We start from the raw sequence: 102,598 nt of genomic DNA, 5'->3' as shown, positions 1-102,598 counted from the left end.
TATTATTATTATTATTATTATTATTATTATTATTATTATTATTATTATTAGTTTTCAATCTTGAGTTAAGTCTTGGGAGGCTGTGGCAACATAAAATAATTAAAGGGGGTCCCTAGTAAAGAAAAGGTTAAGAACCAATAAGGCAGAGCATTCCCACTTAAGTGGACTCATCTCATACCAAAGCCTTGAGGAGCTTTGTGGAAGAGAAAGAAAAGATATACAACTTTCCTGCAGTCCAGGCCAACTGCCCTAATTGTATTTGGTCAATTTTTTAAAATTCACACTAAAACCTAGAACAGAGTCACTATCCCACTGACATGGAAGCCCCCACTGGCATGGCATGTCTTCCGTCTTATTGCTTTTGCCACCAGCACCCCTCTATTCAACTTTAGATTTGAAAATAAGGAAACCCAAAACTATTGGAGAAGGGGGAATAGCAGTGTATCCATTGCTACTACCAGCTGAAGGTCTAGTAACCTTTCCCACTTCTTAGACTTTGCCACTCATTAATTGATGATTTCTGCCTGAAGGAGTGACCTCACATACGAGGAAATAATCCTTGTGTGATTAGAACGATGCAATCAAACCCCAGGTTCTGGATGGATGAGCTTCATAAAGATTAGATTTATCAAGATTTATTAAGCCGCATGTCAGTTTCACCTCCTTTATGGAATCACTCTGAAGCTGAACGAAACTGACAAGAAGCTGTTTTCCACCATTGCATTTCCATTCCAGCTCCTATGCAAAACCTCTCTTTATTGTTGCCATTGGCAAATTTGTTGAGACAGTTGTCGTCACCTCCCTCTAAGGCTGAGAAAGTGTGACATGCCTAAGGTCATCCAGTCCAGGGCTGAGTGGGGATTCAAACCCTAGTCTCCAAAGTCATAGTCCAATGCTCAAGACACTATACCACACAGACCATAGGCAGGCATTAAAATACTGGTGAGGAACATGTGTTCCTCTCAGTATCATTGGGCTTCAGGGCCTTTGTTCCCTTACTGTTGGCTCTGCTGGCCAGGACTGCTAGGAGCTGCAGTACAAGTCCATTCCTTCATTTAAAAGCCACAACATTATACAGACAGAGGAAAGGCTGCTGTATCATGATCAATGTCACAGGCACTGTCCAATAGATACCCAGCCCAGCCTCATCCAAAACCACATTTCCAATTGCTACTTTAGCCTCACTAAAATGGAAAAAAGGACCACATTTTCACAGTATTGCTGACTTTCCCTTCACTCTTGCACTCTCAGAATGTTGCTGGGGATTCTGGGAGTAGTAGTCCAAACCAGAAACTTTGCTAGGCTCTGCTGTGCAAAAACAGATTATCAGAAGAGGAAAAGGATGTCCTTGTCCCGTCTTTTTCCTGTCCTTATAGGACAATTGTGAAAAGATTTTCATATACCATCACGCTTATCCTGTCAGTGTCCCATCACTGAACTGCAATTCACCACTATCACACAAAAGATTTTCATACAGCATCATGCTTATTCTGTCATTGCCCATCACTGAAGTGGAATTGTCATGTCATTTTGTATTAGCAGGAGTGTGTGTTAATACAATTCCACTTCAATGACACGATAATGACAGAATAAGTGTGGCTTCTATGAAATGCTTTCGAGTGATTGCGATGGGGATGGGAGAGCAATCTCATCCCCATCTGATCATCTCTGGAGAACAAAGAAAGAACATGCTAACGGATCTGGCCCAGAACTATGGGAAGGTATATTTCTTCTAATAAATCATGCAAATAAGGCACACGTTTGTGAAGAAGGGAAGCTGTGGAGGGTGGGGTGCTGGAGGTGGCTATGTTGTACAACCCCCTGCCTCTTTCTTTCCTTCCTTCCCTCCACCCACGCTCCCTCATTCCCATCAATCACCCGTCTACCAGCATGGCTAATTGGCTTCCTTTCTGCCCACACAGAGACTCCAGAGAGTTCCCCTTGCCTGCCCTTCCATGGGCTAATGAGCCTTAATAATGAACAGCCTTTCACTGGCTGGCAGATATTGCCAAATCAGCCACAGGGAGACCAGCCAACCCAGGAGTTAACCATCTAATTGCTGCAAAACCTTCCAATATTTCACAGATGAAAACCAAGACAGGTGTGGACAAGTAACAACAGAACATGGTCAAGTTGGCTGTTGTTGTTTTTTTAACGAGGAAGAACAAGCAAGCTAGGAGAGGCTGCAGCAGTTTGCTTTTGCAAGGGGCTGCAGGAAAGGGCCAGATTCTACCACCTCTTCTCCTCTCCTTCCTGCAGCATTAAGCACAAACCATGTTTGCACTTTGGACTGATTTTGCAGGAACTGAAGTGAACTGAAGACAAAGGGGGAACATGGGAAGAGGGAAGACAAGGGGACAAGTAGAATGAACAGATGCTGGGCTGAATGGCAAGCAGGAACCAGTAGACATCAATGTGATGTATGGAGAACATATAGGGAGCATGTCTCCATATATATATACCTGTAAGTGAAGTCTGTTGGAGGGGCACTTCTCTGCAATGCTGTTGTGTTCCTTCCTTCAAGTTGTTTCCGACCAATGGTAATCCTAAGGCAAACCTGGCACAGATTTTTCTGAGGCTGAAAGTGTATGACTTGTCCAAGGTCACCCAGTGAGTTTCCAAGGCCAAGCAGTGATTCGAAACCTGGTCTCCAAAGTCATAGCCCAATACTCAGACCATGTTGACACCTCTTCTACCCTCCAACATTCCACAGATGCAAACTGGGACAAACATGGCCAAGCAACATCAGAGTGTGGTCAAGGAAGCCAAATGGATTAACAAGGAAGAACAGAGGTATGATTTGCACCAACACTGGAAAAATATGACTTTTCGCTAGAAGCCTTAATACTTGAACTAAATGGTCTTGAACCATTCTAACTGGCTTTAAACCATTTTGTGTGAACATCTCAGATTGCTTAATATGTTTTTCATCGATTTAATTATGTTTCCTGTTTTACACTGTTAAAATTGGTATTACTGTATCTTACACCATCCTGAAATACTTAGATACAGGTTGGAAAATACATAAGCAAGTATTCATTTATTGCCCAGTACAAGCAAATCATGAAACAGGAGCAGACTCTTCCTTTGTGTCAGTATAGTGAAGGGTAATCTATACCTGTTGAATTCCTGCCTGCAAGGCAATTGAAGCTTTCCACTTTGAGGTACAACATTGGAATTGGAGTGAATTTCTCTGTTTCCATTGGTGTGTGCTTTCAAGACATTTCTGACTTCTGCTGAACCTTAGGTGACCCTATCAAAGGCTTTTCCTGGCAGGATTTGTCCAGAGAGGATTCACCTTTGCTCTCTTCCAAGGCTGAGAGAGTGTGACCTGCCCAAGGTCACCCAGAGGCTTTGCATGGCCAAGCGGTGATCTGATCCCTGATCTCCCAGGGATCTTAGTCCAATGCTCAAACCACTACACCACGCTGGCTCTCTTTGCTCCATCCTTCTGCAAAATTCATTGGGTTGAGATTCACTGTCACGGCGAACACATGTGCATTCTTCCTCACCACATCCTGCACTTGCATCACAGGAAAAGGCCCAGTCGGGTGATAAGGCCACTCTCTCCCTTCTGTGCAATGTTGGTGCAAAGAAGGCTTTGGTGATGTAGACCGAAGGCTCCACAGTTCCTTCCTGTGGCCCAGCCCAACACAAGCTGCAGGCTGACCCTGACCCTGAGCCGAGAAGCCAAGACAATAAATGCTTTCCGGTCTGCACAGCCAAAGTGTCGCTGAAGCAGCCAAGAAGAACCCCCCCCCCACCCCAAACCATGCAAGGCAAGCGTTCCAAAAGACAACAAGTGCATTTCCCCTGTCCTGTCTTCTATTCACCGGGTCAGATCCTTATAAAGTATCACGCTGGCTCCAAACTGAGGCATAAGTGCTAAGATGGCCAGATCAAATCCTTAGAGGTCAGATCCAAAATATAAAGGGTTATTCACACTGTGAAAATAATCCAGGATGAATCCAGGTTGAATCTCCATTGTTCACATGCATCCTGAATACACCCAATTAAGTTGGGAAAGGGCTGTCAAAAATCTCACTTATTTTTGGATAATCAGTATTGGGGTTTGTCATCGAGTTTTTAAAGAAGATCCACATTTAGTCAGTAGTGTGAATAACCAATGTAAATAGACCCGGGATAAAATGCTGCATGCATTGTACATGTTCCAAATGCATTTGCAATGCCAACTCCATCTTTATTCAAATGTTTGTACATGTGAGCAACAGAACTTGCAGAGATGTGCATCATGCCGTTTCATAGTGTGAATAACAAACTTGAAATGCGTGAGTGAGATGGTTCATATAGTTGGGCTAAAAAAACCCATCTAAATTACCCCTAAGACTTGGGGTTGAGCTCTTGGGATGTCACAGAAGGTGAATCCTGTTGATGTTTGAAGGGTGACATGACAAGACGCATCCCCTGGGGATCATGCTAAGCCTTTTGCATTAAGTATCATCCATGATTTAATGGCACGAAGTCTGCAGCAACTGAAGTACACTAAAGACTGAAGGTGAAAGTAGGAGAACAAACTGGGACCCTTTAAAAAGCAGCATAGATTATGCCATTGACATAATAAAAAGACCAAAGCTGTATCTGCACTGCAAAAATGACCCAGTTTGACAACACTTTAACTACCACGGATCAATGCTATAGAATTCTGGAGTCTGTAGTTTTATTAGTCATTTAGCCTTCTCTGTCAGAGAGCTTTGGTGCCACAACAAACTTAGGCCCATTACAAACGGGCCTTAAAGTACGTGACGAGCTCGTACTAGGGTTAGAAAGAGGTTGTGCTTCCGCACCCCCCTAACCCTAGTATGCCCTCTGCACATAGAAAATGGTGGCGGCCGTTCCACACAGCCGCCGCCATCACTACGTCACGACCGCACCGCCTCCAAACGAGGCGGCGCGGTTGTGACGTAATGGGGCCGTGACAGGGCACCTAGGGCGCCCTTTCCGTGACCCCGGAAGGAGCTCCGTTTCAGAGCTCCTTCTGGGTTTGCGTTGCTGGGCGCAGCTTTCAGACGGCTGCGCCAGTGATGCAGAGGAGAAAGGGGCCAAGCAGCCCCTTTCTCCTCCTCCCCGCCGTTGCCGGGTGTCCTTGGGGCTTGAAGCCCCAAGGACACCCCTTTCCGGGCCACAGGGAAGCAGCCGTTTGCAGCTTCCCCGCAGCCTGGAAAGCGGCAGATCAGGGCCTCAGAGGCTGCCGGTCTGGCAGCTGAGGCCCCGATACAGCGGGGAAAGGGGCGGGTGCACGCCGCCCCAAACGGGCGGTCTGTAACCCGCCAATAATTCCTAGAATTGCATTGAGCTATGGCAGTTAAAGGTTAAAGTGGTGTCAAACTGGATTATTTCTGTAGTGTGAATGAAGGCAGAAGTTTTTTTCACAGCTTTTAAGTTTCCCTCTCCTTCCATTTTCACCCTCAGTCTTCAGCTTACTTCAGTTGCTGCAGACTTCGTGAAATTAAGTCTGCAGTGCATGGGGGGGGGGGATCTTGCCCTTCTCAGTAGATTCAGGCAAAAACAAGATGCTGCAGTCTCTAGATGTTAATAACTTTTAATATTTTTTTCATCTTAACCATGCTCTGATGTTGTTTGGTCACAGTTTTCATCTGTGAAATGTTAGAGGCTAAACAGACAGACAGACAGATATATATGTATGTATGTATGTATATGTATGTATTAGGATACACACACACAGATGTGCGAGAGAGAGAGAGAGAGAGAGAGCACCAGCACCATGGATTCAATTCTCAGCTCAGTCATGAAACCCACTAGTTAGCCTTGGGCAAGTCACATGCTCTCAGCTTCAGAGGAAGGCAATGGTAAACCTCCTCTGAACAAATCTTGCTACAAAACCACCAATGATAGGTTCTCTTTTGACTCTAAGGAGAATTTATCATGGGAGTTTTGTAGCAAGATTTCGTAGCAAGATCACCATAAGTCAGAAATGACTTGAAGGCACACAACACACACACATATGTATATTCTTCACATTTTCCAAGGTAGCACCTCAATCTCACCCTGAGAACCAGAGAAGAGGAGGCATGAAATCTGAGAACTGTTATAGGGCTCTCCTGACAAAGGAGTGGACATCCCCTGGCACCATCATTTCCATGCTCCCCTCCAGCCTCCTTCAATGTTACACAGAAATTTGAGGAACTTTACCAAATAAGGTGAACATTGATGTGTGTGCGAGTTCCAGAAAACTAGCCAGATGTCCCTCCTATGAACAGAGCCTTTTGCTCACAGGGTCCAACCTAAGACCCCTGGAGGGGATATGACAGCAGCCAGGTACAAGCCCTCTTATACCTACCAATACTTCATGCGCACTCCACAGGTTCACACTTCATTTGGCAGGCAGTTGAAGGTGAAACTGCATGCTATGTGGGTTAATGATGTTAACCAGCAGGTAAAGGTCCCATCTTTCCTTTCTTGTTTACACAGAAGCAGTGCGCAGCCTGTATTTTCCGTTTCAGCGAATCTGTGTGGGATTTAAGTATGTATTTGAAAAGGAGCTATCTAAGGTTCTGAATTTTATGTTTTTTAAGGGGGGTAAAATTTGTGCCCTGTGGATAGCAGTTTTTTAATGTATGGACTGAAACCCACCATACATTTGCCACACATTCTTGCTTCCTAGGGCATCACTTGATCAATGGCCAGTGGGGCATTACTTATGATCCATTCAGCTGGTTATGTATCAGAAAGCCATGTTAACGTTATTCAGATGCCTGGATTCTTAAAAAGAGACCCTTCTGTGCATATCAGTCTCAAATACATAGGTACATGGACATATTTAATTAATGCAAAGCTTTGGAATGCTTCTGCATGTCCACTCGCAGCTCCTAGTTTCCCTGACCTTTGACCATGATGGCCAAGGCTTCTAGGAGATGAAGTCCAAAACATTTGTATTTGGACCAAATGTCCACCCAAGCCAAAGAAAGGGAATTGTCCATTAAAAAAAGAAAATCCATCCACACTCTGCAGATGTTGGTTATTGCTTTTTCCCAGGTTTCTTCTCAACAGTCTGTACAACATGCATATAATTATTGTCTCCAAATTGGACTCCTGAGATGTCATGTCCATGGATATGGATGCCACCACCTGGGGAAAAGAGAAGAAATTGTTCTCAGTATTCTACATAACAGGGAAAGGTAACTTCAGCTGAGGATGGGGTAGAAAATCTATCTTCAAACAAAGCCAGTATTTTTTTAAATAAACTGGGTCTATATTATCCCATAACTCGCTAACATGGCTAACAGCTCTTGTTTCCAGGACAGATTGAACAGAGATCAAGCAAGGGAATGAGAAAAGTTTGTACACACACAAAAAAAGGTGATCCTATTCTTTAACTAGTATAATATTGCTAAAGCACTTTAGCATTGACTAATGTTGGATAATAGTAAATTGTCACAATCAATTTCTGAGATGTTACATTAGACTGGATGTGACAAATAATTGGGGGGGGGGGGGGGGTAGGAAACACAAGAGAGGCTCAGAAGGGAAACCCAGAACCTGGTAGAACCAGTTCAGATGACATATGGCTAGTTTTGCACCAAAACCACTTCCTTTAGCCTTTAAGCCAACTTAAGAAAACCCACAGGTTACTCCAGAGCTTCAAAGAATCTCCAGTGTGACCTTTATGTTTTTGAAGCATAGACAGCTGGATCAGATTGAATTTGGGTCAATCCAGTTGTCAGCATGTCACAAAGACCCATCAGGACAGATTGGTGCAGGCAGGCATCACCATTTTCGCCCCCCCCCCCCCCCCCCACACACACACACAACTGATTAGTACTGGAAAGGCTCCTCAGGCCTGCCACTACCTTGACAGCCAAGCAACCATGATGTCTTGTCACTTCAGGTATGTCAAAATGTGCTGGAATGGCCCATCTGGAATGCACAGGGAGCAAAAATGGCCCTGACCCTCCTGCACAGTTGTCCACCCCAATCTAGAACTACCTTGTTCTAGTTCTAGAATTGTATTGTTTTAGAACAGTTGTGCCAATGAATGTGGTGCCTAACTTGTTTTTCTGCAAGATACTCACGTGAAGCCCTATGGCCGAACTGTGGCAGGAGGGAGTGATCCGGGGCTGTCAAGCCAAAATCCCTTTGGTGGTGAGGCCCATAGAAATACTGTAAAAGGAAAAGTATGGTGGGGAGGGGATGAAGAAAGGACAAGAATAAACAGATAGACACTTACAGAGGAAAATCAGAAAACTATATTTCATGCAGCCATATCTATTTAGGCATATACTCCAATTGTTCCAATCTGACAGAGACTGTCCTGATAAATTCCCTGTCATCCTACTTTTTCAGCTGTTTTAAAATGCCCCAATTTCTCTTTCCTCCTCCCATTTTCCCACTTCATTTTCTGTTTACAACAATTGCTTCAAACTCAGTTCCAAGTGCAAAAGTAGCAACTGGACTCAGTTAACTCAGCAGCGAAAAGAGTAAAAGAGGAGGGAGAGTAATGCCCTTCCTGGTAGATTCTGGCAAAATCAAAATGCTGTAGCCTCTCTTACCTTGAATCCTTAATAACCTTTGCCCTCTTGACCAAACTCAGATGTTGCTGGCCCAAACATGCCCCAGTATTCATCTCTGGTATATTGGAGAGTATGCACGAGGTCATGCTTACATTTGAAACTGAATCCAGCGTGAAAATACAGTTTTGACTCACTGTGAGTGAGCATCTATGTAGGTGCTGGCAAATGATTACTGTATTGCTGTCTCAAGCATCTTTGGGAAAGCATCAGAAGGCCCATTGCCAATCTTGCTTTATTGATGAGCTCTTTCAAGAATACATCCATTCTTCCTGCTCCTCCTCCTCCTCTGCCCCACTCTCCCTTCCTGGATCCTATCAGTGACCTAACATCCATCAAGTACATGATGATGAACTCCATATCCCTCAAAGATTTTGTTTCTAAGTGATGCTAACTTTGGTGCGTTACATACCGCCGAGAAGCGGCAGTCTGCCGCCACCGCCAGTTACAGTGTCCGGGAACCGCAGCAGCCAAACGGCGCGGTTCCCGGACGCTGCCAAGAAGGAGTGTGAAAATCGCGGTCCTTCTTGTGGTCCGGAAGAGATGCCGCAAGGTGCTAGTTGCGCACTCGCGGCGTTACTTCCGCCACACGACGTGCGGACGCACAGCGTCCACTACATCAAAATGGCGGCGGCCGTGTGGAACGGCCGCCTCCATTTGTTACGGACTCTATCCGTAATAGGAGTAGGGGCGTCTAGAAGAGACGCCCCTTTTTCAAACTGGGACGTCCTGAGGACGTCCAAAATGGCGGTCTGTAACCCGCCTTTATGACACAGCCTGACCAGCCAGAAGCCAAAATGTTCTGCCCCTGGTCTTCTGCTGGAAGAAAAGATTAACCTCTGAGAATACAGACGTTGGACATCCTGAGCTAACTAAACAATCTTTGCCTGGGTATAACAGTATGAATCAGGAATGGAGAATATAAGGGAATATGTGCAGATAGTCTGGAGTTCACACCCCTGTCAAGTTTAAAAGCAATAACAGTGTGACGTAGTGGTTTTAGCGTTGGAGTATGATGCTGGAGACCAGGATTCAGTTCTCCTCTTGGCCATGGAAACCCATTCAATGATCTTGGGCAAGTCACATTCTCTCAGCCTCAGGGGAAGGCAATGGCAAACTCCCTTGGAACAAATCTTGCCAAGAAAACCCCATGATAGGATTGCCTTAGAGTATCCATAAGTTGGAAATGACATGAAGGCACACAACAACTACAACAATAAAACAACAACAAACAGAGGCCTTATCTACATGGGTAATTCAACCTGAATTCCCCCCGGATTTGCTGCATCTTGTTTACATGTCACAGGATCCTGAATCAGATCCAGACTATTCTCATGATGCCCACACCCAGTTTGGGGCTTCCTTCCCCTAACTTGCATTTGATAACACATTTTTGATTTGTGTTTTTGGCCCTCTTTGCAGCAATAATGGCTGCTGCCTTTTTGTTTACAGTACCTGAAAGCTGCACAGCTGCTGTGGGTGCAAGTCATTCTGAGATCAGAATAAGGTGCCCAGCATCAATACCATGGCTCGGCACCTTGTTTTGACCTTAGCAGTAGTACCAAATGGAGACCATGTGGGAAGGCAACATGCAAGAACTTAAAACCCACAGCAAAAGAGAGCAAGTAAGGGGCAAACACAGGGGGAATTTGGGGCCAGAATACTCCAAGGGCAGCCTGGAGTATTCTAGCAAGTTTAGACCATAGATGGGAAAAGGCTGGCTGGATGGTACCACTCCAGGCCAAAAAAAAAAAAAAAAAGCTCTGGATGAGAAGACTAAACATGTGTGCCATCATGCTGCTGTTGTCATTCTGCAACTCCAACCTAGGGCAATATAAACAATATCTGGAGACCTATAGCTTGACTTGAATCCCTAGAATAAATGCATCAGTAATTAAAGGACACCAGCCAGGTCTGCACCACTGAGAGAAATATGGCTCACAAACTATGCATAGTAGATTAGTGTGGGCTTGATCCAACTTCTGGTTTTGCTGCCTTGATAAATTGTTCATCAAGAATACATGAGCAGCAATACCCAGTTATGAGGTGGGGGAGAGTTTAACTTTTGCTGTTGTCCTTAATAAGTCAAATGTTGCAAGAGAGCCAGATAAGTGTGGTGGGAAGACTGCTGGAATGGGACCTGGGAGATCAAGATTCCCACTCAGTCATGAAACTTCTTGGGTGGCTTTGGGACTTGCTCAACCTGTCTTACCTCACAGGGCTGTTGCAAGGATAAAGTGGGAAGAGGAAAGACATGTATGCAGCTTTCAGTTCTCTAAAAGAAATACAAGAATTTGTGATGTAGTGGTTTGAGCATTGGACTGGAGACCAGGATTCGATTCCTGGTTCACCCAAGGTGACTTTGGCCAAACCACACACTCTGAGCCCCAGAAAACCCTGTTAAACCCTGCCTTAGGGTCACTGTAAATCAGAAACAACTTGAAGGCACAAAACAAGAACAATTAAGAGCATAGCTCAATCCCAGTTTTGTCTTCTTATCTGGCAAAATGTTATAAATTTTATTTGCCCAAAATCTCCGGTTTGCAGTCCTTGGGAGGTTCATCTTCCCTCCCTCTGTCCCCAGACATTACATCCCAAGAGTGAAGAACAGAGAGTGTTTGAAGGCATTTGTTTCCCAACAGGCTTTTGCTCTTGTTTTAGACACAGATGCTTTTAATTCCGTCTCTCTGGTTGCTTTTTAATGCAATTGTGTTTTGTTGCTAATTTGTTGCACTTGTGCTTGCAGTGATCAGACTGCTATTTCTTGGCTTATATTATCTGGCTAACCACTTTGAATGTCTCCTTCCTGAGAAGACAGTGAGAGATAGACCCCTTGCAAGTGCCTAAGCAAATTTGTTTCAGTGCAATAAATGTGCATTGTTCCAGCAATCCTGAGCCCTCAGGTTTGATATGACATTCATTCATTCATTCATTCATTCATTCATTCATTCAATGCATATCCCACCTGCCTCCCAAGACAGGATTCAGGGTAGCTGATTGGTTATATAACTCTGTAATAGAGAATGGTGATACAATATACAGTAATGTAATTCTGTAACAGAGAATGGAACCAGGGACAGGGCTTGCTCAGTGGCTGCTCCTAAACTCTGGAACTCCCCCACCTCTAGAGAGACCACAATGGCCCCATCCTTGCTCTCCTTTCAATAGCAGGTAAAACAAAATTGTGTCATCAGGCTTCTTCAAACTGACAAGGCTTAGGCTTTTAAATGATGTGCAATTTAAAAGCCAAGATTCATGGGCCAAGGTTTGTACATAGTTGTTAATACATATTAATAGTTTTAAATGTGTAATGCTTTTAACTTTTCAAATTGTTTGTTTTTAAACGTACAGTGTGCCCATGTCATACGTGGGTGCATTATACGGAAAAAGCAATGCCACACACCGGAAGGAACAATGGCGTGTCTGCCCATGGCACGTGCGCGCTGCTGCACCACCACACCACCGCAAGCACGAGCCCCATTACTTTTAATGGGACTCAAGCATACATGCAATTTCCTTTACACAGGGGAGTCTGGAACAGATCCCCCACGTAAAAGAAGGGCACACAGTATATATTTTACCATTTTAATGCTTTTATATTGTTTTTAATTTGTACTATTATAAATTTCTCGTTAGATGCCAAATTGAGTTTCTATATCAGGCGAAAGGTGGGATGTGAATAAATAAATAATATCGAAAATGATGAAAAGCATTTTCCGTAAATAAAAAGCAGGCTAGAATTCCTCGTTATTCACGGGATGATTGTGGGACACTCATGACGTTGGGTGATGTCGTGTGATAATCATAGCGTCATTGCATGATATTTACGGGAGCATTTCACTATCTTTTTTGTCGGTGTGATAATCTCCGAGGTCTGAGCCAATAGATTAGTGGTGGGCTACTGTGAGAGACTAGTGGGGACACATTAGCCACCTAGGAGATATTGGGGGACCATACCTATCCACATCACCCCTGAAAACCCCCAATTGTTTGCTCCCAAATGCTCCCCAGTGCCTCCTAAGGGCTGGCGGGGGGCATTTTGCTATTAAAAAAAAAACTCCAGCCATTTTAGGCCCAAGAGAGACTTTTTTCAAAACAGGAAGTGACTTCAGATGTACTTCCTGTTTTTTAAAAAGTTCTTTGTTGGGACTAAAATAGCCTGGGGGAGGTGAGGGAGCTAAACTTGTTGTGAAAATGTCTTTCATAAGCCCTAGAGGACATTTGGGGACACCTGACATCAAAAATTTGACACACACACACACCCAGGAGACCTTGGTTTACCACAAAAATGGCCCAAGGGGCTACATATGTCCCACGGGGTGCGCTATGCCCACCTGCAGCTTAGATGATGAACTTGGCAACTGGTCTCCATCTCCATAAATGACTCTGTGAGAACACTGAAACATAATTCAGTGAATAACCTCCCAATTCCCATGCCACAACTATTACCATCTGTCTCTATATTTGCCTCTGCATGTGGGTGCTGAAGGTATGGTCAGAAGACTACCTGTGGCCTCCAGCTCCATTTTATACAAGTCCTAAATGCCTTTAGAAACCATTACACACACATTTAAGGTTTTTGTTTTTTTTTTCCCCAAGATGATTTTCAGGAAATTTTAGACTCCCCTAATTACCCAAAATACATAAACATCTCCCACAAATGTGCTGGTTTGTCTCTTCCCCCCCCCCCCCCCACAACCCCCCCCAACCCCCCATAAATCTCCAAAAACCCCAACTGAGGAATAGAAGTGGTGCCACATCACTTCCAGTTGGTCAGTAGCATGCTGATGTGGCCTGTCAGAGCTGCAGAGAGGTGAAAATTGGTCCATATCATCATATCTTTGCCCACCCCTTATCTATTTGTTGTTCTTGTTGCATGCCTTCAAGTCGTTTCTGACTTATGGAGACCCTAAGGGCTATCACAGGGTTTTCTAAGGGCTGAGAATGTGTGATTTGTCCACGATCATCCAGTGGGTTTCCGTGGCTGAGTGGGAATTTGAACCAATAACTCCTGATCTCCAGAGTCATTCCACACTCAAGCCATTATGTCACACTGGCTCTCACACTTGATCTATATATACTGTCTATCCTGCTGTCGATAATCTGAACTAGCGATGGCCAATTTTCCATCAGGAGGAGGATGGGAGGAAAAGGAAGAGGTGGATGGGGTGGGGTGGGGGTTAAAATCTGGCTTAGGCATCATGGTGGCAAGGTGGAAACTGGAGAGATGGGTAAGAGAAGAGACCGAGAGGAGAAGGGGGAACAGAAGAAGTGGGACAACAAAGTGGGTTGGCCGGGTGCATCTTGAAAATGTGGCTGAGCACTGAGGTAGCAAGATGGGAAAGTGAGGGACTTTGATGGAAAAGGAAACTGTAACATTCATATTGGGGGGTGTATGATATTTGCAGTTTTTCCAATTTTATGGGGATCCACCCCTAAACCATGTAAATGTTGAATGCCAACAGTATTTCATGCTGTACCAGGGACTGAACCCCACTCCAATAAGAACACTTGGGCAGTCTTTCACAATGATCACCCAGTCTTCTGCTGTTCTCCTAACCTTGTTAACCCTGATATTCATAGAATCATAGAGTTGGAAGAGACCACAAGGGCCATCCAATCCAACCCCCTGCCATGCAGGAACATATTGTACCCCAAAGTACTCTTACCTGTGGATAGGGCAGGTATCCAGGGGGATAGTGCGGGAATGGTGGAAAGACGTAAGTGTCTGAATAGGGACGACGTGGTTTGCCATCTTTAAGATGCAAGTAAAAGAGAAGAGGAAAGAATTACAATTCCTCTCCCAAACTGACATTTCACATGCTAGAATCTTCATCATTAGCCCTTGGAGCAACGTCCTTGCTAAGAATTCAAAGATACAGCCATGTTAGTCTGTAGAATCAATATGTAGAGAGATCTTATGGCACTGTTGAAACTAACTATAAGAAAGAAGAAAGCTCATGCTGTCCTTTCTTTCAGTTAGTCTCAAAGTTGCTACAAGAGTTGACTATAGCACAGGGATAGGCAAGAGGTAGCCTTTGGGCTACTTTTAGCTCTTAGCTTGATTTTACGGGGTAAGATTCTGTTAAGTTGTGGCAGAACAATATGTCTGACCTTCTTTGCTGGCACATACCATCTTGATGCATACTTGAGGATGTTTTTTCCCCCCGGGAAGTCAAACTGGCTGACAGATTGAATCAGTAATGGACTGGATGAGGGAAAACAAACTCAAGTTGAATCCAGGTAAGACGGAGGTACTAGTAATAGGGACTCTCAATCTGGGAATGGAGTTAAGTCAGCCAGTTCTGGATGGGGTCACACTTCCCCTGAAGGACTCTGTCCGCAGTTTGGGGGTGCTCCTAGACTTGTCTCTCCATCTGACGTCTCAGGTGGATGCAATGGTCAGGAGCACTTGCTTTCAGCTTCGGCTGATACGCCAACTGTGCCCCTTTCTGGAGCGGGAAGACCTTGAAACAGTAGTACATGCACTGGTAGCCTCTCGGCTCGACTTTTGTAGTGCGCTCTACATGGGGCTACCTCTGTGTCAAGTTCGGAAACTTCAACTGGTACAGAATATGGCAGCCAGGCTGGTTACTGGCACATCTAGATTTGCCCACATTACACCAGTTTTAAAATCACTTCACTGGCTGCCTGTTAGTTTCCAGGCAAGATACAAAGTGTTGGTTTTAACCTTGAAAGCCCTACATGGCTTGGGTCCTGACTTCTTGCGGGAATGCCTTCTCCCATATCATCCTCCCCTCACTCTTCGTTCTGCTGGGAAGAATCTGCTTCAACCAAAGAGGACTAGACTTTCAGCAGTGACCCAGCGCTCCTTTTCAGCAGTTGCTCCTAAACTCTGGAACGACCTGCCGGATGAGATCCATCAGATTACCACCTTGGAAACCTTTAAGAAGGCTATTAAGATGGATCTCTTCCGGCAGGCCTTTCCTGACTAGGTCCACCTCTATTTTCCTGCCTCCCCCCCCTCCACTTCTCTCACCTTTTCACCATCCCTTTTTCCATCCTATCTGGTCCCTGCTATACATTTCTTTCTTTCTTTCTTTCTTTCTTTCTTTCTTTCTTTCTTTTACAAATCTTCCATTGATTTTAACTGTGATTTTATACTACTGTTTTAATATCTGTCTGTTTTAATCTCTTTTTAATATTACCATGTTTTTATACCGGGGGGGGGGGGGGATAGGGGTTTTAGAATTTTAACTGTATTCTCTTTTATTGTTGTAATCCGCTTGGATTCCAAGAGATTAAGCAGAATATAAATAAATATTATTATTATTATTAGATTGGGTCCAAAACCTTACTTCATTCTTCATTTAGGTCCCAATAGACAACACACCAAGTTCAGTGACCCTGTGATCAAGTATGTGGATTTGCACAGCTTAACAAACTAACAAAACAGACTTGGCACACCAGTTCTATGAAAAATGTGCTTCTCTTTCACCTTCTCCCCCCCCCCCCCTTTTTTCCCTTTCTTTTGGTACTTGCAATGAAAATAGCCCCCTAAATGTTCACCCCACACTTGTTCATCTCCTGGCCCTCCAAGTCATGGGAATGCCCATCACACTGCCCTCACCTCCAATTTCATAGCCTCTGAAAGGTGCACACGGAATGGAATTTTGTCCCTGGTCTAAAACTGACATTTTAATTATGGCATTACTGTACCCAAAAAGAAAAGAAAACCTCCTTTCCAGCAATCTCAGTCCATTTTTTGTTTGAAATCCTTTTTGTTTTTTAAAACATGGAAATGTTCAGATGCACTTAATTTTATGAAAGAGATAAAAAAAGAACAATGAAAAAGGCTTTACTGTCAGGCAGCGATGTCATGGAGACTGCAGTGATAATTGAAAGGAGAACAGCTAGCCAGCGTATGGTGATGACAGATAGCCTTGCCACTAGAAGAAGAAAATGTGTTTCCCCCCCTTCTGTTCTGGGTGGATGCCTGCTTCTCTTTATTTCTTTAATGGCTCCCCAATTTCAGAAGACATTTTTAACCCCCCTTTCCAGCTTCATTGTAAGTTTTGACTTTCTTTTCTTCAACCTTTTTTCCTTTCAGGCAGCTAGAATGTTTATCTATTGAAGTATTTATCTGGAACTTTTTAATGGTGTTCTGCGTGTTGGCTTCTTGCTAGGGCTTTATTTTTAAGCATGCTGGCAAATTGTGTATATCACACAATTGCAAAAAAATAATAATGTGTCTGTATGCCCTTATCCATCAGAGTACCATGAAGGTGAAACAGAGGCTGAATCTACACTGCAGAATTATTGCAGTTTGACACCACTTTAACTGCCACAGCTCAATGGTATGGAATTCTGGATTTGTAGTTCTGTGAGATATTTAAACTTCTCTATCAGCAAGATTTTGACATTACTCACTCATTGCCACTATATACATACATACATACACACATACTCCTACAGATCCTAGGATTCCATAGGATGGAACCATGACAGTTGCAGTCGTGTCAAACTGCATTAACTCTATAGTATGGCAGCAGCCACAGACATCTTACACTTGACATGAGGAAACCTTGATTGTGTTTCAATGCATCTTGGGATTACTTTCTTTTTAAATTTGTCTAAATTAATTGTAGTTAATTAAAATCTCTCTGTTGCCTGCAGGGCCCACCATGAAAAGATAATCTATTCTCCACTGGAGAGAGGCATGAAATACCTGTGGGCTTAAGCCGATTCCGGATTTTCACCTCTGACTGCTGAAACTCTTCATTACATGCCTTCTCGGTTCCCTTGAATAATAAAACATTAGTTTCAATGGCTATTCTAACTACAGAGGTTATCACACCAGGGCTAACTGCACAACAATCACGCTATTTGAAGATAATGGAAGCATAGCACAACAGCAATATTTTCACAGAGTCACACATTCTGTACATCTACAGCACTTCATAAATAAAGTTTAATAATAATAATAATTCAAGTGATAATAATGATATAAAAACAAAGGAGAAACGCGCTTACATCCATTCTTGCATCATTAGTATGTTGTTATTGAATGTTTCATGCATGCTCCACTTTCATGTAACTGTGCATGTCTGAAAATCATTGTTCCATCAACAACAGAAGAACATAAAACTTACATATAGTGCACTCTTTCCTTATGCAAGGGATTGGTTCTGGACCCCCATGTAAGGCAAATACTGCATATGATCGAGCCCCAATGAAAACAAGGGGGCTCATGCATGCGGCATGATGTGCATGTCATTGCTTCTTCTGTCATGCAGCTTTCATCATAAGCTGAAAGCCACGTATTGTGCACCCACATATGACACGGGAGCACTGTATTTAACAACATTATTTTTATTCATTTGAAATAAGATCATGCCCTTAAAATAAGGGAGAAATCCACCCTAAAAACAATGCTAGCAATAAGAATGGATTGTCAGTACCAAAATGCACTCTCAGAAAAGGTCCTAGATTGCTTTGTGATAGTGAGAATGAAATGTTGTTGGCTTCCTCATCTTTGCAATAGCGCAAATTGAGCTTATTTGTCATTCATCTTTTCTTATGGCAATTTGGATCAGTCGCTTCTCACTGAGATCCCCATCATATTGCCCTTTCTCTCTCAGAACTATCCTCATCCTCAGACTGATGTTATCATGATCCTGTCTCTTTGCATGTGAGGATGGATAATGGTAGTAGTTTTCTCCCAGCTGAGGGAGAAAATGAGCATAAGAAATGCAACATTTTCTCTGTATTCAGATGCTCTGAAGTGTTGTCAAGGAATTATGCTGTGTAGAAAAACGTGGGATTCTCTGTACATAAAACAGTTTCTGTTCAACTCTGACATGTTTCTCTATGCAGAATAATTTTTCCACAATACCTCATGGAGTTTCAGTATCACCAGAAAATTGCTCAAAATCTTTGCTAGCCTTCTGTTCTTTCAGATGGGCTTTCCAACTTTTGAGAAACCCGCTTTTTGGCCTAAGGGGATATAGTAATAATTACAAATATTCTTTCCCTCCCTAGTTTGTAATTACTCATGTTCTTACGTTTTCGATGTATGCACTTTGACTACGCTGAAGAGTAATTGGTGGTGAAGATTTCTCTTGAACGTTTGTTTTGGGAAAAAACTCTGGGGGCACAGCCTCTGAAAGGAAAGAAAGGAAAGGGGAAGCTCAGTGTATATATTTTGAGAGATCTTGGAAACACTACTTTTTTGGACTGCAAGTCCCATGAACCCCATTTTTTTTGAAGAGAATGTGGCATTGTTCCATGTATATATGTTTCCTATATTCTGCTCTTGTGTGCCTTCAAGGCCTTTCTGACTTCTGATGACCATAAAATGGCCCTATTGCAGTGTTTCCTTGGTAAGATTTGTTCAGAGGAGGTTTGCCACTGCCTTCCTCTGAGGCTGAGAGTGTGTGACTTAGACAAGGTCACCCAGTAGGTTCCCACAATGAAGCAGGGATACGAACCCTGGCCTCTAGTGTCATAATCCAATGTTCATACCACTACACCTGGTGGATTATAGAAGAGGAAATTTCAGTGGGTGTTGCTTGCTACCTGGTTATGTGGATGGTTGGTTAGTTACAGGAGCCCTCTCTAGTTTTCAAGATGGGAACACTTTCCGTCCATCCCAAAAAACTCAAGACCCTAGTCAACTTACACATTCAATCAAATACAATATAGCTAAAAGACACATTGAAGTGTAATATGGTTGCATTGAAATATAACTAAACTGTCAGTGACATTAAGAGTACATCTATACTGTAGAAATAATGCAGTTTGACACCAGTAAGGGCTCATTCCCACTGCAGTTTGCTCCAAAGCAGGATTCAGGGTAAATGACTCTCATTCCCATTTGAAACCACTTCTGGTCCTCATTGGACAGATTCCAGGAGGAAAGAAGTGGGGCAAACATAAATAACCCGGGGTTTCCTGACACTAGTTTTAAAGTGGATTTTTTGAGAAAAATCGATTCTAAACCGTGCCCAATAAGTGGGAATGCTAGATCAGAAGTGATTTTTTTAAACAATAGAACTGATTAAAAAAAATCAATCTATTGCTAAAGCAACTACTTGCTTTAGCAATAGATTGATTTTTCATAGAATCATAGAGTTGGAAGAGACCACAAGGACCATCCAGTCCAACCCCCTGCCATGCAGGAACTGTCAGTCAAAGCATCCCCGACAGATGGCCAGCCAACCTCTGTTTATATTCTGGCCTCAAAAAGAAGAGCCCTCCCTCCACCCCAACTGTCATCATCAGACCTAGGAAGGAGTGAAAAAGACAGGTCCAATTTCCATCAGGCCTAACTGCAAATGTACTGTAACTCATGTTGCTCTGTTTTATTTTACTGTATTTTATTTATTTTTGTATTTTATTTTATTGTCTTTATTTTTATTGTTGTAACCTGCCCAGATTCCTTGTGATTGGGTGGACTATAAATAAATAAATCATCATCATCATCAGTTTAGCAACTCTAGGAAAGGAATTCCACCATTTGGGAGCAGCCTCCAAGAAGGCCCTATCTTCCATCCCCACCAGAAGTGCCTATCAGGTTGGAGAGACAGAAAGATTGCCCTCTCCTAAGGATTTCAGGGCCTGGGCAGCTCATACAGGAAGATGAGATCTTTCAGATGTGAAATGCTGCATCTGCACTGCAGAAATAATGCAGTTTTACATCACTCGCTTTAACTGCCATGACTCAATGCTGTGTAATTCTGTGGTCTGTAGCTTTGCAAGTTATTTAGCTTTCTCTGTCAGAGAGCTCCAGTGCTACAACAAATTACACATCCCAGGATTCTATAAGATGGAGCCATGTAAATTTACAGCGCTATATAAATAAAGTATAATAATAATAACATGCAGTTAAAGAGGTATCAAACTGGATTATTTCTGCAGTGTAGATTCTGTACTTAAAACTAGAAAATAAACTTTCCCCTTTGCAGTGTTTTCATTCAGTTAGATAAGGTTTGGACTAAAGTTACCTTCTGATCATTACATCCCCAGAAACAGTGGCATTGGGAAGAACTCTGCATTCCCCTGCCCCACAACTTACTCACCATTTTGTTTGGATGGAGAGTCTTCAAACCGCCAAGTTTTGAAACGGTCTTCTAATTCAGAGGATGCGGTGACCATTTGCTGGTTTTCTACCTTCTCCAATCTCGGAGGAGCTGCACTGGCTCTCTTGAAGGTTGTATATGAGGGGGATGAGTTTTCCTTTAAAGGAGAACTCTTCCTCTGCACCTTTTAGGAAAAATAAAAAGTATTATGTGCGCAAAAGGCTGAAAGGAGTAGTAAGATGTTAAGATGGTTTTTGTTAACTCAAGCAGGCTTTAACAGGTGAAGGATAAAATCAATATCTGTGCTGTAAAATGTTAAAGAAGGTGCCCTTTTTCTTGACCTCTTTTGTTGCTTGTTTGTTCTGGATGGCCTTAAACATCTTGGGCATTGAAAGAAGACAGCTGTATTGGCATTGGATGTCAAGGATCATTCAGACTAAGTTGTCCTTTTATGGCTATACAAAAAATCTCACACAGGTTTGTTATTCACTATGGAACTGCATCTATGAACATCTCTGCAAGTTCTGCTGCTCACACATGCTAGCACTCCAATAAAGATTGAGTCAACGATATGAATGTATTTCAAGCACATTCAAGGCATGCAATTTGCGTCAGTTACTCACATTGCCGACAATACAATTAAAAAAAAGTCAAGAAAAATCCCAATATTGATTATTCTGGATCAAGTGGTTTTTTGGCGCATACGCCCAAGCTTAATTGGGTGCATTCAAAATTAACAACAGAGATTCAACCTGGATTCATCCTGGATTATTTTCTCCCTCTGAATTGGGCCTCAGTTGCTATGCTAAAACAACTGGAAAGGAACAATAGTTTCTTGTCACACTACACATATTCCAACTATTTAAGACCACAGCCTTATGAGAATGGTCTTAGACAGTTTGTCACATCTTCTTTCTGGCTCCCAGCCTACATACACCTCATTCAAAACTCTCTTCACCATTCTGTCCACCCTGGTCTTAGGCAGGATCTTGAAGAAACTACTTTAACCAAAAAGCTATTCCCCCTGGAGTAGGTCATTTATTTGTATGGATTGTTTTAAAAGACATTACATACAGATATGTTGTAAAACCATTGCCCCACTGATGCTAAATAAAAGGAAAGGAAAACGAACACTTGTGTGAAAAGGGATAGTTAGAGGACTCCTACCACCTGGTGGCTGGCTATAAAAGTACACATGAAATTTCAGTTGCTTTTCTTCACCTTACCAAAATATCTTGAACTTTGCGGACAGCAGTGTTTATCTGCTCTCGATGATAGGAAAATACACTCTCCATTTCATGGCTGCAATCTGAGCAAAATGAGGGGGAAAGAAGAATGGGTACATAGCACATCCATCTTCCCGCACGACCCTCAGTCCATTTTCCGATGGAAGTTTTGTATGTTCCAAATTGCCCCACAGTTATGAATGATGCAAACTCTCATTCACATGGACAAACAAACAACAATACAATGCAAGGAAAGCTACAAAGTACAAGGCCACTCAGAACAGCACCATTTCACATGTGTTTTGAATCTCTTAGAGCCATTAGATAAAATTGGGTTGTTGCCTCAAATGGCACATGGTTACAGCTGGCAGCTAAGTAGCCTAACTCCTCTCAGCTAGCCTGCTGTCCTCAAATGTGGTAAAGGATAGATGTCAGAGCTGAAATAGATTCAGTTTCCAGCCTAGTTGGATTTTCTGCATGGAAATGGAGGAGATGAGAGCCAGCTTGGTGCAGTGGTTTGAGCGTCATTTCCCTCTAAAGATTTTTTTTATATTTCTGAAAACCTTGGTATTTTCCCATGCCTTTTATACTTGCTCTTTGAGAGCCATTTTGACTATATAAGATTCAGTACTTATTCAGAGAATGTGTTAGCTAATAATATATGCCATTATATATCATGGATGGAAAACCTGTGTCTCTCCAGATGTTTTGGGATGCCAACACCCATCAGTCCCAGCCATTCCAATATCTTGGGGTGATGGGAGGTGCCAAACAAAACCAACCTGCAGATTTCTAGATTTATGACCCCTACTGTACAGGATCCTTATACAACTGTTTTATAAGAGAACGTCCTCAAAAGTTTGCTTTATTGGGATTTGCAATAATGATCAGTAATAGTATGGCTGCATCCACACTGCAGAAATAATCCAGTTTGATAGTACTTCAACTGACATGCTTGGTGCTATGGAATTCTGGGAACCATAGTTTTGTGAAACATTTAGCCTTCTCTGTCAGAGAACTCTGGTGCCATAACAAAAAACAATTCCCAGAATTCCATAGTATTGAGCAATGTCAGTTAAAGCGGTTTCTGCAGTGCGGATGTGGACTAAATGGAGTGGAATAAACAGCCAGTAAGCCAAACTTCCCAGCAAACTGAGAATGCCCCAGAATTAAGGAGGATCAGAGAAACCTGCAGAACAATATAGGAATTAATGGAGAAAACACATGTTTATCCATTTGGGTCTTAGATGAAACTGCTTCTCCCTGGCTCAGAAAGTTTTAAGTTCTAGAACAATGCAAACTCCTTTCACTTTTTGGACAGGGGGGAATGCTGTTGCCTCTGCTTGGAAAAGTGTCACTTCCATTACCTCGAAAGGAAGGCCTTTGGAGTTTTTCATTATGCCAGCACCGTTTCATGAGCCTGATCCCATCATCCAGCTTTGGCACATTATCTGTCTTCTCCAGATCTTCTGTACTTGGCCTTTGGCCTTGAGGAATGAGCCTACTGATGAGAGAACTCATATTGCTGGGTGGGAGATCTGGATAGGAACAGATAGGTCATCAGTAAAAAGAACAAGCAGCCTGGTGTAGTGGTTTGACTGTAGAACTTTGATTCTGGAGATCAGGGTTCAAATTCCCGTTTGATCATGGAAACCCTCTGGGTGACCTTGGGTGAGTCACACACTCTCAGTCCCAGAAAACTCCATAGTAGGGTCACCATAAGTCAGAAAAGACTTGAAGGCGCACAGCAGTAACAACAACAATCCACAGAAGCACACAGATTTGTACATTCCTAGGCTTGTATATTTGTATATCCCTAAAAGCCAGCGTGGTATACTGGTTTGAGCATTGGACTACAACTCTGGAGATCAGGTTTCGATTCCCACCTTGACCATGGAAACCCACTGAGTGACCTTGAGCTAGTCACATACTCTCAAGCCCAGCTTTGCCCTGCTTTCCTCCCACCAAGGCAGCCAAGGCAGCTTGCAAAACATAAAACAGAAGCTGGCTAAGATGTACATTACAAAAGTAAAAAACAACAACGAAACTATTAAAAGCAGATAGTTAAAACCCATTTAAAATACATTTAAAACACAATTAAAAACAAATGGGACAAAAATACATCGCACCTCTATCCACACTATTTCACCATATGATTTAAAATTCAATCAAATGCCTGCCCAAATAAGAAGGTCTTAAGCTGCTATGGGAAAGAGTAGAAAGACTATTCTATATTGCACAAAGAACATTTATTCAATTTAGTTGAGGAAAGAAACTTGGGGAAGCTATTCCCAGTATCCCCAGTGAAATACATTTCCCGGGACTCTTGAAGAAAACAATATCCATGACCATTGAATGATGCAAAAACAGTCTAAGAGCACCTCTGGACTGTCTGAAAGGTCCATGTTTTTGTTCTTGTTCTTTCCAATTTTACACTGGGTTACAATAAACTGACCTGGGCAGCTGGTATAAATATATATATAAATTTTTTAAAAAAAATCTCTGACTGTACCAGGAGCTTGCAGAAAATATTCTGGGATAAACAAAACATGTATGGATCTCCGAAACAAAATTGGAAAGAACGGGAACAAAATCTGGGATTTTCTGATCTTTTTAATCAGCCTGGATGTGCCTTCAATTTTCAGTGCACTATACATTGTGTAACCTAGGTAATCCTACATGGTCACTAGATAGTCATGATCATGGTTCTCTTCTCAGGCCTCAACGGGGTACATTTGAAAGTGCAACAACAACTATTTCTTCCCAACAACTATACTCTCAGGCCTGTCTGATTGTGGAAACTAAGCAGGGTCACCCCTGATTAATAATAATAATAATAATAATAATAATAATAATAAATTTTATTTGTATACCGCTTTTCCATAGATCAAAGCCGTTTACGGACCATATAAAAACCATTAAAAACATCTCATAAAATAGATAAAATCCACTAATACAAATTATACAAAATCTGAACACAATCATTCAACAGGGTAAGGCTTGACAGAAGAGGAAGGTTTTGAGCCTCTTTTTAAATGTTACCAGGGAGGTCACAAGACGGAGCTCCTCGGGGAGACCATTCCAAATTTGTGGGGCTGCCACTGAATAGGCCATCTAGGATGTAGAAACATGTTTGGAAGATGGAATTTCCAACAAGTTCTTCCCGGACGTCCTGAGTGTGCGGGGCGGATTATATGGGGAGTGCGGTCCCTCAAGTAACTCGGGCCCAAGCCATTAGTACTTGGATGGGAGACTGCCAATGAATAATAGGTGCCATAGGCTATATTTCAGAGGAAGAAACTGGCAAAATCACCTCTGAGGATTCCTTGTGAAAGAAAACCCTATGAAAGGAATGGGGTCACCATAAATCAACAGGCAACTTGAAGACACGTACATACATGCTTTATGAATAACACTCCTACCAGGAAGAAAGGAACCACAAGGGAAGGAGCAAACTCACTTGAATAAGGTTCTTGGCCTGATAACAATGACCACATGAGGATCCCATAACTGAAAGAGAGAGAAAAAATGGATTAGAGACAGAAGAGAATACCTCACCCTCAGTAAGGGTCTCTCTCTTCTTCCAGAATGCCATTATCAATGGTTTCACTACCTGAGCTTCTAAAGTGTTCAAAGAGGTAGGGAGAACCAATGCTACAGGTTGTGCACAAAGGAAGACCCAACCCTTGGAGTAGAGTTGACAATTGTGAGGCAAATAGAATGGAGTTGTTTGCTGATATGGTGATTTTTATTGGATCTACCTTGTGGATCTTCTGCTCCTTAGTGGTGACCTTTGAGTGGGAGGTGACATTAAGGACTTTTTTACATCAACCTGTTGTCTCGCCACTATCATACTAATTAAAGAATGGAAGCATACTGGTTTGGCATAATTTCTTATCATACTTTTCCCCACAATAGCTCTTTCACACTTCATGGTCATGTGATCTGTTTTCTACACTGCTAAATGACACCTTCCGGGAAGAATGGCTGGACAAATTATTGTGACGCCAACCATCTCCTAAAGCTGGCTGCAGTATGAATGTGCACACAGTGGCCAGCTTCGTGAAGGTGTTGGCCATCACAATCACTGCAAGAGGGAGAGGGACAGTGGGAGAAGAGCAGAATCATGCCCACTCACGGCCTATAACTGCCTGAGAAGTGGTACTGCAGCAGAAGGAACCTACTGCACTAAAGCAGTAATGGAGTAGCAATGAAATTGAGAGTCCATCAACCAGTTTTCCTGTCAATGAAAAAGTGCACTATAGTAACAAATGGAATGCAAGGCAGCAGCAATATGGACACAACATTATATGATAAGTACCTGCCAAGATGCTTTTATCCTGTTAAATTTCCACTATTCTACCCTTGTTTGATAAAGTCCTTAGGTTGCCAGAGAGGACTCCTGTACCTTTATTATTTATGCAGAAGATATAATTTTAGCAGCTGTTACTTGTTATCTGCTTGTATGACACACTATGCCTGCTGAAATCCCCTCTCCCACACAACCAATAAAGTTACCGGAGCCCTCTCCAATTTTCAGTCTGGTAACCCTAGGTGGGACTATCCCTAGATGAATGGTACAGTGCGGCCACCTCATATGCGAACACATATGCTGAAAGCCACGCTGGAAGAAGCCTCGGTGCACCCCAAAAAGGGGTAATGGTGCACGCGCCGTACCACCAGCACAAGCCCCATTATTTTTAATGGGTCTCAAGCATACGCAGAATTCCCCTTATGTGGAGAGGTCCAGAAAGGATTCCCCCACATAAAGGAAGGGCCCACTGTACTAAGGATAAATGTACCTATAGTCGGCCCTCCTTATAGGTGGGCTTGCCTTCCGCAGCTTTGAGCTCACACAGAAGGCATGCCAAGGCAGAAATAATGGGGCGCATACTCAGCCTGTGCACTGCTGTGAGCACACGCCCCATTATTTCCTATGGCGCTTGAGCATACGCTCTTTTCCCCATACACGTAGAGGTCCAGAACGGATCCCCCGTGTATGGGAAGGGCAGACTGTATAACTAAATAAACCTATAACTAGCAGCCCCAGTGCAGAACACAGTCCTCTCACCTGTACACATCTGTACCAGGTGTTGGCCTATAGTTGAGATCAGCAAAAGCCTCAGGTGGCAGGTATTCCAATGTCCCACCATATCCATCTTTTTCCCCAGAGGCTTGACTGGCACGCTGAGTTGTTCCACGTTTGAACTTGGATAGTCCAAAATCAGCCACCTGAATGGAGGAGGCAGAGGTTAGGATATAAGCAGCAGTTAGAGAATGAAAGATACCTGTTTAATTATAAGTCACATTGAATCTCAGTTTGGGGGAAAAGGTAAGCTATAAATAATGATCACAGCAATGATGATATGGGGACAATGCCCTCTGCTGCTCCCCCACATATAGCTACACCCCTTCCTGACTTAAGGGAAAGGGGTGAAGCAGCTCACCTTGGCATGCAGATCTGCATCCAGTAAGATGTTGCTCAGTTTGAGGTCGAGATGTAATAACGGAGGGCTGAGGCTGTGCAGGAAATTCATTCCCAGTGCCACTTCATAGAGGATGCGAAACCGGAGGGGCCAGGGTATAGAGCTGACTTGGCCCATTAGGGTTGATAGGCTACCGTTTTCCATGTATTCCATCACAAGGCCTAGACTAGGACCATCTGGCTGCAGTTTGTCTACAAAGAGGCCAAAGAGACGCAGAACGTAGAGGAAACGTGCTTCATCCATGGCCCGAGCTTCGTTCAGAAGTTCCTCTCGAGTGAAGCAAGTGCTGCTGCAGGACAGTATAAAAAGAAAAATGTGAACAAACGGTAAAAGCACTGGACAGTCTTGAGGCTGCACTGTCTCTGATGCTGACTTCAAGTTGGGGCTCTCCGCTTGACCAATCTGATGACCCTGACCCTGCTCAAATGGTAGTTCCACAAGGGGGAACTTTCACTGACTATAACAAGGATGAACACACCCAAGACTTTGGTGTTTTAGGCCAGATACAAACGGGCATGAAGCTCTGTGCTCGCTCCAATTTTAGGGTTAGGGACTGTGCACCGACCTCACGGTCCCTAACCTTGTACAGCACAGTGGCGCAATAATGGTGGCGTCCTGTCCATATGGGCATCGCCAATTTGATGTAAGCAATGTGTGGTGTCCACACATTGCTGCACGTCACTTATGTCACAAGTGCACCACTGGCGCACTCGCTACGTCACTCTGACACCACAAAAAGAACCCGGAAATACCGGGTTCTTTTTACTCTGGAGTGACAGCGCACAGTTTGTAAAAACGAGCGCCGGAAGGCCGCTGTTTCTTGGCAGTCTGTACTACACCTTAGATGCCAAGTCCATGACTGACTGTTACCCAAGTTTATCCACTTGCTGACATCATGTTTGTGGTCCATTCCTTGATCCAGGTCAAGTTTTTTTAGAATGCCCTGGTCTAAAGATAGACAGCTCACCCCATGATTTCTCTTGAGTTTCTAGGAAGACTAGGGTCCTGTCCTTCTGGGCCAAGTAAAATGTCCTTCATCTGTTTCCCACAGCAAGTAGTCTTGACAAAGTAAACTCAACCCATGGTTCTGGTGAACTGTCTCAATGACATCTGGCCAGTTCAGCATGAAACCCGCCATATATCCCCTCTTAAAAATAGTGTAAAACCTTCACTGTTTTCTCTGGAGCTTCCTTGAAATTCTGGAGCCTTTCATTGTGATGCTGGGCAACTGTTTACAACACTTCCCACTGTGCCACCCAGTGCTGCCACTGTTGTTGCAAGTTGTTCACTGTAAGGTCAGAACAAGGTGCCCACAAAACAAGTGACTAAAGGCAGCGGTGACAGCATCATGTGGCACAGCAAGACACACATGTGAACATTAGCTGCCTAATGTTTAAGAGAAGTGCCCAAGGTAACAAGGGGATGTCAAGGTAGCTCCAGAGCCAGAATACTCTGGGCTGCTCCAAGAATTACCATGGAAATGAGAAACTGTGGATAATAGCAAATCCTACTGAAATGAATGATTTCTGGTAGAAATTAACCATAGAGTTGCACTGGAGGACCTTGAGATTCCTAGATAGAACACCCCTCTAGGTATTTCTAGGTCCCCCTGTGTAACTCTGTGCTCACCTTCTGCCAAAAGCATAGCATAGAATCACACTGGAAGACCTAGAAAATGTATAGAGAGAATATATATTTTTTAGACATGAGTAAGTGAAACCATGAGTACCAGTCCTGCAGATATGGTGGGAAGTCAAACTATAATTTACTCTTTCTCTATACAGATGGTGCTGTTTCTGCTACATAAGGACTGGCACTTTGAAAAGGGTTTCCTAGTTGCCCTGGTGGAGCAGTGGTTAAATGCCAGTCATACAGCCACAGCATTGTAAGTTTGATCCTGGAGGGCTCCAAGGACATCTCAGCCTCCCATCCTTTCATAGGTCAGTGGGGGCAGTTGGCTTACACATTGTAAACCACTTAGGATGTGCTAGTTCGCTGATAAGTGGTATAGAAATGTACTTGCTATTGTTATTAATATATAGAATTCTCAGTAGTGATTGGTGGCTCCAATGCCAGTAGGGTGATGAATCTGCTCTGGATTTTAGTCTCAATTTTAGTGGCAGAACGCTAACCTCAAAATGAGTTCCTCACATTGGATATAGTCCCAAAAACACAAAGCAGATTTCTTACTCTATTGATATGGGAGCCATTGGCTATTACCAAGGAAGTCAAGCCCTCTCATTGTTGCAGAATTCAGATATGGCTGGAACAAAGAATGCAACATTTAGTTAATTCTTTCTCAGCTAACCCACCCAACCCTCCAACCCTTGCCACTACCGGCTAAGAATCTTTACTGCCACATCAATCCCCCAGTCTTGGTGCCGAGCCCGGTAGATGTCACCGAAGGCCCCTCGACCGATGAAGTAGAAGTCCTTCATGCGCTCGCAGCTGATCTCCTCATAGAACTTATTGGGAGCTGCCATCTTTCCAAATAGCCCTCTGCCAGCAGTGAGGGGTGTCTCAGTTTTAAATCATGCTGAAACCTGTCTCAAAAGAAAAGAGGTAGCTTTGGTGTCACTAAGAAGAGAGAAATCACCTGTGCAAGTGAAATGCAGAGGCTGACAAACATGCCAAGATATAGAGAAGATATGTCTGGGTTAAGATCCCTTTCTCAAGTCAACCCTGAAGATCATTCAGGAGCCACCCCTAGTAGATTTGGCATCATGTACCTCAAGTATGGGTACAGCTCTGCAGAAACAATTAATTTGTGTTTAGTGACATTTCCTGCATCTGCACTGCAGAAATGATGCAGTTTCGCCCCTTTAATAGCCATGGCTCAGTGTGGTGGAATTCTAGGATTTGTAGTTTTATGAGATGTTTTGCCTTTCCTGTCAGAGAGCTCTGGTGCCACAGCAAACTACAAATCTCAGAATTTCAAAGCCACAGCAGTTAAAGTATTGTCAAACTGTGTTATTTCTGTAGTTCAGATGCAGCCCATAATGCAAAAGAAGGAAATTAGTGACAACAATGTTGAAGCTCCATTCTCTGCCTGGCTCAAAATTGCACAAGCACACGCATCTTCACTCTCTCCTGGCATTTTTGTGTGCTGACATTTCACAAGAACAAAGCACATCACCTTTGCGAAGATCCAGTGAACCCCAGTGCCAGTTAGGAATGGATACACAGGCTTCAAAACCACCACATTACTTAGAGTTGGCAGATCTCCAGTTTTCATGGGTCATCTCCAAGGGGGAGATGAGGGATCAAATTCTCCCATTTTGGTGGACTCGACTCTGAGCAAGAAGAAAGGGCTGTGTGCAGAACTCCAGTTCACCTAATGCACAACAGCTTGCTATACTGTAATTTTGCAAGGCACCATCAATTTCTTTCTGCAATCGGCAAAGACTCTACAGTGAGTTCAATGTATTTACCTAATTTTTTCTCCTCCCCACCCCCCATAATTGTTGTGGTGCCAGGGCTCATCCTCTACTCTGCTCTGTATCCACTTTTAGGCTATAAATAAGTAAGCAAATTAAACAATCCTTATCCTGTCTCCTCAAGCAGGCGAGCATTGGCAGGTGGTATTTAATGCATAATGCTTAATGGCATGACAGGGGGCATCCCTAGGTCTCAGATTTTGCCTCTGAAAACTCAGGGCCTAGGACAGTCCTGAACTGGCAATCCTATTCTCTCTCATACACACAAATAAATCAAGCGTTCTCCTTTTACAGGGCTGCTCAGCTTGGGATTTGTCCCCCATCCTGGGAGAAACATAGCCATTTTCTGACACATCCACTGGTCCCCTTAGACCTGGCTACCTTAGGACGACAGTCTGCTCAAACCTATTGCCATTCAGATGCCGCTAGAACTAGCTGAGGATGATGGGAGTTGTAGCCCAAACCATCTGGGGGATGTTATGTTAGGTAAGGTGTGACTAACACATCTGAAGCTTTGAAGGCTTTATTTATTCCTTGCACCCTGAAAATAGTAGATTTCATCTCATTTTGGACGGTAAGCAGAATCACGCCTGATTAGTACTTGGATGCCAGACTATTAGGGAATACCAGGTAGATGTGGTGGTAGGGAGGATTCTGCTTAAACCATGGAGAGAAATTGCTGCCATTGAAAATTGATTATACTAGTCTAGATAAACCAATGGTTTGACCCAACAGAAAGCAGTCTCTTATGCTCTTATATTTTGGTGGGTGGAGGAGAGGTGGAGATGATAAGTTATGCGTGATAAGGAGTAAGAGTAGAGGAATTTTGGGGTTTCAGAGGTTTTGGAGCTCAACTCCTAGAAGTCCCAGTTAGCATATCCAATGGTCAGGGGGGGGGGGCGCTCAATCAGATTCTTCCCTCCAACATCATAGCATTTTGGCTGAAGGGCAGAGTATAAATAAATAAATAAAATAATACCTGTCAAGCAACCCAATTTGGTAGGGATAGGCCCCATTAATCCTCTGCCATCCCACTTTGTCAGATGCTTTTAAAATGTCCCAGTTTCTCTCCCCTCCCCTGTTGCACCTTTGTCCTCAGCTTACTTCAGTTTACTGATGCAAACTGAGTTCAAAGTGCAAAAGTAGTCTGCACTCAATTAATTCAGCAGGGAAGAAAGGGGAGGAGGGACCATGTTGCCTTTCCCAGGTGGCTGAAACAAAAGCAAACGGCAGCTGCCCCTCCTAGTATTTCTGTTATTCCTCATTAAGAATGTCTGCCATCTTGACCACCTCTGATGTTGTTGGCCACATGTCCCCTGGCTTTCATCTGTGAAGTATTGGGTCATCTGCCAGCATACAATTCATGAGATGTTGGTGATGGCTGGTGACTAGGTTGGGTAACAATTAGATCAAGGATGGGCAGATGTGAAGCTTGTAGCATCAACTTTGTTTTTCACTCCAATCCCAAAGGTTATCCCAGTTGGAGCCATGGGAAAATTAGTGACTCAGCAAGTCAGGCTGAGAAGGGAGACAGAAATTGCTTCTTGCAAAATAGAAATTGCTTCTCTGAGCTCTTCCACAATTCAGGAATGTGTTTTGAGGACAAGAAATGGAGCATGCAGTCTATTCCTTTTATGTGCACATGGTTTTCAGAACCCTGGAGCCATCTTGATTTCACCATCTAATTTAGAAGGGGGGTGCTATTCTTAATAGAAATGGGATGAATAATAATTATTTTTTGCATTGTTGGTGGGGGGGAAAAGGGTGTCCCAGGACAGGAAACCCATCTAGATAAAGGAGAACAGCTGTGAGTTATTCCACAATTTTGCAGTTTGCGGCTTCTTTCAGGACAATTCATTGGCCTGGAAATTCATGTGGTTTCTAGCATGCAGAGAAAAATGTTTATTGTGCAGAAACCAGTGTGCTTTATACAAAACAAAACTCCCAAACAAACACCAATTTCTGAAATTCTGCAGCAAAACCACATGTATTTCTGCACAAATAATTTGTCCCAAAGGTGTCTCAAAGTGTAAACAGTGATCGATCAGTGCATACAATTACCAGTATTCTCTTTCAGTGGGGAGAAAGCAACAGGAGTTTTTCAGACCTGCATGCAAGGGAGAAATAAAAGGAAGATTTGCAGCCCATATTAAGCAATTGGAAATCACAGGAGCCTAAATACCTTTAAAGCCCCAGTTCCTGTCTGATCTTGGAGGCTTAGCAAGGTTGACCCTAGTTAGTACTTGCATTGGAGAATGCCAATGAATGCCAAATTCTATAAGTTATATTTCATAGGAAGGAACTGGCAAAACCACCTCTGAGTATTCCTTGCCAAAGAAAACCCTAAGAAATAAAGGGGTTGCCATAAGTTGACGGGTGACTTGAAGATATATACATCTACAAGCAAATCAGAAATCCTCGTGGTTCTACTGAAAATCATCTGTATATGGAGCAGTAGTTCTCAATCTCATTACCCAACCCCATGATTGATTAACAAATTAATGGAGAAGAAAAGGACCTCCTCCAATCCACAATAGATTCTACCTAAACAATAAAAACTTCCTGATGGTGACAATGGAATATGCTGCCTTGGACTCATGTGGTGGAGTCTCCTTCTTTGGTGGTTTTAAACAGAGGCTGGATGGCCCTCTGTCAGAGGTGCTTTGATTTTGAGTTCCTGCATGGTCGGGGTTGGACTGGATGGCTCTTGGGGTCTCTTCCAATTCTATGATTCTATGATTACTGAATTAAATATAAGTGTTTTGAAGCAGTCTACCAATCATTCTTAACACACACCGTTCCAGATGTGTTGTACTACAACGTCCATAATCCCTACCAAGTAGGTTCATTGTCGTGAGGGGAGCTGTGGCCACAACAGATCTGGAGAGAAGCAGATTGGATTGAAAAATTCTGCAGGATATAATTTATTTCAACCTGCTCTATTAATTGATTTTATACATGGCTTTCCTTATCCTTGCTTCAGCATCACAACTGTCCTGTAAGGTAGATCAAGCTCAGAGAGTACAACTAGTTCACAGGCAACTTGAAGGCACATATGTACACAAACATAACAGTAAATAGTTACTGTTGCCAGGCCAGGACTATTCCCCATCAAAACCTAAGATCTGGACTGGCTTGCTATGATGTCACAGGGGGAATGCCCTGGTAATGTCATAAGGTTGATATTATAAGATGGGGCCCCAGAGAGAGCCACCATGGTATAGTGGTTTGAGCGGCAGACTATGACTGTGGGCAGCAGGTTCAAATCCTTGCTCAGCCATGGAAATCCACTGGGTAACCCTTGGGCAAGTCACACTTGCTCAGCCACAGAAGATGGCAATGGCAAAACCCGTCTGACGAAAAAAACCCTCTGTCGAGAAACCCTGTGATAGGTTCATCCTAGGGTGGCCATAAATCAGAAACAACTTAAAGGCACACCATCACCACCATCACAACAACAACAGTCTGGGTGAGATCATTAAGCATCATCCACAGTTACACAGAGTCTCAAATTCAATTAAAACACCACCACTAAGTATTGAGGAACACACACACACACATACACATATTTACATACACAAGTGTGTATGTGGGAACCTTGTCTTGAGAGGACTCAGCTTCACCCAGTGAACCATTGAAAAGTGTTCAAGCCCTGACAATCAGAGCCAGGCCTGTAGATCTGGCAATACTCATGCAGCACCTTAATATTAAATAATTTGAAGTCGAAGGCTTTCACAGCTTGCATCCGTAGTTTTTTGTGGGGTTTTCGGGCTATGTGGTCATGTTCTGGAACAGTTTATTCCTGATGTTACACGAGCATAAACTCTTCCAGAACATGTCCACATAGCCTGAAAAGCAAGCAAAAAATGATTAATTATTTCTAAGAGTAACTTCCCAAACTCTGCTTGGAGCCCCAACTGAGCATGATGGAGAAGACAGGGCAAGGGAGGGGCAGGAAAAGCAGCTGGCTCCTTCATTCCCTGGCCTACTAGAGTAACAAATCTTGGAAATGCTCTTTCCTTTCTGATTTCTAAATCTGGCCACCGCAGATGCCCATGACTTTTCCAAAGTGACATGGGCCACCACTGTCAGAAACCCTGATGTGGTGAGATTTCCGGCACCAATGGCAATTATGATGCGCCTGAGCTATGTGGGGAGAAAGCCAATAGATGAAGTTAAGGCTGCCAACACTCTTTCCCTCCTTCTCACCCATCCATACACTTTCCCCATAGTTCTACACCACACTGTCAATACCTCTCTTTTTCTCTCTCTCGCAGTCTTCTTTTCAGGGCACCAGAGTTTTGACTTCAGGCCTGGGAGAGCATGGCTGTCTTTTTCTCAAATTCCGCTTCTCTTCCTGCTGAAACACCCTCCAACACTGCCAGGAGTTTCCTCCCATGGCTTGGTTTCTCTTTCACAACCTCTTTGCATTTTTTTAATGGTTTCCTCTCTTCCCAGCCAGTTGTAGAAGATAAGGCTGAGCACATATTCTTTCCACAAAGCTTTGAGCCAGTTAAATGCCTTCAACTCCAACCTGCAGTGACCCATCCTCAATTAGATTGATTGAGAGCCATAACTTTCTCTGCAACACTCTATCGCTGAGCTTGGAAATACTACTTTTGACGGGGCTAAATCTCCCACCCTGTGCCAAAGATTCTGGGGACTTCACTCCACAAAGAGGATCCCCTGTCCCTACTAATATCTCAAATAAATCATAAATCACAGTTCTATAGGCATTCATCTTGGGGTTTCCTCACAAGCTTGGTGGGAAATTCCTTGTGTAAAGGGATGGTGTTGTTTTGGCTGCAAAAAAGGAGCACTGTTCAAAACATCAGCAGTAGAGAGATGGCCAGCCGATTTCCACATTTTCTACATTTTTTGAACTTCCCTTTCTTTGAGCTCTCTCCAGCAACCAGAAATGAAAACACACGCACAAATACACAAACAGTTGCACAAGACACGCCATTTCCTTTACGCCTTTTATGCATTTAATTACAAAAGAACATTCCCACCACTCCATCAAATACATATAAAAATATACATATACACATTTATATATATATATACTGTATATATAAAACACCAACCATCCCTCCCTTCAAGAAAACATTTTGGAGCGTTTTGATAACCCAGTTTCCCAGCCCTACGGCTTCAGTCCAGAGCTTGGAAAAAATCCTGGTTTTGGACTACAACTCCCAGAAGGCCTCATCCAGCTGTGTCAGTGAGGCTGGGGGATAATGGGAGTTATAGTTCAAAGGGGATTCTTCTTTGTCCCCTACAGACCTTGGAAGCACTGATTGACAACTAACATTGTCACTTTTGTGCTGAAATTACATTTCAAAAGTAATGGTAATATAATTCCCTGTACCAAGTTATTACCTGGAATGTATGTATAAGGGTCTAAAAGTCATGTCAAAAATAAAGCAAGGAATGCAAGCAATGTTGCCTTATTGGTATAATGGTTTCTAGTTACTTTCCAATGCTCCTTTTAAAGGGCATTTTAGAATTTTTCATGGTTTACGTCATTTTATTGCTGATCCTGTTGTAGTAGCTTTCTCCAGCTATGGCCCCTGCCCTGCCACATGAGTCAACTAGTAATTTTCAAAAGTAACAGAAAAGTAACAAGCAGTACAATGTAACACAACAGGTTACTTCTTCAACACTGCCACAAGCAATGAAGTTATTATTAATTATTGCAACGTATAATGAGAATTAGGTACTTTCCAAAGGTAACTTTCCAAGTTCTGAAGGGTTTTTCTCTCTCTAAGCTCTGTTCCTATCACCATCCCAAGGGCCAAGATCCTAGGAGGTGCATTCCCCAACTTCAAAGCACCTTCTTCCATAGCGTGGCACATTTCATTCCCTTCTTTAGGGTTCCCTCATCTTTGCCAGCCTCATCCCAAGATGTCCATTTAAAAAGAGCAAGCAAGATTAATATCTTTAGTTCAGGTAGAATCATAGGGTTGGAAGAGACACCAAAGGCTGCCCAGTCCAACCCCTGCTATGCAGGAACCCACATTCAAGGCACTCCTGACTCATGGCCATCCAGCCTCCCCAAAAGGAGACTCCACATTTTCTTTTGATTTGATGGTGATTTTGCAGCTTTAGCTATGAGGCACAAAACAAGTGTTGATTTCCAACAATTCCTCTTCTCCAAGATAATCCAGAGGGTGAATCAATCTTCCACCCTGCCCTGGAATTCTGAAACCATTCACACTATAAAGTTAATAGCACTTTGATCCCACTTTTTACCATTCTTGCTGCATCCTGAGGAATCTTGAGGCTTGTAGTATGGTAAGGGGCTAAGAGCCAACATGGTGTACTAGTTTGAGCATTGGACCATGACTTTGGAGAGGAGGGTTCCAATCTCCATTTGGCTATGGAAACCCACAGGATGACCTTGGAATCTCTCAGCCTCAGAGGATGGCAATGGCAAACTCCCTCTGAGGAAAGTTGCCAAGAAAACCCTGTGATAGGGTCACCTATCATAAATTGTCATAAGCTGGAAATGACTTGAAAGTACACAACAACAACAAGAGGCTAAAGCTCTCTGGGTGTGAATTCTAAATGCCCCTTCTTAAACTGCTAATCCCAGGATTCCATAATTGCCATGGGAATTAGAGAGGAATCATAGTGCCATAACAGTGTAGTGTGAAAAGGTGAAGCCATAAACAGTTAAAAAATGATATTTCAAGCCATTCACTCAAGGCAGCAGAAATATGATGGTGGTTGGAGGTCCGTATGTCAATGAGGTGGTGAACCTGCTCCAGCTTTTAGTCTGAACTTGAAAGTGAGGTGCTTAAAAGCTATTCTGGGGAATAGGGTCAGCATTTGGATAGCTCCTTTAAAGTTTGCCCAAAGATGCAGAGGATTACACACTCCACTGACATGGTGTTTGCCAGAATACTATATTCCTGGAGTATTGTGGTCTCTTTTCCCAACGACAGTGTTAGTTGCCTTCCCACACATGGTCCCCATTCAGCACCTGGTGCCACCGCTGAGGTCAAAACAAGGCACCTAACCACTGGGCACCTTGTTCTGACCTCAGAGTGACTCGCACCCACAATAGCAGCACCAGGTGATGAACAAGGACTACAAGTAAAGAGGCAGCCACCCATTGTTGCTGAAACTCCTCTGAAAACCTTCAGCAAAGGGGGAGTTATTAAAATATGGCTTATGGGGAGGAGGCCCCAAATTAGGTGCAGACATCGTGAAGACAGCCCAGACCTGATTTGGGGGTTTGATCCTGCATCTTGTAAGCAGGATGCAGCAAACCTGGGGGGAACACAGGTTAAGTTGTACTAAAAAAAAAAGTAAGTCTTGGTATCCACTGGGGTTTGGTTTTAAGACCCCTGTGGATACCTAAATCCATGGATGCTCAATCCCATTAAATACAATGGCATAATAAATTGATGTCCCTTATGTAAAATGACAAAATCAAGGTTTGCTTTTTTGGAATTTATATAAATATTTTTATAGATATGGAGGGCTGACTGTAAGTTTTGTGCTACCAGATGGTGATAAAATTCCACCCACTTACATGCTTGTATGCCTAAACAAAAAGCCAAAAATGTTGGTCCAGTTCCTTTCCCTCTGGTGTCAAATCTTTCTTTTACTGAACAACAGCTTATCTTAGAAAGAACACCCTCATGTTAAGGCAACTCAAGCACATCTGGAACAGTGAGACTGGCAAGGATGAGGACAGGAGACTAACTGCAATTGTTTTTCAGAAGGATCAATGCACCACAAAAGATGGCACAGAAGAAGGGATCTGTCAGGGTGAGAGTGCTGTATGAAGTGAAAAACAGGTTTAAGCAATCATTTCCAAACAGAATCGCTACCTAGCAGTTTCAAGGTATCAGCCAAGGAACACAAGCAAGAAAAAGATGCCAAGATGTGTTCCAGTGTGTATGCTTCGTCAACATAAGTCACTTAATGTGGGAAAAGAGAAATGCAAGAAGAATTAAAGGGTTCTTCCAGTCTATCGTAAATTTCAAAGCACTGTCCAAGGGGCTGAATCAAACCACCTCAAAAGCTTCAGTACCTGGGACAGTGCCTTTAAAATTTGGACTAAAAATCAGAGCAAATTCTTTGTCCTGCGGGCATGGAGACACAATCCCAAAGCAACTCACTTGATTTGCTTCTCTCAAGTTCATGCATGAATCGATTAGGAACAACTTTGCTATGTGAGCCTCTCAGGTTGCCGAAAAGATGACCCAGTGGCCCACACACTGAATTTCTCTTTTAATTTTATGGTTATTACTACAGGCTGAATCTTCTTCATCTGAAATGTGTGATACCAGATGTATTTTGGATGGGAGTGGATGGGTTGGATTTTGGAGTACCTGTATTTGCATATACGTACATAATGAGATATCTTGGAGATGAGACCCAAGTCTGAATGCAAAATTCATGTATGTTTCCAGTACACCTTATCCACATAGCATGAAGTATTTTGAATAATTTTGTGCATGAAACAAAGCTTGTGTACACTGAACAATCAAAAGGCAAAGCTGTCGCTACCTCAGCCACCAATTAAGAAGTTTTGGTTTGGGGGGGATTTCAGATTTTGGAATTCTGGATGCTGGAGACTCAGCTTGTATTTACCTTCACAAGGTGTTAACCTAGTGTGGTGTGGTGACCCTGGATTCTCAAAGGTTATGCCAGTGGAGCACAAACTATTCCAGATTCTGCCAAGCTGGCAAGGCTGGCAAGGTTTTTGACTAGTGCAGGGATACACTGATAGACTGCATGTCTGCCATCTGAGGACCATCCTAGCTAAGCATGGAGAGGCTTCCAACAGAAATCTGGCTATGGTGCCTCGCTGGCCACAGCAACTACAAACACATGATCACAGTGGGAACAGTTGCAATGTACACGGTTGGAGGGACCATGTGCACAGATGAAATCACACATCTTCGAGGTATTATCTTTTACAGAAATGGGCTGCTGAAGCAGGTAGAAAGTACTGTCCAAATCCTCCAGACACCATATACAAGCTATCAGAAAAGTGACAGACCTTCAGAGACATATCAGTATTTTCAACATGTGTACTAGGAGCTGTGCTTTCTACTTGCATTGGTGGCTAGTTTCTGTTTTTAGAAACTAGAAGAAACTCAGCTGTCAGAGTAATCTTGTAAACCTTTTTCTTTTTTTAAAAAAAAAGTTGCTAAATTTGTACTTACATTTAGGGCAATTTCCTATAATCTGCACAAACAAGAGAACATATTCAGCAATGGTGGCCATGACTACTCATTATTGTCCTATGTAGGGATGCAATTCTTTCTGCTGAAGTTTTTGAAAACCATTTACAATTTGGGACTTGTTCTGTGCAAATTTAGCACATGGGATTCTTGCACAGAAAATAATATCCCTGTGCAAAAAACAGAATTGTCTGTGCAGAAAATGCTATAGTTATGATCATATTCTGGGGAAAATTCACCTTCTTTTTTTAAGCAGAAAAGCTATTTTCTGTACAAGAAAACCCAACATTAATTTTGTGCAGAATAAAACTTATGATAGTTGATCATTTTCTCAGCAGAGCTTCTCAATGTGTCAACACACTTTTTGTCACTGGGGGCTAGAAATTTTGCAAATATTCTCAACATTCTTATCAAGGAGCCAACATTGCAAAGACCCCAAGGGTCCCACCATTTGAAAACCACAGCTTTTAGGCACAATGGCTTACACCACCAAGAAGAACTTGCCAAGCTATGATAGTGGAAGATGAAACTCTCAATATTACAGAAAAGGCCAAATAAAAATGAAAGGTGGTTTGGATGGAAGGACAGAGTGGATGGCATGGTGATAATGTGTGGGAAAGGACAGAAAGAGGGAGTAGCAGAGAAAAGGCCAGATAGTTATACAGATAGATGCAACAATCCTGTGGATGGAAGGTTTTACTCAGGCAACCATGCTGGGAAAGGTTAGCACTTGAATCCACTGCCATACGATATAGAAGGATTTAAAGGGGATGATGACTGAAGGGGTTGGAATAAAGACTCAGGTACCATAAGAGTCAGTTGTGCAAGCCCACTTTTGGTCCAGAGTCCAGCATCTCTCTTGATGCTCAGATGCTGTAGAGTGACAACAGGTGAAAAATATGGAACAGAACAATGGTGGCTCTTAAGAGCCCTGTTGATGGAGGAAGAAGATTTGGCAAAGGGAGCCCCTGCTTTTATCCATCCTGGTTATTCTGAGATATGCTACATTTTATGGAAGCATCATCTTATGGAAGCACCAGCAGAAACAAAAAGGAAGAACACATGAAAGAATAAGTAGAAAACTCATGTATAAATATCAGGGTCCCCATAAACCAGCATGATAGTTGTTTAGGGTAATCTCTCGATGTCGCTGACTTTCCTCTGGCAAGACAAGCTTCCAATTAATTTGAAGATATGAGAGTCCTGGGATGCAGTGGTTTTTCAACTCCGGCCTCCTTCACAGGGCGGCTCGGGGAAGTCGCTCAAGTCCCTGCCGATGATCTCGGTTACTGTGAAGAAAAAGCAAGGCAACCAGCCATGAGACGGAGATTCTGAACGAAATCTCATTATGTTGGTGCAAAGTGTGGCCACTCAGGGCTCAAAGTTTTGGGCTCAAACTGCACCTGAGATCTGAACTTCCTAGGTGGTTTTAGATAAGTAGTTCATAATTTTAAAGCCTTTGCCCCAACACTTGGAATTGCAAGATTTTCCTACTAGTAATATTGCTGAGGGCATATCACTCAGGGAGCACTTGATGTCTGGCTTTCTCAGAGCTTGGAAGGAACTAGTTACACATAACAAGTTAATTACGACTACAAATTGTTCACCATCATCTTAGCGGAAAGACTAAAGAATATACTAATCTCCATTATCCATAAAGACCAAAAGGGGTTTATCCCGAAAAGACAACTGAAAGACAACATCAGGAACATTTTGAATCTAATTGACTACCACGAACAGCACAATGAAAAGAAACTAGCTTTGTTTTTTTATATATATTGAAAAAGCTTTCAATACTGTAAACTGGAATTTAATATTTAAAATCTTAGAAAAAATGGAGATGGGTGAAAAATTTGTAGAATGGGTCAAAACAATTTACACAAATCAAACCGTTCAGATACTTATTCAAAGATAAAAAATAGATATTAATAAAGGAACGAGACAAGGGTGCCCATTGTCACCATTACTTTTCATAATAGCATTTGAAATATTACTACAAAATATAAGAGTGAATACTAAGATCAAAGGCATAATAATTAAGGGCACCAAATAGGAAATCTATCAACTCTCACTTGAACCTCACCACCCATGATGGGCTGGGCAAAGTATGACCTCCAGTACCTCTATGTCCTCTCCCAATGTTAAAATACAAGTCTAAAAACTCTATCTCAAGTCAAATTTGGGAAACTGGAAGGGTATTGGTGGCAATTTCTTCCTCCCTCAAAATGAAACTTGTAGGGAAGGGGGTTTAGAAATCTTCACACTCCTAGCTTTACCTTCCTCCAGTGTGATCCCATGGATGGGCAAATTATTCTGGAAACCACCACCAAACCCTGACTTCTCCTTGGTGCCATGTTCCTCAGACCTTGGTTCAGGATCTGTCCATTCTGAAGTCCTCTCCCTGCCACATGTTTCTGCCTGCCCTGGTGGTTGAGGGGCAAGCTGTGAGCTGGGGGGCTGGAAGTGAGGTGGGCGGCAATCCAGAGCATGGAAGTGGGGCAGGCTTGGTGGAGTGAGGAGGGGAACAGAAAGATTAGGCCCCCTGTAGGCCTCATTGGTGGGGAAACGGAAGGTAGGGCTGTAGCGAGGTGGTGCTGGGAATGAGCATGAACTCCACTCGGAACCATAAGGAGAACAGGGTGGAGAATGGTCAGGGCCATAAGGGAAGGGTGGCCCAGAGGGGGCAAAATCCATAGGTCCCTGGCCTGACTGTGGTGGGAAATGAGCGCTTGGAGAGACATGGGAGAAACTACGGTGTGGGGAGTCTTGCAGAGGTTCTTCTTTGAAGATCACTGGAGAAGAGAAAGAAAAGAGTGGGGTATGAAAGGTGAAAACAACAATGGGACACCTGGTCCTCACCACATTCTGCATTCTCCTTTATCTTCCATATGTGCTTCCACTTACCAGGTAAATATTTGAATGCCTGAGCTGGGCTCCTTTTCCGGCGTCCATTGGAAACGTAAAAATATGCCTGAACAGGTCGTGACACTCGCTTGTTGTTGTATTCCGGGACTGTGAGGGTCAGAGAGGCCTATGGGAGCAGAGAAGGTTGAAAAAGAATAACTGAAAATCATCACATTAACCTTTTGTTTATCTGGAGAAGAGTCTATGTATACTCCTCAGCTGTGTTGTCCAGGTAATGGGTCAGCCTATTATCACAAAAATTCAAGTTGGAAACCAGAGCAGATTAACCACCTTATTAACATATTTCCTATGTCAAAGATATGTTCCAAAACCTTGGATTGCCCTTTTAAAGTTTGACTTAGCCCAGGAACAGATTCACGTTTCGCTAACATGGAAATCACCAACCACCACTCTCTTTCCATCATCCCCCTTAACTAAAAGGCATTCCCTTTTCTCCATTCAGTACTCCATACCAAAAGCCTCTCAGTCACATTCCTAATAGGTAAATCCAGACCATAGTTTCCCTGACAACATCTTGCTTTCATGGAAATGCCCCAATCCAGAATTCTCACCTCTGTACTTTTCAACCGATTCACGTTTGCCTCCTCTTCCCATTGGAGTTTTCCATCTAGAACAAGCAAACAAAAATTACTGGTTCACTGCCATAGATGGGAAAGGGCTAGAAATGAGACCTCAGACAGCAATGTTGAGATGGGGAAAAGCTTAGATCAACTTAGTACGTAGCTCTCCATCTTCCATACATGCTTCTACCTACCAGGAAAGTATTTGAAAACCTGAGATGGGCTCTTGTATTTAGTACAAAGAGACTACTGTGGAAAGCTCACAATCACTGGAGATCAGGAATGTATAGGTTTTCCTTCTTTTGTTCTTGCGTGTGAAATGAAAAACATTTTCCCCCAAGCAAGATTACAAGCATTTTTGCACATTTTTCAACAATCTTTTGCATTTTTGTTCCCCCCCCCCCCCCACACACACACACTTTTTTTCGGAAAAAGGATTTTTGTGTATGCTCGTTCTTGTTGTTGTGTCCCTGTGGGAAGACCCACAGTTTGGGGGCAAAGTACATACTGTATTTTCTGGTGTATAAGACGACTAGGTGTATAAGACGACTCCCAACTTTTCCAGTTAAAATATAGAGTTTGGTATATACTCACCGTAAAGACTACCTCTCTTCCAACGCACACCAAATAAAAATTTAAAAAACATCAGATTTGATTTCAATATGGTAATTTTAATCCAAATGCTTATGACATGAAGGTACTTAGCAGGAAAACCTGTTGTATACAAAGCCCGCAGATGCTCCAATCTGGCTCAGTAGTTTCAGCACCCACCCTATAAGATGAAAGCCGGCATATAAGACGACCCCTGACTTTTGAGAAAATTTTCGTGTGTTAAAAAGTAGTCTTATATGCCAGAAAATACAGTATATTTTTTTATACCAAACCATTTCCTGAAACAGTTAAAGATTTGTAAATATTCAGAAAAAAAAAACCTTTTGCAAAATTCTCCTATCTGTGTTATTCTTCCCAGTTGGGTTTCCAGAGTGTCAGGGAAACCATTTCTCAACTGGGAAATGAACAGTGAATATTCCTAACAGCTACCAGCAGGCCACATACCCACAGTTTCAAAGCAATCAAGGTTCCAAAGTGAGCCAAAGGCAAGTTGGAAGGGTAAATTATAATTATACATTGCTTACCAGGGCCGCGTTCAATGAAGACAACCTTGGATTCAGGCAGGAAATTCGCACCGGTGACCACCATCTCCTCCCCACCGTGGACAGAGCAGGCACTGAGGTTGTAGTTTTCCACTTGAGGGAGCTCTTGAGCTGAGCGCTGGGCTATAAGGAAAAAGCAGAGGAGGCAGCAGGTGAGGACAAAGGGAGCACCTTGTCTCAGGAAGACCCAAAACATTATGCTGCCTGAAGTAGAGTTGCCAGGTTTCCAAAGAAGCAATAAGAGACAGTCAAAAGTCATGGTGAAAGAGCTTATCCAGATGATTTTTAAACTGTGAATTTTAAATGATGAATTTTAGATGTGGATTGTTTTAATACATGTACATCCTATTTGTCCTTTTAAATTGATTTGTGTTTTAACTGATGTTGTTTGTTTGTTAATTGTTGATGCTGCTGACCTTGATCCATGGAGTTATTATTATTATTATTATTATTATTATTATTATTATTATTATTATTGCTACTAGTAGTAGTACTACATGCAGGGTTGGCAGTAGGGAAGCAGAAAATCTGTGTTCTTCAGTATCAGATGGAAGTATTGATTTTGAATTAAATTAGCCATGTGTGTTGCTGTAAAAGTTAAGATATTGCTTTCAGTGAGCCTGCCCCATTCGCTGGGGTTAGGGATGCAGAACTCCCATGAAAATGGGAAAACAGCAAATAAAAAACAAAGAAACACTGTTTCTTTTAACCTGAGAGAACACTTCTCTAGGAACCTTTAGGTCCTCTAGTACAACTCTGTGCTCAACATCCACTAGAAGTTAGCTAGAGAAATGTACTGGAGGACCTACAGATGCATAGAGAAGTATTCTCTCTAGGAATCTCTCATAGGTCCTCCAGCACAACTTCTGTTGAAAGTTGGCCATACAGTTGTGCTGGAAGACCTAGAGATTTCTAGACGAAACATTAATCAAATTGGTGAATAATCCAATCTGAAAATGTCAAAGCCACAAATGTGGAGGGCTGTTTATTCAAAAATTACGCGAGGCACACTTTTCTGTCTTTGTGAAAGACCACACCCCAAAATACAACGGGGTTTGCAGGGGTTGGGGGCAATCTTCTTCAATCTGCATAAAAGGAAAACCTTTCCAACATTTCAGTCTTCATGAGGGGAACTGTATCCCTAAATATGGGACTTTTTAATTTAGAGGAAGGAAATCTTGCTTAGGTTTTGAACCTTCACAACCCTTAGGATACCTCCCAGGCCTGCAAAGAGACTAGCTTTCTGACTATGGTTGGCTAGATTAAACCAAGTTGGTTTAAACTAAGTGACACTCAAAGGCTTTTTAAAATGTATTTTATTTCAAAGTCTGGCTATTTTTACTATTTTCCAACCTTCCTACTTCGACAACAATGACTGTTTGAATTTAAACAGTGCAAGAAATACCATTCAGAAAAAAATCCTTACATTAGCATAAGTTCAACCCAAACAATGAGCTTTAAAGAGCATTTTTAAAAGAACGATTATTATTTAAACTAGTGGCCATAACATCTGAACTGAATTTTGCTACTTAATTTTCTGATTTAGTCATGTATTAGTGTGGTCCCACACGTTACTGCAAAAAGAAAAAAAACTGGTTTAGCCAAAAACAGGTTTTTGATTTGATTTTGTTTTTAACTGTTATTTTCCAGCCCTCTTTCTCACTCTCGAATAAGAGACATTCCTTAAAATAAGGGAAACCTGGACCCCATAATTTCTAGCAAATAATAGTGTTAGCTCTCTCAATCCCCCAGTTCCTAGGTTTTTTTTTTAGTTGACCCCCTTCCACTTTTTCCTTCAAAACCTATCTTTCCTATGATACTATGAACCCTCATCCGCTATTGAAACCAAGCCTAAATACACATACCTGAACAAATTGCACACCATGAAAGTGCATATACACTGTAGAAACAATGAAGTTTGACACCACTTTCACTGCCATGACTCCATCCTACAGCATCCAGGGATTTGAATGCTGTATCGCTCCTAGACTATGAAATGGCCTGCCGGATGAGATCCGTCATATAACCTACTTTAGGCGCAGTACAGATTGCCCCTTCAGATGCAGCCTGCACCCGCCCTTTTCCACGCTGGATTGGGAGCAGAGCAGCCTCAATGGCAGTCCTGCGGCCCCAATCCAGAGTTTTTTGGGACCACAGAGAAGCGGCAAAATGCAGAAAAGGGGTGTCCTTGGGGCTTCATGCCCCCAGACACCCCAGGAGCCATAGCCATGGGAGAAAGGGGCCACCCGGCCCCTTTCTCCTCGGCATTGTTCATGCAGCCGTTTGGTTGCTGTGGGAACAATATGCACATGCCAAAAAGGACCTGCCTTGAGCAGCTCCTTCTTTGCGGCGCCGTAATCAGGAAGTGGCGCCCTTATGACGCCACTTCCTGTGTGCGACGTATAGTTGCTGCGTGGCACTGCCAGCATTGTGGCAGCTCCAGTGTGGATGGGAGGTCGTCATGAAGATGGTGCGGTCATGTTCTAGGGTTAGGTACCATGCGATTGCCGCGCGGTCCCTAACCCTAGAACTGGCACCGGTACGCTGCATTTTGGCAGCCTGTACCACGCCTTAGACAACTTTAAAAAAGCTGTTAAGATGGATTTCTTCAGGCAGGCCTTTCCTGAATAGATGCCCGGTCACCAAAGAGAGAACGTAATGGACTGATCCCGTTGCTGTTTGCCTGTCCATTGTTGTTTGTTTGCTTGGGTTTTTTTTTTTCTTAAACTGTTATTGAAATTTTTAACATGTTTTAATTGTAAAGTATTTAATTCTATTTTAAGGAAGGGAAGGTTGGGAGATATATGTATAACTCTTAATGCTGTAAGCCGCCCCGATTGCCTGGGTGCAGAGGGGGCGGGATATAAATAAATGTTATTCTTATTACTATTATTTGTAGCTTTGTAAAGTAGCAGCACTCTTTGGCAGAGAAGGCAGAAGCCCCTGTAAAACTACAGATAATCCCAGGATTCCGTAAGATGGAGCTACAGCACAGTTGCATTATTTCTACAGTGTAGATGCAACCTACATTATTGGTATACTGGGACACGAAAACTCACTGGGTGATCTTGGGCTAGCCTGACCTACCTGACGGGATTTTTGCAAAGATAGAGAGAAAGAAAACCATATTCATTGGAGAAAAGCCAGGATATAAATTTAGCTCACTGAGCAATCAGGTAATACCCATAGGTGGTACAACAAGGCAACTCTTTCCTGACAAGTATTTCTCCACTACATCCACTTCAGCCATTGGGATCGTATAAGGTGAGGCTGGAGCCACCATCTTTGATCCGGGCATTTGTCTCCCTAATACAAAGCCTTCCTCACTCCCTGTTACATTCCCACTGGCTACTCACAGCACTCGATGGGCACTGAGGCCGTCTGGATAGAGACCACCTTGCCATTCCCTTGTGGCACATGGACCCGGAAGACCAAGCGCACTCGTGTGTTTTTCCGCCCAATGTCCGTCTCGCCCTTGCGCAGCTCGATGTCTGAATTCCGCAACTTCAAGATCCCAGCACAGTCGATGCTGCCATGAGACAAAGAAAAGGCCAAAGGCTTTATCAAAAGAAGAGGAATAAAACCAAGGGGGAAGATTTTTCAAGATAGATTTGTGGGACTAAGAAAAACGTACCTTCTTCCTAGAGTGCTTTACTTTTATTCTTCTCTGCTATGATGAAAGCTCTCCTTCCCTTCAATTTTATTCCCCAAGTCTGCATCTGCACTGTAAAAATAATCAAGTTTAACACCACTTTAACTGCCATGGCTCAATGCTATGGAATTCTGGGAAGTGTAGTTTTGTGAGACATTTTTCTTTCTCTCTGAGAGCTCTAGTGCCACAAATGACAGTTCCCAGAAATCCAAAGCATTGAGGCATGGGAATTTTAAACAGTGTCAAACTGGATTATTTCTGCAGTCCGGATGTAGCCCTAGAATATGTATACTTGGCTCTGGTTACACTATAGATTGTTATTCTTTTCCCTGCATGCCTTAAGGGAGTATTTTTCCTCCCTTTCTCGTTCTGCTTTCTACCATTATCAGAGGAGATGGCTCTTTTTACCATTTAGGTCAGGGGATATTTGGGGATGTCTGCATAAGTCGGGATCTGGACAGCCCTTTCCCCACTCCTATTGTAGTGGTATATCTGCACTACATAGTTATAGCAGTATGATGCTGCTTTTAACTATCATGTTGCCATTCTTATAGAATCTTGAGAGATGTAGTTTGGTAAATTACTTTATATTCCCTGCTAGAGAGCTCTAGTGCTATAGTTCAGGGGTGTAGGTGCTAAAACACTCCAGCAGAGATTCCTAACCAACATTGTCATTGTTGGGCACCTTCAGGTCATTTCCAATTTATGGTGACCCTAAGATAAACCTATCATGGGGTTTTCTGGGGCTGAGAGTGTGTAACATGGCCACCCAGTGGGTTTTATCAAACTACAGATCATAAGATTTTGCAGTAAGGAACCATGGCAGTTAAAGTGATATCTAATTACTTTACCTTATATACTATAGACATATCCAACACATGCTATACTAACAACAGTAACACACTACATTGTTATAGCACTATTCTTCCATTTTAACTGCTATGGTTTCCTCCTGTGGAATTCTGGGATTTGCCATTTAGGAAGGGGAATTTAGAATTATCAGCCAGAGAGCTCTTAAGCCTTGCTAAACTACAAAGCCCAGAATCCACAGGAGGGAGGCACAGCAGTTAAAGTCGAATAATAGTGCTATAACAGTGTGGTGTAATAAACTCTATCAAGGGCCTTGCAGTCCTCCTCCTTTTTTGCCACTAACTAGGAATCAAAGAATGTTTCATTTCATTTTAGTTAGTGATTAAACTGTTTGTTAGCTTTTACTGATGCTCTTATAGTATGTTCATTATGAAACTGCTATTTTGTCTTGTTTTGTTACAAACCACTTTGAGAATTGTATTTATGGAAAAACGCTTCAGGAATAAAGCGATTGATCAAGTGAGTCACCCACCCAGGACTCAGGATGTGGGTAGGGAGACTTGTGTTCACTGCCTCCTGCATTTATTCATTTATTAATTTAAAAATCCGGAGAGCTTCATGTTGTGCCTGTGTGTCAGGAAAAAAGGGGGGAATGGTGGTAGCAACTCTAATGCAGAACCACAAATATAGATGGGTTTGTTGTTGTTGTTGTTGTTGTTGTGTGCATTCAAGTCATTTCCAACTTATGGCAATCCTATCATGGGGTTTTCTTGGCAAGATTTGTTCAGAGGAGGTTTGCCATTGCCTTCCCCTGAGGCTGAGAGAGTGTGACTTGTTCAAGGTCACCCAGTGGGTTTCATGATTGAGTGGGGAATCAAACCCTGGTCACCATAGTCACAGTCCAACACTCAAATCACTATGCCATAGATGAGTATATGAGGATTAAAAACCATGCTTCGCCAAGTTACGGTAAATATACTCGTCCCTCAACATTCATTGGGGTTAGGGGCACAGGACCCCCACGAATGTGAAAAAGCCGCAAATAACAAAAACACTATGTTTTTACCTGAGAGAATACCTCTCTAGCAATCTCTAAAATGCTCCTCAAGTGCAACTCTGTGGTCAACATCTGCCAGACATTGACATTAGAATTGTGCCGGAGGAGCTACAAATGCCTAGTGGAGTGTTCTCTCCAGGAATTGCTAGGTCCTTCAGTGCAACGTTTGGTTAAAGTTGACCATATAGTTGCAATGGAGGATCTTGATATTCCCAGAGAGAACATATTAATAAAATCTGTGAATAATCAAATCTGCAAAAGCGAAAGCCGCAAAAGTGGAAGGACAAGTGTACTCCAAACCCTCTTCCTGGATGGATGACTCTGTCAGCTTCATTTTTTTCCTCCACACTGGGCAGATTCCACCTCATTCCAGTTTGTGAATTTTGGAAAGTTCTCATCACGTCCCCCTCCCAATAAAATTGAATTCTCATCCATCCCTACCAGTGCAGTGTGTACATGTGTGTATGTGTAGACATATATACAGTCGGCCCTTAATATCCACAGATTCTACACCCACGGATCCAACCATCCAATGTTTGAAAAACATAAATTCCTAAAAGCAAACCTTGATTTTGCTATAAGGTACAACATTATGCTACACCACTGAATTTAATGGGACTTGAGCATCCACAGATTTTGGTATCCATGCAACCAAATTGTAGCAAATAAGGGCCTAGTGTACATATACATATATGATCCAGCATGGCATACTGGTCTGATGTTGGACTAGGATCCTGGGAGATTAGTGTTCAAAACCCTGCTCTTTCATGGAAACCTTCTGGGTATCCTTGGGAAAGTTACACTCTCTCAACTTAAGAAGAAGGCAATGGCCACTGAATAAATCTTGACAAGTAAAGCAGTGCTCAAGGAAGGAAGGAAGGACGGAAGGAAGGACGGAAGGAAGGAAGGACGGAAGGAAATATGACATTTTGACATTTTTCTTTCCCTTTTCCCAGGACCCTTTTGTATGTTTGGCAGATGTGGGTGTATAAGATGTATATGAAACATACATTAATTTCATACTTAAACTTGGGTTCCATCTCCAAGACCATCTCATTATGTATGTGCAAATATTCCAAAATCCTCCCTCCCCCTCCAAAATCCAAAGCTTCTGATCTCAAGGGAGACTCAACCTTATGTATGTATGAATGCATGATCCCTGTCTTTTCCCCAACACAAGATTCAAGGTGGTGTTCAACCCTTTAAAACAAAGTACCAAAAAACCCCCCACAAAAAACCAACCTATTAATATAAAAGTTAAAAAAAGGATTCTACTCCAAATTTTTTTTTAATTAATTAAAAGAAAATTAAAACATGACAGCATACAGGCACAACACATCCCATTAAAAGTTTCATCTGCTCCAGAAGGTTAAAAACCAAAACCTTGGCTACTTAAAAAAGGCCTTGCATATCCAGACATATTTGCCAGGCTTCAGACAGCCAGAGGAAGACCAGCTCACTCTTTGTGTTTGCAAAGCAATAACTCACTTGGCAGCCATGTTGTTCTCAGGCAGCAGGGACATCTCAAGGACCTTGGTACCACTGATGATGGATTCATAACTGGTGGTAGCCACCATCTTGCCCGTGATGCGGTGCACCTGGTAGAAGGCATGGGGACGCAGGTTCCGCTCATCTGCTGTTCCGATGAACATTTGCAAGGTAAGAGGTTTCTCATCGTAGCCTGTAAGCTTTGATGAGAGAAGAAAAGATATCAATATGATTCCAGTCCCCCCATGTTTTAAAATCTCTTTATCCCTCTACCTCAACCGCAGATTGATTCTCAAGTTAATTTGTAAAATGATCATTGCTACGTTTGGGGATTTGTTTTTTAAATCTGTCATTTTCATGTGTTCAATGTTTCTTGAGCCAGTGCTACCAAGATCTGACAGCCATCCACAGCCAATGCATTTGTAAACTTAATGTTCTATGAATGAACTTTCTCCTCCAACTATTAATGGATGTTTCTGAACATTCTGTGATATGACAGTACAGCCAACATTCTACATAGAACAAAAGGGTAGTCCAACTCATTCCATTGCAAACAAAATCAAGACACAAAGAAGTTACTTTTTTGGACTACAGCTCCCAGAATTCCCCAGCCAGCATGGGCAATACATATCCCAGAATCTCACCAGCTATCATAGGCACCGAGACAAATGGCACATCTGTACTGTAAAAATAATGCCATTTGACACCACTTTAACTGCTTTGGCTCCATTCTACAGAATCCTAGGATTTCTAGTTTTTGTGGAACACCAGCACTCTGGCAGAGAAGACCTTGTAAAACTACATATTCCAGGATTCCAAAGGATGGAGCCACAGCACTTCAAATGGCATCAAACTGCATTATTTCAACAGTGCAGATGTACCCTAAAACTCTGGAAGTCCAGAAAGGAACTTCTGCAGGAACTAGGCAGAACATGGACCTATGTTAAGTCGTCTCAAGTTTAATTTGTAGCTAACCATTCTTCAAAGAGGTTTCTAACCACAGGAACCATGTTTGCTCCAGGCCATACAACACTGACGTAAGAGAACATTCATAAATACTAACAGTTTAGGAGAAAGGTTTGTTAAGCTGTGGCATGTTGTGGTCTGTATTTTTTAAAAATTCCTGCAGTATATTCTGATAGGAACATGTCATTATCCTCACTTCAGTTTCCACTCAGGGATAGTTTAGATTGTTTAAGACAGAGTTCTGTGGGCTAATCTTTGCTTAAAATAAAACCTGCATTGGCCGGCTTGCAAACTGGATCTCCATTCTGTGGAAGGGACAACTTTATAACAGGACATCCAGTGTAACAATCCACTCCCTGTCTCCACCGCGATTGCCCCTTAACCAGTCACCCACTTCAGCACTTGCCACCCTAGCTAGAGACATCAGCCATTTGGTGGTCTTGCCTCGGGCTGCCCAGATGTTTTTAATAAAAAGCCAAGACTTACAGCTGCAGTCGATTTGAGCCTTAAAGGAAACACTCTCTTTTTTTACTTCTTTCCTTCCTTCCTCCCATGTCATGCAAGATGGAACATCTCAAGAAGTTAGGGGGAGTAGTCTTGCTACCCACACAGATATCTGCCAACTTCTCAGGAAGGGGTGAGGAACATAGGGAAAAGGGGACAGGGTGGGTAGGACACAGCTTAGCAAGATATCCTCTAAGGAAGACCAAGATTTGTATATTCAGGGAAGAAAAATAGAACTCATCAAAAAAGTAATCTGGGGAGGTATTTTCCTGGGCATGCACCTCTCCCTTGCTGCACCAACTTGTTATCCCTATCCTTCAGCAAGAGTGACGCAGAGGGATGGATGCAGAAGGAGACCAATGCTACAATTCTGGAATTAGAGCGTGGGAAAGGCCAGACCCAAGATCCTGGTTACAGGGGAATGTGCTCGGGAAAGGAAGATTGAAGCATACACAAAACTAAAGTTTTGCAAGAGAGGGTGGGAATACAAGCAAGCGAGGGGGGAGTTTCTGGGTTTGGAAGTCTGAAAACCTCTATAAAAGACCCCACATATAAAGAGCACAAAAGTCAAACCGTATTAAACTTGGAGACAAACTGGCCGTTGTGATAAAATATAGGAAAGGTTTCATTCAAGTCTTAACTGCCACCCTCCCTCCTCTTCTTATTACAGCAAGCTGGGTAAACATGACCCACTCTTTCCCATTATTTTTTTTAAAAATCAACCTTTTCTCTTACTTAACCTAAATTTAGCGGGCATCTGTTTCCCAATTTGTTCTAAACAAAATCTGTGACATTTGCTGTGTTTTTTTTTCTTTTCTTTTCAGCCTTTTTTTTGTACAAGCACAGTAGGGAAACACTTTGAAGTGGGAATCGTTTTCGTTTTTCACATTGCTGGACAGATGCTTTGAAACCAATCCCACCCCACCCTATGAAAAGAAAAAGAAAAGAAAAAGGGGAGGACGAATAAGGAAGAAAGAAAAAGCTTCCCCTTTCCTTCCGGATTGCTGAAAATCTCCAATTAAAATATAAATACTACATGAGTTTTTAAAAACCTACTGAAGGTAGTGAACAAAAGAGAGGGTGGGTTTTTTTAAAAAAATGGACAAAGTTGGAAACAAATCCTTGTAAGAACCCTAACTCAGTCAAGCAATGCTGACTCGGTCTTCTGAATTCTGGCAAAATCTTAAAGAATGGCGTGTCGAAAACATACTGCCCACCCTTTAACCTGAGATCTCCCTACAATTCTTTTTTTTTAAGAGAGGGTTGGGATTACACAATAGCAACAAAAAGCATTCTGCAGATGCCCAGAGGTACTTGCAGCCCATATTCAACTCATGATACATAAGGTTTGCATTTCGCTCTCTGGCCACAAGGAGGCACACTTGGCTAGTACGTGGTGAAATGGAGCTAGGAGGTCTAACAATGGTTGCTATGTGGTTTAAAGCATTGCCAACTTATATAAACTCTCAGGAACTTAACATGGGATTTTCTTGGAAAGATTTGCTCAGAGGGATTTTGCCACTGCTTGCCTCCGAGGCTGAGAGTGTGTGACTGGCTCAAGGTCACCCAGTTGTTTTCCACGGCTGGTCTCCTGGAGTTTAGTCAGACATCCAAACCATTAACACCCCACTGGCTCCTACTTGAGCCTTTTTCACTCATTGGCTGGCATTCCATTGGTTAATTCCAATTAGAGTAGATGCATTCACTCAGTTGCTGAATTGTGAGTCAAAGCACAGATAAACGTCCTGAATTCAATGGCCCTACTCTAATCAAGACTAAAAGAGAGTTTAAACCATTACATGCTAGCCCAGAGCTACTCAAAGTGTGATTCCCCATCTTCTGCCTTTACTATTCCAAGCACTTCAGGATGCTGCTGAATGAGGCCTTCCATCATTACTGACCAGAGGTGGGAAGGAGAGAAAGGAAGGATGGGTTGACAAAGGTATAGATGGGGGCCTATGATCCTCCAGCTAATGGCGGCTGGTGGTTTCAACATTGATGAGGCAATTAATATCCTCTGAGTTCTCATCTGAATGTTAAAGGATGAGTCCAAAATGCTGAACCCCATCCTGAAAATAAGTCCAGTACCCTGGATATTTCCTTTAAAGTTGAGATTAAAATCCCAACTCAAATCACTGTCCCATTGACATGAGTCACCAGTTGCTATCTTCTCTGGCTCCTAGCATTGCTGAACATAGATAATTTTGGTTTAGGGACATAGGAATTGGAGTTCTGTTACTTAGCCTGCAATTTGCACTGCAGAATTAATGCAATTTGACACCACTTTAACTGCCACAGCTCAATGGTATGAAACCCTGGGAGTTACATTTTGTTGTGGCACCAGAGCTCTCCAAGAGAGAAAGCTAGATATCTCACAAAATGACAAGTCCCAGAATTCCATAGCATTAAGTCATGGCAGTTAAAGTATGTCAAACTGCTTAGTTTCTGCAGTGCAGATGCAGCCCTAGAGAGATGTTCTCCAACTTTGGTGGCAGTGAGAGTTGAAGGAGATAACCAGCTCTTGTGATCACTCTTCTGCCACTGGTTTACCTTCACCACCGGATGTCCTCCAGGCGCAGCCTTCACTGCACCCCTGCTGCCCTCCGTCTCATAATGGGCTCGGTGGTGAGTTCGGGGCTGCACTTCAATCTTCAGTTCATACTGTTCGTATTGACTGGGGAGAGGCCAATCCAGAGGTGGGAGAGCAGAAGACCTGAGGAATGTACAAAGAGGATGATGAAAATCATTTAGACATTGAGTGTGATCTTGCTAAGCTTCCTTAGCCATTCCTACCCAAAATGACAGGATGCAGAGACATGGACTGCATCTGCATTACAGAAACAATGCAGTTTGACACCACTTTAACTGCCATGACTTAATGCTATGGAATTCTGGGATTTGTAGTTTTGTGAGATTTTTAGTCTTCTCTACCAGAGAGAGTTCTGGTGCCAGAACAAACTGCAAAGTTTAATGTGGTTTACAATAAAGGGAAAACAAACAAACTCACAAATAGAAAATTTAAAAAGTGATTGTTGTTGTTGTGTGCCTTCAAGTCGTTTCTGACTTATGGCAACCCTAAGGCCTAAACCCTTGGCAAGTTTCTTCAGAGGGGGGGTTGCCTCTGTCATCCTCTGAGGCTGAGAGAGTATGACTTGTCAAAGGTCAGCCAATGTGTTTCCATGGCTGAGCTGGAATTCAAACCCTCATCTGCAGAGTCATAATCCAGGGCTCAAACTACACACCACACTGGCTGTCAAGAGCCAAACTAGATCAGACCAAAGACCTAGGACTTTATCATGTGAGTCTGATAAAATGCAATCACAGCAGGTTTATAGCATCTTTAGCCAGTACTATTTATCACAAGACATCATGTCTCTCCTGGTGCCGATTTGCATTTCAATCACTGATGGAGTGCACCTATTCATTGATAGGAAAACCCCATCAATGGCTCCAAATATTGCTGCTTTTCTGCTACTGCGTCTGGTGTGATAGGTCCCTTCTGCTGCAATTCTGATATTCTGGCAGTCACATGGCCTATGAGTGGGCATGATTCACCTCCTTGCACCCTCTCTCTTTCTATTCCCAAACAGGCTGAGATGGTTTTTTTACTTTGTTTTCCTTTTCTTTTCTATATATTTTCTTTTAATTTTAAAAATCATTTTTCTGCAATCATGCAATCATGGCAAAAATAATAAAACTAAAAAAGTCAAAAGGCACACATGCACTGGGTGTGACATATACCAGGAGGAAGGCAGGGCTAGCTTGTTGGTGCAGAAGAGTGAACACAGGACCATGGATCATCACCAAAGCAGCATAATAGCACAATTGCAGAGAAGTGTGACAGTGATTGCTTTCAAACCATATGTGTTACCCCAAAGTCTGGCCCTCTGCACACCTCCTCTTTTCAGATATCAAAGTGATATCAAAAAGATGTTTTAGGCAGGAACCTTTTAGCTGCCCAAAGCCCTCTCAGCAGCTTTACTTGAGCTAATAGAATTCCCCCAGTTAAATATTGGCTGTGGGTACCCTCTGGGACCCTGGCATTTTGGGTAACACATGTTCCCATTTGCATCAACAATGCAATTGCTGTAAGGCAACAGGCAGGTGTGGTAAAGTCCACCGTACTTTTTTTTAAAAATAAAGTACCCAAAAAGATGTTCCTGGTCTCAACTCGACTTTATTCCCAGGCCTTATTGATTCAGAAATATAATGCTTCTGAACACAAAGGCTTTTTAATTTTAGCCATCATGGCTAAGAACCATGGCTAGATCTCAGAGTGTTAAAATATTTCAGTTAATGCTAAAACAATACCATTGAGTTGGCAAAGAATTTATCTGTTAATGTTATAATGATAAGGGACATTTTAAAAATGAATCGCTGTTCTCAAAAGATGAGAGCTTCAGGATAAAATATTGTGGTCCCACTTTTTTATCTTTGGTCCTGTCCACCAATAGAATATTGGTTGTGACCTATAAAGCCCTCTGCAATCCAGATCCAGGTTATTTGAATTGCCATATATCCTCCTTTACAAACTTGTCCATGTTTTTAGATTATTATTATTATTAGTATTATGCTTTATGCTGTAGATTTACACATATCAAATGTAGATCTAATGGGAAGCCCTTCTCTGTGTCCCACCAGTCTCTAAGGTCCATCTGGTGGGAACCCAGGAGAGGGCCTTCTCAGTGGCTGTCCCCCAACTGGCATCCTCTCTATTCTTTTTCATAGATACATGAAGACCTTTCTTTATTGACAGGCCTTCAACGACTGATCATATAAGGCCTGTCCCACCTAAATAATGTTCCAGAGTTTCTATTTTTGTTGTTGTTGTTGTTGTGCTGGGTGTTGTTTTTTAAAAATAGTTTATGCTTTTAATTGATTTGATTATTGATTTTTTTTAAAAAAATAGTGTAGTGGTTTGATCATTGGACTATGATTCTGGAGAAGAGAATTCAAACTTCTGCTTGGCCATTAAACACACTGGGTGACCCTGGGCAAATCACACTCTCAGCCTTAGAGGATGGCAACGACAAACCCTCTCTGGAGAAAACTGCAAAGAAAACCCCGTGATGCCTTAGGGTTGCCATAAATCACATTTTAACTTTTCTATTTGTGATTTTTTTAAATTTTGTAAACCACCTTGAATTCTAAACTGGGGAAAAGTTGGGATGACAATGATAGAATGGAGCTCTCTAAAACTCTTCTGAACCTAAATGTGCATTTGGGCTAAAAGGTGTTCCCCACTTGTGCTTTTGATTGGGATGGGCAGAGCGCAGCTCTCTACCTGTTGTTGGGTTGGAATGCCCATAATCCTTAACCACTGGGTAAGCTAACTAGGTATGTGGGAGCTGCAGTCCAAGATTGGGAAGGCTATACTTTGTCCATCTTGTTTTAGACGTGTATCTCCTAACAGGTGCTCCTTTCCCTGATCAGTTGTTCTCCTCTGCATCTTTTCTAGTTCGGTAGTATCCACTTCGGTTCCAAAATTGTGCTCGGTTGTTGTTGTTGTTGTTGTTTTAAAAAAGTGGACACAGATATCATAGATTTAATATTTAAAAGATGCTACTGTACACCACTGTCTTGTGATTCCATGGATATGGAGGGCCAATCGTACTGCTGACAATGAATTTTGGAATTGCAAATGCAGCTGGGGTGGCAAAAGAGAGAGACAGAAAAGCTACCCCAAACTCAAAGGTCACCATCAAGCGGATCCACCACCATGCAAGAGGAATTCTTTGACCCAGTTGGTTACCTTAACAGGGAAGGAGCTATGGCATGTTTATGCCAGCTCCCACCCCCACCCTGGTCCCCACCTCCCTCCTCAGCACGCCTGCAGAGCCAGGGTCTGGGATGTGTAACTGGAGACACCAGCCCTTCTGCCTGGGCTGGCTTGACAAGTTGTTTTTATACAACAGAACTTCTGGCAGCCAGACCAAAGAGTGGAAAGTGCAGCTGGCAAATTCAGACCGGCTGGCTTAGAGGGTGGGTGGAAGAATGGGGATCCAAGCCTTTGCCTTCCTCCCCAGGAACTCCACTGCTGTCAGGCCAGGCATAGAGCAAAAGAGTGGGGCTGAAATGCTTCCTTGGAAGCAGACTTTGGATGCTGGGGATGATGGATGGGATCTGCGCACAAGCTAGTACTTTGGTGCTATGTGCCTTCCAGTCATTTCTGACTTATGGCAACCCTAAGGAAAACCTATCATGGGGTTTCCTTGGCAAATTTCTTGAAGGGGGGGGGGTTGCCCTTGCCATCCTCTGAGGCTGAAAGAGTGTGACTTCTCCAAGACCACCCAGTGGGTTTCAGAGATGCAAACCCTGGCCTCCAGAGTCATAATCCAGCACTCAAACCACATCGCACTGGAGTCTAAACAAGAAATTCATTTATATTTCATATACACATTATACAGATAGCCTGAAGTCTATTTTATACACAGTATTTGTTGTGTAAACCATACAAATAGTAGTTGTTGTGTGCCTTCAAGTCATTTCCGACTTAGGGCGACACAAAGGCAAATCTATCACGGGGTTTTCTTGCCAAGTTTCCTATAGCCATCCTCTGAGGCTGAGAGAGTGTGACTTGCCTAAAGCCACCTGATGACTTTCATGGCTGAACTGGGAACTGAGCCCTGGTTTCCGGAGTCATAGTCCAATGCTCAAATCACTATGTCATGCTGGCTCTCATAGGGGAGAAGAAATTGAATAAACAGGATTTTCTTTAGATTAGAAAGTTACTTTTTTAAAAAAAAGATTTTCCATTCTCATTACAGGTTGAGTCTCACTTATCTGAAATGCTTGGGACCAGAAATGTTTGGGAGTTTGGAGTTTTTCAGATTTTGGAATTTGCATATACATAATGAGATGTTGTGTGCCTTCAAGTTGTTTCTGTTTTATGGCAATCCTAAACTGAACCTATCACGTGGTTTTCTTGGCAAGTTAATACAGGGGGGGTTGCCATTGCCGTCCTCTGAGACTGAGAAAGTGTGACTTGCTCAAAGTCACCCAGTGGGGTTCCATGTGGAGATTCTAATCCTGGCCTCCAGAGTCATAGTCCAACATTCAAACCACTACACCACACTTGGACTCAAGTCTAAACATGAAATTAATTTATATTTCATATATACATAGCCTGAGAGTAATTTTATACACACTATTTTTAATAATTTTGTGCATGAAATAAAGTACATGTACACTGAACCATCTGAAAGCAAGGTGTCACTATCTCAGCCACCCATGTGGACACCTTTGGAATGTTTTGGATTCTGGATAAGAGAGCCTCAATCTGTACAGGTAGACCTCAGTTAATGAAGTGGATGTATCCCTATAGTTAGGGTGCTCAGCTGTCCCTTACTATAAGGGATGCCACTTATTCAAGGACTGGAAAGCTTGTCCCTTATAGTACTGCCAAATGTTCCATTTGTTGTTGTTGTTGTGTGTCTTCAAGTCATTTCCAACGTATGACAACCCTAAGGTTTTCTTGGCAAGTTTCTTCAGAGGGGTATTGCCATTGCCATCCTCCAAGGCTGAGAGAGTGTGATGTGTCCAAGATCACCCAACAGATTTCATTACCAAGCCAAGATTCAAATCCTGGTGTCTAGCTGTAGTCTAATGCTCGAACCACAACACCATGCCGGCTCCCCATATTGAGGGATATTCCTTGTTTGAGGGTTGCAAAGCTTTAACTTTTATATAGACTGGGCAAGATTCCACCCATATTTTGGGATATGGGACCTTCATGAAGGCAGAAATGTGTACCTCATGTAATTTATGAATGTCCAAAATATGTTAATTTTTACAGAGAAATGCATGGCTTAATTTAACTGAAATCATTTGCAGGTGGAATCTCCCTTATGAGGAGTTTCAAAATCTGAAATATTCCAAAATCTAAAACTTTCCACATTGGGTGGCTGAAATAGTGACACTTTTGCTTCCTGATGGTTCAAAGTACACAAACATTATATCATGTGCAAAATTATTTAAAATATTGTGTATAAAAATTACCTTCAAGGTATGGGTGTAAGGTGTATAGGAAACATAAATAAATTCCATGCTTAGACTTGAGTCCCAACTTCAAGACAACACATTATGTATAGGCAAGCATTCCATAATTCACGCCAACTTCCACCTATTGCAGGGATAAGGAAAAGCCCGTCTACATGCAAAATAAGGGTTCTCTATCTGACCTGCACATTTCTTCAGCTGTTGTCTCTGAGCACCAATGAGAGATAAAGAGAGTTTTTAAAGCCCAGGAAGTTGTTGCATAGAACTAAGCTGTGCTTTTGCAAGCCTGAAAGCTGGTTACTCCAGTACAGATATACAGATGACTGAGCCATGCTGTGTGTGCTTGATGGTCTCCACATGTTGGTAGACAAGAGGGTGGGGGAATAATCAGTCCAGAGGAAATGGGATGTTGCAAATCACAATTAGAATCTGCAATTAAAATGCTGGAACGTATCCTCTATATACGTCTCAGAATTTAGCCTGCTGGCTGAAAACGTTCCCCCTAGACATGTGGGAATAACCATCAGGAAAAGGGATATTACCATCATGCCTTGCACCAGCATTTCCCAGGGGTTATTGACTGCTCCCACAAGGCCTTTGCCACTAGACATTGTTCTGATCCCCAATGTTCATTTCACAGGTGGGAATCAGATGATTCTGCATTGAAATTCCCGGCATTCTTCATCACTGGCTGTAGTGGTTAGGATTGCTGGGAGTTGCAGTCCCACAACATCCACAGGGCCTTGTGATTCCTACCCATGGCTTCCATTCTGAAGGAGAAATTCTTCGGCAGTTTTTTCAACCTTTCTCTATAAGGGGGAGGTACAGTCAGCCATCCATATCCATGGATTTTTTTATCCTTGGGTTCACCTCGATTTGAAAATATTTTTTAAATATACAGATTCCAAAAAGCAAGTCTTGATTTTGCCATTTTATTACAAGCTTAAGGGTTAGACTGTGACTCTGGGGGTCAGAATTGAATTCTCCTCTCAGCCACTGGGCAAGTCATACACTCTGAGCCTCAGAAGATGGCAATGCCAAACCCTCTTTGAAGAAACCTGCCAAGAAAAACCTATGATAGGTTCACCTTTGGGTCACTACAAGTTGGAAATGATTTGAAGGCACACAACGCACGCACATGCACACCATCCTACTGTACATTGTATTTAATGGGACTACAGCATCCATGGATTTTGGTATCCATGGGGGTGTCCTGGAACCAAACCCCAGTGGAGACTAAGGGCCCACTGTACTGCTTACCTGAATATGGGGCTGTGGCCTCCAATACGAGCCTTAGACCAGGCCAATGGTGAAGGTACAGCGAGGTAATCCATCCCTTCTTTCCGGGCCACTCCAAGTCCAAAGCCGGTGCCTCCATCCTCTCCATTACAATTCCCTTCCTCTTTCCGGGTCAGGGCCACCGTCTGCTCCGTCGAAGTCTTCCGAGCTTTCTGGGGTATGCTTTCAACCAGTCGGGCTCCATTAGAGTTGAAGGTAGCTACATCACCACTTGACTCCACGCATTCTCCTGGGACATCCTCACCAAGGCTGCCTCTCCGGGACAAGCATGGAGAAGTAGAGGAGTGCGTTTCAGAGCTGGAGTAGCGCCGTTTGCCACAAGGTGAAGCCGGTCGAGGGCCCAGAAGCATCCACCCATCCTCTGCTCCCCGGCTTGGAGAGTAGTTGACCCCGTAGCCCGGCCAAGATTCATCAGCAGATGACCACGGTTTAGGAGATCCCCGTGGAGAACCCAAAGGAGAACTAAGGGCAAAACGGGCAGCTGCTTCATTTAGCTCATGCTCCACATCATCTCCAGCGGGGGCCTCATCGTCTGAAAAAAAGCTCCAGGGAGAGACACTACCACTGCTGGCTGGACTCGGTGTGAAGAAACCAGATGATGGAGATGTTTCCCGGTAGCCTCCAAAAGCCTCCAAGAGGAGATAATCTCGAGGGGAAGAGTCCCAGTCATCTTCCTCACCCCGTCGGCTTGGGGAAATGGTCGTGATCTGAATGCTGGGGCACTCCAGCACCCGGGAACCTCCTAGACGTACTCTCCGGGCTGGCTGGCTTTCAAAAGTGTCACCATCCAAATCAGCCGGACGGGGAGGAGGAGAATGCATGCCAGCACGGTTCCCACCAAGATGCAGTGGACATGGGATGTTTAGAGGAGAGGCATAGGGTGGTGGGTCTCCCAGAGTAAGTGAACAATAGACAGGGAGGTTGTCCGCATCCAGGTCTAGAAAAGAAGATGGAAGCATAGAATGAGCATCACTACACTGGATTAAATCTAAAGCTCAACCATTTCTGTATCCCCTCTAACAACAAGCAGGCAGGATGGTGAAGCCAGACTTAATGTAATCTTGGGGTGCAGCTACACTGTAGAAACAATTCAGTTTGACACCACTTTAAGTATTGTCGCTCCATCCTATGGAATCCTGGGATTTGTACTTTTACAGGATCTTCAGCCTTCTCTGACAATGAGAGCTGGTGCTTCACAAAGCTACCAATCCCTGGATGCTGTAGGATAGAGCCTGTGGCCATTAAAGTGGTGTCAACATGCATAATTTCTACCATGCAGATGCACTCGTGATTAATGTACTGCTCTTTTGTAACAGAAATGTGTTCTTTCTAATAATTTAAAGACATCTGTTGCGAATTTAAAGCCTTTTTTTTGATTGTCCTAATACTGACTGCTGTCACACTGCAGAATGAATGAAATCTGATACCACTTTAGCCGTCATGGTTCCATCCAATGGAATCCTGGGATTTGTAGTTTGCTGTAGCACCATAGAAGGCTGACAGAGGACTACCTCAGAAAACTCCCAGAATTCCATAGCATTGAGCCAGGGCAGTTAAAAATGAGAACCTGCATTCACAGGTAGAACATATAGCAATATTTGATACTTATTAAAGATGGATGTCTTTGGGAAAAAGAGATGGGGAAGGGGAGAGAGAAAGAATAAAATATATGCATGAGTGTAGAATTATATAAAGTAAGGAGCCATGTGCGCTGCAGAAATAATCCAGCTTGACACCACTTTAACTGCCAAGGCTCAGTGCTGTGAAATTCTGAGAACTGTAGATTGTTGTGGCACCAGAGCTTTCTGGGAGAGAATGCTAAATATCTTGCAAAACTACAAATTCGAGACTTTCATAGCCTTGAACAATGATGGTTAAAGTGGTGTCAAAATGGATTGTTTCTGCAGTGCAGAGGCTGCTTGAACATCCAATGAAGAGTGAAACCCAAGCAGTGGAGGGAGGATAAAGGGAGGGCACTTTGTTCACCATCTTCACCATCAATTTTATTTATATGCCACCTTTTCCTCAAAACTGGAACTACAAATTAAAATGACTATGTTACAGTTCAATACATCTAAAAAGGTCACTATTAAAACAGAACTAAAGGACAGTCAGTCGTCCATATCCACAGATTCTGCACCTACAGATTTAACCATCCTTGGCTTGGAAATTTTTTAAAAAACATAAAAAAGCAAAATTTGATTTTGCAATTTTATAAAAGGGAACCCATTTTATTACCCCACCACTGTATATATTATGAGACGTGAGCATCCCTGGATTTTGATATCCACAGGGGATCCTGGAAACCAAACTCCAGCAGATACTAAGGGCCCACTGTATTACAGTGATTTGAAATATACACTTTAAATAGATCAAAAGTACTTCAAAATCAGCACTCTCCTAATCCACTCTTCTCAGCTGGCAGTGGTTGAATCTTGTTAGATCCATGTTCTTATCGCCACTATGATGCCCAATATGTGAACTAACGTTTGTGAATGGGACTGAGCCTGAGTGATCAAGCTGAATCACTAGAAAAATGAGATGGGAAGGACATTTCTGGATTTCACATGATGAACCTTGGAAGGATCCAGCCTTTGCATGCTCTGCCTTTTCTCCATGTCAGAAAACACACACACAGAGCTGGGGAAACTGACGCCTGTCAGATGGATATAAATAGTAGGTTTTATTTTTTAAAAACCCACCCACAGCGCACATACAACACATGTCAAATGAAGAAAGCAGAGATTCATTCTCCTGGAACAAACAACATGAAGAAGAGAGACACAGAGACTGAGGTTGTCTTATCTCTGCCTTCTCTCTTCCTCCAGTTCCTACAACCTCCTCACCCCTAGGTTCCTACTTCTAATGTGCAGTTTTACAGCTGTCTTAAACTGGCAGAGACTATCCTGATTAATCCTTTGCCATCCCACTTCTTCAGCTTCTTTTAAAATGTCCTAGTTTCTATTTCCTCCTCCCGCTTTGTCCTCAGCTTACTTGAATTCCTGAAAAATGAGTTCAAAGTGCAAAAGCAGTTTGTATTGAATAAATTCAGTGGGAAGAAAGGAGGCAGAATCTCAGGCAAAAGCAAACTGCTACGGTCTCTCCTAGTTTGTGTGTTCTTCCCCATTAATAACTTTTGCCATTTTGACCACACTCTGAGGTTACTTGGCCCAAGAGGATCAGTGAAATATTGGGGGGTATGCCATCAAGGACCACACTGCCACTATTCAGGGTAAGCACGTGCCAACTTTTCTGACCACACTTACTAAACACATGTGGTATTTATAGGGCTACAACTTATTTTGTGTTTTGGGGAAATTATGGGGGGGAAGGTGCTGAGAGCAGGTAACAGGTAAAGAAAAGAAGGAGCTCACCAGACTATGTTTCCCCTTTTATAGTGAAAAGCGAGCGGATTGGTTTGCCATAGGGCGGTATACAAATAATAATAATAATAATAATTATTATTATTATTATTATTATTATTATTATTATTATTATAGTGTGGCATAGTGGTTTGAATGTGGACTATGGCTCTGGTAGCCAGAGTTCAATTTTATGCTCATCCATGAAAACCCACTGGGTGACTTTGGGCAGGTTACACTCTCTCAGCCTTAGGGGAAGGCCATGGCAAACCTCTTCTGAACCTATCTTGCCAAGAAAGCCCCATGATAAGTTTGATGTAGGGCCACCATGTATTGGAAATGAAGGCACACAACCACAACAATAGTGGAAAGCACTGAGAGACACTAAGGCCACAAACACTGTTGCATTTGTGGCTGAAGTTAGAACCAAACCTAAGACAACATAGTTTGGAACTGTTCTGATAATTCCAAGGAATGGTTTGGATCCATTGCTAGAAACAAAAGGAGTTGAGATCCCCACTTCCATTCCTTGTCATGGTCAGCTGGTACAGTGTAATGGTTACAGCTGCCTTCCCCTCTTCCTAAAATCTTTAAGATATGTAGGACTACAGTTCCCATCATCCCAATACTTGGCTGGAGGGGGATCAGGGTTGTCCTTGAAAACAATTGGAAGCCATTAGATTGAAGACTTGTGCCAGACTAAGGTATTATAAACTTTTTATAAATAAATTGAAGATATCAATCTCCATTATTTCTGCAGTGCAGATGCAGCCTCAGTTTGCCTTGAGTTCACTGGAGGGGGAGCAGGATGTGCATGTTTAGGCCATAAATAGCAATCAATAACAAATGCCTTTTGCTCCCCACGGTGGGAGAATTTGTAACTTTATGGAATGGGAGAATCTGTAACTCTATGGAGTGGGAGAACCTGTAACTCTATGGGATGGGAGAACTTCTAACTCCATGGGGTGGAAGAATTTGTAACTCTATGGGGTGAGAGAATCTGCAACTCTTTGGGGTGTGAGAATTGGGAACTTCACAAGGTGGGAGAATTGGTAACTCCACCAGGTGGGAGAATCTGTAACCCAACTGCAAGGGGGTTGCAATTCCCATCACCCTGGTTGTTCCTGATGAAAACTGGACTCCAACATCAAGAAAGCCCTAATGCGGCTGCAGTGCCTCGCGTGAGGAAGGGGAAGGCCACCTTCTCTCCATTCCAGCCTCGTGCTTCCAACTGGCATCCTTCCTCAGCCCAGTGAGGGGGAGCTGGTGGGGATGGGGGGCAGGAAGAAGGCCAGACCCCCCTCCTTCCCTCCCCACATCTTTTAGAGGAATACTTTTGGACAACATTTTGGCAAGGGAACAGGGGTTTAGAAAACTTCCCCCGACCTTGGCCCAGGCCTTTTGAGGCCTCCACCCTGCTTTGTGGGCCAGAGACAACCCCAGGATGGAGTTAGGGGGTGGAGGAGAGGAAGAAAAAAGGGGGAAAGCAAGACCGCCAGGGAGGGGTTGCCATCTGAACCCAATTATAGGGCCATTTCCCAAAGCCCCAGGCTCCACTGGCAGGGACCCTCGTTGCTGAGGAAACCTGGCATCTCAGCCAAAAAGACAAAAAGGAAAAATTGCACTGTTGCAAGAAGCTAGTTGGAACCGTATGGGGGGAGAGGGACATAGGGGGGAGGCATCTCCCCTTCCCCACTTGCTGCCATTTCTTTTTCACTCTCCCTCCCTCCTTTTCCATCTCTGCTTCCTTCTTGCAGAGGATTTGGAGACCTTGGATGGAGGCCAGCCTTGGTGGAAGGACTAAATGCAATGGGATCCTGAGCCCCCCCTTCCCCACAACTCCTTTCAGCCCCCATCTGGATTTCATTTGAACCAGACGTTGCTTGCCCAGAGACAGTGTGACCTTTCTGGTTGGAAAAAAAACAGACCCAAATTTCCTACCTCCACCTCTATGGCGGGTTGGCACTGCCAGCTTCCTCCCAGCAGTGCCCTGAGCCAAACTGGGGAGATCTTTTGGGGGGACACAGACTCGGATTTAAGGGAACCTCCCTATTCTTTGCCCAGCCACATCCACACAAAACCAAAAAGGATGCAGAGATCTCCAGAGAAGGCTGGAAGGTGGCAAGGAAATTTGTAACTGGGGAGAAATTTGTAACTGTAAATGCTCGAATTACAAATTTCATCTCAGGGGCAAAAAAAGAAAGAAAGTCAGCTAAAGAAACAAAAGGGAAATATATAGTACTAGCTTTGCCACTGTTTTTTCCCACCTACCCACCCTTGGCTCCCATTCTCATTTTTCTAAGATGCAAGTGGAAATCCATGTCACACAAGCCACATTTTTTTTTCCATTTTGGAAAGCCAATCCTGGCTTTCCAAACGTGATATTTGGAGTTTTCAGTTCTTTTTCTGACGGATCCGACAGAGCGGGGGTTTGGCCCTACATGGCTCACGTCCCAATCAAGTTGTTAAAGGTGCTGCAAGACTCTGAAAAGTCTGTCGCAGCAGCAAAACTAACCCAAATAACAAACCCATTGCAAGTTCTTATGGAATTAAATTTTGTGGGGGTGGGAGAGGAGTTTGGGTTTTAAAGAGGGAGAAACAGTCGGAACAAATGTTCCCTGTAAGACAGCTAAAAAAAGGAAAGTAGAAAAAGATGGAGCCAGCATGCTTGGAGCTTTGGACTATGATCCTGGAGACCAGGGTTTGAATCCTTGCTTGGCCATGTAAACCTTGTGCAAGTCACACACTCTCAGCCTCAACCCCTTCCAATGAAACTAGCCAAGAAATCCCCATGATAGGGTCACCGTAAGTTGGAAGCAACTTGAAGGCAAGCAGCACACATATGCACAGATGCTTTGGAAAATTCAATCATTTCTCCAAAGCCTGATGATCAGCAAAGACACCATTGTGATTTGGATGCTTGTCTGTAAAAATATAACTTTGGTTGTAATTTGGGCACTACAGAAATCCAGAGATTCCAGCATTCTCAGACAATCTATTCCACTGTTGAACAGCTCTTACAATAAAACAGTGTTTCCTAATATTTAGATGGAATCTCTTGTAATATAAACCTATTGGTTCATTTTCTGGTCTCTGGAGCTGGTTAGGTCTGATCACTGTTGTTGTGCGCCTTCAAATCATTTCCAACTTGGGGCAACCCTAAAGTGAACCTATCATGGGTTTTTCTTGGTAAGATTTGCTCAGAGAGGGCTTACAACTGCTTTCCTCTGAGGCTGAGAGAGTGTGATTGGCAAAGATCACCTAACAGGTTTCCATGCCTGAACTGGGATTCAAACCCTGGTCTCCAGTTTTGTAATCTAAAACTCAAATCATGGTGGCTCTCATACATCTGGAACTATCTAACCACAATCTAAAATGCCTTATTGCACCACTTGTAGACATGACTGAACAACAGTAATGAAGTTTTGAATGTCGACGCCTACTTCACAAAGCATTTAAAGGTCCTGGAAACGCTGCCCGTGTAGTATAATAATCTAGTTGCAATTTTTGCATCACCAGTGCAAGACCTGCTCTTCCTCTCCACTGCTAAACATTATTAGTACCTACTTTCCAGACAAGCCAAGACTTCTGGGAGGCAGAGGGCCAAGGTATTTTCTCTCTTGGCACACTCAAGATACTTTACAACAACCCAGTAGAGTAGGCAAGAACCAAACCACGAGAGACCGGGTGACCAAGGCTTAATAGATCACGGATTACTCAAACCCAACCAACAAGTTGGTAGCAAAGTTATTTGAACCTGAGAGAATTACAGTCTCCACTCACAACCATTACACAACATGATTTCTCTCTATATGCAATGAGTTTTATCAGTCGTATAAATCTCAACTCATGCAGTTCTGTCTGACTGAAACCTAATTGTTGGCTGCATTTGTTGTGTTTTTTAATTATGTTTTGTATTTTTGACATGTTGTACCCCACCTCAAGCCTTGAATAGAGGCAGGAAAGAAATAAAAAAAATTATTATTAATTATTAATATTATTATTACCACCATCTTGCCTCTGTTTGGGTGTCTATATCCCCCTGTCGAAGTACAAGATGCCTATGAAACTCTTCTCTTGTACACTTTTGTTAAACATACACACACACACACCATTTTTCCCCCATGGCACAACCCAGGAGGAAACACAACACTCATCTTTATGAAATGCCTGCAAACATCAATTAGCCATCAGCGTGGGTTGTGTATCATTTCAGGTTTCAACTCTGCACGCAGACAGAAAGACACAAGTTGTGTAGGAAGATGGGAGTGTTCATACCAACATCTCTTCCCAGGCTGACCAATGTCCTCCTTTTCCAGGACATGTCCTCCATACATCTCAACCTTCATTCCAGGAAGAATTCCCAAAAGTCCTCCATTAAAAACCATGAATTTATACTTCTAGGAGGCTATGTAGCTGTCCTTTGGGAATGTCCTCCATTCTTTTTCAATGCCCTACATTTTGCACCGCCTTGTCCTCCTTTGCAGTTAGGACACCTGGTCACCCTGTTCCTTACCAAATAAGAAAAGAGAGGGACACAATTTTCTAGATGTATACAAAATCACATATACAGATATAGGAAAGCCAGGGTGGCATAGTGGTTTCAGGATTGGAATGGGACTCTGGAGACCAGGCTTCGAATCCTAACTCGGCCATAGGAAGCCACTGGGTGACCTTTTGCATGTCCCACTCTCTCAGCCTCAGAGGATGGCAATGGCAAATGAAGAAGCTTGCCAACAAGTGAGTTGGAGAGGTAGGGCTTCCAAAGACAGCCAACAAGGGATTTGAGTGTTTCACTATGACTCTGAAGACCAGGGTTCGAATCCCTGTTCAACCATGGGACCTTGGTCAAGGCACACTCTCTCAGCTCAGAGGATGGCAATGGCCAACAAATTTTACTAACAGATCTTACTAAGAAAACCCTATGAGAGGATCACCTTAAAGTTGGAAATGACTTGAAGGCACACAACAGAGGGAAGCAAAAGCCAACCCCTCTCTGAACAAATCTTGCAAGGAAACACTGCGAGGCCACATCAACCGGACAGCCAAAATTGTGTTGAATCAGAAAGACCCTCCTTTTCTTACCTTCCAAGGGGACCCCCATAGCCGGAGTGTCTTTCTCTTCCTCTCCAAAGATGAGCTTGAACTCTAAGTCTTCATCTTCACAGTTCGCAGCACCCATTGCAATTGCAATTTGGTTTTTTCCTTTGCCCCTGCCTGAATGGGACTTAATAGGGTCCCCACCCTTATAAAATAAATACAGACAAATTGGGGGATCAGAAGGAGGGGAGAAGCTCTCCCCTCCTTTAACTCCAATCCCTTCTTCTGCCTCTTCTTCCCCCCCTGAATTTCTCCCCAAAAACATATATTTAAATCAAAGCTGAAGTTGGGTGGAAACTTTTTTTCCTCCCCAAACAAACTTTTCCCTCTCCTCCCAGAGCTCCCCTCCCTCCCACTGTCCTCCTCCCTCCTGATTGGCTGGGCTGGAAATTAAAAAGGAAAACCACGCCCCCAAATGTCAGATTAAGCCCCACCCACTAAGGGAGGGAGGGAAGGAGAAAGAATGCAGACTGGGCTGTTCTAAATCAACCTTCTCTCCTCCCTCCTCCCTTTTTCTGAGCGTTCCAATGGAACAGTCTACCTGGATCCTGATTGGGAGAGGTGTGGCTCAAAGCTCTGCCCACTTCTGGCTGTATCTATATAAAGGCTGGGAGGCAGCCCCATGCAGGCATTTGAAGGTAGACTGTTTAGTTGGTTGGAGCTGTGAAGGGGTTGCTGTTGCACCTACTTTTATAGGTTCTGTGCAGAGAGTGAGTTAGGTTTCCTAAGCTCCTAAAAGAGGACAAGGCAACTGCAAGATGTGGGGTGATCCAGAAAAATTGTAATACATTAAGGCTAAAAAAATGTAAATTTAAAAAATGTAAGCCTTTACCAAATAAAAGCTTAAAAATGTAAATTAAAGAAATGTAAGGCATTACCCAATAAAAGCTAAAAACAAAACACCCCCATATGTCAATTCATGCTCCTTAGTTCTGCTCACAACTGGTGGATGTTTTGGAGTTCCTTCTGGGCTGAAGGTTGGAATGGAGGGCATGTCCTGGAAAAGGAGGATATATGGTCACCTTCACTATAATTCCCATCCTGACCCATGTGTTCCAGGAGGATGGGGTTTGTAGTCCAAAGACATCTGGAAAGGCAGCTGTCTGGGCATTTTGACATTCCTCCTGGACAGATGGTTGGAATGGAGGACATGTCCTGGAAAAGGAGGAGGTCTGGGCACCCTGGTTGTGGGGTGCTGAAGCAATGTTCCTCCATGCAGGGTTTCATATTTCCATGTAGGGTAGGAGTGGGGTGATGGTGGAAGAGGAGGAGGAGATTTCTTTCCTTGTATGCTCAGGAATGGGAGAAAGTTTCTGATCATTTCATGCAAACTCAGGGTGCATCTACTCAAGTGGTTCTCAAATTTTCATCCTCCAGATCTTTTGGACTTTGGAGTTTATCAAATGGGGCGGGAGGCTCTCAATTTTGAAAGAGAAGATAGAAAATTCACGCAATTACGTGAATACTTATCACACCTTAAATTTGCTGTAATGGCCCTCCCAGATTCTGTGCAAAGTAAGCCATCACATCGGTGGGTTCTTAATTGCGAATTGGCATCCTTGCGCATGCTCAGTGAGACTCCAGATGACTGGAGCATAGCATATTTAGGTGAGTGAGAGAGAGGAACCAAAGATTCCCAAAATTTACAAAAGAGGTTGGAGGGGGGGTGGGAAGAATGGTTGAAAGAACATGCTTTATTCACGTTAAAATGAGCATATATTCACTCTTGTCATGTTAAAATGTGAATATAATGGGTTTCCAATAGCTCCAGGTCCATGCCTCTTCATTCGCACGCAGCAATGCTGAAGGACAAGCAGAAACAAAATTGAAGCGGAATTGCAGCATGGCTTCATGGGAAACCCCCCCTTCCAGATGGGGAGGGACCAGGACCAAAGGAGGCATGCACATCACACCAAACAACAACGCACTGAGTGCAAAGTTGCCTAGGAACAGGGTTTGTGACTTCACTAGTTCACCAAAAGTACTTAACTGTGGATTGATGCATGATTGTGTTCAGAGTGCGTTCCGACTGCCAGCAATAGCGTATGGTAACCTTTTGCGCAATAATGTGAATACACATGATTGATTTCAGGATGACACTGGATTATACTTCCAATTTCAGTCATGTGATATCTTCCTTTAGCTTCCGGAGTTCCTGACCTACTGGTCAAGCTAGCTAAGGCTCCTGGGAGTTGAAGTCCAAAATACCAGGAGGACTAAAGTTTTGGAATTGCTGATTACACTGGAGCAATAATGCAGTTGGACAGCTCTTCAACTGCCATGGCTTCATTCTGGGATTTGTAGTTTGGTGAGGTGTGTGCATATGCTGGTGCCTTCTAGTTGTTTTCAATGTATGGCATTTTCTTGGCAAGATTTGTTCAGAGAAGGTTTGCCATTGCCTTCTCCTGAAGCTGAGAGCATGTGACTTGCCCCAGGTCACTCAGTGCATTTCATGGCTGAGCTGGGAATCTAATGTTCAAACCACTACAGCACACTGGCACCAGCGCTCTTTGGGTTGTTATTGTGTGCCTTCAGGTCATTTCCCTTTTAGGATGATCCTAAGATGAACCTATCATGGGGTTTTCTCAGGCTGCAAAGAGTGTGACTTGCCCAAGTTCACCCAGTGGGTTTCAATGGCCAAATGGGGAACTGAACTTAGATTTCTAAAGTTCTAGTTCTATGTTCAAACAGCTATAGCACGTGGACTCTAATCTTTGATAGAGAAGGTTAAAAACGGTACAAAACTACAGATTCTAGGATTCCATAGGAATTTGTCTGAAGGCCTGTGGTGGGTAGCAAAATTAAATAATTAAAGAAAGAAAGAAAGGTAGCCAATCTTCCACCTAAAACTATTGCATCTGCATAGAACTGTTCATCAGAGCTGTTCCAAGTAGTCAATGATCTGTTACAATCTGGTACAAAGGAGAATACAGTTGCTCCTCTTTTCTCATGGACTTAAGGTCTGCGGTCTTGAATATATGCGTGTCTCCGTTTTTGCGGCAGGGTCCGGAACTATAGAAGCCACTCAACAGCCTGCTGCAAATAATATGCCTACCATTTTGCAAATAAAATCATTCAGTACCACTCTGACTTGGAGACCAGTGTTGATCCACTTCAGTGGATGTAATCATGGCTCCTACTGCTCCACTGTTGATGGATACTTTTGAATTGGTACAGCCTGAGGACATGGACAATAACCTCGGAGCAGTGAAAGCCATCACATGTGTACTATAATCTTACTCTTGTTGGCTAAACAGGCTACAGAAGGACTAGCTGTGTAAAGAACATGATTGCCATTGCCTTCAACTGAGGCTGAGAGCAAGTGACTTCCCCAAGGTCACCCATTGGGTTTTATGACCAAGTGGGAATCAAACCCTGCTCTCCAGAGTCATAGTCCAACAGTCAAACCACTACACCAAGCTTGCTCAGGGAAGGATATACCGGTTGAATAAATAAGACTGTATGATGTTAAATATGAAGAAGAAGGGGCTGAAAAATAATGAGGAAAATGCAGTTAAATGTATATTAAAAGCTGATTGTGTGGTAATTGGTTTAGGATGGAAAGAGATAGCAACTTGGGAAATGGTTAAGGTGGATAAGGATTTAGCAGAATTTTTATTGTTTGATTTTCTTGGCTCAAGAAAATTAAATTACATGGAAAGAAAGCATAGTGCTTGAATTGGGAAATTTTGATAGAAAAGGTTAAAGAGGAGAAGGGATATAAAGAAGTAAATAAAGTAATTAAATTCATGACCCACATTTTTCAAGAAGGTTTCTGATTTGGTAGGAACATTGCTGACCTCCAGAAAGCTGTTGGCAGGGAGGACAAGGGAATAATGTGTAATTTTTTGAGCAATATTATGCAATATCATGTATTGAAGAATTAAAGCAATAAATCATTATTTTTTTTAAAAAAATTGATGGCCACCAGATCAGACACATTCATGGAATAGATGGCTAACACTGCCATAAGATATGACTTGTGATCGTTCTCGTTATCAGTTTCTGGGGAACACTGTGAGTACAACAAGGCTCATATTGTCCTGGACTAAATAGACTTTTGGTTTGATCCAATTCAGCTCTTTTAATCGTAAATCTCATAAAGGAGGGTGCCAAGGATTTTGGACAACACTACTTATTCTTCCCAAGTGTTGAAAGATTCTGGGCTATCACAGAAAAGTTCAGTTTTCCTTTGACAGGTGCTGCATCTACACTGTAGAATTAATGCAGTTTGACACTGCTCTAGCTACCATGACTCAGTGCTATGGAATTCCAAGATTTGTAATTTGGTGAGAGATTTAGCCTTTTCAAATACAGAGCTTTGGTGCTACAATAAACTACAAAACCCAGGATTCCATAACATGGAGCAACGACAATTAAAGCAGTGTCAAACTGCATTAATTCTGCAGTGTGACAGCAGCCAGTGAAAGATGAATAGATACTTAGGGAAGGACATACCAGCATGACCTAGGGGTTTGAGTGTTGACCTATGATTCAGGAGACCAGGATTTGATTACAACACTTGGCCATGAAACCTACTGGGTGACCTCAGGCAAGTCACACTCCCTCAGCTTCAGAGAAAGGCAAAGGCAAACCACCTCTGAACAAATCTTGCCAAGAAAACCCCATGATAGATTTGCCTTAGGGCTGCCATAAGTCAGAAATGTCTTGAAGGCACACAACAAGAACATAGTGAAGCAAACACAACTTCTATCTGCAAATATGCAAGTAAAGCCTGTGCAAAGCAAAAGAGTTCCCATGTATAGCAGTTAGCAGGTTTGATATTACCAGGAAAATATTAAAAAGAGCCACTGCTTGGATCGCCCTAGCATGGATGGTCAGAGGATCTGTTAGAGAGGCAGCACATCTATGGCGCGTTACAGACCACCCAAAAGCGGGCGGTCTGGTGCCGGCTCCGTTAGCTACGCCGAGAAGCCCCAGCGGCCAGACTGCGAGGCTTCCCAGTGCAGCTAAAAAGAAGTGCCAAAATGGCGCTCCTTTTTGGCCCCTGGAAGTGGTGCCGCGAGGTGCGAGGCACGCACCCACGGCATCACTTCCGCCGCGCACGTCTGGACACTGTGCGTCCAAGACATAAATATGGCAGCACCCATGTGGACAGGCGTTGCTATTTAGTGCCCGCTCCACGCGTCCTAGGGAGAGGCAGTTAGGAAGGTGAGATCCTTCCTAACCCTAGCACGCCCCTTCCTAACCCTAGGACGCGCAGAGCGTGTACTAAATGGCGGTGTGTAACCCGCCTAAGTTCATTTTTAAGACCACTCTTCCCACAGCTATCCCAGGTTGTACTGGAGCTTTCCCAGTGCTGAACCTCAGTTAGGAATAGAATACAAAACCCAAGGGGTCCCTGTAAAGCCCAGAGCAGCAATGAAAGTGGATATACTTTTAGACCACAAGCTCCCCCTACACCACTGTTTACCCCCCACTCCAACTTGACTTGCAGCCACTTATCTCAGGGGTTATTCAGACAGTGTTCACATGCATTTCCGGTGCATCTGATTAAACATGGGGGAGGCCTGCCAAAAACCCCACAAAATCTGGGATAATCAATACCGTTCCCTCCCCCAAGTTTTCCTAAAAGATTCACATTGTTGGCTGTGTGAAAAACTGATGTAAATAGACCAGGGATAAATCAGGATGAAGCTCTGCATGCCTTTAACAGGACTCAGCCTTCCATCCTTTCCTAGGTCGGTAAAATGAATATCTAGCTTGTTGTGGCCAATTGGCTTACAGATTATAAACCGCTAAAAGAGTGCTTAGTTCACTATGAAACAGTATAGAAATGTAAATGCCATTGGTATTGAACCTATTCTGAATACATGAGCATCATCGACTCCATCCTTATTCGCAGTGCTGACACATGTGAGCAACCAAACTCGCAGAGATGCAGTTCCGATGAAAAAACAGTGTGAACAATAGAACCGAAATGCATGTGTTATTATTTACATAGTCATGCAAACAAAAACAATGTCTTAATAACCCCTCTCTCAGTTATTCCCTAGATTCTAAGCTGGCATATAAAACATTTCATGGACACTTCTCACCAGCTCCTGTCAGTAGCTCCTTCCGAAACCAAGGAGAGCAAAGCTTTCCAGACAAAGAAAAACATCCCAGGTCATTAAGGGTCCTTGACATTCTTCTCTTAAATCCCTTCTGACTCATTCATCTGTTACTACATCCTACAGAATCCTTAGTAATGTATTTTGTACCAGTGTTACTCATAAGTCGTAATTCCAGTATACATCCCTGAATTTAGTGGTAACAGTTGTGGCGTGAACAACTAGCAAAATTTAAATTATACCTTTAAATTACAGTATCGTACACACAGCCTAAATACTTTTCTATATGCATAGTTTCATGTGGTTAAAGTGCAAATTTGGTAAAATGTGATGTTTTAAAAGATAATTTTATAGAAATAAAAATTTTACTTTTAAAAAAAGATTAAAATTTTTGGATAATTCTGACATTTTAAATTTTACTTTAAAAAAATTTGGGGCCGCTCCTTTTTCTTCCTATTGAGCCTCACCCCACTCTGCTCATCTCTTACAACATTTTAAACAGAAACACAGAAATGCCACAGCATGATTCTGCCAAAATGTAGATGTTTGAGGAACAGTGGTGTCACCCCCTTAGGATGTCACAACCTGGTGCGGTCCGCACCCCCCTAGTTACACCACTGAACCGAAATGGTACCATTTGCAACCTGTCAGGCCACCTTGCCTGCAACCCTTTGCTTTGAGGAAGGATGCTCCAGAACAAGGCTTGCTTCACTCTCTGGAGAGCTACGTGCCTGGTGTTTCTCTATTGCAACACATGCAGGAAAGTGGATGATGTGTCTCTCTAGAGCTTGCAACCAGTGACCCACACTGGGGAGCCAGGCTGGCTCCTTTTGTGATGTGGCATTTGCCACAGCAGGGAGGCAGACAGTGGGACTCTCCAAAGAGCCAGTCTGGCTATGTGGCACTTGACACAGACAGAAAGCAGTCAGCCTCTTTCTCTGGAAGAGAAAGAGGGGTGTCTAGACTCCTTGGAGACCTCATCCAGCTGTTTCCCAGCTTCAGAGAAGCCACCAGGGTAATGGAGGCCTTCCTAATGAGGAAGGACATGTTACTGCCCCTCAGGTTCTTCTGCCTGAGGCAGGATCGGTGGCTTGCCTTACTTTGGGTGCATCCATACTGTAGAAATAATGCAGTTTGATACCACTTCAACTGCCATGGCTCTATCCTACAGAATCCTGGGATCTGTAGTTTCTTGAGGCAACAGAACTCTTTGGAAGAGAAGGCTAAAGAAATTGTGAAACTATAAATCCCATAGGATGGAGATGTGAGAGGTGCCTTCAAGTCCTAGCCAACTTATGGCCACCCTAAGGCAAACCTATCACAGGGTTTTCCTGGCAATATTTGTTCAGAGGAGGTTTACCATTGCCTTCCTATGAAGCTGAGAACATGTGACTTACCCAAGGTAATCCATTGGCTGAGTGGAAATCGAATCCTGGTCTCCAGAGTCATAGTCAAACCACTACACCACACTTGCTGTCAGGATGGAGCTGCAACACTTTAAATGGTCAAACAGCATTATTTCTACAGTGTAGATGCATCCTTCATGGGAATTAGCACTGAAGCTTGAGCTTCAAGTACCAACATTCACATTATGGTTTTTCTTTTGGGCTTCACTAGAGAAATCTGCCATCTTGTGATGTAATTCGGTTTCATCCCACCCCACTGAAAACCTTGAGGCTGTATTGTATTGTTGGCAAGAATTATAGAATTCAGAATCTGCATCAATTTTCCACCAGATAATTTATTTATTTATGGTTTTTCTAGGCCACAGGGAGTCTGGAGCCGACGAACAATAAAAGCAATTAAAACAGTACAAAGATACAACATTTTTAAAACACATTAAAATACTCTTTAAAAACTTTTGAAAAGCAGTTCCAAAAACAGTCCTAAAATACAATTTTAGAACAGTTAAAACAGAGCAATTCCAAACATTAAAGGCGAACAATAAATGCCTGGCTACACACCAGAAGTTCAACAGCGTCTGGATCTAGGAAAATTAATATGGTTTGACACAACTTTAACTGACATGCATCAGTGTTATGAAATTCTGGGATTTGCAGTTTTGTGAGAGATTTAGCCACCTCTGTCAGATGTCACAATAAACTACAAATCCCAGGATTCCATAGGACGGAACCAGGACAGTTAAAATGGTGTCAAACTGCATTAATTTTGCAGTGTGGCAGCAGCCAGTGATGGGGCCTAACTTCCTTGGCTAAGGAGTTCCAAAGTTGGGATGATGCTACAGAGAAAACTCTGTTACATACCAACATGAGCTATTGGGACACACATGGGACAGAGTATAGTCACTGTTCTGTCTTAAGAGGTATACTGTACACATACTTAGAAGAGGTGATGGTGGTAGTATCATCCTCATCATTCTTAAAGTTACCAGACAACTTGATTAGGGATGGGTTTGATAAGAGCCTGAGAATATCCGTTGCCTTTGAAATGAGACATGGAGTGGGAGTAAGAGCACAGACCACTGACATTAGCTGCATCCTCCTGGAGAAATAACCCAGTTTGACTCCACTTTAGCTGCCACAACTCAGTGGTGTGGAGTTCGGTCTGCTACCTAGATGCCATCCCATTGGATGTCTGCCCCCTTTGATTGTGCACACAGTTGCACCCTCCATCGGTACGGGCCATCAGAGTAGAGGTGTGCCCACATGCCCAGTAAAACACTGGCAATGTACAATCATATCCCCCTACATGCCCCCTTCACCCCATGCCCTGTCTTGGACTGTCTGCTGTATGTTGTACTTATAGCCATTGGAGGTGTCACCCTTTCACATTTTTGCATTGCCGCACCATCCACTGTTTCTATCTTTTTTAAATGTGCACCTGCACTGGTGCATTTGTAGGGTGCTTTAAGGTTAGGATGAAGCACTCCTTTGGGACCCGTTTCGCGTCAGAATGTTTATATACACGGTCGAGGGTGCACACTTTCCAGGCTAGAGCAGTTTTTCCCCACTTCTTTTCAGTCCAGGTTTTCCTCCTTTAGAGCTGCCATGGCACAGTTTCTGGTCACTTCAGGGGCCTGTGTCATCTAAATGCCACACCTCCAAAGCAGCCTGAAACCGCTTCTTTTGGCCCATCTGTTTGAGGCCCATGACTCTGCAAACCAGGATTTGAATCCCAGCTCAGCCATGAAAACCCACTGGGTCAGCTTGGGCAAGTCACACACTCTCACCCTCAGAGGATGGCAATGGCAAGACCCCTCTGAAGAAGTGTGCCAAGAAAGCCCAGTGAAAGCGACCCACCAGAAGTAAAAAATGACTTGAAGGCACACAACAAGAACAATAAAGACCCTGTGATAGTTGCACATTAGGGTTGCCATAAGTTGGAAATGACTTCAAGACACGCAACAACTATAAAGTCCTGGCCTTGTGCTCACATGCATTGTGTTAAGGCCACTTGGTTTTTCCAAATGGCGACGAGTGAGATGCTCTTACCTACCCCTGCCATTCCACCCTCTATATAGAAGGACCTCTGGTCCTGCTGGCAATTCCTATCCAGGCCTGCTCTCCAGGTTTCCCAGCACTCCCAAACCCAAAGGGTTAATCTTCCCCCCATTCACAGTTTCTCCTTTCCATGGCCCACGAGGGAGAGTGACGCATGTGCCCTTTTTGCAAAACCAGAGCTCCATCCCAGGCCGAAGCACGCCTTCTATTTCTTTTTCATTAACTTAATCAAAACCACCCGTCTTTTAACATGCAGGGCTGTGGAGGCGGGATGTGGGCCTCCTTTGAAATCCTTTCCTGGGGGGGGGGAACCTGGGGGCTTGAGCCAGGCATTTGGGGTCTTTTGAAAATGTCATGGCTCCGTCTCCAACCAGGATGTCTGAAGGACTCTCCCTTCTCTTTCTTTGGCCCAGTCAGCCGAACCTCAATCTGCCCTTCCACTCTCCCCAATTTTCAATGTCTCTTTCCGAGTCCAACATCTGTCTGGCTTCTCTATTTTTTTTTTTTTAAAGAACCATGTTGCCAGCAATCTGACATGGAAATTACTTCTCAGTAAGTATCTCCCCACACCCTCATTTTCCCCCCTTTCTTTCTTTCTTTCTTTACGAGCCAGGCAATCCCAGGGCTTCCACAATGTGTCGCATAAATAGACGGAAAGAAACAAAGATCTGCAGAATCGATATATAAAGATCATGGTCCATTGCTGAAAGAGGTCCCTCTGTGGAATTGGGGACTACAAATTTCAAAGCCCCTAGCCTCTTGATCCCTCATTCTTTCCCCCAACACTTTCCCTTTGATCGTGCCAGGAAGAAAAGTATGCACTGTCCCTTCTTCGCAATAGCCAAAGCAGTGTAACCCCTTATTTTATGTTGCTTTCCCCAAGTTCATCCTTTAAATAGCTCCTCAGTTGATCTGTCCAATTCCCTGTAAATCAGATTAAAGCAAGCTCTCATGCCCCTCTCTGCTACCTATCTTCCCTCCTTTTTAGGTTTAGCTCTTCTTCCTTTAGGGATCCATTCCAAGCACCCCTTCAGAGTAGTTAGTTACCATTGTTGCATCACTACTTGTATTTGGGGGTAGTCGTGTTGGCATTTTGGAAGTTGCCTTTCACCAATTTCCACTGAGACCTTTTTAATTATTCAGCAGTTACAGGCTGCACCTGCACTGCAGAAATAGTGCAGCTTGACACCACATTAATTGTCATGGCTCCATCCTATGGAAATCTAGGAACTGTAGCCCTAGAGCTCTCTGATAGAGAAGGCTAAATGTCTCATAAAACTATAGTTCCCAAAATTTCATAGCATTGAGCCATCACAGTTACAGTGATGTCAACCTGGATTATTTCGGCAGTGTGGATGCTATGCTAGTCAAAATGTTAAAAGTGCTTTAGCACTAATTAAGCATTGGAATAATTTTTCTTTTAATGTTAGCATTCATCTTTCCATCACTTCGTCTCTGTTGACTGTGTTGACTCTGCTGTCCTGGTAACAGTCACCATGTTTCTTGACAGTAGCCATCTCAAACTGGTGCCACACTGCAGAATTAATGCAGTTTGACACCCCTTCAACTCCATCCTATGAAATCATGAGATTTGTAGTTTATGTTGGCACCAGTGCTCTCTGGAAAAACTACAAATCCCAGAATTCCATAGCATTGAGCCATCACAGTTAAAGTGGTTTCAAACTTCATTAATTCTGCAAGGCAGATGCAGCCTTAACTGGGTCTGGGACAACCCAGAGAAAAAGGATTGGGGGGAGGATCAGAAAGGACAGGAATATAACTCAGGACTTTCTGGTTTTTCCATTCTATCCAGATGAGCCCTAAGAGCGTTATACTAGCTTACCATGATGGCTGAAGGCTAGCTGTGCGGACACTAGGCCAACTAAGGCTACACTGAATTCCCTCCCAGTCCAGGAATGTTGGAAATTGCTTAGGTCTACCTTGTTCCTGGCCTGACTTTTTGCTGGCATGGTGGTGGTGTCCCTGAACTGGAGGCGGTTTGGATCTGGGATAATCTAGTTCCCTGGCTCCAGCCCTTTTCTGCACTTTGTTAAAGGTGCTTGCACTGAATGATCCCAACTGACAAATCCTTCTGCCAGTTGATCTCTAAAATCAGACAGCCAGCATTAGGGCAATTCATATTGGATGCATTGCAAAGAGGCATCTGTGCTTGTATAAAGTGATTAGTGAGAGAGGGGTAGAATTCAAAACCACAGCTGTGTTAGTCTGGAAATTTAGTATGCAAAGGGACTTGCAGCATCTTTGAGACTAACTGAAAGATAGAAGCTGCTATCATGCGCTTTTGTAGATTAGAGCCTGTTTCCTCAAATGCATCTGGTGGAAGGAAAGCCCAGAGACACAGCAGTCTGTATGTGAAAATGGCCATAGGAATGCAAAACTTTGTGAGTGTGGAGATGAGGTGACAAGGTGGGGGACAAGGCAAGGATGTTGCCTAAAGCCAAGGTTAGTAGATAACCATGTAGTGTGCCAGGAAACCATTGTCTCTGTTCAACCCGCAGCTGATGCATTGCAGTTCGTTGATATGCTTCATGATTCTCTTTCCAGTCTTCCTTAGTAGTCTTTTTGTTTAATGACCGCTGTTCTAAGATCCAAGATGGAATCCCCAGGAAGACTGAAGTGTTCTGCAATCAATTTTTGTATATTCTCATTCCTAATGGACTCTTTCACATTGAGAAAAGTGACAGGAGCACAGCGGGATGCTCCTGTCGCGCAATTACTTGAGGATTATCAGATGACATCACACGACATCACCATAATTGTGGCATTATCCCATGAACAAAGAGTAATTTTAGCGCTGCTTTTCATTCTCGGGAAAGAATGAAAAGCAGTTCTAAAATTACTCTTAATTCTCAGGATAATGCTGTGATTATGGTGATATCGTGCAATGTCATCTGATAATCTTCCTACTATACTCCCATCACTTTTTGCCATGTGAAAGAGTCCCTAATGTTTGTTATGTCCATTTAACCTCTAGTGCAGGGACCAGCCTGTTTGCCCAATATAGAATGCAGAAGGGAATTGCTGACATATTGTGGTCTAAATCACATTGGAAGATGAGCAAGTGAAAGTCCCTCTAACATTGTGGGTGATGTTCATAGGTCCTGAGATGGCATTTCCTGAATAGATGTGTGGGCATGTATGAGAGAGGAGAGGAAAGATAACACTTGTCCTTTCTTTTTATCTTTCTGCATCTTTCTTTGGTGACCATACTTAAACTTTTTGTTTTCGTCTTACCTGCAAAGATTACTTCCCCTTCTCTCAAGAAGTTGTCCCGTTTGCAGTGTTGTATTCAAGTCTTTTACTCCACGTTTCAAGTCAAGTCTCAAGTCTCTACCTTCAAGTCTCAAGTCAAATCTCAAATCATTGTCCTTAATTTCCAAGTCAGATCTCAGATTTGGGAGCCAACTTTAGGAAAGCTTTAGAAGGAGCCCTCTGCTTCGATACTGTTGCCTAACACATTTGCTGTTCCCCTCCAAGAAACTTTATGAATGTATTCTGTCACTGAACCAACACCAAAAGTTGGTCACTAAAAATATTCAAATCTCAGGTTGAGTCAAGTCGAGCCAGTGTATTGCTGAGTCCAAGTCAAGTCACTGAAGCAACTTGAAACTGACTTAAATGTGAGTCAAGTGACTCAGGTCGACGTCACTTTCCTTTTGTTAGGGAAGCAAGTATCCCTGGGGCTCCAACACCAATAACAGATGTTAACTTATACTCACACTCGAGAGTATCACAAGGGGCTCTTCTATCCAAGTTTAGGTCAACATCTTTTGAGACAATATATGTACACTTTCTTTTTTTTTTAACCTTACTATACCAGAGCATCCTGAGTAGTTACACTGTTTATACCACAAGCTTATATTGCACTGGCTCTACTGCATTATGCTTGATATAGATATTCCTATACCTCCTTCATTAAGAGTGGTGGGCTTTCTATGGTGGTGATCTCCCCTTCACTGAAGGTTTTCAGAGTTTGGATGGCTAGCCTGTTGCACTCTGCTTAATAAGTGTATGTATGTGCTTTCAAGTCACCCATGGACTTAAAACAACCCAAATTTCATAGGGTTGTTTTAGGCAAGCAATACTGAAGAGGTGGTTTTGCCAGTTCCTTCCTCTGAAATATAGCCTACAGCACCTGGTATTCATTGGTGGTCTCCCATTCAAGTAGTAGCTTCCAAGTTCAGATGGAGTCTAGTGCCTTTAGGGTATTTAGGATGTCCTGCTTAACATCAAATATTCCTACAGTTTAAACACCAGACCAATTCAACCAGCACAAGAAGCTTTTGCTGTTCCTAACCCCCTGAATCCTCCACGGTTTGGAGTTAGGATTGCACTGTAAACAAAGCAACTGACTCATGCATGCACAACCTTGGTGTCCTGGCCACAAGGCTGCAAATTGTAATTAACGTAATTAATGTGGGTGTTGTTGCTGTTGTTGTTGTATTGCCATGGATGTCACCTTGAGTTCCTTTAGGGGGAAATGGGATACAAATGTGACCAAGCAAAAAGTATGTGTGTGAGAGAGATGGAGTGTGGGTCACATTTGGCATGCAGCCCCCAAAACAGCCTCCTCCATTGCCACTAGTCTGCTGAACCAAAACAAAAAACACAACCTCTGTTTTAATCCTTTTTGCTTGTGGAGATATTATAGAGCAAAATGCCAGCAATATTCTCTCTCCATTAGGTTGTTGTTGTTGTTGTTGTTGTTGTTGTTGTTATGTGCCTTTAAGTTGACTCTGATTTATGGAAACTCTATCATGGGTTTTCTTGTCAGGATGCATTCTCTGATTCTATGCTTTTACAATTCTATGGTGTCATGAGGATGTCAGACAAAATGTGTGTGATACCAACAATTTTGGTGATGGAAAACCTACAGTAATATTCCACACCAGCTACTTAGTTGCATATGCATTACTAAGTAATACTTACTGGCCCAACTAGGAGTTGAGTATGTATAGCCTGGAGAAGAGAAGGTTAAAAGGTGACACGATAGCCATGTTTCAGTATTTGAGAGGATGCCATATTGAAGAAGAAGCAAGCTTGTTTTCTGTTGCTCCAGGGACAAGATCATGGAGCAGTGGATTCAAGCTACAGCGAAAGAGATTCCACCTAAACATTAGGATGAACTTCCTGACTATAAGCGCTGTTTGACAGTGGAAAAGGCTGCCTCGGAGTGTGGTGATATCTCCCTCTTTGGAGGTTTTTCAATCAGAAGTTGAATGGCCATCTGTCAGGAGTGCTTTGATTGTACCTTCCTGCATGACAAAGAGTTGGACTGGATAACCCTTGGGGTCCTTTCCAGCCCTTAGATTCTTCTCAGCATCAGTGTTCAGCTGGAAACAAAAAAATAGTTTTGGACTACAGTTCCCAGAATCCCTCAGCCAAGATGTCCATTAGAGCTGTAGTCAAAAACAGTTAGCATCTCCAAGCTCAGGTAACTGTGGATATACAGGTAGTCTTTTCAATTTCCCATAATGCCCCGCAGCAACATTATATAGGGTGCTCCAGGGCACTGTGGGATATTCAAATGAATTTCTACTGGTGCTGGAACCATATCATAAGCCTATCACCAACAATCTCAGGCACTCAGTAATGCTCAGGCTCATAGTTGATTTCGGTCTTGGGTGCTAATAGGAGCACAACACAGCTGAGTCTTAGGTTCAGTGTTTTGTAGCATAGTTTGAAAGGCCCAGTCCACCTGCCTCAGTTAAAATTGTCTGCACACTGAATCTTTTGCAATGCACAGAATGAGTTAACATGGAGATTCTTCTCCTGAAGATATGAAGTCTGAAATAGAATGAATAGTAGTGCTGTTAACTGTATGGTTTACATTCAGGCGCAGATAATTAACTGCAGACTGTCCCCTTAACTCCATCCAATCCAACCTCCGTCTCTTACCATCGGCCTAGAGCAGACTTGTGTTAGGAACCTTGCCAAAGGTCTGTATATATGACTGTTAAGAAACCATTTAGGCTACCCCACACCTGTGCAAGTCCAAATTTAGTAATGAGATGTTTAGACGACAACACTGATGTTTCTCATTTTGCTTGTTAACCACGTAATAGGAGCACTGCCACCAAAATGGAGACACAAACAGAGCACATATGGGCAGAAAGAGAGGCTGATACTTAATGTTATTTTTTATTCTTGGATGAGAGAATGTAAAAATGGGCTCACAACTGTGGGTTGAATCCAGGATTTTGCAGGTTTTCTGGGACAAATGGCAACTCTATGTTGATGGGAATTCATTGCAATGCATAAGCGGCAACTCTCTGCCCCAATAGTTGGCAACCTTGCATTAACTAGAATCTCTTGTAATAGAATTTTAGCTACAGTGAAATAAGAGTGTGTATTCATGCACAGAGATAGGCAGAAAGAGGCTAAGATCTAAAGAGAGGAGAGCTTGTATTGGAAATAGGATACTATCTCTCCTCTCTTTATATCTTAGCCTCTTTCTGCCCATCTCTGTGCATGAACACACACTCTTATTTCACTGTCTCTAAAATTCTATTAAAACTGTTGTCAGTCAGCTCTTTCCAAGAAGCTCATGAAGAAAGTATGAAGATAATAATCCTACTTTTCTACCTTATGCATCCAGCAATTGCTATTCAGCAATACATTGTCTCTGAACAAGGAAGTTTCACATAAATGTCATGGGAGCCTAATAACCATTGGTAGTCATCACTTTGCCACTGGAGAGCCAGCATGCTTTCGTGGTTTGAGTGTTGGACTAGGACTGTGGAGACCAAGTATTGAATCCCCACTCAGTCATGTAACTCCATTGGGTGACCTTGGTCAAGTCACACTCTCTCAGCCTCACAAGATTGCAATGGCAAACTCCCTGAGTCCAACTACATCTAGGGCCTTATTCCCACTACATTTCAAACCAGTTTGCAAACTGATCTGAAGTGGTTTGAATGACCCTTGTTCATACTTGAGCTGAATTGCTGAAGCGGTTTGGAGAGGGGGGACATGCACTAGACCCATTTAATGCGCTTCTTTTTGACGTTCATTCTTTCCATGTCTTTTGCAATAAATAGATTCAGCACAAGTGTGAACAGGATGCGGATCAGTATTGATTTTTTAATGATGTGATCAGATAATAATAATAATAATAATAATAATAATAATAATAATAATAACAACTGTTTATTTATATACCACTTTTCCACACGATTAAAGCGGTTTACATCACAAGATTATGACCAAAGTCATAGTACAGCAAAAGGCAATTAAAAATACTATACTATTACAATACGATAAAAGCAGGTCAATAAAATTATCTAAAAACATACAGTTAGTTAAAATAGAATTATATACGGATAGGTAAATCAGATTGGGGGGTGAATTCACTAAAGAGAGTCGACAGGATAAGCTTGTTGAAAGAGGTAGGTTTTTAATGCCTTTTTGAAGGCTTCCAATGAGCCGCTAAGGTGGATGTCTTCCGGGAGGTCATTCCAGAGGGAGGGCGCTATGGCTGAATAAGCCCTTTGATGGGTTGACGCAAGCCTCACTTTAGGGTATTCAAGTAATAGCTTGCCTGTTGTTCTGAGGGTGCGGGGCGTATTATGTGGGGAGAGGTGCTCCCTCAAGTAACTCGGTCAGGAGCCATTTAGGGCTTTAAAGATAATAACCAACACTTTGTATTGGGACCGGAAGCGAATTGGCAGCCAGTGGAGAGATTTTAACACGGGTGTGATATGATCTGATCTGGATGTTCCCGTGGTTAATCTGGCTGCGGCATTCTGAACCAACAGAAGCTTCCGGACCTGATACAAAGGTAGCCCCATGTAGAGCGCATTACAGAAATCCAAACAAGAGGTTAACAGCGCATGTAATACAGCAGTGATGGCGAACCTATGGCACATGTGCCAGAGGTGACACTCAGAGCCCTCTCTGTGGGCATATGTGCCATTGCCCCAGCACAGAGTTTGCCAGAGTTTGTTACTAGAAACCCAGAGGGACACGACATTTTGTAATAAATAAGTGGGTTTTGGGTTGCAGTTTGGGCACTCAGCCTCCAAAAGGTTCACCATCACTGTACTACAGTTTCTAGGTCCTTTCAATCCAGACAGGGACTCAGTTCGCGTATCAGCCGAAGCTGGTACCAAGCACTCCTTGCCATCGCATCTACTTGAGATGATAACTGCAGAGATGGATCCAGGAGTACTCCCAAACTGCAAACTTTATCCTTTAGGGGAAGTGTAACCCCATCCAGGACAGGATGACAAACTTCCCTATCTGGATTCGGAGCACCTATCATGAGTACCTCTGTTTTCTCTGGATTCAGCTTGAGATGATAATCCGCTGAAGAGGGTCCCTTTGGAATCAAATCATTGGTCAAGGTGAATTACAATTATTTTACAACAAGAAAATGTGATCGGGGCAAATGTAGTGTGAACCACACTCCACTGTCAGATCGATCCATCAAGTCAGATTGCAAACTGATTTATTTGAAAAATGGGAATGAGGCCTAGAAGAGCCACCAGTTTTCCCACTTAAAACAACCAGGAAAAAATGCTCCATCTCTCCTGATTGCTTATTCCTTGCTGCTCTCTAGTGGAAATAGTAGGGTATAGCTTTTCATCATGGATTCATTCACTTATGTATCAACGAATGAAGGTTTTTTGGGGGGGAGAGGGGCAAGAGGTGTTCAAAAAACACACTTAACCTGAGATAATCGATCTCAGGGTGTTTTTCCCCCCTGAGTTTTCCTAAAATATTCGCATGTCAGCTGTGTGAATAACTGATGCAAATAGACCCAAGATAAACTGAGATAAAACTCTGTATGCTTTGAATGTGTTTAAGAAAAATAAAAATAAAATGCACAAATATAGGATTGGGGACACTTGGCTGAATGAAACTACGTGTGAAAGGGATCTAGGAGTCCAAGTAGACCACAAGTTGAACATGAGTGAACAATGTGATGTGGCAGCTAAAAAGGCCAATGCAATTTTAGGCTGCATCAATAAAAGTATAGTGTCTAGATCAAGGGAAGTAATAGTGCCACTGTATTCTGCTTTGGTCAGGCCCCACCTGGAATATTGTGCCCAGTTCTGGGCACCACAGTTCAAAAAGGACATTGAGAAACTGGAGCGTGTCCAAAGGAGGGTGACTAAAATGGTGAAGGGTCCGGAAACCATGTACTATGAGGAACAACTTAGGGAGCTGGGGATGTTTAGCCTGGAGAAAAGAAGGTTAAGAGGTGATATGATAGCCCTGTTTAAATATTTGAAGGGATATCATGTTGCGGAGGGAGCAAGCTTGTTTTCTGCTGCTCCAGAGAACAGAACCTGGAGCAATGGATGCAAGCTGCAGGAAAAGAGATTCCACCTCAACATTAGGAAGAACTTCCTGACAGTAAGGGCTGTTTGACGGTGGAACGCACTCCCTTGGAGGGTGATAGAGTCTTCTTCCTTGGAGGTCTTTAAACAGAGGTTGGATGGCCATCTGTCGGGGATGCTTTGATTTGGATTTCCTGCATGGCAGAGGGTTGGGCTGGATGGCCCTAATGGTCTCTTCCAACTCTATGATTCTGTAATTCTAAGAATATATCTGCATCATTGGCAGGTTATAGACCGCTGCTTTGAGGCGGTCTGCCGCCGCCGCCGTTTGCTCCATAAGGGAGCCGTCGCAGCCAAACCGCGCGGCTCCGTTACTGAGCAAAAAAGAAGCTCCAAAATGGAGCTTCTTCTTGTCGCGCCCTAATGACGTCGCGAGGTGTCAGGGGCGCATTCGCAACGTCATTAGCGCCGCGACACGTTCGGACATAAAGATGGTGGCACCCGTATGAACAGGGCGCCGCCATCTTGTGCGTATTCTATACATACTAGGGTTGGGGGTGCGGAAGCATCGCCCCTTCCTAACCCTAGTACATATAGAATACGTACTAAATGGCGGTCTGTAACCCGCCATTGACTCCATCTTTATTCTCAGTGCTGACACATGTGAGGAGCAAAACTCACAGAAAACTGCATAGATGCAGTTCAGGTGTTTGTTTTCTTCAATAGTGTGCTTTTTTCTGATTTTTACTGAAAAAGATGTGGAAGTATGGCAGTGGTGAACTTTAGGGAATAAATAAAATAAAAGAATAAAAGATATTAGTATTGTGAAAGGGAGGGGGAGGAATATATTATTAAGAAAGGAAGATACATTGTGCAAAGAAAATATGTTTATATGTATATAAAAACAAAGTATGTCTTATAAATTTACAGGTGTTTATTTCATAAGTGTATATAGATAAAGCAAGGTTACATATTAGAAACTATCAAGATACAAAATGAGATTAGATACATAAAGAGACAACAAAAGCAGGCTCTGTTGGGAAGTCATTGTATGTGTATGGAATTGTTACATTATGCTTTTGCATCTGTATATTTGTGGCTTGCTTATGTCTTTGTATATTTGTGCTCATAAGTATTGTAAATGTCAATATATATTTTTATTTATAAAATATGGTGTTAGGTAACGGAAAATTAATTTTTTAAAAAAGAAATAAATGACAATACTGTAATGTTGGGAAAGGTAAAAGGTAGTAGAAAGAAAGGAAGACTGTATCTCTGTTGGATAAACTCAATCAAGAGGGACACAGGCCTGAATTTGCAAAACCTGAGCAGAGCAAAGGGGCCTTGAAGATGTTTCATGTCATGGGTTGGGGTTGACTTGAGGACAGTTTACAACCAAAGATGTATTTAGGCCTGTTACAGACTGCCAAAATGCTTCGGGTCTCTTTGGAGGTATGCTATTTAAATGATGCATGGGTCCTAAGAGTCCAGAGATCGTGCCAAAGCCACACTCCATTCCTAAGCACTGGAGTGCAGCTTTGGTGCAGCTTCCGGATTCTTAGGGTGCATGCATCATTTGAACAGCATACCTCTAAAGAGACCCGAAGCAGCTTTATTTTGGCAGTCTGTAACAGGCCTATGCCTTCTCTGACAGTGAGCTCTGGTGCCAGGACAAACTACAAGTCCCAGAATTCCATATAGTATGGAGCTATGGTGGTCGAAGCGGTGTCAAACTGCACTATTTCTACTGTGCAAATCTGGGCTGCATCCACACTGCAGCAATTAATATTTTAATGGCCATGGTTCAATGCTATGGCATTCTGGGAACTGTACTTTGTTGTGGCACTAGACCCACAAAGCAGATTCTTTCTGCAGTGTGCATGCAGCCTCTGCCTCATTCATCATCCAGGTTGACACCGCTTTAACTGCCATGGCTCCATGCCGTATGGAATGCGGGGAATTGTAGTTTTGTGAGAGATTTAGCCTTCTCTGTCAGCAGCAAACTATAAATCCCAGGCTTCCCCAGCATGGAGCCAGGGCAGTTTAAAGTGGTACCAACCCGTAGTATTTATGTAGTGCAGATGCAATCTTTAGGGGAAATTGACTAGAAGGCAGTTAACTACACTAGGTAGGAAGATGCTCTCATTGGACTGCAGGCAAAGGTAGGAAAGCCCCTGGTTTCTTTCTTCCCTCCTCCCTCCCTCTTTTGCACCTACAGTATTACTATTTTTTTCCTGGACCTCTCTCTTCTGATTGGCTGCCTCGCCACCCTTGTGTGGCTTTTCATTGGCCCTGGTCTTCCGCCCCCTTTAAAAAAAATTAGTGACTAACTTCCTCAAACTGAGTTTTTCCATGAATGGAGGAAACCTTTTGTGTTTACAGGAAAAAGGTAAGCAGCAAAGGGAGCCACCTCCTTGCCTGGATTCTTTATGTTTTGCATCCTCCAGAAAAGAGCAATGCAACATAGTTATTCTTTGATTCCTTTGCAATGTATCTTTAGGTGTGTCGAGGCTAGGAGTCTGCCAGAGCCTTTGCTGTTGGGACTGTAAGGAGAAAGAGCATGTGCAGAGTGCTTTGGGCAGCTCAGAAAGCAAGGTTTTTTTCTCTCCTCTCCCTTCCAGTGGGTTGTGGTTGAAATGCTTGTGATGGAGTCAGGCTCACACCTAGGGAGGTCTAGCCTTTCCCCAGACAGGTGCCTTTCCAGATGTGTTGGACTACAAACCCCATCATCCTGGTGGCCAAGATGAGAGTTAGAGTCAGGGTGACCAGACCTCCTCCTTTTCCAGCACATGTCCTCCATTTCAACTTTCTGTCCAGGGAGAATTGTAAAATGCCTCCATTTTCAGCAGGACTAAGAAGCATGGACTTATATTTACATGAGTGTTTTTAGCTCTTTTTTTGGTCATGCCCTACATTTGTCTTGAAAGACCTACATTTTGGGGCGCCTTCTCCTCCTCTGTGGTTATGACATCTGGTCACCTGGTTATAGTCCCAACACGCTTAGGGGTGTATCTACACTGTAGAAATAATGCACTTTGATGCTCCTTTTAAGTGCTGTAGCTCCCTCCTATGGAACACAGGGATTTGTAGTTTCTCAAGATATCTAGGCTTCTGAGATCCAGCATGGTACAGTTATTTGAGTGTTGGATTATGACTATGGAGACCAGGGTTCAAATCCTGACTCACCCAATAAAACCCCCCCAGGTGACCTTGGGCAAGTCACACTCTCTCATCCTCAGAGGGTGGCAATGGCAAACCCCCTCTAAAGGAACATGCCAAGAAAGCCCCATGATAGGGTTCACTATAAGTTGGGAATGACTTGAAGGCACACAACAACAATAAGCCAAAGAGGTGCTGGTGCCTCACCAAATCCCAGGATTCTTCACAACAATCCTGGAAGGTAGGCCAGTAGAACTGCTTCCTCGCTATCATCATGGTCCTAGAAGAAGAGCCACAAGAGAAGTAGTGGCCTTCAAATAGCTTGTGTGTGTGTGTCATTCTTTCTAATGTGTCCCATCTAGGTGACAGACAATTTTAAGAGTATATCCACACTGCACAATTCTAGCAATTAGGGAGTTTATAATTCCTTGATCATCTTCTCTTCTTCCTCTTCTGTAGCGATGAAGCCCCGCCGACTGTTCATTGCAACAAAAAGCTTTATGGGAGAAGCCAAGGCAGGTGGAGAGGTGAAGGTATCAAAAGGCAGCCTCCTGAGCCAGGAGGACCATCATGGAAGTTCTCCAGGTGGAATGTTCTGGGCCAAAATCCTGGACACAGAGAAGGTGGTCCGGGTGCCTCCATGGGCCACCCGGGAGCTGAGCGGGGCCCATTCAGGCCTCCTGGAAGCGGTGACCAATGGAGATGAGCGCTTGGCTCTTCTCCAGCAGGAACGGTTGATGCGCAGGCTGAGTACCCTCCGGAAAGGGGACCGGGTCAAGGTCCAGATTACATCTGCCTCCGGGCGGAGAGTTCGGGGCATCATCCGATACCGGGGACCCATCGACAAGAGCAAGCAAGATACGAGTGTCATCTTTGGGGTGGAGCTGGTGGTGAGTAAATATGAGTGGTAAATCTGGGGTGGAAGATCTTTTGCCTGTCTCTGAGGTCTGTCCAACGAGTGCTTTTGGGAAGCTTGCTAAGGCTTGCCAGACTGCAACTGTGGTTTGTTTGTTTGTTTGTTTTTATCAGTAGGGAAGATTTATTTTTGAATTAAAATAATCTCAGGACCTGGGCCCTTGTCTCCATTGCTCAAGGTGAGAGCATAGCCTTGAAAGTACACACATGTGTATTTGGAAATACAAACATACACGTGTGTGTGTGTGTGTGTGAGAGAGAGAGAGAGAGTAAAGAAAGCTGACAGACATCATAGAATCATAGAGTGGGAAGAGACCACAAGGGCCATCCAGTCCAACCCCCCTGACATGCAGGAACTCACAATCAAAGCATCCCCAACATATGGCAGATAATTAACTAATATGGTGCTGGAGGAGAAATATATGGCTGCTGTGGACTGCCAAAAAGACAAATAACTGGGTCTTAGAGTGAATCAAGCCTGAATTAGAGGATTGATCATGATGATCCTGCCCAATTGGGAGAACTGGGGGGTATGAGATTGGAGCTCCTATCCCTGAATAAGCATCAGAGAGACACATGCCTTTCATAACCTCATGTTACAGGCTCAGGGTATAATGGGGGTTGCGTTCCAACCAGAGGGAAAATATAGAAACTCAAATCTTGCAACCAAGTAATCATAGCTGTAGTTTGCTGTTGTCTTCTATAGCCCTTTTCAGTGTGGGGATTCACGGTGGCTTACAAAAATTAATACAAGCCATCTCTTTCTAGATTCCTGCATTCCAGGGGATTGGATTAAATGACCCTGGTGTTCCTTCCAACTTTGTGACTCTATGACTCTTACTCCCCCTAGCAGCCAAAATGTCTAAACAGAGACTATCATACTTTGGACATATCATGAGAAGACATGACTTGTTAGGAAAGACAGTACAGTGGTCCCTCCACATTCACCGGGGTTAAGGGTGAAGGACTGCCGTGTGTCAAATTTGACTTGATGACAATTAACAACAGCACAACTACAGACAGACAGATAGATTGCTATGGACCCCTGCTGCTACTGTTGACTATTTTCTGTTGAAAGGAGATATTGGAAAACTCTTTTCGACTGGACTACAAGTTCCATTTGTTTTTAAATGCAATGTCGGCACAGGTGTTAAAAACAGTATTGCGCAAAGTATGTGGGTTTTTCTTCTTCTTTCTGTACAGTGGAGAGATTAGAAAACTAAATTTCCAACTTGAACAATATTTTTATCATATATGTTAGACTTATTCAGAGGATACAGTAAGCACTAGTATTTACTTCTTGTTTTAGAAAAAATGCATCTCTTCACCCTACAAATGCCCCCTTCAGATTTTGCAAAGGAAATTTGATGTTTTGTTTTTATTGTTTTTACCTCCATGCATGCAAACTGTGGGTCATATTTTGCCCATCCTTGGGTTGGACTAGGTTTGCGGAAACCCAGCTTCCAGTCAGTACTGGAAGGCATCGTTGTGTGATCTCAGTCTGCTCATCTCACTCAGTCTAGCCTACCTTGCAGGGTTATTGTAAGTATAAAATGGACAATCAGTAAGAACCATAAAAGAAGACAACACCTTTTTAGAGAACTCTATTCCCCTCCTTTGTAGGGTTCAGCAGCTGGGAAAGGCTTTACGGATGGCTCCTTCAAAGGTCAGAAGTTTTTCTCCTGCCGGGAGAACTGTGGCGTCTTTGTGCCGGTCAGTCGGATTGAGCCAGATGACTTGGCAGAGGGCAGTCCACCAGCACCTCCAAGAAGCAACATCCGGGAATGTTCTCGGATTCAACTGACATCAGGAGATCCCTTGTCCTCTCCAACTCTAGAGATTGGAGACCGTGTTTTCTTCAAGATGGAAGATACCACCCCTACCGGCACAGTGGTGTACTGTGACCACCTTCCCAACAAATTGGAAACCGGCATCTTTGTGGGGATTCTTCTGGTAAGAAGAATGCTTCCGAGGTGTAGGTCTGGGGGTGGGGAGGTGGCAAAATGAGGGAACAGTCCGACCACCATATCTGTGAGGGATGCATTCCCGGAGTTACTGTGGATACCGAAAACCATGTTATATTTTTGCCAGAAGCTGACCATAGTCAAAATAGTTATTTTTTTTAAAAGGAAGAAAAGCATTGCTTTGGTAACCAGCAATAACTTTCAGTCACCTAGAACATTAACTCTGACTTAACACTGACAGTTTGGACTTCTGGTTGGTAAGGACCGTTTGAACTCTGATTCTGTGGCAAAGCAGGGAGTCTGAGCTCAAAATGGTTCTCTGCTCCTTGGAGCCTATTCATCCCAATTTAAGAGAAACTACTGTTGTGTTGAGAGACTTTAAGGTCTAGACTTGCTAGTCCTCAAAACCAGGCAACTCTGTTTAATTATTGTTATTAATTTTGGGTCTATGAAGGATTGGTGGGTGGGTTTGTGGGAGATTTTATTGTGTTATATTTATATTTTAATGTTGTAAGCCGCTTCAATCTTATTAAAGAGGCGGGGTATAAATAAATTTATTATTATTATTATTATTATTATTATTATTATTATTATTATTATTATTATCATTGAGACATGATTACTGGCTCCCCATGCCAGGATCTTCATGCCAGGAGCCCACCCAGGAGAATTAAAACCACCTTTATATTCTCATCCTAGGACAATCCAGTGGGTTCATGGGATGGTTGTTTCAAAGACCATGTTCTCTACCGTATTTCATCTCCAGAGTATGGGATGCTCCTTCCAATCTCGAAAGTATATAAAGGTGAGCCCTGCAAGATCTGCAGCTCTGAGGAAGCTGGTGAGGTCTTTGCTTGTTAAGTGTTACTGGGCACACACAAACACACACACATGCGCGCACACACATATATGATAAAAGATTCTTAGTGTTGAGTTTGTGTATGAACAGAGAGATGAGTATGCATTGGTACTAAACTCTGCTTAGTACCAATGGTTGGGGGGGGGGGAGATTAGCAGTGGCAGAAAACTAGAACAAGTTTAAGATATGTGTTTCACTTGATGATGATTTTATGTACAGTGCTGTGCAAATCTACAGCGCTATATAAAGCATAATAATAATTAATAATAATATTTCCTGTTTCTTTCCCACTTCCCCTCCCATGATGAAAATTACTGGATTCATATTATGACACTGTTCTTCCCACAACACACATGTTTTATTGTGCTACCCGTTCAACGGTGCAGCAATAATGTCTCGTGGATCTCTGCTCTAATTTGAGGGCTGGGGAAAGTTCAACTCACAGGCTACAAACATCCCCCCCTTTTTTTTGAGAGCCCCCAAATTTCAAAGTAATTTTTAAAATTCTTTTTCTAAAAGGCCCCCACCCTACCTTGTGGTTTCACAACATTTTTGCCTTTCTGGGCCAAGGAGAGGCCTTTTTAAAACAGGAAGACTTGACTTCCTGTTTTAAAAATTCACTTTCTGTTCTAACATTAGTTTCTCTCCTAGACCTAAAGGGGGGGGGGATTTCTCACCACACCTGCTTCTCCTTTTGGCAACATGACAAAAATCAAGAAAAAATGTCTTTTAAAAAAATTGGTAGTAGAGATGTAGCCCTCTAAGGCTCCATAAAGGGTCAGTGTGCCCCCCCCCCCCAAAAAAAAAAACCCGGCCAGCCCCCCCCCCCAGATAAAATATATAAGTAACAGATGGGTTCGGATTTGCAGTCTGGTAACTGGACTTAAATTTTTCTCATTTTGCATAATTCTGCTGTTATCCACTGAAAGAGATCAGACATTGAAACCCCCCACCCTGTCTTCCTGTTAAACTCTTGAAATTTTACTAGGCATTGCCTTGAACAGTTCACCCCACATTCTTAGCGGCTAGAAACTTGTTTAGTGTTTTATTTTTGTTTGTTTGTTTGTTTAAAACTGATATTCTTTGAAGGCTCAGTTCATTTAGCTGCCAAACTAAGCATCACAGTGGATTATTGGCTGCTTAGATCTAAGTCTTTGAAAGCATATTCTAATGCTGTGTTGTTGAAATTTCTCATGGATTATCATTCTCTTCCTCCTCTCCTTCCCTGAAGAAAAAGTCGATAGAAGTCCTGAGACAGTAGCCAACAATTGCTCCTCATCCATCACAGAGGAATATGAGGATTGCTTGTCCCCGTCCTCTATCCGTTATCCTCCCAGAATGGAAGAGAGTTCACTGAAGGAGACCCCAAGGGGAGTTTCTTCTGATGACCTACAAGGATACAAGAAGAAAGAAGTGGCAACTGCAGAGCAGAAACAGAAAGAAGATGATGAAGAGGAAGAAGATGAGGATGCTGATGATGCTGATGATGCTGCTGCTGCTGGTGATGATGATGATGATGATGATGATGATGATGATGATGAACAGTATAGTCACCATCTTCTGGAGATCAATTCCATGGTGGAGGTTAACAATCCACCCATTTATGGGGTGATCCGCTGGATTGGCTCGCTGCCTGATGTGGCTGAGACAATCGCTGGACTGGAGCTGGTAAGAACATATCCAGGTGGATTATGTAGGATCTGTTTCCCTTGGAAGTTACTCAGCTTCTCATTACACTAGATAAGTTGGAGTTACCTGGACCTATCTATCCAGGCTTTCCACATGCATGACTTTGTACCTGAAAGAGATTCTGCACCTCCACCTCCCCCACCCTTGGTATCTGCTGGGGTTTGGTTCCAGGCCCCTGGCAGTGGATACCAAAATTCATGGATGCTCAAGTCCCATTAGATTGTACGCCATAAGCAGGCTCACTCTTATATATTTATTGTTTATGTACAGCGCTGTGCAAATCTACAGCACTATATATAAATAAAGAATAATTAAATACAATGGCGTTCTAAAATGGCATCCTTCATGCAAAATGGCAAAATCAAGGTTTGCTCTTTGAGTTTTTTTTTTTAAAAAAAATATTTTTAAGCCATGGATGGTTCGATACATGGATAAAAAATCCGGGGATATGGAATGCCAATTGTAAATCATTTTTAAAAAAAGCAGGATTGGGTTATTTTTCTAATGTCATTTGGTTTAAACTATGGTTTAAACCAACTTGGTTTAAACCAGACAAACCTGAGACAAAGAGAAACAGTACGAGGCCATCATTACATTTCCCTGTGCCTAAAGAACTGCAGTGGGATGGGAGGCAATATCTTATCAGTTCTACCCACCTGCCCACTCCATTGGGGGGGGGGGGGTGACATGGTGACTCCCTTCTTCATTATGCTCTGCTGCCTGAGCCAGGATCCTGGCCATTATATTATAGTCTACAATAAATATAAATAATAGATGGCCCAAGCCAGTTTATACTCTAGGTTAGAGGTAGTGACTTTACCATGTTTCACAAATACAGTGTTCCTTCTGTGCTTCCCAGGAGGAGCCTCTACCTTCAGGTTGTACAGATGGGCAATACCATGGGATCCGCTATTTCCACTGCCAGCCAAACAAAGCTCTCTTTGTCAAGCTACGCCATTGTCGTCCTGATTCCCGCTTCGGCACTTTGCAAAGTCTGGAGAATCCCGTTTTGCGATGCAACTCTCTGGGTATGGTGTAAACCAGAGCTGGGAAATAACATGTTTACAAGTAATGTTACCTTTAGTGTGTTGTTTTTGGGTGAAATAAGGGCATAGCATTTTTAAAAGAAAACATTTTAATATTTTCCAGTTTGGAAGGTGTGGGCTAACAAGTGACATTTACTTGTTACTTCTAAAGTATATCTGAGGAGACTCTGGAACCTTCATGATTATTTTTCTAGAAAAATAACATGTTTGAAGATCTCCAAAGGAATGTGGGGCAATTTAAGTTTCCTAAAGCTTCAGCCTTTGATTAGGAAACAAAATTATTGAAATGTCAAAAATGTCAAAGCCAAGCCAACTGTTAGGGTCTAGCTTTAAATCGGCAAAGTAGCAGAAATGTGTCCTTGTCTAACTATGCTTCCCTAAGAACTGAGACAGACTCAAAAACAGCACAAGTAGCTTGAAGTTCAAACAAAAGTTTATTAATGGCTTTAATCTCTATCTACATAGAGACTATATCCTAATCTAGCTATATCCTAATCTAGCAGGTTAAAAAAAGACCTTTATCTCACCATCTTTCAAAGAAAGTTGATGAAGAAGGAAGATGGAGGGCCAAATAGGTCAGGAGAAAATCTTTGAGACTGTGAGCTTCCCAAAAGAGGGAGTGACCTAAATGACATGGTTAGTTTGAATGAGAGAGAGAAAGAGAGAGCAGAGTTTGCATGCAGGAACTCCCTATCTGTCTAAGGAGGGGGAAAGAGAATGCAAAAATCTTAGAACAACTAAAGTCCAGGATTTCCGCTCCATCCCTGTTTTATGTCATTTTACTTCCTTCTTCCTACCCAGACTTCCGTCTGTATGCCAGTGCCAAAGTGGAAGAAGACACACCTCCACCTCCGTTGGGCAGCCAGGGCATGGAACATCTCTCAGGGTGGAAGAAAGGGATTCAGGGGCACTGCAATTCTTGTTACCTGGATGCCACTCTTTTCTGGTAAGGCTGTCATTGGTGGTACCAAGTCCTGTAGGAGCCTTGATTCTAAGCCACAAATTCCTGCATCTGATTCCCTGCTTGGCCACAGGATGCCTGTGTGCAAGGTCAGGTGATACTGGAGGACCAACTAAAACACAGAGGAAAGTGTTGCTAACAGGGCTAATCCTACTGTTACATCAGAATTAGATTGACTGCTTTACAGAGCAGCAATATGACATTGCGGTCACAATTTTAGGGGACCAGAAGTGATGTCTGGTCACCATTTTAGGTGACCAAAAGTGATGTCTGGTGTTCAGGTGACCAGAAGTGAGTTACAAGTATAATTCTGAGTTGTATGTGGGGTGCTGTTGGAGAGGGTTTCTGTGGTAAGGGGGAAGCAGCCTTTTGATGCATTTCCACAGAGGTCAGGAGTATGCGTGTGGCTGAAAAACTAGAACTTGGAGCAGAATCTATACATCACAACATTGATGTTTCTTTTTGTTGGTTTGTTTATAGCATGTTCACTTTTACCTCTGTGCTGGATTCAATGTTGCTACGCCCGGCAGACAAGAACGATGGGGAATCATACACTGAGACACGAGATCTGCTCAGAACAGAGATAGTCAACCCTTTGCGCAAGTGAGTTTGTGTCTGCCCACTTTGCTAAAACAGTTGGCTGCAACATCCTCCTAGTTCCTAGGAATAGTCAGAGGGATGGCTCCATGCAAAGGAATGGGAGCTATGGAAGGGATGGGATAATGTGACTACACTGCATAGTTCATCAGATTTTTATGTATGTTGATATTATTTGATGGCAGATGAGAGCAACGGAAACTGAAGGCAAGGTACATTCATGTATAAACAGTACACTAAACATAATTATTTAACTGGTCCTTATCACACCTGCTGTTGTGCTGGGTTATACTGTTCAAAAATATGTCAGTTGTGTTCACAGTGATAGATGAGGATAGTTAATGCAGTGTATCACACCCTTGCCACATTTGCTCTGTAATTTGTGGTGTAGTCAGTCAGGCATGAGCATTGAACTACGACTCTGGCTATGGAAGGTCCTGTTTCCTATGGAAACCTGCTTTGAGCAAGTCACATTTTCTCAGCCTCAGAGGAAAGCAGTGGCCAACCCCCTCTGAATAAATCTTGCCAAGAAAACTCCGTGATAGGGTCACATTAGTGTCAGCATAAGTTGGAAACAACTTGAAGGCACAGAACAAGAGCAAGAATTTGGGGGAAACCCATTATTGCTTAAACTTTACTCTTCCACTGAGGAAGATACTTATTTTCCCTTCCTTTCAATTTGTAACATTTAGTCATTTCTTGTCTCCTGAATAAGGAATTTCTTTTCCTCTTTGAGGGAAATCATGGAAAAGCATATTTTTCTTTTAGAAAGTATGGCAAGCTTTGTAGAACTCAAAGCAAACTCCTCACCATTTTGTGAGATTAATAATAACTTTCTGATTTCAAATGTAAAGAGGAAATGGGGCAAGGCATCCTGTTTAGCTGGGTCTTTCCAAGTGGGTGACTCATCCTTTATCACTGTCTCAGAAATGGAAAATATGTCACCTCTAAGCGGCATCATGCTCCAATAGCCACTGTTATCATTCTTGCTTGCAAGCTGAGGTTTCATCTTTGGCTCAGTGGTAGTTGGTGATTCCACTGCTGTAGGGACCATGTCAAGGTCAAATTCTCAACAGTTTGAACTGAGATGTCAGTGGCACAGAACACATTTTGGGGATAAGCACTTTGGAGAGCCTCTTTAAACCTTTGACTGAAATTTGGAGCAGAATCACTACCCTGCTAATGTGGAAGCCACAAGCTGAAATTGTGATGACCTTTGCTGCAGGGGTAGACAGAGCCACATTGTTACTTACATGCCACATTGCAGACTCCTGAGGCTTCCTGTGGGGCAAAAAATTTGCCCCACAGTGCCCTCTTAGAGGATTGAGGGGGATTTTTCCCCTCATTTTGGAGGCCACATAACCATTTTAGCCCAGAGACACCTTTTTAAAAAAAAACCCAAAGTAAACCTGAATGACCTCAAGTTGCTTCTTGTTTTTAAAGAAGACCCTTCTTGGATCTAAAATGGCTCTAAACCATAAGGAAAATGCCACACATATCCCCTAGGACACATTGGGGGCATTTGAGGTCAATTTGAAACATATAAATGAAATAAGAAATAAATACAGTGCGCCCGTGTCATCTGCGGCTTTCATATGCGCAGGAAGAGGTAATGCTGAATGTGCACCTGGCACATGCACATGAGCCCCATTGTTTTCAATAGGGCTTGAGCATACGCAATATCTCCCTTATGTGGGAGGGGGGGGTCTGGGATGGATTCTTCGTGCAAGGTAAGGTCCCACCGTAATTTCCTT

At 43.0% G+C, this 102,598-nt stretch overlaps 3 protein-coding genes across 7 annotated transcripts in view; 1 reads left to right on the top strand and 2 right to left on the bottom strand.

Annotated features, from left to right (window-relative positions):
* Positions 1-5,739: 5,739 nt before the first annotated feature.
* Positions 5,740-35,388, bottom strand: RIPK3 (receptor interacting serine/threonine kinase 3). 4 transcript variants are annotated; one of them, XM_042471459.1, is made up of 14 exons: positions 34,991-35,388; positions 32,798-32,843; positions 29,637-29,846; positions 27,261-27,588; positions 26,885-27,045; positions 25,274-25,323; positions 23,181-23,351; positions 21,814-21,896; positions 20,588-20,771; positions 18,572-18,669; positions 17,236-17,308; positions 14,216-14,301; positions 8,052-8,139; positions 5,740-7,107 (listed from the first exon to the last, which is right to left on the bottom strand). In XM_042471459.1, exons 3-14 carry the CDS (start codon positions 29,780-29,782, stop codon positions 6,998-7,000), a joined length of 1,578 nt encoding a protein of 525 aa, XP_042327393.1. In that variant the 5' UTR covers positions 29,783-29,846; positions 32,798-32,843; positions 34,991-35,388; the 3' UTR covers positions 5,740-6,997. The 4 variants fall into 4 exon arrangements, with proteins under 4 accessions (XP_042327393.1, XP_042327392.1, XP_042327391.1 ...); XM_042471458.1 differs by having other exon boundaries at positions 29,637-29,842; XM_042471457.1 differs by lacking the exon at positions 32,798-32,843 and having other exon boundaries at positions 29,637-29,842.
* Positions 35,389-37,346: 1,958 nt separating this feature from the next.
* NFATC4 (nuclear factor of activated T cells 4) lies at positions 37,347-71,028 on the bottom strand. 2 transcript variants are annotated; one of them, XM_042477347.1, is made up of 10 exons: positions 70,800-71,028; positions 62,314-63,289; positions 55,606-55,768; positions 51,586-51,785; positions 47,935-48,107; positions 44,561-44,701; positions 43,416-43,471; positions 42,844-42,970; positions 42,216-42,731; positions 37,347-41,228 (listed from the first exon to the last, which is right to left on the bottom strand). In XM_042477347.1, exons 1-10 carry the CDS (start codon positions 70,894-70,896, stop codon positions 41,161-41,163), a joined length of 2,517 nt encoding a protein of 838 aa, XP_042333281.1. In that variant the 5' UTR covers positions 70,897-71,028; the 3' UTR covers positions 37,347-41,160. The 2 variants fall into 2 exon arrangements, with proteins under 2 accessions (XP_042333281.1, XP_042333282.1); XM_042477348.1 differs by lacking the exons at positions 37,347-41,228; positions 43,416-43,471 and having other exon boundaries at positions 42,577-42,731.
* A 22,246-nt stretch (positions 71,029-93,274) lies between these two features.
* LOC121935768 (ubiquitin carboxyl-terminal hydrolase CYLD-like) overlaps positions 93,275-102,598 on the top strand; it is a 20,516-nt gene continuing 11,192 nt past the window's right edge. Inside the window, exons 1-7 of the mRNA XM_042477638.1 lie at positions 93,275-93,703; positions 95,352-95,681; positions 96,392-96,497; positions 97,783-98,219; positions 99,100-99,268; positions 100,088-100,232; positions 100,728-100,850. Of these exons, the coding sequence (XP_042333572.1) occupies positions 93,275-93,703; positions 95,352-95,681; positions 96,392-96,497; positions 97,783-98,219; positions 99,100-99,268; positions 100,088-100,232; positions 100,728-100,850 (1,739 nt within the window). The remainder of the gene's footprint in view (positions 93,704-95,351; positions 95,682-96,391; positions 96,498-97,782; positions 98,220-99,099; positions 99,269-100,087; positions 100,233-100,727; positions 100,851-102,598) is intronic.

This window comes from Sceloporus undulatus, chromosome 6 (assembly GCF_019175285.1).
Source record: "Sceloporus undulatus isolate JIND9_A2432 ecotype Alabama chromosome 6, SceUnd_v1.1, whole genome shotgun sequence".
Taxonomy (NCBI): Eukaryota; Metazoa; Chordata; class Lepidosauria; order Squamata; family Phrynosomatidae; genus Sceloporus; species Sceloporus undulatus.
The sequence above is the reverse complement of the archived record's forward strand: the minus strand, read 5'-3'. Positions and strand labels throughout refer to the sequence as shown.

What these genes read in the sequence shown, in the direction of transcription:
- RIPK3 (XM_042471459.1), bottom strand. Translation starts at nt 29,782, where the DNA reads ATGGCAGCTCCCAATAAGTTCTATGAGGAGATCAGCTGCGAGCGCATG. An exon ending in GCAGTAAAGATTCTTAGCCG is followed by an intron (nt 27,589 to 29,636) that starts GTAGTGGCAAGG and finishes ACTGTCCTGCAG; the next exon opens with CAGCACTTGCTTCACTCGAG. An exon ending in GCAAAGTTCAAGATATTTTG is followed by an intron (nt 20,772 to 21,813) that starts GTAAGGTGAAGA and finishes TTTTCCTAAAAG; the next exon opens with GTGCAGAGGAAGAGTTCTCC.
- NFATC4 (XM_042477347.1), bottom strand. Translation starts at nt 70,896, where the DNA reads ATGGGTGCTGCGAACTGTGAAGATGAAGACTTAGAGTTCAAGCTCATC. An exon ending in TATGGGGGTCCCCTTGGAAG is followed by an intron (nt 63,290 to 70,799) that starts GTAAGAAAAGGA and finishes CTTCTTTTCTAG; the next exon opens with ACCTGGATGCGGACAACCTC. An exon ending in GGCATTCAAATATTTACCTG is followed by an intron (nt 42,732 to 42,843) that starts GTAAGTGGAAGC and finishes TCTCTTCTCCAG; the next exon opens with TGATCTTCAAAGAAGAACCT.